At 39.1% G+C, this 144,179-nt stretch overlaps 1 protein-coding gene across 2 annotated transcripts; it reads right to left on the minus strand.

The window, feature by feature from the left end:
- Nucleotides 1-19,762: 19,762 nt before the first annotated feature.
- LOC117424090 (glucagon receptor-like) lies at nt 19,763-94,188 on the minus strand. 2 transcript variants are annotated; one of them, XM_034040171.3, is made up of 14 exons: nt 93,956-94,188; nt 50,977-51,135; nt 48,862-48,958; nt 48,212-48,319; nt 47,668-47,780; nt 46,773-46,879; nt 32,298-32,457; nt 31,416-31,575; nt 31,029-31,089; nt 25,585-25,654; nt 24,993-25,081; nt 24,744-24,882; nt 24,081-24,122; nt 19,763-22,086 (listed from the first exon to the last, which is right to left on the minus strand). In XM_034040171.3, exons 2-14 carry the CDS (start codon nt 51,022-51,024, stop codon nt 21,775-21,777), a joined length of 1,506 nt encoding a protein of 501 aa, XP_033896062.1. In that variant the 5' UTR covers nt 51,025-51,135; nt 93,956-94,188; the 3' UTR covers nt 19,763-21,774. The 2 variants fall into 2 exon arrangements, with proteins under 2 accessions (XP_033896062.1, XP_058848428.1); XM_058992445.1 differs by lacking the exon at nt 93,956-94,188 and adding an exon at nt 73,661-73,718.
- Between the last annotated feature and the right edge of the window lie 49,991 nt (nt 94,189-144,179).

Below are 144,179 nucleotides of genomic sequence, written 5' to 3' on the forward strand. Positions count from 1 at the left end.
TTTTCTGTTCTGAATGCCCCTTTATCGAATCTCCATTTGTGACCCCTGGTCCTTGTTTCTTTTTTCAGATCAAAAAAGTCCCCTGGGTCGACATTGTCTATACCTTTTAGGATTTTGAATGTTTAAATCAGATCACTGCGTAGTCTTCTTTGTTCAAGACTGAATAGATTCAATTATTTTAGCCTGTCTGCATACGACATGCCTTTTAAACCCGGGATAATTCTGGTTGCTCTTCTTTGCACTCTTTCTAGAGCAGCAATATCCTTTTTGTAATAAGGTGACCAGAACTGAACTCAATATTCTAGGTGAGGTCTTACTAATGCATTGTAAGGTTTTAACATTACTTCCCTTGATTTAAATTCAACACTTCCCACAATATATCCGAGCATCTTGTTGGCCTTTTTTATAGCTTCCCCACATTGTCTAGATGAAGACATTTCTGAGTCAACATAAACTCCTAGGTCTTTTTCATAGATTCCTTCGTCAATTTCAGTATCTCGCATATGATATTTATAATGCACATTTTTATTGCCTGCGTGCAGTACTTTACACTTTTCTCTATTAAATGTCATTTGCCATGCGGCTGCCCAGTTCTGTATGCTGTCTAGATCATTTTGAATGATCTTTGCGACTGCAACAGTGTTTGCCACTCCTCCTATTTTTGTGTCATCTGCAAATTTAACAAATTTAACAAGTTTGCTTAATATACCAGAATCTAAATCATTAATGTAGATTAGGAATAGCAGAGAACCTAATACTGATCCCTGTGGTACCTCGTTCCATTTTGAGGTTTCCCTACTGCATTCAGTTTGAGAATTGTTCTTTTATGCAGGACTTTGTCAAAAGCTTTCTGGAAATCTAAATAAACCATGTTGTATGCTTTGCAATTATCCATTGTCGATGTTGCATCCTCAAAAAAATCAAGCAGGTTAGTTAGACATGATCTCCCTTTCCTAAAACCATGCTGACTGTCTCCCAAGATATGGTTTCCATATAGGTAATTTTCCATTTCAGATCTTATTATAGTCTCCATAAGTTTACATATAATAGAAGTCAGGCTCATTGGTCTGTAGTTACCTGGTTCGGTTTTGTCTCCCTTTTTGTGGATTGGTATTACGTTTACAATTTTTCAGTCTGTCAGTACAACTCCTGTGTCAAGAGACTGTTGCATGATCTTGGTTAGCGGTTTGTAAATAACTTCTCTCATTTCTTTGAGTACTATTGGGAGGATCTCATCTAGCCCAGGGGATTTGTTTATTTTAAGAGCTCCTAGTCCCTTTAACACTTCTGCCTCTGTTATGCTAAAGTTATTTAAAACTTGATAGGAACAGGTCGGCATGTGGGGCATGTTGTCTGTGTCCTCCTTTGTAAAAACCTGTGTAAAGTAATCATTTAATATATTTGATATTTCTTTTTCCTCGTGTATGATTTTGCCATTTGTGTCTCTTAGAAATTTAACCTCCTCTTTGAATGTTCTCTTGCTATTATAATATTGGAAAAACATTTTGGAATTGGTTTTAGCCCCCTTAGCAATATTGATTTCTATCTCTCTCTTGGCCTTTCTAACTTCCTTTTTGACTCGTGTTTGCAGTTCCAGGTACTCTTTCTGTGTACTTTGTTTCTGGTCCTTTTTAAACGCTTTGTAAAGTGCCTTTTTTCGCTGAATATTTGTTTTAAGTTGGAGCTATGACCCCTGTGTTTTCCAAATGGAGGAAGTATACAAACTGAAATGTGCTGCACACACCTGAAAATACATTTCCCTGTCTTGCTTCCTGTATTGTGAGAGGCAAGGTGGTGTCCACTCTTCCCACAATGACTCAGAAAACTACAAATAGCTACCCATACTGCAAACTTCTAAAATCTGTGTGATGACACACTGCCACCATCTTCTCTCACCGTTAGCGGTCACAGGGAATATCTAAAAGACCATTCACAAACATCCATCCACATTTTCGCCTTTGATTCTTAAATAAAAGCAACCTTTAAATCCTCACATCCCAACGCTGTCCTAATAACACACAACTATATAGACTGTCAAGTCTTCCATCTCTGTCCGTTCTTCCTGGGTAGTTTCCATTACAACTGGTAATAGAACACACAGTTTACAAAAATGTCACAGCTCCAGGATATACTTTGTGTCCAGGCTATATATCGACTTGCTTCTACCAAAAGCTCCTAAGGGCTGTACTGTGTATGGCTCATGAGCCATCCGTTGGATAGCCCTTTCCTAGCTAAGTGGAATCAACGTATTGCTTTGAGCCAGGCCAATGGTGGAGACTAATTTGTCCTGTAATAATGTTTTTCATAAGGTGCTTTGTGTATGAATCACATTTATATTTAAAATAAGTATTGATTATTACTTTTTCAAGTGACTCCTTTTCCCAGATTTTTTTCAAAGAAAACATCCAAACCGAGCTAACATCCAAAGTCCTTCTGCATTAGATTGCTTGGTTCTAATTGTGATGTTCACATACCTTTTAACTGAACCGACTACAGTGGGAAGAAAATGATTCCTGTATTTTTCACGGTGTACTTCATTTACCAAGAAATCAAGGCTAGGTTGGTAACATAACCTAAGGTCCTGGTGTGTATTTGTACTTTTTATCTTCAAAATAAACTCTGTGCTGATAAAGTCTAAGCACATTGAAAGGGTGCTAGAGACAGCTCACAGAGACCAGGTTGACAGGGTCAAGCAGCCTGAAAGCATTTACCTAAACCTTTGCATGCCCTTACAACGGAATTCCTCAATTCTTAAATTTATCACTGGTTTGAAATGTTATCTTTCTTAATTTTCTACATCACTTTTATGTTACCTATCATTTTTTCTGACATGTACAGAAAGATACTTGGCATTTATTTTGGGAACACCTCACAACTTGGTAGTATATAAAAAAGACATAGCTTTCTTTCATTTAGTAATGCACATTTTCTCTGCAGTGGTACTCACATATTTTATAGATTTTATTACCGGTCCGCCGTCTTTTTATGGTGTTTGCAACCATTCTGAGAAATACTTATTGCAATTACACAAATATAGTTGTTTTTTTTTGTCTGTGTTTCGGTGCTTTAGCAGATCTTCAGATCTAGTTGCCAAGCATACACATAAGTAACATCAATCAAAGTGTCTTTCTAGTAGTAAGAGCCAGTCTAGTGAACGACTGAAGAATGATTGAAAACATCAGTAAAATGAATAGTAGAAAACTAGTGGATATCTGAGACCTTCAACCTTCATTTAAGTTTTTCATTTCCCTGCCCTCAACTTAGTACACATTCACCAGGCATTCTCATTCAATTCCCTAATCTATTCACTGTTTCTCAAAGAAATGCTGATCCTATTGAAGCCCTTTTCATTTAAGCATGACAGGATGAAATTATTTTGTGACAGTTATATGCAGTAAGACACGAATGAAGTAATGAAAATGTGTGGGAAGTCTAAGTCTTCATCAGTGAGGAAGTCTGACTGTCTGTGAGGAGAATGTGAAATCAATGTTGCACTGTGTGAATAAGTGATAATTAACATCCTGCGATGTTTGTTTAATAGAAGAGGTGTCCCTGAAGAAATGAGAAATGATTCAAATGTTCTATTAGCTGCCAGTTTGATGGATCATTATTTTGAATGCATTTGAAACTGGTCCTCTAGGATTTGTAACATATTGATCGCCTCACTGGCTTTTGTTATACTGTGCTAGAGATCAGAGCTGAACACATTGAAATGTACTGAAATGCCACCACTGAACATTACAAGAGCACAATTCTTGTTGCCCAAAACTGAAACAGTGAGACTGCTGTTTTAGACTCAGGTTTGACCGTGGGTGTGCAATTTGGTGTACAAAAGGTAAGATGCCATAGAAAAGGTTATTGTCTCATAAACTCTCATCTAAAATTGTCACCACAAAATGGGTAATGTCATTTTCAGATTATAACATGCACTCAATGTTTTTAGTATTTTATTATTATTATTATTTATTTCTTAGCAGACGCCCTTATCCAGGGTGACTTACAATCGTAAGCAAATATATTTCAAGTGTTACAATACAAGTAATACAATAAGAGCAAGAAATACAATAACTTTTGTTCAAGCAAAGTACAAGTGTGACAAAACACAATTCAATAATACAGCAGATAATAGTGATAGTTACATCAGGATATGATTAAATAGTGATAGTTACATCAGGATATGATTAAATACAAAATACTACAGGTTAAACACTTTAGATTACAGATTACAGTATTCTGAAGTATTTTGAATTCTATTGTATGTATAATGTAATATCTAACAGATTTGTCAAGGTTTTATTGCTCCACAGTCTGCACATGTTTATTTTGTCAAATTAAATTAAGATATGTATACGACTAGTCACTAGCAACTGTGAAGGTTAATTTAAGGACTCAAAACTTCCAGAACTCCTTGTGATTCTTCCAACCCCAATGATGATCCTTTAAAAATAGGTGAAGGGATATTGGAAGAAAACTGCTTGTGACACCTAATTTGGGCTTCTGTGAGCGGGAGAGTGCAATGGTCTAGGGAATTGACTGTCCAGACAATATTTGTAGTGCCAGAAATGTCCGTGTTTATTTAAAGAACTCCACAAAACAAAACAAAACCACCCCTTTGCCAACAATGGTATCGGAGGGAACACGGTGGGCTTGCAAACCCAAAAGTAATTACAATACAATCAATAATCCCACTGCTCCGGTGCACAGAATTGTGCTCTTCAAAACTCGAGGGATCGTAGTGCGCGTCAGTGCTTGTGCAGTGAGGGAAGTGTTCAGGGGTTTGTGCTGGCTCCTGCCTTTACTCCACCTGTGCAATACAGACTAAACATAGACACCTAACAAAACAAACAAACAACACTCCGGCCATATGTTACGTTTTCAGTGCAAGGGGCCGTACTCATGTAGCTGCGTCCCCTTTGTACTACCCAACTCCTTCCTGCAATCAGCCCGGCGCCACTGGTTATCCAATCGCTATGCACAGCTACTGGCTTCCTCCAAGATGGCCGACTTCCTGTTTCCGCCCACCATCAAGCTGACCCGTCTATGGGGAAGTGTATCACTAACCTTACACAGCGCCCTTTCTGGTCGGGAGGGAGATTGACAGTTCCGATTCTTTCTCTCGCTATCACAACTTCTATCAATCCATCATGCTGTTATTGAGGCTGTGTGGGTTCCATGCTGGGTATTCAGCTACTTAGTGGTAAAGCGTGACTCCCAAGCCTCTGACCTTGACTTTTATTGATGTTGAAATCATTACAACACTGGCACTACAGGAATTCAGGCAGTCGCTGCAGTTATTATCCTGTTTGATTTCCTTCTCTGGCTGTGATATCTGTGGGAACACTAAGTAAAAAAAAAAACATGTTCAATGTCAAACAGTAACGAAACAAAATATGAACAACTTCAATATACAGTCAAGCTTGAATTAAGAAGTATTAAATGACAATCTGTCTATAGCTACCTCTATACAGATACACCTGTGTGTATATACTGTAGTAATCTGTGATTTCAATTTTAAATCACCTTTTTATATTTAAATAACACCTGACCAGAGTCATTATAAGCAGGATTGACTATATTGTATTAAAGCGCTAAGGTATAGTGATGATTCCTAACAACAGAATGTTAAAGCTTTATTAAGACCACAAATGCATCATGTGATCATTTACAAACAAGATGAGGCCATTCGACCCATCAATGACTCATGGGGCATTTTGAAAACATACATCCTGTTTCTGGATTTCCTAAGTTTGCAACTTGGTTCTGACAAGGACAACTAGGTTTTTCATTAGCCCAGATACATGCCTAACTAACTGAAAGAGACAGAAGGACAAAGGAATAAGATACAATACTAAAAAACTGCACAAAAAAGACTTGACCAAATTTGTTTTAATAATGCTTACTGAATCATTTTTGCTTAGAGAACTATAACTCGCAGAGAACAAAAATGAGTTCCAGACTGAAGAATGCTTGGTTAGCTCTTAAAAACACCAAGTAATAGTAAATCAATAGCAGATAGTTCACCTGCAGTCTTTTCTCCATTTGCATTGTCAACACCATTTAACTGTAACAATTTACAAAAAGAATGGAGTTGCACATGCAAGTTACAGCTGTATGTGGCAATCACATTCCTCTAAGTGTATTTTCGATCTAACAAAAAATACAGTACTTTTCCTCATTTTTGAATCTCTGTACTTATTCTTTATTAAACCTTTTGCAACACATTCACAAATGTATACCAAGGTACGAATAAACCTAACAGAAACCAGGCCCTAATTAAATTGACACTGACATGCTTTATTGACTTCCCAGCTCAATCAGGGAACTGTCAGATCTTTTCTAAAAGCTATAAACTGGGAGTTGAACAGGACACTTCAGTGGATTTTCCTCTGTGTTCCGGTAAAGCACAACATTATTTTATTGATGGGCTGACAGTCCTGCTGCTCTGCAGCAGTGAAGCTCACATGACAGGTGTCTAATACCGTGTGATTTCACTGCAAGCTGCTCTCAATCCTCAGCGTTTGTCTCAATGCTCTTAAAATGACACGCTGTCAGTAGCACTGAGTTACCACATTTAACAACCCCCCTGCTGAATGTGGGTCATCTTTAGCCGAGTTTGGTTGATCAAGTTTTAATTATCATTGTTTATTTATATCTAAGGAGGCTGTGTGGTCCAGTGGTTAAAGAAAAGGGCTTGTAACCACGAGGTACCTGGTTCAAATCCCACTTTAGCCACTGACTCATTGTGTGACCCTGAGCAAGTCACTTAATCTCCTTGTGCTCCATCTTTCGGGTGAGACGTAGTTGTAAGTGACTCTGCAGCTGATGCATAGTTCACACACCCTAGTCTCTGTAAGTCGCCTTGGATAAAAGCGTCTGCTAAATAAATAAATAAACAAATAATAATAATATCTGCCCTGTCGAGGGAGTGACATTCTTTTCTTTGTAAATCCAAGCGATCTAGCCTGTGTTACATATATCTATAACAGGCAACTAGAACTGAGAAGCAGCTCCTAAGCTCAGGTAAAAACACCTTAAAAAAAACCACTGTATTTGAATGCAATAAAGCTGCAAACATCATAAAAAGATAAAGGGGCAATAAAAAAAAAAAAATCTGTAATAACTATAGCATCAGAATAAACATTCTATTTACATTTATTGTACATGTAGTGTTTGCCATTGAAATTATATTCCACTGTTATGGTTTATAAATTTATGGACTAAACAAAAAATGAATGTAATGCAGGATTATTTGGAGAGAAACAGATTGAAGCCAGTGTTTCAGAAGGGATGTGGTGTAAATGTGTCAAATAAATATATAAACTTGGCTGTGGTTCTAAAAGTTGATATTTTATTCTAGTTTTTGTTTCCCAATATATTTCTCTTATACAAATTTACCTGGCTTTTGGTTTTTTACATTATATTTTTTTTATGCTGCAGTTGTAATCTGGTATCTTTTTGACCTGTTCATAAGACACATCTGCAGAATGTATTTGTATTGTTCTTTTATACAGCATATTGACTACACACAGCTACAGTTTAGATCTCTGATTGAGCACATAAGCAGCAGCCAGTCACAGTGCATACAATACTGTAATCAGCATCAGCAGAAAGCTGTGTGGTCCAGTGGTTAAGGAAAAGGGCTTGTAACCAGGAGGTCTCCGGTTCAAATCCCAGCTCAACCACTGACTCACTGTGTGACCCTGAGCAAGTCACTTAACTTCCTTGTGCTCCGTCTTTCGGGTGAGACGTAGTTGTAAGTGACTCTGCAGCTGATGCATAGTTCACACACCCTAGTCTCTGTAAGTCGCCTTGGATAAAGGCGTCTGCTAAATAAACAAAATGAACAGAAAAGATAAGGATGGCTTCACAGCCACAATAACTGCTCCGTTATTTGGAGCTAACCAGAGGGAAGAGACGTTATGGTGGTGCTGCCTTTGTAACGGACAGTGTTGGTGAGATAAGGTTAAAGAGCTCTTTTGAATATTGGTTAAGATGTTTGCTTATGGTGTGAGTGGTAGTTGGTTTACGCCCAGCCTCTGCCCAGTAGCACCAGAAGCCTGGGGGAAGAGCCTAATTTACTGGGCTTTTCCAAGTTTGATAGGAAATTCAAAACCAGCATTACTGAAGAATCAGGCTGTATCGCGAAGTTATAGTCACATGTCCATACTTAATTTAATAAGTTTGCAGGTTTATAGTCTTTACCTTATAGACCAGTACTGTATATGTGTTTCCAGTGTCTTTTTTAGTATCTTCAATGGTTATTTTGGCAATACCAGCTGCAATTTTACAGTTTAACAAGAAAGAAAATCTGTGTCAGATGCAGTATTAGAATATCATGAATAGAGCGTCAGGGAGCTGTTGTCCAGAGTTTCAAACTTACACAAACATTGCTCTTCTGGATCACCCTAGACAAGCAAGCTTTATGACAATGTTTGCACTCCAGTTCTCATTTCTTTTTAAAGTTCAAAACTCCCAAACTCCCAAGCTGTCAGCCTGCAAGCATGAGCACACATGTAGAAGGAGATCTAAAACATTACAGTACCGGTACTTACGTTTCTCTTTCTTTATATTCCCTCTGGCAGTGATTTAATTTCCTGGATATATAACTAATAAAACATGAATTCAATGTTTCACTTGTGTTTTAGATCATCTATTTTGTATTTATGAGTTGTGGAACTTGGTTGTAACTGAAGGAGCCCAGTTTTTTAAAAAGTATTTATATATAATTGAGCTTGCCATGCCAGACTCGCTGGCTCACCAGGCAGGTTCTCCTAAGCTCACATAGCTCTAATAATAAATGTACTGTGTTACTGAGTTTCATCCAGTAGATTTCTATTAGCTATGAATACAACATTAAACACATTGAAATGTCACTATGGTAGCTCAAGACTGTAGGTCTAACTGTTGCTTTAAAAAGTGACGGGATAAAAGCATTAATTGAAAACGAATTTACAAAAAACATTATTGCATTTTATTAACAGGGGACATTTTATCTTCAGGTTAAAAATAATAATAATAAAAAAACTATTTCCTTTTTTTAAATTAGAATGTTCACATATATTGTATTTTTTTCTTGAAAGATAAAAGCTTGTCCATCTTCCTTCTGTCACATCTTAAAGTCTTTAAATATTTTGAAAAGTAAAATGGACACTAATATAACACCCTGAAGAACCCCTAGAAAAACAATTGCACAGCACTACAGTACCAGTGGATTTGTAGCAAATATTGCACAAGGTGTAGTGCAGTGCTGCCCAAACCCGGTCCTGGAGAGCCCTTAACCAGCAGGTTTTATAGGTAACCTTTAATTATCAATTTCTTAACACCTGCAGCAATTTCATTGTGATCAATTGAGCAGGTGATTTATTAAAAGTCATTTAGAGATCATTTGGTACAAAAAATGAACTACCCTTTTCAGCCCTCAATGGCCTGGATTACATGCTGGGAAAATGTCATGACTTATCTGTCTACTGTCATGACTTATTTAAGGTGGTACGGCTGAATTATAATTTTAGATAATTTTGGTTTGTTTAATTTAACAATTCCTGCTTTGAAACGTCATGTTGTATTTGATTTTTGTATAATGTATTACATTTGTATTCAAACATAAACTAAACATAAACCAAAACTAACTAAAATTGTAATCCAGACCATACCACCTTAAATAAGTCATGACAGTAAACAAGTCATGACATTTTACCAGCATGTAAACTGGCCCAATGACCAGAGTTCCCTTAATTGAACAAGTTATTTGCTTAATTGATCAATAACTTCCATGTGTTCCCAGTCTTTAGAAATCAGCAATTTAGGGTGACCTACAAAACTTACTGGATAGGGGCTCTCCAGGACCGTGTTTGGGCAGCACTGGTGTAATGGTTCATGACATTACTATGCTAAAGGTTGCACAATTGTAGTTCTTGCACCATTGCACAGAACATTGCATTGCCACTGAAGAACATTTGGAAAGTGTTACCTTTATTTGATTTGTCCCTTGTACTTAAAACAAAGAGTGTGATGACTATAGCTTTTTGTTGAGGGCTGAGAACTTGTCTAAGTCTAGCTTTGGATACCTTTTTTGTTTAAACTTAACTTTCTGACTGCTCTGTTTCTTCTTTTCATCTTCCTTGACTTTTTGGCTATGACGCTTGGAGCACTGGACTTCATCAATCCTCCTTGTCTCCAGTTTCTCAGCACCTGGTTAATGCACGTTGTATGCACCAGGTTACACAGTTTCTCAATTTCCTCTATACCACTGACCTACCTGTGATACAGTACATAGCATAGTCATGTAATTACAATGTAATAACTTGGTGATTACCCTGCTCTTAACAATTGATGCTTAATTACATGGAAGGGGCCTTGAGAACAACATTTTGTTACCTGATATACATTGTATTATCATGGTACAGATTATTTTCATGTAAGTGCACACTTATTCCACCAGCTGTTACTACGAGTAGCAGGAACCATTGATAGTTACCCAGGTAATACCAAGTTATTATAAGATGTTTGCATGTCCTGTAATATAAAGTGCTATCTTCCTTCAACCATCACACCTCTCCTCCTTTTGGATATTGCAGTATATTATAGTTTATGATTCCTATATCTTTGAGCAACAGGAACTCCCCATGTCAAAGCAAAATATATTGTGCTGTACATTCTTGCCCTAAACACACATGTTTACAATTACAACACAATTTTAATTCCCAGTGAAATTAGAAGTCTTAACTCCAATTCCCACTTTAGTTGAAAGTAGCGGGGGAAAAAGACTTGTGCTTTTAGTTTTTAAAGTATAATAATTTTTTTTTATGGATGTGTGCATATCAGACACACACATGCACATTTTTATAATATTGCTAGTAAAAAGGCAATTTAGCCAGTCATAGCTAGTTTGTTATAGCCATCTCTTAATCTATGAGGCTAGTCAAGTGTTCAAACAGAAGAATCCATGAGACTGCTTTTCTATCAATTTGAGCCTTTATATGATAGATATTACAGCGAGCAGCTGGTCCAGTAAAAACATCATGAATTGAGGAGTGTTGGAATCTGATGACAATAAATAAAGCAGTAATTCTTCGAAGTGTTGGAGTAAATAAGCAAATAAATTTTTAAAAAGTGACAACCGTGTCAAATGTTTTTGCATGGTCTGATGGCTTAGTTGCTTCAATGAATAACATCATGCGATCTTTCAGCTTGGAGCAAGCCAGGCTTCAAACAGAGCTTTCTCTCATTATAGCCTAAAGTCCTGGGGCTAGGGCAATGGCCTGGAGGATGGGGCTGTCTGAAACCATAAACAGCTCAGAGATAGCCTGGAAGAAGTACTATATGAAGCCTTAAAAAGAAGAAAGTGGAAACAGAAGAAACATATACAATGCACACCCACCCCTTGTTATATCGCCCCTTGCTATACTGCGGATTTGTCTCTATTGCGGTCCTGGAGTTGGCTCCCCATTTTTACATTCTAATATATACAAACAATTAAAAACAAAGCAATAACACAAAGCAAATGAAATATCTACTTTCGTTTTTTAAACAATGCACTAGCAAAAGTCACAGGGCAGTGACGTCAGCTCCCTAGCAACAAGCATTCTATGTTGGGAATGAATTCTTTCAATGCAGTGGGTTTGGGCATTTGAGAAAAGAGGGGAAGATTCATGAAATGAATTGGAGACTTAAGTTGATGAGAAGCAATTACCCTCCGCAGTACGAGTTAAACAGTGTGCTGCTTTGACAAAAAGCGGGTTGCATATAGGATTTATATTGGACCCTGACGCCCTCGATAAAAAGAGGGAGTGGTTGTACAGTATTTGTTATTAGCCTATTTGTTTTTCTATGGGTCTCACGTTATATAGCGGATTTGTATTGGCCCCCGACACCCGCGATATATCGAGTGGGTGGTGTAGCATTGTTAATGAGGTTCTCAGCGTCTAAACATGGTCTTACTGAAAAACAGAAATGTACATTTGCTTCATTTGTAGCATTCAATGTATATATACCAACCCACCTTTGCCACTGCTTCTGTATTGATATGCTTCAACAGGTTGAGATGATAGTCAATGCAAATGGTCCAGAAACACATTCAAATAACTAATGCCAGAATGGCGACCAAGGCACAGAGTAGAAAATCATTATGTCAGTTGAAAACGTGTGTGCACACCTTTTCATCCCCATTCTTTCCCATAATCACCATTAAACGACTTCAAACCCTTCCTGCCTCTAGTTAACAGAATCCTGAGCAGCTCAGTAATGCATTTTCTTGTCAATCAATTGCCCTCTAGACAACAGCTCCTTTGCAGATGGGTAAACATGACCTGCCTCATCCACATTTTTCTTTAGGTTTATTGTACTGTATGTGTATCACCACTAAGAAACATATACTTGTTTTAATGACTGGATTTCCCCTAGGGCACATAACACACTTTGAAGTGAACCCTAAAAAATATAAAGGAATTGAAAGTTTTCTGAGAACTTTTAATTTTATTTTTTAAAACAGCACTTTTCATAATTTTAAGTGCTTCTGTGTACAGGGTTGCAAATCGTTTTGAAAATGGGTGCTAAACTGGTTTGAAAGTTTAGCGCCAGAGAGCCTACTGGTGCTAAATTATCAAACCCCACCCTAATCATCCCCCCTCACACCTTACCACATGACACAAACCTTCTCTCCTGTGTATGTAGGTGGGTTGTGTGAGTAGTCCAGACCATATGTTAATCTATCATCTATGGTTGCTAAGGAGTAAAAAAAAAAGAAAAAAAGAAAAAGAAACTGGTGCCAGAATGTAATGTTGCTGTCACTATATGAGGTAACCTAGTGCTAGAATATAGCGCCATATCGCCAAATTTGTACCCTTTTGTATACATGCACTTACTTTGTGCAAACTGAATAGTGGCTTGATCTCTTGGCGTGAAGACAACCTCCAGGTAACATAATTTAAGAAGTTGTTGAAGCTGACACCCTGGGATCCTTCAAGAAGCTGCTTGATGAGATTCTGGGATCAATGAGCTACTAACAACCAAACGAGCAAAATGGGCCGAATGGCTTCCTCTCACTAGTAAACTTTCTTATGTTCTTATGTCCTTATAACTTCAGGGCACATGTGACAGAAAAACAATGAATCTTTGTTGTAAATCTCCCTCCCGTCCTGTGAGGGTGCTAAGCAGCGAGAACAGAGTTCTTTGGACGGGCTGGTCTGACAGTTCTTTCCCAGGGTCGGGAAGTCGGCCAGTCTGGATGAAGGCGAGACTCTGTTGCAAGAACGCATTGACCCGGAAGGGAAACGACGTGGCAGCCGCAGATTGGAGAGGCGGTTGCACTCGTTTACCAAGGCATAAAAGGGGGCAGAGAATCGCAATCTGTTCCTTCACTTTGGCTTGTATTTTGAACTTGAAAAGACCCGTGAGAGAACAGTGATTATACGTATTGTGAGTGTTTTGTTTGTTTGTCTGTAATTGTCTTTTTTGTTATTATTAGACGGCTAACACGTTCCGGAGCTGTCGCCAAGGGCCAGCACCAAAACCCAGAACAGCACTGCACTATTGTCACTGTTATAAACCTGTATCACCCACCATGAGCACTACTGCATGCACCGAGGACTGGTGACCGTGTTTGTACATTGTGGGATGGATATTTGTGTTTATTATTCGGGACTGCAACCCTGTTGTTATATACTATTATTATTTGGTCAACAGACCTGGATATAAATAAGAACAATTTCCAAACTGGATTACAAACCTCTCTGTCTGCTTAATTACGCACTGCATCACTCCTGCACCTGTACCCAATCAACCATTTTGCCACATCACATCAAGTGTAAATAAGAAGCAAAGTGAATAAAATCCAACAGAAGGTTTCTATACTAGTATTTTGATTTATTTCTTGTTTCAAAGTCGTTTTCTTAATGCAAAAGAGTAAAATGCTGCCTCCTCTCTCAGTCTGACTTCAATCGAATCAGTCATTTGGCTTGGCAACAGCGATGAAAGTGACTCTCAGGATTTATAAATAATAATAACAGAAAACGTAATTTAAGGTAGGCCTACATGTAATGCGTATTTGTTTAATGTAGTTATTACAAGTTTTGATAATTTAAGCAGGCCAGATACAACCCTCTTGGTGTATTGTAATGTGTTTTAGTTGTATGAACAATGTACAAGTTTGAGATTAAACAATACATTATTTTTGATAATGATACTTATTGCTTTTATTGTTCATTTTTAAAAACATTTTATCTGAAAAGCAGACTAAATAAGTCCTGGTACAGAGTACTGGCAGAATTTCACCTGATTTAAACCCTAGTTTTTTTTTTTTTTTTTTTTTACTTAAGGAAGGCGCTTGATCGTTTGCAAATCAAAAGTGTGTCCATGATGTCCTTTGCTACGTGCACTTAGTACCTGTTACAACAAATCCTTTAAATTGGTTGAATTTATCCAGCATCGTGACAACTTTGTGCACTGCAGCAAGCAGTACATGAGTTCTTAAACCAACAATTTTATTGAAAGGATTGGATATATCTTTTCATGTTATTTTTTAAAAAGAATGGCTGTAACCTTCCGAAGCAGACTTACGTTTACAGAGCTTGATATCATCCACTGGTGTTTTTAGCGGGGGTGGTATTAAGGCCCTGAACCCATTTGTGCCAACCCCCCCACCCACCCCCCACTGTAAAGAGTTACAATAACCTTTAATTTACATGTATGTAAAACTGATAACCAAACTCATGATAGTTGTGTTTGAAATGTGTAGACTGGCACCTACTAGTACCCCTTATGACCAAAAAACCCAAGCAACAACACTGCAATTCTTTATAAAACTGTAGTTAAGAGACTGCCCATTAATGATAACATTTCACCTTCGTCTTAACAACCAAGACTTTGTTAAAAAAAGGTGACAATTGAACTTTGGAGGAGGCTGTACGTGAATTCTCTGTGCGGTTAACAAAAGTGCTGTGGTGTAGCTAAGGGTTTCAAGAACTATAAAAATAGGTTTATTGAAAGCAAATTATCTGACCAATCTTTACAAAATCAATCAAGTGATACAGCCCAAAAGCATAACTCAACCTAACATAACTTTGGCTTTTTAAAATTTTTTTGGGGAAAACCAATGAAAATAAAACAACTGTTCTCTTCTTGGAAGTCAGAAAAAGGGATATGGTGGAATGAGGACTTTTGTCACAGGCAGAGGGAGCTCAGTGTTATTTCTATATAAGGCTCTATAATTGTGTTTTAAAAAAATAACTCACCATTTTCTTGTCTGGAGTCAGATGAAAATGTTGGCACCAAGATTATTATTTTCTGGTCAGATGGAACATGGGCATATATTACAGTATGACAGAAAGCATTTCAATACACAAAACTGACAGACATTATTATTTTCACAGTGTAGCCCTAAGCACCTCACATTATTGCATCTAGTACTAGGAGACTGATTTAATACTAACAGGTTGAAGTGAGGTCATACGAGGGAGGGGGATTGTTACTGGTGAAAAGAACTGTAAAACAATTATAGCAAAAAAACTATGTGTTTTCATGTATTATTATTATTATTATTATTATTATTATTATTATTATTATTATTATTATTATTATTATTATTATTATTTTCAAAGAAAACCTGCGTCTGTTCAGATTTTTTCTTTTAAAATATCTTTAATGGCAAACAAAACACAATGTGTCATTTCACATATTACAAACATGAGGTCCTTTTGAAACAACAGGAACAAGAAACAATGGAATCTATTCAGTACAACTCACTGTACGCGACAGCCAGAGACTGCAGTCAGGGCTACAACTCATTTCAAAATGAGAAATTTAAAAATGAGGTAGTTTAACATTTCCACTGTCACGAATACTGGGTCCGTCACGGTCAAATAAAATGTTTAATGGTAAAATGAAAATAAAAGTAATATTGATAATGTTAACAATATAAATTTCAAATTTAAATCTCAATAAGGGATTTAAAAATATTCTCACATATATATATATATATATATATATATATATATATATGGTTTATTAAATATTTAATAAAAGTGCTGTACATATTTCTAATTTAGCCATGATGACCCCATGAGCTGCCCCTCATAGTTCTGTGAGATTATTTGCGGCAGAGCCTGTTGATTGTCAAATTTTGTGGTGTTTTTGTGGTCTAATGTTTACTTAGGGCTATGCTGAGACCACTAAATTTATCTGGCTTATTTGGATTAAGTCAAAATGCTTAAGAAGCTAATGTGTGTAGCAAGGTGTCACATTCAGTTATCTCTTTTTGAACAACAAAAAGCAGATCTTTGGAAATGCTAAACTTCCCTTTTATCAGGTAGAAAGAATGGCACATTAAAGAAGAACGAAAATCACATATTATACATTCAGATGGATCACATCCAACCCCAAAACAAGGTTCTGGATCAAGTGGCTTCAAAATAAAACATTTTGTCTTGTCACTATTGATACCAGCAGGTTCTTAGATAACAAACATAACCATGTGAAGATCATTTGCTTACTAATACCTTAGGCAGCAGGCACCACTGCTAGCTAACTCACTGTAGTTGCAGTTAGGAGTCCCAAGCTGAAGGCTGTGTTGAGCATTACTGCTAATATGATATAACTACTGGGGTTTTCAGACAGCCAGAGTAACTAGATTCTACTACCTTTTGATGTATTGTTATTTCTGCATTCTCCCCTACCCCCACCTCCTCAAACTCTGCTGTAGGGCGTCACTGTTATGCTTCAGTTGATAGGATCCTACGCCAAATGCCATGTTTGCGATTGTAGTACTATCACTCATTCCTAGGTTAAACTTGCAATAAGTGTTCTTATCGTTATCTTTGTCCTAACTTAATATCGGCTGAAGCATGTATAGTAAATGTGTGAAAACAGTACACCGTGGAAGCAGAAACTAATAGCAGGACATTGCCAAAGATTAGAGACAGCAGATTAGTCATTCAATCATTTTTACACTTGGTACAATGCAAGTCCAATGCTTTATTTTTTTTACAGAGGGGATTTAAGCAATTAAATGAAATACAGTTGATGAGACCAACAGCTGTTTAAGTTACAAAAATAGAAATGAACGGATCAGACATTTTGAAGTGCTTTTAAACTATTCTTTTACATTTTTCTTTACAGATTTTGAACAGGTGTTTTCTACTTGCTTAAAAATCGAGGGCCTGGAAGAAATCGGTTTTAAAATGTCTGGCATAATAATATATATATATATGGCTGTATCACCAAGACTTGTTTTTAGATTTTCCTAGAAATGGTAAACAATTTGCCTTTGAGCTGCAGTTGCTAATTACAGTGATTTTGCACAAGATAAGCACAACAGCCAGAATAATGCACTCAATTTTTCTCTGTCTGGGCAAAGATTACTGAGTGGGCAGATTAGATATTAACAGAACAATGCCAATGCTGTATGTGAAGTTGGCATTACTTTAATGAGCAAGTAAGAGCCTTGTTTTTTTTACACCAGTTTCATGTTTGATAGGTGGTAGTATTATATTTGATTTGAACTCACTGAGATTGTCAAATGGCTAATAAGCCAATTCACTCCCCATCTAAAATTTGGGATACAATTGAAATGTACCTTCCGAGCTACTATTAAGGTTTATATTGAAGTGATGCGGTGAATATTCCAAAAACACACGTGGGGATTGACAGGGTGAGATAACCCTGGAGACAAGCTGAGACTGGGGTCACTGGGGTTACTGGGGTGCAAATGTGGTACCTTGCGCTTGCCATATGTACAAAAAATCTGGCTAGTTTGGAAGAGCAGTTAGTAAAGCATTGCCTTATGTGCAGTACCTTATTTAAACCACAGGGGGTAGTCTTAACTACGCTTTCGAAATAACAAAACCTAACATTTTATAAAAGCAACTGTTTCTCAAAGAGCTTGAATCCTCATATGTATTGCTGATACCAAGACAAAAAAAGCTGTTTCTCTTGCGTATAGAATATAAGCCACTGGACTGTAACTGCAGTAAGCAAAACTTTTTGTTTGTTTGTTTTTGCAAAGAATTGATTTTTCAGTCAATTAAAAACTTCACACATGGAATGCTGCAGACATGTTCGTCATGACTCTCCTGGTGATAAGAAACCTTTTTCTTCTTCTTGAAAACAAAGGTAACTAAAAGGGAAATCAAATTTTTGTTATTATCAAGGTAAAGCAGACACCTCCATTCAACTGGGTCCTCATTTGACAGGTGAACCTTTTGAAGCTATCCAAATTCCTTTCACTTTGGCTTACCAGAATAAGATCATTTACAAACCAGGGGCAAAAAAAATGCAATCTTCTGACAGTTCTAACTCAATTTTTAACAATCAACAGCAACAACAATTTTTGAAGCCACTTGATGTTGAGAAACCTGCCTAAAGCCCAGGAACTGCTTCTTTACTGGGAATTAGAAAGTCTTGTAGAATTCATAGGCATTACATCACATTAAATGCATGCATCTGCCTGAGTATTATTACTTAGAAAAAAACTTTTATACTGCATATACACATATTTACCTTATATAAGTTAACATTGTGCAAATAAGCTTAGAGATTCATATACATATATATATATATATTTTACATTTCCAAAAATGATTATTGTGAACCATACTTTCAAACTCTTTGACATACCACAGAATGAAATCTTTCTAATGTTTGGTACCATTTTTTTTTCTTACGTGTCCAAAAATAAAATATAAACTATTAATTAAAACTGAAGGTGTAATTACACAATATATACAATTTTTTGAGGTGGTTATGGTAGGTCTTGCACCTCCATTTATTACCATTTTCCAATGTTGCTTTTCTTTAAACATTTAGCACAGTAATATAACAAGATTGTACTGCTGCTCAATACACGTATAAACAAAGCTTAGTTTTATTTACCATACAGCTCCTTTATCATTTTGAGATTTTAGCATGCATCTAATGTCAGGGTGGCTTTGGTGCTATACAGCTGCTATACTTTTTATTTACTTTTTATTCTTAACTTCACCACGTGAAATGTGTTGCACAGAAGAGCTCTTTCTCTGCTTGGGTATGAGGAGCACAAGAGGAGCATTACTGAATGCAACACATTGAACACCTGATAGTATGGCCACATCTATGAATGGGAAACATTGAGGAAAATTGATCCAGATGGTGGTGCAAACCTTGCAAGATACAAAAAGCAACAACAACGACAAAGTCAAACAATAGTAGATCACCACAGCTAGAGAACAACAGCCATCAACTGACTTTCTGATAAATTATACAGCTATGGCCAAAGGTTTTGCATCTCCTAAAATTTTAGGACTGAGACATAATTAAAACCATATGAACATAATCTACATATTTTATTATTATTATTATTATTATTATTATTATTATTATTATTATTATTATTATTATTATTATTATTTATTTATTTACAGTTGTAAACAAATACATTTCAAGAATCACAGTGCAAGTAATAATACAATTAAGAGCAAGATAAATTTAACATCCTGTAATCAAAGAAACTACAAAATGAAATTGCAAATGTCTACCGGAAGCCATAATAATAGTACAGTATTTCATGTTAAATTTCAAAATATCACATTTTTCAATATGCGAAGCGGTATGTAATTCAATATGTTAACGTCACATTATGGAGCAGGTTTCATTCGATTTTATGAAGCAACATTAGTTAATTCTATACGGTAATGCAAAACTTTTGGCCATAGCTGCATATATATATATATATATATATATATATATATATATATATATATATATATATATATATATATAATTACTTCCTACCCACTAGATATGATTTCAGGTCAAATGCTGCCAGCAAAAAATTGAAATTAATTGAATTAGTCACAAGTCACCTAGGTTCACTTGCAGCTGCAGTTCTGTTTTAACCATCCCCTCAGGATAAGCTGCAGATAGACAACAACACTACAGTATTCATTTAGTCTGATATTCTTATCATTATACAAACAGCTCGTAAAGACAGTCAGGGCAAATTATCAAAAAACCAAGGGAGGCTGAGTAATGAACCGTAAAGCAAGCATTGCTGGATAAAAAAGTTTAGGACCTCTTTTCATCTTAACAAGAATCCCTTTCATGGGCAGTGCAACACCCGGGAGGAATTCAAACAGAAGCTGTTAGGCATATTTGTTTGGTTTGTCATAAAAACATTTGGACCTGCCTGTTGACCAGTGCTTTCAAGCTTTAGAAATAATGAAACTCTGTATGTTGACTTTTCTTCCAATTTTACTTGCTTCTTTTTGTTCATTATTTCTCTTTTACTTAATATTGTTACCAAGCATAACAGTTACTTATACTGTACCATACACATCCACTTACATTGTAGCCTTACTGCAGATGGCTCCAAGCAAACTATAATACAAAAAATCTGTATATATTTCAGGGTACATTTTTTTCCGTAAAAAAAGGCACAGATTTTAAAACTTGATCATGCTATCATCTAATCTTTGAAAAGAGCAGTCCCTAGTATAAATTTAAATAATACAAAAAAAAATCTGTATAATATAAGCAAAACAAAACCAACAAACTTTGGCTCACAACCTTATTTGCTAAATTAAATTAAAAACAAATATGCGATGCATTATCTGTGACCCCCTGTTTTCTTCACTCAGGGTAGAGGTGTCCTACTGATAGGATTCCAGGACTCACAGTTTTCTGTGTTTTCTTAAGGTTACCAATATGAAAATAAGATCTGTAGGGCTGAGCTGTCTTGACCTCTTTAAAAAGGTGCAGTATCTGATTGATCATTGTTTGCCAGCTCTAAGAGCCTCACATTCCCTACAAGCAAGCATACAATGAATCTCGTACAGTACCCAGAATAACACTCGCCACAGAAACCATTCTCAACATTCAACAGAGTTCAACAGTAAGAGTTGCCTTTTGGCTTGGTGTGACGATAATTCAACACATGCACTTACCTTCTCTCCAGCTGAGAGGAAAAATCATTCAATTGAATGACATTGGCTTAGACGAATTTCCAAGGGCTATTACAGAAAAATATAGACTTCATTGAAGACGGTCTTCATATTGGTTGATATGTGGATTACTATTGTGCTTGTCTGTTCTGTGTTCTCTCTTCCTTCTTCCTTTTTTCACATGTAAAAAATAATACTATAGAAAGCAATGTGAAGACAACAGCACAATAGTATGCAATTAAGGAAGCATACTGTAGAAAAACTGGAAACGATGGCAAGTAATAGCCACTACTAAACATGTGTAGTCCTCACCGTAATGTACAGCAGCCCTAAATCTGATAACATTTCATAAGACTCTTACCAAGTTTTGCTGCACCTATCTGTACCTCATAGGATAAACTAGGAACAGAGTTCTGATGGCCATAGTCAAGCCGGCAGCCTAAGTGCTTTACCACAAACAAACAAAAAATAAAAGCTGGGTCCTTCTGTCGGCAAAATCACCATCTGATAGCTGCTGCTAAAAGCATTATTATTAAATTTACAGTGTTTCAGTTCTTAGCCAACACTGCAAAGCCATGGTTTTCACAGTTAAAGAAAAGGTAGGATTTAAGACTTCTCTACAAACCATGAAACAGGCCTTTGATTGCCTCAATTCGGCTTTGAAAAAGGCTTCATGTTGAATCCTTGATTGTTGCAGGCAGCTTGACGTGTTGAAAAGCTGTCTTCAAAAGGCTAGAATACCTTCATTTTCCCAGCCTGGAAACTGAGGCTTGCTTACAGCATACAGGCCCCAGCCAGGTCCTCAGTTCTTTGAATTGTTATTTGATTTCCTCTTCTGGGTTTTGCTCCCCACCATGATGGCATGTCAGAAGCTGCTCTCGTCGTTCTCCTGAGGGAACTCACAGCAGTGCATTTTCTCAGCCAGGCTGATCTGCTCGGTAACCATGCTGCTGCAGCTCCCCTGGCTATTCTGTGTGGGAGCCTGCAGGCTGTTCTTGGTCTTGCCTGTGCCATTCTGGTATCTGCTCACCAGCTTGTGTTTCTCACTGGCAGGTGGGGCGGGTACACTGTTGCCATTCTTACCATGTGGCGTTTGGCTGTAGGTGTGCCGGTACTCCTCTTCGATAATCTGGCCCAGCTTCCAGTGCTTCCACTTCTTCAGAAGCTCCGACTGCACCTGCAAAGGCAGAGGGTAGGGTTTCAGCATGTCAACCTTCTCCTAGCACAGTCCTATTGTTAGATGACATTGCAGACATTTTCCTGTAGACTATAATGTTTCACATCCAGAGCCAGACAGCTTTATTAGATTTTGATTTGATTTTGAAGCAATAATAATAATAATAATAATACACAATCATGTCACTGTACTTTATGTCTACATAAAATATAGATCAGTTAGACAAGAGATTATAATCACTTGTCATATTTCTAGAGTGGTTTAAAAAGCTGTTAAAACACTGTTTTGCATTGTTTTCAATTCTACTTAAATGTTGACATTACTAAACAACCTTCTGGTAGCCAAATGGTGCATCACATAGTGTTTAAAACTAACGAAAGTCGTCCATATTGCTATCCATAAAATGATCTGAGAATACGGGCGACTGTTGCAAAGCACTTTGAATGGGTATACAGTCATTCAAGAACGAAAATCTGCCTCTTTTTGATGACATCATCAGCATTATTAATGTTTCCTGGGTGGTGTCGGTAGCTGTTGCAAAAAGAAAAACAAATCCACCGACAGTACTACCGAAACCCGAATCTGCAGCTGCCAGTCACGGGCAGTTTGCAAAACCTGATTCCGATGCCCCTATCACGCCTGCCAAAAATTCAGGACATGTCATAATTTAGAATTTTTTTTTTTTTTTTAAATAAATACTTTGCATTTTCGTTTTGTTTGGCAATGCTGTTAAACACATTTCCATATGCACACATTTCCACTCAAGTGCAGGACCAAAAAAAAAATTTAATCAAAAATAAACAAAAAGCACTGCAGGAGGACGTTTGAATAATACTGTAATTCTAATAATAATAATAATAATAATAATAATAATAATAATAATAATAATAATAATGATAATAATAAACCCTGCTTAAAGCAGGGAATCAATCAGGGACAAGTTTATGTTTATGAATTAGTGAAAGTTTCACACCATATTGCACACTGTACACAAAATGGATCGTTTTGTGGTGCGCGAAAAAAAAGACTTGCCTTTTGAACTGAGGCTCGATCAGTATTTTTTGCAATATCAGGCAAGCCCAAATTTCCTACAGACTGCATCAGCAGCACTGGTCTTCTGTATATTGTAACGCTCCATGAAAATAAAGAGGTTCACACAGACATTATTCGTCCAAACTGTTTATTGTAAACACAGGTAAAAGAAATAAAAAGAAAAGGACCGCTGTCAGCCGCGGATTACGGCAAAGAAATAATAATAATAATAAAACTGTCTATGCTCAGTCTCTCACTTGCTCTCCGCTTCACAGCGCTGTTTCAAAATGATTATGCCAGAGAATATGTTCTTGTGTGAGTATTAAACATGTTCCTTCATATAAAGCTACAGATTTCGTTTTTTTTTTTTTTTAAATAGGCAGTGTTAATCACGGGTATGTCAAACTGTATAACAGAGCAAGTGTAGTAATAAAACAGGTCTTTAAAAAAAATTGTCTGTTGAGGCTGTCGTTAGTTTAGACTTGACTGTAGAAAGCGTTCAATAACACCTAGTTATCAACAGCATTTTGCTGTCGTTCACTCTTATGAATAGCAGGTTGATGCTCAGGACCGATGGCAACTTTATGCTAATGAGGTCATCGTTAACCTTTCTATCAATTCGTTAAAAACATGCCTTCATAGATGGAAATCGTTGGGGCTTAACGGCGCATCTGAATTATCTCTTATGGAAAGCAACTGTCATTAAATAGGGCAGCTATGGATGAAATCCGATCATGTACGCCTGTTTTCTCATTTTGACAGGCGTTAACCCTTTATGAATAGACCCTCCCTGTGTCTTCCACGATGGTGTTAGATACCAGCACTAGGTGAAAATAAATAACAACAGTCTGATGGGTTTTCCATTACTGGCCTCCCCATAGACAGAATCATCCTTGCCATTGTGCCAGAGTTATCTTTAAAAACATAGTGAGAGGAAATTGAATGCCCTTAATCTGACTCACCTCTTTATTAATAAAACAGTACAAAATAGCAACCAGCAAGCCCTAGTAGAAAAGAAGATAGGACACAATTAGGAACAGATGGAAATGCCAGTGAGAAAAACAAATGTAGTTGCATATTGGTAGAACTAAAGTATTGATAGTGCCACACATAAGGATTGTAATGTACATTTTTTTTTTTTACAAAATGTACTGAGGCTTCTTGTTGCCAGTTTTACCAGACTCAGACTCTTTACTAATTGCTGTTATATTGGTATGCCTGAGTAGATCATTGGTTCTTTTTAAGATGCAAGCCCAAGATTTTGATGAGCAATTCCTCTCATAGTGCAGTGGTACTAGACTTGGCGGTCAGCCACTATTGCAGAACAGTTTGAGTAAAATGAAGAATAAAAGTTGTTCTGCATTACCAGTAAATTTATAATATTTGGGATTTATTACAATTGTGGTACAGACTAATAATTAAAATTATTTGCATGGATTTGAAAGTTAGACACAATACAGTGAAGGAGAGATTCAAAGTGTAATCCCCAGTCAAGATCAGATTCAATACTGTTGTATTTTTTTATTGATCCCCCTGCCGAGTGGGTTAATACACTAAGTAATCCTGCATTGTTCTCTGTGCATGTTCTTTTCAAATGGTGTCTTTGAAATAACAGCAGGTTGCACCTGGAAGGAGCTGAAGAACAGCTCATAGAAGAGCTTGACATGACGCAGTGTGCCCTTGGCGTGCTCGTCCATCACAAGGGCTAAAACCAGCTTGTGGATCCCCAGCAATGGGATCAGGATCAGTGTTGACTTGGCCAGTCTACAGGGACAGAGAAACAAAAGTTAGAAACAGTTAGAACTGGTCGCCTCAGCATTTGGAAAACCAAAAACCTTTTGATTGAAAACACAATCAGCAAGCATTAGACTCACTGGAATTTGTAATCTGTGTATCGCATTTGGTGGGCCCTTAGCTTTGACACAAGAATTTGTATTATTCGGATGAAAATGAAGAAGTTGATCTAGAAAAAAAGACAGATAACAAGATTATTAACTTCTTAGCTTAAACATGGCTAAATATTTAAGATAACTTGGTAACCAAGGGGGAAATTCAATCAGTAAATACAAATTAATGCTAAACCTTTATTCAAGACAGGCTTTAAATAAAGTGCGAGTTCATTTTTTGTGAACTGGACCCACAGACAGGACTTTTATTTATTTATTTATTTTTTTAATGGTGCAAATCGAACTAAAATCAGACCCAGGTATATTATGAAAGCTAAACCAGTACTGGGAGCAAACATGGAAGTGAACTTGTTGGGGGCTGGAGGTGGCTGTCAGGCTAAAGTGAAATGGTGAAAATGCAATTGAACTGCTATCAGAGGGTTTCAGTGAGGCAGGAACTGTTTTAGCCTGTGCTGGAGTAATTGTAGATTGTAGATCCATTGAATAGATCCCCTTGTCTCTAGGTAACGGAACTACATTAATCACTACAGTGCAATATGGAAAACCTGGTCAAACTCACCAAGATAGAGAATATTATTGGGGACCGAATGATCCACCAGAACCCCATGTTCACGTTTTGTTCCCAGCATCTACAGGAGGAGGAAAAAGCAAAGCTTGTTAGAATATATAAGTATCACATGCATCTAAAAATCAAGTAATCCAGACATCAAGACCTCTCTCCCAGCCTTCTTGTGAACTTCTCTTCTTAGTCTACAGGGGCCTAGAGGGATTTACACACCATCCAAAAGCATGCTGAAAGCCAATTAAGTTACTTTATCCTGTAATTATTTATTGATCCTCTTACATCAGGAAAGACAGCTGGGTTTATGTTAGGCTTGCTCTTCTTGCTTCTACATTGTGGGCAGCAGTGTGGAGTAGTGGTTAGGGCTCTGGACTCTTGACCGGAGGGTTGTGGGTTCAATCCCCAGTGGGGGACACTGCTGTTGTACCCTTGAGCAAGGTACTTTACCTAGATTGCTCCAGTAAAAACCCAACTGTCTAAATGGGTAATTGTATGTAAAAATAATGTGATATCTGTATAATGTGAAATAATGTGATATCTTGTAACAACTGTAAGTCGCCCTGGATAAGGGCGTCTGCTAAGAAATAAATAATAATAATAGACAGTTTCATTTTCAAAAGTGCTAAATGTGCTTAAGAGATATTGCTTCCTTGTTACTGTAGTATATCGATATAAAATAAAAGACAGACACGCTTGCTGCTGCTGGGATGAGACCCGTGTATTGTTGTACTAATAAAATGCGTATTCTTTTCTAATAATGCTATCCGGCAACTACGAACTGGGACAGCTGCTTATCTGGACTGGAGTTACAACATTACATCCCTCCCTTTTTCTTATCAAAACTATTGGGATTAACTCAATTTTTTTTTTTTTTTTTTTTTTTTTTTAGATAGTGCTTTCTAGTTTTAACCAAAGAGATTGAATAACTTTACAGCATGCGTCAAACTAACAAAACCCAGTGACACATATCAGTCTGTTGTGTCATACTGTCCCAGGCGTTGGGGTGGTCTTCTATTCATTCTTGTCGGGTAACGTCGTTGATTTTGAGTTAGTGGTGGTGGTGGTTCTTCGTCCTCTTCCTCTTCTCCCTCGGGGTGGATGTCAAGTCTTTGTTGCTTGTATTGAGGAATGAGTTTGAAATGAGAGGAGTTGCGAGTGACTTGGTGGCCCTTTGAGACAGCGGTAACCATGGAACCTTTGGTGGTCATCACCGTGTAGGGCTTGTGGCTGAAAGGTGAAGAAAGTTTGTCATCCTGGCGTTGGCGAAGGAGGACAGTGTCACCTGGCTTGATTGAAGATGGCTTGGCATGGAATCGGGAGTCGGCGTATGTCTTCATCTTTTGTTTAGCCTGTTTGTCGATTGTATGAAGGGGGTCGTTAGTAGTGGTTGGTGAGAGCTCTGGTAGCTTGATACGGAGAGGGCGACCAAACAGCAACTCAGCTGGTGATTTGTTGGTGGTGCTATGAGGTGTTGCACGATAATTCCTAAGGAATTTATAGAGTTCTTGTTTCCAGGGCTTATTGGCAGCTGTGGCAGCAAGTATGGTTTTCCTCAAAGTTCTCATGAATCGCTCTGCATCTTGCGTTGGCTTTAGGCCAGTATGGGGTAATGTTGCGATGCTGGAAGCCCAAGTAGTTTGCGAACTGTTTGAATGCGTCACTTGTGAAGGGCGGACCGTCGTCACTCTTGACTTCTTGAGGGATGCCAAAACAGGAGAAAATCTTGACAAGAACAGGAATTACTGTTTTGGCTGAGGTGGAGGTTACAAGTTCAACAACTGGGTACCTGGAGTAATCGTCAATGACAACAAGAAGGTAGTCCCCTGATGGAAATGGACCGCAAAAGTCAGTTGCTACGTGTAGCCATGGGCCAGGAGGTAAGGGTAATATTTGTAAGGGCTCAAAATTGTTCTGAGGCATTGTTGCTTGGCAGGGGATGCACGTCTTTACCATGGCTTCAACACGCTTGTCGATCCCAGGAAACCAGAATTTCCCTGGTGTCCTTCATGGGCAATGGATAATGCTTGGTCCTGTAGGGATGGTGGAATGACGAGCCTGGAGCCTCTAAGAATGATGTCAGCAGTTGCCGAGACTGTTAGCTCATGTCTGATCGGAAAGAAGGCTTTGAGTAAAACTTGGTTCACGTTTGATGTTCCGTGTGTTGTGTTCCACTTGTTCATTTGGATGTTGTGTATTAGTAATTGGAACGTGGGATCAGTTGTAGTTTCCCTTTGGAGGTCTTACAGCTTCATAGCCCTGGGGACAGCATTTGCGGTGAGTAAATGAATGTACTCTTCGGCTATTTTGGAGATTCTGCTATCCTGGCAGGTCAGGTCTTTCAGTGGGTGCCTGGACATGTAATCTGCTGGGTTGTCTTTGCCTGGTTTGTGGAGCACTTTGAATTTGTATGGTTGCAGGCGCAGTCCCCATCGCTGTATGCGAGCAGGCGATGGCAAGCACTCCAGACGATGGCAAGCACTTCCCTTTCTGTCTGGGAATAACGTTGCTCGACCGGGTTTAGGGCTCTGCTGGCATAGGCTATTATCTTGGTAGTATTCTTGGAAATATCTTTCTGGGCCAGAATGGCACCTAGACCGACTGGGCTTGCATCAACTGTGACTTCTGTTTGTTTGGATGGGTCAAAGTATGTCATCACAGTGCTGCTTGTTAACCAGTTGAAGCAAGAATTAAGTGCTGTTTGGTGTTTTGCTTCCCATGTCCAAGGGGTGTCTTTTTTTGTGAGTTCTCGAAGTGGTTTGGTGATGGTTGCGAAGTTTGGAATAAACCTGGCGCAGTAGTTTGCCATTCCTAATAAGCTTCGCATTTCACTTGGGTTGCATGGTGCGCTGAGGTTGTTAATAGAGGCTATTTTCTTTGGATCTGGAGTAATTCCGTCTTTGGAGAAAACATAGCCGTAGAATTCTAAAGAGCTCTTGTTGAATTCACACTTGTGTTTGTTCAGGGTAAGACCTTTTTCACGTAGTCGTTGAAATACAGCTCTGAGGGTGCGGTCATGGTCTTCTTGGGTGATACCATAGAGAAGGATGTCATCACTGAAATTTCTAACACCTGGTATGCCTTGTAGAACAAGCTGTATTGTGTTTTGAAACACTTCAGCAGCTGAGGAGATCCCAAAGTTGAGATGTGTATACCTCCTGAGCCCTAGAAGAGTGGAAAATGTAGTGATGTATCTGGATTCAGGTGCGAGTTCCAGCTGGTGGTAGCCTGCATTTAGATCTAGTTTAGAGAAGACTGTGGCGCCATTTAAGTCATGTATGATGTCGTCAACTGTGGGGGAGATATGGCGTTCCCTTAGTACTGCGTTGTTGGGAAGGCGCATATCAACACATATGCATACTTCTTCTGGGTTCTTGGGCTTTGGTGCTGCGACTATTGGAGAAACCCATGGCGTTGGTCCGATTATTGTTTCAATAATTCCCAGCTGTTCTAATCTGATAAGCTCTTTTTCCACCCTTTTCCTGATGTGGAATGGAATTCTCCTGTGGGCTTGTACAACTGATTCGTGAAAGTGATTTACAGTATAATCGTAAATCTCGAAAAACTACTCACTTCTAAATCTTTTGTAGTCATTTTTGTATTACTTTAGTATAAATACATGTTAATTTGGATTCATATGTTGTTTTTTTCTGACTTTATGTGAACGAAAAGACACAAATTCGCCCGTTTTCTCATTGGAAATAGGTAAATTTCAAAATATCACTGTCCTGGTCACAAAAGCAAAGTTTGTGGGGAATAATAGCCATTTTCTATACTTTTGAGTCATAAGCAATTAGGAAATAACACTTACTACCAGGAACAAAAATTGTGTTACATAGTGTGATCAGCAAATCCACCACTTATTTTGAACATGCTTTTGCATTTTTTCCCCTGTAAATTGGATTAGATAAATCTTTTTTTTTTTTTTTTTTTAACTCTAATGAGGCCTGTTCTGAGTCGAATCAGCAACTGCTGGTGCTCATTGTAAATCAATGGGTTCTTTAACAGATTAAGATTGAGGTCACTGATTAATGCTACTCACATTCTTAAACCAGTGACTGAACTCGCTGCCATTGTCAGCGATCTCATTTGAGCTCTTTAGTGCTTTCTCTTGCTCCAATAACAGGGTGCTACTCTCAGGAAAACATGTTCATAGAAATTCCTAATAAAGTTATTCTATATTTACACAGTACATTTTCAAAGATGTATTTGTGCTTATGACACACCCAACTTAACATAATCACTTATCTTGCAGTCAGGCCTGTTAAATTACAATATCACCTTGGTTGGATGCTGCTCAGCCAGCTCTGTTTATACTTTATTTCGGTTTAAGAAGTGATGAAGGACTCTGATGCACATATACAAGAGGAGAGTTCACAGGGACACTGAATGGCCTGGTAAACATTTCCTTTAAGCTAAGAAGTTAATTCAGTCCATATTATTTATTATTAAAACTCAAATGTTAGCTTTACAAGCATACAAATTGATGCACACAGCTAGATACGTGTAATGCTCCAATAAAAAGCTGTTGACTTAAAGAGAGTGTGGTTTTATTTATTTTTGTTTAATTTCCTGTCTTTTTTTATTAATGATTCACATGCGAGGTGCAAAACACCAGGCTGCTGAACTAACCATTAAAGACTGTTGCTTTGTGCTTTTCATCGCTAAAAACAACGTCCTTGAAGTCGGAATGACGCAGTCATTTAGGGAAGAACGTTAAGCTTATCCTGTTTTATATTTTAATTTGCTACTCAAGTGGCACATCTGCACTGTCTCCCACAGCAGATATAGAAGCAATCCGGTCAATCCCAGCAGCCACTGCTAATAGCATATGTTCCCTGCCTTTCATACATTGCCACACCTTCTCATCACGCCACACTTGGGCTGCCACAGTGACAACCCTTGACAAAGCTTCCTGCCCTACACTTGGCAGATTCCAGATTTGCATGCATTATTCCTTTTTCCCTGAATTATTTATTATTTATTTATTTATTGCATATAGTCACCAAGGATATGATGTGGAGTTTTAGTTTTAGTACTGCACACATGCTGTCAAGCCTGCCAACAGGGTACAGTATGTCTATTGTTGGCACACACCTCTCAGCCTACTAATCAGTCATCTGGACACAGGCATTGTAACCTTTTACTAATTTTATCCTATTTTAATATATGTAAAATAAACAAAAAAATCCCGGAATTTTTTTTTAAAGATAAAAAACGAAAACATGGAACACTAATTATTGTATAGCTGTTTAATTGACAATTGGTAAATAAAAACTGGCCTATGATAGAAACAGCAGAAACATCATACAAATCACTGTCAATAGGTTATAGGTTATTGCAGGTGCTTGCATTTTCTAGGTCTCTGAATGTGGATTATTAACACCATACAGTGTGCATCTAATACTAGCATTGCATTTTTTAGTGCTAAAAGAAGTACTTACTGCACGTTTTCAAACATGTATTTAACAACGATCCAGGGCACAACAAATAAAAGGGGTGCTCCTGAAAAAAAGAGCAAAGAAAACAAAGGATAAATAAATATTATGCTTGGAAAACTGGACACTGAATTTCCAAAACTTTTACCAAATCAGCAATCCAACAAACGTTATACTTTGTAAAAAGTACTGTATGTATATTTGTGGGAAGTGGTAATATTAATGGTCACTTTGTTTTCTCTCTGTTTTTTTAAATTGTATTGTGCACTCATGCATTATACCCCTTAACAGTTTTGACAATCAATAATAATAATAATAATAATATCTATATTTCAACTTAGGTATAAAGAATACATGGAGAAAGGCTTAGAATAAGTACACCGGATCACTTACCCCATCCTATACATACATAAATATTGAAGTAGCTCTTCTCTCTGAAAACAGTGATGACCAGCAGGTTATGTAGGTAGATGCCTTCGACCAGCAGCCAGGTGTAATTGGACACAACGCTGTAATGCATCAGCACCAGGGCAGCTCTGCACCCAACCTCAGCCTGCAGACACAATGACACAGCACACAAATATATTGAAAGTCAATGTGTAGAGTTATTATCAATTAAAATCGTGCTTTATCTAAAGGGCAAAATATGGCTTGCACAAAAGTTTACCAAAAAATCTGACATAACAATAAGAAACAGCTCAGAATACAATTTAACTGCAGCTATTTCCCAAAACTAAAGATATGTTTCCATCTGCCACTAGGATTTACTTTAAAGTGATTTGAAATCAGGTTAATTTCCATCACCAGCGGCTGAGATCAAATCAATTTCAAATTGGACTCTGCCAGCCCCAGTTAGGGGAGACAGAACTCAATATCTTTAACTCTGGTGGTCAGCATCCAAAACTAAGGACATAAAAGGGGTGTTGTTAACCACAGGCAACAGATTTGTAGGCAGTGAATATTTTACACTGTTGGAGGGAACTGTTGGAGGTTGGTATATTAATTGGTAAATAGCAATTACGCAAAATCTTGATATATACAGGTGGTTTTTGGCTTTTGTGTAATTGAGTTTTTGGTTGCAGATTGGATTGTAGAATCCAGATGATAACGGATGCCGTCCCATTTTGATATTGGAACAAGATGAGATTTTTACAGACTGCTTTCATGGAGCAGACAGAAAAGAGGCAAGTTGTGGTTCATGCTCGTTTTATACTGTTACTCTGCCGGAGAGAATAATCAGTCGCCCTCTAGTGGTGACTAGTTGTATGACCCTACCTCATCGTTGAACCAGAGCGGGATCTTTAAGTCTTCATGGAGCTTGTTGCCATACACCCATGATCGGAATAGCATGTCCTTGATGAGGATTGACATGGCACGCAGGATGAACGAAACAAACAGGTTCATGTGGATGTAGTTCCTCATGCAGTGCAACTTCCTGATTCAATCAATTATAAGGGAGAACTCTGTCAGGCAAAGTGAAAATACAGAGCAAAATATACAACCCGACCCTCCCCTAACATACATTAAAACTGTTGTTCCCTGATTCCTAACCTTGTCCGGTACTGTGGTCAGATTGCAATACTGTAATTATGACCAAATGCACAGGGAAGCAACCATTAAAACTTGAGCATTGGAAAAGTCTTAATATCTACAACAAGCAAAAACAATGATTTATTTTCAGCACAAGATAGGAGATGAATATTACTGTTGTTTGTGGTAAGAAAATTGATTAGAAAGGCCTTCAAAGGGGGGGGGGGGCGTGGCTATGGCTTGCTGCTGAAAGGACGCAAAAGTCTGCTCTGCTGGTTTAACACTTCTTATCCTTTACAATCCTTCAAGAAAACACGCTATATTCAACTCATTCTGGTCTCTGTCGATATACAACTTGATTATCTAACTAAAAATGCCTAAAAATAATAAGTCATAAAGAGCTGATTTAATAAATGAGAGCGCGATCGAGACGGAGGCCTGTGCTCCACCCTCGCCATCGACTAGCGATCCCGTTGGCGATGCCGATGCTACTCAAGGCCAGGACCACCTATCTGGTAAAATACTGAACGAAATTCGTTTAATGAAAGAGGACTTCTCCTTGAAAGTGAACGGCTTGTTAGCGGCGGTGGACTCTATTAAAGGGGACATAAGAGACATTTCCGGGAGGCTGACACAGGCCGAAACTCGAATTAGTGATGCCGAAGACAACATAACTACTCTACAATCAAAAACAGGCCGCGTGGATAAAGACCTGACAGCTCTCATCCTAAAAGTGGACGAATTGGAAAATCGTAATCGCCGATCTAACTTAAGACTAATTGGTCTCCCCGAGGGTACGGAGGGCAGGGATGCAGCACTCTTTTTGGAGACATGGCTGCCAGAGGTTCTGGGCTCGGCAAACTTTCCGTCACCTCTGATTATCGAAAGAGCGCACAGACTGACAGGACCAAAACCCGCTCCAGATGCTCGCCCAAGAGCTCTCATTATGAAGTTTCTCAACTTCAGAGATAAAGAACGAGTGCTGTACATTGCCAGAAATAAGGGCAGGGTGATGTACGAAAATCATCATGTAATGTTTTTCCCGGACCTGTCGGCAGATCTACATAAACAGCGAAGACAATTCGACGGAATTAAACAAGAGCTGAGGGCCATGGATATCCGGTACGGACTTATATTCCCTGCGAAGCTACGTGTTACCTTCAAAGGACAGACTCACATTTTTGAATCTCCTTCGGCAGCTGAGGTGTTCCTTAAGAAGATAAAGCGAATAGACGTTTGAAAAATCCTATCGAACTCAATAACGAGGACTCGATATTAAACAAGATACTTTTCTTTCTAGATAAGTACAGTAGTGAGTTATGCCTTTCCCTTTCTCCCCCTTTATTATTTATTTATTATTATTACTCGTAACATGATGAGAATGTGTTATCTTTTTTTTTTATATATATATTTTCTAAAATCTAGAGGAAGCTACTAGCGGGGATGGAGGGGGTTATTAGGCTTTCGCTGCATACTGTATAGGGGACGTGTTTGAATTATTTGCATTTTGTTTTGTTTCTTTACAGTAACTGCCAGCAGAGCGGGTATTGCGATACCGAACTGGTGTTTAGGGTTAGACTGCTCCTCAGCAAAGTGGATCAGTTTGCATAGCAGCTTTCCCGTGTTTAGTGGGATGGGGGCGGGTCAGATCTATGTGGAGAACAGAAAAAGATCTGTGTGGGTAAAAAGGCCTCGTTTGGGGAGACCGACCGGGAAATGTAATAATAGACGAGGGTTTCAATACTTGGGTGTTTCGTGCATAGTGACCATTCTTTTTTTTACTATTGGACTCGTTTTCAGAACCGCGCGCTTCTTATTGTGCTTAGTAAACAAACTACAACAGAAACTGAGAACTGTGACTCGATCCCAGTTTGGCAAAATCTTGTGCTCCCCATGCATCCACTTCAGCGATAAGGTTAATGACTGCTGCATGCATTTTAAAATGCAGTCAGATAGTGTCTGCAAGGTGTGTGCGATCATGGACATACGAAAGGAGGTATACAACCAATACAGTTTTTATCTGCTTATGTCTATGACTTTTAACCTTCAAGATGTAAAATAAGATGATGTCTCTAAATGCAGGGTTTAAAATAACCTCTTGGAACGTGAGGGGCTTAAATAAACTCTCTAAAATAAAACAGGTACTTACCAGGCTTAAACAATTAAACTCTAAGATAGTGTTTTTTCAAAAAACCCATCTAATGCAAGATGAAATAATAAAAATTCGAAAAAGATGGCCAGGACAAGTAATATCGGCATCATATTCTACGCATGCAAGAGGAGTAGTGATTCTTATACATAAATCCGTTCGATTTAAAATACACCACTCATCACCCGATCCGGCTGGTGGATATATCATTGTTCAAGGGTCTTTGCTTTCTCAAAATATTAATTTAGTAAATATATATGGGCCTAATACAGACAACCCCAAATTTTTCAGTAGTTTATTTTTTATCTCTCCCATCGCTCCCAGGTCATATCATTATGGGGGGGACTTTAATTGTACTCTGAATCCACTTCTTGATCGTTCTGTAAATTCAAATGCATCTTACTCGCAAAGTAGGAAAATATTACTGGAATCCATTTCGGATCTTAATTTGTGCGAGGTCTGGAGAAAGATTAATCCAACAAAAAAAAAGAGTACTCCTGCTATTCAAGCACGCATCAATCTTATTCTCGAATAGATTATTTTTTAATCTCTAGCGCACTTATTCCCAAAATCTTGGATTGTAAATATGACTGTATTGTTATATCTGATCATGCACCAATTTCACTATCTTATATTGATTCTAAACTGATCGCTGACCCCCCAAAATGGCGTGTGCACTCAGAGTGGTTTAAAGATTCAGACTTTCTAAGATTTGTAGGAGAACAAATTGATTTATATTTTGAAATTAACACAACCCAGACCACTGCCTCAGTTAGATGGGAAGCCTTTAAAGCATTTATCAGAGGACAGATCATTAGTTGTACTAGTTCTAAAACTAAAGCTTTTAAACTCAAAATGAGTGAATTAGAAAATAAAATTAAAGCTTTGGAAAGGGAGGTTCTTCTGAATAATACTTCAAAAGCTCAAAAAGACCTTGTTTCCTTGAGAGCACAGTACAACAAACTTTCTATTAATAAAGTAATTTCTAGTATGACAAGGCTAAAACAAACGTATTATGATCAGGGAGAAAAGGCAGGAAAGCTTCTGGCCTGGCGCATTAAAGCTCTACAGTCTGAAAGAGCAATTAATGCAATAGAATTAGAGAATGGCTCTGTGTCAACAGATCCTAAGGAAATTAATTGTACCTTTAAATCCTATTATGAAACTCTATACAAATCAGAGACTAACAGAGACTCGGTAAACCTGCAAAACTTTCTGGGTAATCTTCAGATTCCATCTATTTCTGAAGATCAATCTAATTTAGATAAAGAATTGGAGAAATCTGAAGTAATAAATGCCATATCTAATATGAAAGGTGGTAAAGCTGCTGGTCCTGATGGTCTCCCAATTGACCTATATAAAATATTTAAGGACAAACTAGTGGATCCTCTCTTAGCCATGTATGAGGAATCATTTGAAAATAAACTGCTCCCTGCTTCTTTGAGATGTGCTATGATCACATTAATCCCTAAATCTGGAAAAAATCCATTAATGTGCGGCTCGTATAGACCAATATCGCTCTTGAACTCGGACACTAAGGTCCTTGCAAAGGTGTTGAGTAGCAGAATGGAATCTTTACTCCCACAATTAATAGACAATGATCAGAATGGGTTTATTCAGGGCAGACAGGGATTTCACAATATTAGAAGAGTAATTAATGTTGTTTATGAAAACGCAGGGGCGCCAGACAAAGCTGTTTTGTTGCTGGACGCAGAAAAAGCCTTTGACCGGGTTGAGTGGAGTTACTTATTCCATGCATTTTCACGATATGGATTTGGCAATAATTTTCTTCAGTGGATACGGGTTCTCTACTCTGATCCTTTGGCAGAAGTTGTAACAAATAATATAATATCCAGCCCATTTCAACTGTCAAGAGGCACCTGCCAGGGGTGTCCACTCTCACCTTTACTTTTTGTCCTAGCGATTGAACCCTTAGCTATTGCCATACATAATCATCCGAACATAACGGGTATAAAAATAGGTCACTTAGAACACCGTATAGCACTTTATGCTGATGATGTTATTTTGTTCCTGTCAAATTTATCTGATTCTATTGATGCCCTGTCAGAACTTGTATCTAATTTTGGAAAATTCTTGGGGTATAAAATAAACAATACTAAACCCTCAATACTATTTTTAAATGAGCAGGAGAGACTCCAACCAAAAATAAAAACTCAATATTTAAACTCCCCAGAGGGCTTTACCTATTTGGGTATAAGAATCACTCCTGAAATAAATAAAATTATTCTAGCCAACTATAATCCCCTCATTTCATCAATAACTAAATCACTAGACAAATGGTCTGCAATGCCTATCTCCCTGATTGGTCGCATAAATATAATTAAGATGAGCATCCTTCCCAAATTTCTATACCTTTAACAATCTCTTCCCCCTCCACTCTTTTTCTCCAAAATGAAAAGTCTATTAGTAAATTTTATTTGGAATAAAAAGCGTTCTAGGCTCCGCTTAACTCTATTATATTTGCCATATGACAGGGGGGGGCTACAACTCCCTAATTTACAATGGTATTACTGGGCAGCACAGTTGAGAGCTGCTATGTGCTGGTTTTCACTTAATGAACCTCTGCCCTGGGTATCAATTGAAATGCACTCTGTTTCAGACATGCCTCTATATATGTACCTCTACTCAGCCAATGTTAAGAAACTGAAAAAACAAACCTCAAACCCTTTTGTCAGGACCACAATCAGTGTTTGGCATGAGGTACAGAAATATATGTGTGAAGAGTCACAGCTGTCACGTTTCACTCCAATCTGGAGGAATGATGATTTTACACCCGGAAAATCTGATTCAGGATTTAAACTTTGGGCCAATAGGGGGATTGAAAAAATTGCTGACTTGTTTAAGAATGATATTCTAATGTCCTTTGAAGAGCTAATAGACAAATTTGAAATCCCACGCAAACATTTATTTAAATATCTACAACTCCGTAGTTTTGTTTACTCTAGACAGAGCCACTCCCTTCTCCAGCCTGCACTGTCAACTTTGGAGACCGCCGCCTCTGGTCAGGGACATGGGAGGGGGCAGGTTTCTAAGCTATATAACATACTGGTTGCTAAATCGGAGGAGTCCTCAGAGTCCAGACGAATTGCTTGGAGTGAGGACTTATCTGTAGACATTTCCATAATGGAGTGGAGTGAGATCTGTTCTAAAGCCCAATCCCAAACGATTAATACTCAATATAAACTGCTGCAATACAATTGGATTATGTGGACATACAGTGCCTTGCGAAAGTATTCGCCCCCCTTGAACTTTGCGACCTTTTGCCACATTTCAGGCTTCAAACATAAAGATATGAAACTGTAATTTTTTGTGAAGAATCAACAACAAGTGGGACACAATCATGAAGTGGAACGAAATTTATTGGATATTTCAAACTTTTTTAACAAATAAAAAACTGAAAAATTGGGCGTGCAAAATTATTCAGCCCCTTTACTTTCAGTGCAGCAAACTCTCTCCAGAAGTTCAGTGAGGATCTCTGAATGATCCAATGTTGACCTAAATGACTAATGATGATAAATAGAATCCACCTGTGTGTAATCAAGTCTCCGTATAAATGCACCTGCACTGTGATAGTCTCAGAGGTCCGTTTAAAGCGCAGAGAGCATCATGAAGAACAAGGAACACACCAGGCAGGTCCGAGATACTGTTGTGGAGAAGTTTAAAGCCGGATTTGGATACAAAAAGATTTCCCAAGCTTTAAACATCCCAAGGAGCACTGTGCAAGCGATAATATTGAAATGGAAGGAGTATCAGACCACTGCAAATCTACCAAGACCTGGCCGTCCCTCTAAACTTTCAGCTCATACAAGGAGAAGACTGATCAGAGATGCAGCCAAGAGGCCCATGATCACTCTGGATGAACTGCAGAGATCTACAGCTGAGGTGGGAGACTCTGTCCATAGGACAACAATCAGTCGTATACTGCACAAATCTGGCCTTTATGGAAGAGTGGCAAGAAGAAAGCCATTTCTTAAAGATATCCATAAAAAGTGTCGTTTACAGTTTGCCACAAGCCACCTGGGAGACACACCAAACATGTGGAAGAAGGTGCTCTGGTCAGATGAAACCAAAATCGAACTTTTTGGCAACAATGCAAAACGTTATGTTTGGCGTAAAAGCAACACAGCTCATCACCCTGAACACACCATCCCCACTGTCAAACATGGTGGTGGCAGCATCATGGTTTGGGCCTGCTTTTCTTCAGCAGGGACAGGGAAGATGGTTAAAATTGATGGGAAGATGGATGGAGCCAAATACAGGACCATTCTGGAAGAAAACCTGATGGAGTCTGCAAAAGACCTGAGACTGGGACGGAGATTTGTCTTCCAACAAGACAATGATCCAAAACATAAAGCAAAATCTACAATGGAATGGTTCACAAATAAACATATCCAGGTGTTAGAATGGCCAAGTCAAAGTCCAGACCTGAATCCAATCGAGAATCTGTGGAAAGAACTGAAAACTGCTGTTCACAAATGCTCTCCATCCAACCTCACTGAGCTCGAGCTGTTTTGCAAGGAGGAATGGGCAAAAATTTCAGTCTCTCGATGTGCAAAACTGATAGAGACATACCCCAAGCAACTTACAGCTGTAATCGCAGCAAAAGGTGGTGCTACAAAGTATTAACTTAAGGGGGCTGAATAATTTTGCACGCCCAATTTCTCAGTTTTTTATTTGTTAAAAAAGTTTGAAATATCCAATAAATTTCGTTCCACTTCATGATTGTGTCCCACTTGTTGTTGATTCTTCACAAAAAATTACAGTTTCATATCTTTATGTTTGAAGCCTGAAATGTGGCAAAAGGTCGCAAAGTTCAAGGGGGCCGAATACTTTCGCAAGGCACTGTATATTACCCCTTCCAAACTCCATCGATTTAATTCAGATATTCCTGATAGCTGTGTGAAATGAGGGCTGGAGAGGGGCACTTTAGTCCATTGTTTGTGGGCTTGTCCTGATATTCAGAGGTTCTGGTGTGAGGTTATTGATTATTTATCTCAAATGATTTCTAAGAGGCTGCCTTTTACCTCTAAACTCTGTATACTGGGTGCTTACCCTGAGGGCTGTAATCTGGCTCCCAATGAGAGGAAAATGATTGACTTATGTTTACTCCACACCAGGCGAATGATTGCCTTGCATTGGAGGGATACGAACAGACCAAGAGTGGGCCTATGGTTAAGGGAACTGTCCTTATGTCTTGCAATGGAAAAATGAACATACATAATAAAGGGGAAATCAGGATGCTTTCAGGATATATGGGAACCTTTTATACAATTTTTGAGTTGCGGAAATTATGCTGATCCTTTGACTGAGTAAAGACACATATTACTAGCTATATATAGAGAGCCTGATGTCTGTGTGTTATATTATTCATGTATTGCATTACTTGTGTACTAACTAGAAGCCTGCTAATGTCATGACAGTAGGACCTGTATGATCGCACATAACAGTTGATTTGGAAAAGAAAGTATACTAAGGAGGGTACTTTGGATTGCCCTTCGGTCTAAACGGTCTGAACAGTCTGAATAATTCATGAGTCACTATATAATACGTTTTTTTTTTTTTTTTTCTTCTTTTGGGAGGGTTATATGTTTGTGTGTGTGGGTATGTATGTGTGTATGTATGCAAGTGTATATGTATATGTACGTGTGTATATGTGTATGTATGTGTATATATATATATATATATATATATATATATATATATATATATATATATATATACATTTTTTTTCTTTTTTATATATTGTAACAGGGGAGAGATCTGTACTGACTCTGCTGGCGTGTTCACAGTGCTGCAGGAGGGGGCGGCAGTCGTCCAACAACCGCCTGTCAGTCATAGCCGTGACACGGGGAGGTGGGAGAGTGGGTGTGGACTCTCCCTCTCTCTCTGAATGGCTGCGAGGCGGGTCTTGGGGAGATTGTTGGCCCTATAAGATAATGCTCTGCTGTTTCCTCAGGTCTGCCGTTTTAGACGCGCTGGAGGTGCGGAAAGTGCTGACCGGGAGCGAGGATCAGCGGAGAGAAAGGAGCCTCCGGATAGACAGAATTAGGGAGAGCGGGGTACCTTTGGGCAGAACCCCAGTAGTAAAAAGGCAAGCATAGCGAGCCGGTAGTGTAGGACGGAGATCCGGGTCGTGCGGGTAGCGGCGACCGGGATATTGTTGCCAAGGGCAGCACCTTTTTCTTTGAAGGTTTATTACTGTGTTTTATTTTCTCTTTTTCTTTGATCTTTTGTTTTCATTGTTTTGTTTGAGGCACCTGCGAGTGCTACTGTCCGATCCCTGGTTTACCAGACTCCTGGTATTCTCCGTGGCTCTGTTTACCATCGGTGGTACGCAGACCACGGACCCACAGCGCCATCTGCGGGCTAAAGAGATCAACTCCCTGCTCCCAACAAAAATAAAACTGGGCACCTGTGTGGTGACGCCAAATACACCTGTCTGTCTCTGCGTCAGTGAATTACCCACCACCCTTCCACACGTGGTGTCAGAAGTGGGATTCACTGGCATTGCCCCAAGCAGTGCACCTACCCAGAGATAAAAAAAAAAAAAAAAAAAAAAAACCCACAAAACATAATGGATGCCACGCAGTTTGCTGCCCTGATGGACCTCCTGCGCCAGACTCTCACCGCTGCGGTGCAGGGGGCGGCTAGATCAACAGCCCCAGACCCCCGGTTGCAAAGACCTACTAAAATGACGGCCGAGGATCGACCAGAAGCCTACTTGGAGGTGTTTGAGGCCATGGCGACCTCGGCCGGGTGGGCTCCAGAGCAGTGGGCTAGCTGCCTACTGCCTCAGCTCACGGGTGAGGCGCAAGCAGTGGCGAGGACACTGTCCCCGGAGGCTATGATGGATTACCCAACTCTGAAGGCGGTCATCCTTAATCGCGTGGGGGCCACGCCCGAGGGGTATCGGAAAAAATTCCGGGGGGAACAGTTTGCGGCAGAGGAGCACCCCCGAACCATTGCCCACCGCCTGAAAGATTACGCCCTAGGTTGGCTGAACCCGGACGTAAACACCAAAGCCAGGTTGGTGGAGATGGTGGTGGTGGAGCGCTTCCTGGAGTGTCTGGCCCCGGGTCCTCGGCTGTGGGTCCAGCGACAGGCACCGGATACTCTGGACCGGGCGGTCGAATTGGCGGAGCAGTACCAGGCAGCGGAGCCAACGCCCACGAGACTGCCTGGGAAGAGCGGGGCTACCGGATCATCCCCTCAACTGGCCCCGGAGAGGGCGAAGGGACTGGGGGGAAGGGGTTATCAAGGATTTGGTCGGGGGGTGTCGGCGGGAGCTCCCGGCCCGGGAACTGGGGCAGGGTGGGGCTACCCACGGGCTGCTGCGGTGTCGGACCGGGGTCTCGCGCGGACACCTTATCGGCGAGCCCCTGTTCTGGCTCCGGTATTTCCACCTGTTGCCGAAGCTTCAGGGAGAGAAACCAGCCCACCGAGGTGTTGGACGTGCAGGGAGGTGGGCCACCTCGCCCGGGACTGTCCCGCGATGGAGTGTGACCTCGGCCGACCAGGTAAGCGCGTTCAATTACCTCAGTCACTTCAGCACACGGGTTTTGTTATTCCTGTGACAGTGGATGGTACAAAAACCCAGGCTCTCCTGGATTCAGGGTGTGGTCAGTCTCTAGTACAGGAGAGCCTAATCTCACCGGGGCACAGACTTATATTGGGACGGGTGCATATTAAATGTATTCATGGGGATGTACGCTCCTATCCTAAAATTAAGGTGAATATGACTATTGGCCAGCAGGTGACGCAGGTGCAGGTTGGATTATGTCCTCGATTGCCGGTACCGGTAGTTCTGGGACGGGACTGTGAGCAGTTTAAAGACTGGTTGACTGCCCTGACAGCCCCGTCCTCCTTATTGGCTAAGAAAGAGGAAGTAATTGGAGAGATCTTCCCCTTTCGTGATCCGGAATGGTTTTGTCATAAATTTAAACCCCGTAAAACTAAACGGGAGCGCCGGATCGCTAAGAATGAAGGCTGGCAATGGAGGGGGTCAGAGAAGTTTCAGGTGGGGGCGGTTGGTGAAGAATCTGGGGGGGAGGCTGCGGAACCAGCGCAGGGGTCTGGCTCGGCTGCCTCTGCTCAGGATCGACCTGACCCCGAGTTGGAAGCCATGGGAGCTGATTTTTTAGCTCGCTCCCGTGACTTCCGACTCGAGCAAGGGCGTGACGACGTGCTGGGCAGGCTCTTTGACCAGGCAGCAGTGGTTAATGGTCGGGTGGTCGAGCCCAGACGCGCCGCCACGTACCCTCACTTTGAAATTAATCGAGACCTTCTGTACCGTGTTGATAAATTACCTCAGACCGGGGAAGTGCGTCATCAGTTGCTCATTCCTCAGCCCTTTAAGGAAGATCTGTTGCAGCTTGCTCACGCTATTCCCCTGTCTGGTCATTTGGGAAGGGACAAAACTAAAGCTAGGCTCGTGACACGGTTCTATTGGCTGGGGTTGGATGGCGATGTGAAGCGGTTTTGTGAACGGTGTGGAGAATGTCAGAAAGCTAGCCCTAGAGCCGTCCCACGCGCCCCACTGGTGCCATTGCCCCTAGTGGAAGCTCCGTTTGAGCGTATTGGAGTAGATATAGTGGGACCATTGGAAAGGAGTGCGGCAGGATACACACACCTATTGGTTATTCTGGATTACGCTACGCGTTACCCAGAGGCCATTCCCCTCCGATCTATGTCCGCTAAATCTGTTGCCAACGAGCTTGTGAAGGTTTTCTCCCGGGTGGGAATCCCCAAAGAAATACTAACCGACCAAGGCACCAACTTTATGTCTCGGCTAATCCGCGGAACGTGTAAACTTTTGGGGATTAAGACCATTAGGACCTCGGTGTTTCATCCTCAGACCGATGGTCTTGTGGAGCGCTTTAATAAGACCCTTAAGAGCATGTTGCGCAGATTTATTAGCAGTGATGTGCGTTACTGGGACCAGCTGATTCCTCCCCTTCTCTTTGCGATCAGAGAGGTACCCCAGGCTTCCACCGGCTTTTCGCCATTCGAGCTGTTGTATGGGCGGAGACCCCGGGGTGTGCTCGATCTAGTCAGAGAGATGTGGGAAGAACAGCAGGATAATTCGACCAATACAGTCCGGTATGTGTTGGACCTGCGCAAACGTCTTGAGTCTGTGGGAAAATGGGCGCATGACAATTTGCAGCAGGCTCAGCACAGGCAGGAGACACAGTACAACAGAGGAGCCCGATTGCGCACATTTCAGCCGGGGGATAAAGTACTTCTACTATTACCCAGTTCTGAGTCGAAACTTCTGGCTAAGTGGCAAGGACCCTTTGAGGTTACACGCCGGGTTGGGAAGGTGGACTATGAGATCTGCCAGCCGGAGCGACGGAGAGAGAAACATATTTATCATATCAACCTCCTGAAGCCCTGGCTGCAACCGGAGGCGTTGCTAGTGGCGCACACAGATGACGTCACCGATCTTGGACCTGATCTTTCTGTGTTGGCAAGAAAAGGGTCGGTACAGATTGCGGAGAATCTGACGCCAGCCCAGAGGTGTCAGGCTCAGGGTCTGGTGGCGGAGTTTCCTGACGTGTTCTCTTCTGTCCCGGGGCAGACTCGAGTAGCCCATCATCACATTAATATTGAGCCGGGGGCGTTAGTTCGCCAGAGGCCGTACCGTATACCTGAACGTAAAAGACAGGTAATAAAGGCGGAAATTGAGGAAATGCTAAGACTGGGGGTAATAGAAGAGTCCCAAAGTGACTGGAACAGTCCGGTAGTGTTAGTCGATAAGCCAGACGGGTCAACTCGATTTTGCATTGACTTCAGACGAATCAATGAGAAATCGAAGTTTGACGCTTATCCGATGCCCCGGGTAGATGAGTTGCTGGAGCGTCTAGGCACCGCTCATTTTATGACGACACTGGATTTAACGAAGGGGTACTGGCAGATACCCCTGACCCCGGAATCTAAAGAGAGGACGGCGTTTTCGACTCCCTTCGGGTTGTACCAATTTAGGACCATGCCCTTTGGGTTGCACGGAGCCCCTGCCACTTTCCAGCGGATGATGGATCACATTTTACAGCCCCATCAGCAGTACGCCGCTGCTTACATAGATGACGTGGTTATCCACAGTGAGGACTGGCCGAGTCATCTGTGTAAGGTAGCGGCGGTGCTGCAATCCTTGCGGGAGGCGGGGCTCACTGCTAACCCAAAGAAATGTGCCATTGGGAAGAGTGAGTCGGAGTATTTGGGGTATCGAGTAGGGGGTGGCCAGATCAGACCGCTGATTGCTAAGGTGAAAGCCTTGGCTGACTGGCCGGTCCCTACGACTAAAACCCAGGTGCGCTCTTTCTTGGGACTAGCGGGCTATTATAGAAAGTTCATCCCGAGCTTCGCCACGCTCGCTGCTCCCTTGACAGACCTCACCCGGAAGGCTGCCCCAAATACGGTTCAGTGGACGGAGCTGTGCCAGAGGGCCTTTCTCGCCTTGAAGCGGAGGTTGTGTAGCAAGCCAGTGCTATGCAGCCCGGATTTCGGTAAGAGGTTTACCCTGCAGACGGATGCGTCAGAGACAGGTCTCGGGGCAGTGTTGTCTCAGGAGGTTCGGGGAAGCGAGCACCCGGTCCTGTACATCAGCAGGAAGCTCCTTCCCCGCGAGAAAAACTACAGTACCATCGAGAAGGAGTGTCTCGCAGTAAAATGGGCAGTCGAGTCACTCCGGTACTACCTCCTGGGGCGACACTTCACCCTTGTTACAGATCATGCCCCCTTAGCATGGCTTCACCGAATGAAAGATAGCAACGCCAGAATCACGCGGTGGTACTTGGCCTTGCAGCCCTATGCCTTCAGGGTAGTTCACCGAGCGGGGAAACTGCATCAAAACGCAGATTTTTTTTCTCGGGAAGGCATGGGGTTGTAGGATTTTCGAATGGACCGGTGGTGCCATTCTAAGGGGGAGGATATGTAACAGGGGAGAGATCTGTACTGACTCTGCTGGCGTGTTCACAGTGCTGCAGGAGGGGGCGGCAGTCGTCCAACAACCGCCTGTCAGTCATAGCCGTGACACGGGGAGGTGGGAGAGTGGGTGTGGACTCTCCCTCTCTCTCTGAATGGCTGCGAGGCGGGTCTTGGGGAGATTGTTGGCCCTATAAGATAATGCTCTGCTGTTTCCTCAGGTCTGCCGTTTTAGACGCGCTGGAGGTGCGGAAAGTGCTGACCGGGAGCGAGGATCAGCGGAGAGAAAGGAGCCTCCGGATAGACAGAATTAGGGAGAGCGGGGTACCTTTGGGCAGAACCCCAGTAGTAAAAAGGCAAGCATAGCGAGCCGGTAGTGTAGGACGGAGATCCGGGTCGTGCGGGTAGCGGCGACCGGGATATTGTTGCCAAGGGCAGCACCTTTTTCTTTGAAGGTTTATTACTGTGTTTTATTTTCTCTTTTTCTTTGATCTTTTGTTTTCATTGTTTTGTTTGAGGCACCTGCGAGTGCTACTGTCCGATCCCTGGTTTACCAGACTCCTGGTATTCTCCGTGGCTCTGTTTACCATCGGTGGTACGCAGACCACGGACCCACAGCGCCATCTGCGGGCTAAAGAGATCAACTCCCTGCTCCCAACAAAAATAAAACTGGGCACCTGTGTGGTGACGCCAAATACACCTGTCTGTCTCTGCGTCAGTGAATTACCCACCACCCTTCCACATATATATATAATTTTACTATTTTATTTTTCACTGACTGTTATTACAGTATTGCTATTCTGATATTTAAGTACTATCATTTATAACCTTATGTATCTCAATGTTATGTATGTATGTGTGTGTGTGTATGTATATATATATATGTATATATTTTGTTCTGTTTGAGTTGTTTAAAAGCAAAAATTTAATAAACACAAGTTTAAAAAAAATAAAAGAAAGGCCTTCAAAGGCTACACTGTTAAACAGCAATACATACAGAATTAGTTTACAATTATCCAAAACAGGAAGCTAGATTAAAACAACATATCATTCTGGAAAGGCCTTTGCAATGTATTAATTATGTACAGTACAACTGTTCCAGGCATCTTACCCATCTACAGTATTATTACCTGAAAACTATGAGAATCCCCAGTGCTAAAGTCAGAGCACCCAGCGACACAGAGTAGCCCACTGTGTACATGATCTCGAAACTTTTCAGTTTCTTCCCAAGCCACTCCTGCATGGAAATAAGAGGTAAAGTAATTCACTATATCAGTCACTTTGGATTTATTTGCCATGTAAGCAAAATACAATGTCTTTCTCAGTTTAAATGAGTGCTAACTAAGGGTTTAAATCAATTTCATTAGCTCTTAATAGCATTTACAACATTAAAACAGACCCCCCTTTTGTGTTGAAGATCTTTGGGTCTTGGCTATTTGTATAGATTTTTCCAGTACAACTCTGTTGATCCACAAAAAAAACATTTCTGGTAGCAGTAGTGAAATTATTCTAAAGCACAGGAAGTGATCTAAACAACAGGATGTCATTTATCACAAGGAAGCAGCAGCAGCTTTTATGCTATAGTGTTGTCTTTTCAAAATTCTGTGTCCAAATTGTAGCATTTTAATAGGAAATAATATAGGCAAAAACAATTAATGCATTTCTTAACACATTTGGCTAGATTCTGAAAGCGTTTCACGCCAAATCATCATTAGCCCTTTTTTTCTAGTGTAGTTTCTGATTTGGTCATTTTGTTTGGGTGTGTTTTTCCTTTTTTGATGAGTAAATAGCTTTGCGAATCCAGCCAACATTCTTTGTGAAGATCAAACCATCTTTTCATATTTTCAGCTCACATACTTTAGAAAATGTTTTTGAAAGTGGAAGTTTTGTGAATAATCATCAGTACTAGTAAGCACTGCTCGTTTACTACCTACAAGTAGTGTAGGAAACATGTGGTAATTGTGATGAGGTAGGTTTGGTGTCTCTTGGTAAGGCGAGTATGGTCTCTCTTTCTGTTCCCCTCACCTGCTCCTTGTCGTCACGATCACACTGTGTCGTGTCCCTCCAGGGCTCCCCATTGTCTTTCCTGACCCATTCCCCGTCCGGGCCACACCTCTGAGACACAAATCCTGTTTGGACTGAAGAACAAACCACCATATCTTTTAAAAGATAAAGCTTTTTTTTCACCCATTTACCATATTGTTATGCCGTTGGACCATTCACGTTTGTTACATTGGACAAGTCATCAATATCAGACTGCTGGCAAGCCCAGGAATTTTTCATGATGAAACCTTGATAAACTTGTGTTAGGCTGATATTGATGATCTTCATGAGTTTTCATGAAATTACCCTTCAATACCTATGGAAAATTAACCAGAACCATATTATTAGAAGTGTTTTTTATAGAAGTTTATTTACCATAAATGTAAACACTGCAAATAATGACATTTATTGATTATACAGAACTCGTTCTATTATTAAAGAAAACAACTGCAGTGCTATATTTATTTTTTTTGCATGTGGAATTTCTTTCCTTGTTCTGTTGTTCCACTGGTAAGCAATAATTTACCTTTGTCATACCACGGCAAATACCACGGACAGGAGACATTGACTGTTGTGTTTGGAGTCCCATCAGGCCAACATGCATATTTATCAAAGGTACGGTTGCACACTGGTACTGAGAAAAAAATAAACAAATAAAAAAGTTGTTCTTCCAAAGAAACCAGACAAGTTATACACATGTTTTTCCTGTTTAAAGTTCCTGTATTTATTAATTAATTTATTTATTTAATAAAAGTCTTAACACAAGCACTGAAATATTGAAACCACTGTGACAGATTGGAGTACAACATTTCCATAACTGTTTGTCATTCAAAAGCTGCAGGATTCTTTAGCCATGAAAAAAATAAATAAACAATGCAGGCAGTTCAATGTTCAGCTATAAAACACAGCAGCTCATATAGAAGACATTTCACTACATACTTTATTATTATTATTATTATTATTATTATTATTATTATTATTATTATTATTTATTTCTTAGCAGGCACCCTTATCCAGGGTGACTTAGAGTCATAAACAAAATACATTTCAAGAATAAGACTACAGACTCCTTTAAACCATGAACATTAAAAGGGTTTATAATTAAAAACAAAAACAAAACACCTGAGCTATGAAATACTATGAGTTTTGTTAATACTGAAATATTGATTTACATACCTGTGAAGACAGGGTCCCTGCTGATGTTTCTGGCACACTCTTCCTTGTAGCTTTCCCAGTTCTCCACCAGAACATTCATGATTTTAGCTGAAAATCCCTGAATGTGAAAATATACACAGCATTAGAAAAGCTTAAACTGACACATTGACATGCTTGGTCAATTGCCTGCAGCACAAGCAATAGTCTGGTACCCATTCTGTGGCAATGCTCACAGCAGATGTTGAGATTTTCTGCAGATTCCTTTAGAATGCTCAGAAACAGCCCGGAGCACAGCAACAGCATTATATTAAAATATTCAGACAAGTTACTAACTTGAATCGAAAACTAATTTTCCCTATATCTCATTCAAACAGACTGCAGAAATGGAACTGCAATGGTAAAATAAATCAACCGATCACTGTTAAGGAGTTGTCAAAATCCCAGGACATTACTAAAGTTTTTTTTTTTTTTTTTTTTGTGATTTACAAAAAGTTAGTACATTGTGTGGAGGGCGTCTCTTATAATAGAAATGATTTTGCATAGTTTGAGCTGAGCTGCATGTCGAGATCCTCTTGCTCAAACTGCATGAGATCACATCTCTTACAACAATAAAAGACATCCTACAAACAATGTATTAACTTATAGGCTGGGCAGACTCAGAAGAGCAGCAAGATATCTTCAAAAGAGAATCATGGAAAATTGTATAAAATGAAACTGACAGGGTGGTAGATTTAACTTTTTTTTTTGTCTACTTGACTTGAGATTATTTGATAGCATTTCAACTGAATGTTCAGTTGGCAGTTGGAAGTGCTTGTTTCCATCTACTTATGTCCCAGCTTTCTGTGAATGGGAAGGATCCCATGATGCTGGTCCAAGGAGGTCAGAGACAAATAACTGAAATGCCCTGGCTTGAGTCCACCCTGAAATCCCTAACAACGCAATGGGAAAACAGAACCAGGAAGTATTACATCGTAGCCCAGATTACTCACAAGATGTGATTCTGTCACTTTACGAGTTCATTTATAGAAGGGGTGCCTCTGGTTATAACAGCTGGTCTCCTACCCAGAGTGCCAGAGAAGGTGTGAGATGTATGAGCTTGTCTGACCAAAGCTGGGTACAGACCCATACATAAAAAAACCCTGTACACTGTATTTACAGAAAGTCTGTTACGTGAACTGTGTTTCCCTAAATACGCGGAATGCTGCTTTCAAGTCTAACTGTGGTGAGTTTTCCTACAAATACCCGAGGACATTTAGAGAAATCATCACAATGTACTACACGGCTCTAGGGCAAGTCACAATATTTATGGTGTGTACTGTATACCTCACCTTTGAAATGACTTTCTAGCAGTGCCCTTTTTTCAAAGAGACACAAGGAGGTAAAGCACAGTAATTTGCTTAGAGTCGCACTGTCAGTAAGGGTTGGTTGATACTTCTGTCACAGATGAATGCGATACATCAGGCGCAGACAACTATAAAAGCGACCACGCAGCAAATGTTGACATTTTTCAAAATGATCCGACCCTACGCGATTTCAGTTTGCAAACGCATGAGAAAAGGCTGTACTTTCCAAAAAAGATGCAAGTCACAAGAGTGTGGATGATGTAATTCTGACCTGTCGCACAGAGTCTGAAGTATGAACCAACCTTAAAGCCTTGCTTTTATCCTAGGAATTTCACTTCTAATTTTGATGTCAGCTTTGTAAGAAATAGATTTGGAATAATTGTGTGCCATTAAAGGATGCCACATCCCTGTGATAGATCACAGCCAGTACAGGAACATAGAGGGCACTTCGTGGGATCAAGGTAGTCTGAGGGATGCATGCATTCACATGTCAGACACAGATAACAGAGAGTTTTGTGACTTTTTAATACCGACAGTAAATTTCCCATTTTACAGACCTAAAAGATTCTCTATGTTGTTCTCATTATTTCACGAAGAAAGAATCACACTTCATGGAAACAAGTTTCTTTTTATGGTTTGCTGAAGTCTACATGACTATGGGGGGCATGGTGATGGAAAGAGGACTAGGAAAGGCTTCCAAAAGTCTTGTGGGTTTACAGCATGTTCAGTTGTATAAAACAGTGCCTGTGGAAAGTTAATTTGAACCAATCTTGTTATTTTGTGATGTCCTTACCTGACTGGCTGAGAATGCTAGCATGGTTAGGAGAAACACCTGCGACATCCCTTTGTCGTGCTGTCAAAGCTCATCTGTAGTGAGGCTGGGACTCCCAATGTTCTTCAAGACCTCTGATGGGAGTTCATAGGGGACCTTCTCAAGGGGTCACTGCAGGGCCTAAACAACAACAACAAATAAGCATTCCACTGAAAATCCATTTCCTCTTGCATTTAAATTAGGTTGACTGTGTCATGTGACACGTGACCCCTGCAGCACTATAAAGCTGTAGTTGCGGATCAAGTTCAACAATGCGGCACTTTTAAGCATCTTCCATCCATAGCCACTGTAATGATCCCAGTCAGATTGAGCATGTTTGAGATGAACAATGTATTCATCATCCTTTAAATATCCCCTGAATATCAGACGCAGATCCTAATAAAGTGGCTATACTGTACAGTAGATGAACTAGATGGAAACATTATTAATACATTAATACTGTCTGTTGAATACTATTGAGGAGCTCCTCCTGAGTTTTGCTTTCCCCCAGTTAGCAATAACGCTAAAAGCATTCCGATATAGTGATGAACTATTGTAGTTGCTACAGAACCCATTTCCCCAAAACACTACAACTGATGTGAGGGCATCCCAGCTCAATACATCTGAACTAAATCCCCTGTACCATGGGACTAGGGAGTGTAAATACATTCTCCACGGACAACATCAATTTGATGCACTGGCTAGGTGTAAATGGTGTTCTCTTGTTGTCATGGTTTCAGATAAAAAGGTACAAAACAAGATGTCAAATACATATTAACTGAATATACAATACTTGCCAATTATTATTATTATTTTTTACAGTATTTTATTTGTTTTTGTCATGAATAACAACCAAATGCATTTGTCATTTATATAAATTATCTGGACCTACTAGAAGTCCAGATATTTTAGTCCACCACTCAGTGGTGCATCAGCCCACGCTGTCATTCTGCAGATGAGCATGAAAGAGATGAATAAAGAGTTTGAATTGGTGGGAGAAAGAGTTTAATTGGGAGATAGAGGTTGTTTGAGTGAGCTGGAGGGAGAAAGGGAAAGGAGAATCTACAAAAAATTGACAATCTTTGCAAAAAGTTAAATTCATCCCTTTAGGTACAGTATATAATGTAGTTGTAACTATGTTAAAAAAGGCACATCTACATAACTGTCTTCATAACTTTGTGCCAGGTTTCAAGTGGGCATGCATTCCTATAGGTTTGTATGGCATTCCTATAGGTCTGTATGGCATTCATATAGGTCTGTATGGCATTCCTATAGGTCTGTATGGCATTCCTATAGGTCTGTATGGCATTCCTATAGGTCTGTATGGGTCATCGTGTAACTTACGTGGGCTGGTCTCTTCAGCTGAGTTCCACATGATGTTGGAGAACGGAACGAAATCTGAAACGTTTCTGCAAAAAACACCTTTACCATGGAAACATTTTTGGCTAAAACGTTTCAAATTCCATTCTGTTCCAGTCTTGGAACCCCACTCTTGGTGAACAATAAAAAAACGGACAGTATTTTCAAACGTGGCCTAAAACATATTTCTATGGTCTGCAACAATCTGCAGGCCATAGAAATCTCTAACTTTGTTTTTTTCTCTTAATGTAGCCACTTGTCAACGTAACATATTTAGGGTTACCAGACATCCCAGAAAAAACGGGATTGTCACAGTTTTCAGCCTTATTTTTTTGTCCTGATCAAAAACAGTAAAATATTAAATCGTCCCGTTTTTCTGTACCTCTATGTGAGTTTGAAATGTTCAGTTTGTGCATGTAAAGTTTTGTAAATAGCTCCTTTAACTTTGCCCCATCATCACATGGTATAGTATATATTCCTTCCCTCATGCCCCCTACAGACGTTGTCTTGATCTACTCTAACCAATCATCCTGCCAAAATTGAGATTGAGGCCCTGCCCGCGAATATAATACATTTTTTTTTTATTCATACTGTCTGTAGAGCTAAACGTTTAACAATCATTAGTCTTCCTGGCCTGGGAGCTCTGCAGTCTAGACTATACAAACGTGGTAAGTTGATTTAAATGAAAGAAACGAAAGAAAGACATGAATTATTCTAAAAAAAATGTACCAGGATGTTATGTACTAATTTAATTAGTTACTGTAACAAAGTCATTTAACTGTGTTGTAAAAGCTATAGTTCTGGGCTGGTATTGAAATGTTTCTTTTTGAGACGACTGCAGATAATTATGTTACTAAAGCAACAATGTGTTTTTGATGCATGCAACAGACAAATATGTTGTATATTATTGGAGCAACTTTTTAAAGTAGGAGTTAAAGCACACAATAGATGTGTATAAGCGTATAAGCATATGACGAGAGAAGACAGTACAATGCAGTGCAGTAGCGGACAGGTAGTGCAACAAGTAGTGCCTATAGGAGTATATATATATATATATATATATATATATATATATATATATATATATATATATACACACACAAGAAAAGCATTACTTCAGTGGATAGCTCAAACAGTATCTCACACTTTTTGGTTAAGAAGCAAACACCAGAAAAAAATGAGGTAACAGCTGCAGAAGGAACTATGGAATGCCACATTGTGAAGCATCACCATAGCTTTAATTCAATGCAATGCTGCCTAAGAAAATGTTTAGAGACGCTACAAATGCTAAAAACAATTCAGCCCTTACTAAAACGGAAGCAATTGTATGTAATGTTTTAGCTCCTTAAGCTGTGAAGTGCTTAGAAGACTCCTTAGCCTCTGTTAATTATTTGAGTATTTCCACAGATGCAAGAAATCAGTTGTGTCAAACTGTTTCCAGTGGTAGTTCACTGTTTGTTTTAGATGAAGAAGGTTTGCAGACTAAGTTATTGGATCTGAGAGCCTTAGCAATGTCTGAAACTACATGAGTGACATATTGGGTAAATATAATCATTCTGAAAAATGTGTTGCTTTTGGAGGTGATAACACAAATGCAAACTTTGGAGGCTTAACACTAGAACTGCCGGATTTTCGAACTACCTAGAACCGCCACGTGGGTCACTGTGACCCATACATTTTTAAACTGCTTCATTATGAAAATGAAAGACATACTATCGGAACGGAAAAGTTTTATTAATGAACATCAGAGTTAACATTTGCATCGCAGAAACAAAGTATTTAAACTGAAAATTAAACATAAAAGGCTTTACTTTTAAAATGAGCGCATATACAGCACGACTACAAACAGTAAAAAAAATATAATAAAATATACATTTTAAAAGAAACGGGTATGTAAATATACCCGTGTACAGGTGTAAACAGGTATATGTACGTACAAAACTATAAAACCAAAATCATTGTTTCTAATACTACATAAAAAATAAAATATAACACTACTTCTGGTATGACGTCTGCATTGTACTCTATGGAGGAGCGTACGCGTCTGCCAGCTGACTGTGCCTGCATCCAGGAGCTGTGTTGTAAACACAGACACAGTTCCATTGAACACTATTGTGTAAACTGGTACATACAAACCTGTAAAACCAAAATGTTTTTTTTTTCTAAAAGTAATATGAAAAAAGAATATATAACATACGTTTCATATTAAGCACATAGGTTGTTATCCTCCTAGCTGTCATTTCAGTTTGCTGTATGCATCTGAGTGCAGCTTGCTGTATTCCAATCAAAATGACTACTTTCAAGATTAAATATTTCCTTCTGATATATTCCCAGTTGCATTTGTGAAACAAATCGAAGGATTGTTGTCTCCCAGGTACATTGAAAAACAAGAAACTAGGCTTTCACTGAGTTGGCATCTTCATAAATCTACAATCATAGCAATCTCTGTCTCGTAGTCAGTCTACAAACTAGGGCTTGAAATAAAAAAAAAAACACGTGTGCTAGGAGGAGGGGGCGTGTCTTGTTTGCTTCATTTACAAAAACAGTAGAATATCTTACATTATATTAAAAGAAAAAGACATGTAATGCATAGGTCACATTGACCCACATGGCGGTTCTATATAGAACTGTTTATAACTTTATCATTTTTGCGATTCTAGCTATCAAACGCCGTCAGGATATTTAATTCATATATTTAGGAAAAGTCAAAAACAGACATACACATGCTATTTACAACAGAAGAGTAATTGACATTTTAAATGCAAAATGGGTCACACTGACCCGTATGGCGGTTCTAGTGTTAAATCGAGGTGGTACAAATAATGTATTTGCAAGCCTGAAGGAGTATCTTCCAGTAGCAAACCATGTAATTGGTGTTGGCTGCCCTGCTCACATTTTGTAAAACACCAACCTGACTGCAAATGATTCTCTGAGTACTGATGTTAAGGTTTGTGGCTAAGATTTTTAATTTCTTTTCAGTGTACACAGTACGTGTGACTTTGTCAATGTGAAGTTCAGAAATGTGTTGTCTCATTCAAAAACACGGTGGCTTTCCCTGTTTCCTGCAATTGAGGGGATTATATTGCTGTATAAGGTTCTGAAATCATTCTTCTTGTCAACTAGATTCCTGTCCAAAGGTGCTTGAAAATGTCTTTCATAATGAGGTCAGTGAGGCATATTTGTGGTTTGTACATGAGCATATTTGTACAGTACCTGAGCACAAAGAATGTAGTTCTAGATGATGCTGTGCTCTTTTATCAGCTTTTATTTCTCAAAAGGTTTGTCACTGAACAGAAAAGTGTGAGGCAGGAAAAGTGGGTGCAGTTTTTCAAATCCTGCACAAATGTAGAACAGTACACAGTACACAGAGTGGGTTGCATTACAATGCGAGAGACTCTTCTCCTTGATAAATGTGCAGTGGACTAATGAAAGAAACAGGTTGAAAGTTGAGACAATTTTAAAGGTATTCAGCTTTCTATGATTACCTTACCAGCAAGTCACAATTATTAGATCAGATTTCAAGTGCTGAGAAGTACACTTAAAAACACGTGTTCAGTCACACAAGCATTTCAGTTCAAAAGAAAATGTATTTTCTTATTTTTGATGCCAGCAAGCACTCATTTCTGTTACACTAATCAGCACTAGAATGAAGAAATTTCATAAATGTACAGCGTTATTTGTGATGTGCTGCAATAAATACACTGAACATTTTAAACCAATAAATAAGTGTTAAGGCAGTAATTTCAACTGTTACAGCATCGATGAATTGCAGGAAAAAATGTCCCAGTTTTTGACTCTGGTAACCCTACGCTTGTGTCATAAAAAATTTACAGAAACTTGTGTTTCAAAGTCTAAAATCCCTACCTGACTCTCCCTAGAATCAAAACAGACTAAAATGTAATTTGTTGCACACAACATCATGTGCTTGGAATACGTTGTCATCTGATTTTAGAAATACTGCAGGTATTTAAACAAGCCATTTCAATGTGTCTGTGAGTACTGTAAATGGGTTTTGAGAAGCTGGAGAGCAGAAAACCCAAACGTCCATGAGCAGTAATTAACAAAGACAGCAGTGTGGAGTAGTGGTGAGGGCTCTGGACTCTTGATCGGAGGGTCGTGGTTTCAATCCCAGGTGGGGGAGACTACTGTTGTACACTTGAGCAAGGTACTTTACCTAGATTGCTCCAATAAAAACGCAACCGTATAAATGGGTAATTGTATGCAAAAATAATGTAAAAAAAATAAATAAAAAATTTAACTGTATGTAAAAATAATGTGATCTCTTGTAACAATTGTAAGTTGCCCTGGATAAGGGTGTCTGCTAAGAAATAAATAATAATAATCTCATTTTACTGACAGGGGACAGAATCCATAACTGCCCGTTACAACTGCTTTTGTAAAAAAACACATCATTTTCTATTTCAAGTTGAAGTGCTTTATCACAGTGTTGTCACAGACCCAGTAGTACAATCCATTGGTGTACAGAGCACTGTTACTATTTAAATATAAGGTAAGTGATTGATTACAGTTTACTGTCTGAATTTTTTTTCTTTCATCATGTTAACTTAATACATTAATTCATATATTAATAAATAAGGAAGCTGCTGTTTTATGGCTTGCCTATTAGCAGTACAGACAGCGTGTTGACACAAGGAAGCACTTCTACAGTAAGTAAGTTATTGTATGGCTTTTCTATTGCTTATTACTGTCAAAAACCTTCCTTATATCAACAAAAAGACAGGTTGCATCAGCAGCATCAACCTGTCTAGTAAATGGATACATTCAGGACCTCAGAGATCAAGCACTCACAGTCATTTCTCACACACCAAAACTCTATAAAGCGGACAGTTTTATTCATTCATTTATTTTTATTGAAGCTTAACACTGATATTAAATAAACTGTAGGGCATGTGTCCAAAAGTGAAGGATATCAGGGATGGTGTGTGAAAACAGCCAGGGGGGCTGACTGTCCGGTTACACGGCCCCTAAACTGTCAGGCATTGCGACTGAGAAGGTCAAGACACTAGCGTGCAAGATCATTATGCTACAGTATGAGTCTCAGGGCACGTTTTGTCTGTTTATACTAAAAACTCAAAAGATACCAATGGCGATTTTTCTCAGCATGGAAATCAACAGGCAGACGGCATGGGAATTTACTGCTTAATCCAAGCTTCTCAGCATATTTTTAGTTTACAGTATCCATCTGTGGCCCTTGACCTGTGCTTTTGTAGTTTTGTATTTTAAGGAAACATGAAAAGAAAATGGAGTATTGAGAGTAATGATACCAACATGCACTGTCTGCACTTTTTGTGGCTGTTGCTTATGTCTACGAAATATCTTTTTCAGTGTTTTAATACAGATGTCATCTTGTGTTGCGTGAACAGTTGCAATAATCATAATTTCCTATTCAAAGTCTTCATTCTTTTTTGAAGAATGGCACACTTCCATTGAAAAATGGTACCTGCCTGTCATACAGATGTTAAAACATATTATGGTCATATCAGCACACAGGATAATTAAATCAGAATTCTTGGTCCAATTCAGCATCTTTTACTGGAGAGAAATACAGAGAGTATTGTATGTGCTTGCAATAAACAAAGTGAATGAATGTAACCATACCGCTATTTACAAATACATATTCCTCAGTTTCTTATCATAACAATTCCATATATATATATATTTTTTGTTGTTGCTGAAGAAGCCCTATTTAAAATTGTATTATATTCAGTTAATTTAATCTGCTCTGCTCCAGGTGGGCTGCCATGAAAACAAATGGGTTACTTTATGATTATGAAAACTAGGAGTGATGGAGACAAGCTCATCTCCACTTGTGTCTGTTTGATCCTGACATTCCTACATGTAGAGGGGAGGACACAAGAGCATAATGATGACAGAGTAGGTTGCATTACAAGTGGGGTTTGCAGAATGAAAAGAGAATACACAGTGTTAAGTGTGCCATCAACATGCATTCCCTGCCACAGCTGAACATACGAAACCTCTTGCATTTAGAGTTCTCCTCAGATGCATTCCAGCCCTAAAACAAATACTTAAAATACCTCCAGGGTAGAGCACTTAAAATACTGTCTAAATGCTTTTAGGGGCTGGATTGACCCAACCCTGTCTAATGTTGTCAAGGTATTAGCTGCCAACATAGGTAAGATAAGCAGATAACTGGGTGACTTCAGTGCTTGTTACCGGGGAAACAAACAAACAAAAAAATAAAAAACAAACAAACAAAAAAATAAAAAACAAACAAAGGACATGGTGAACAGCTCTTTATCATCAGCTTGCTTTGCTAATTCCAGTATCACAAACATTCAAGGAAAGGCAAAACATAATTATTACCTCACAAGCCTCCCTTACTGCTTTGGCTTTGGAAAAAAAGACATTTGTGCCGTACTCTCCAAACACACATCATGCTCCAGATATCGAGCTGAGCCTCTTATCTGAGCTGCCTTGCAGTGTCCAATCCGGCTGTACTCAGCGCTGACCAAACATGGGAAGGGGCTTTGGGGGGGCCAGGAATGCTCAGCACAGTTCCCAGAACCACAGGGTTCTTTAAACACGCTGCGCTGAGCATGCATCTAAAAGGGCTTGGCAGTTCACAGCTAATATAAACTCATTGAGAGTTTCCTGACAAGAGTTCAGTTGCCTAAATTAGGTCTTTAGCCTAGCGATATCAAGGCTTGTAGTAAGGCAGTGGTGCACAACTTTTTTGCTGGCAGGGCCACATTGACAATCCGAATGACTTCTGAGGGCTACCAATAAAACGTGTTTTTTTGTTGTTGTGGTTTTTTTTTAACCATACATAACCAGATACTAATATTTTTTTTTATATGAAGACCCAAATGCCAAAGTTTGTTAACAGCCTAGTTTCTGTTAAGATTCCTGCCAAACAATAACAAGCTAATAATGGTTACGTTATATAAAATGCAGGAAGTTATGACCGGTGTTTATAGGTGTTTGACAGCATAATTTGCTTGAAATCACTTTTACAGTCTTTATCAATCTTGGAGACTCACTAACAGTCCGGGTTTGTGATCGAACCAGCACCTCGTCATTGATTTTAAATTTATCTCCGCTTTACAAATTAAAACAATCATGTTCTGGGACCTAAATGGACTATGGGAATTGTTTATTCTGCACAAACAATCTACAATTATTATTTTTCCCTGAATATCTTTTTAATTGGAAAAAGCAAAAATCTGGGCTGTTAGTGGGAACTTATGACTGGATGGAAAACACTGATAACTCAAGTAGGTGATACTTACCAGTGGATGCTTTTTCTGGATTAATGTGACGTGTTGCACTGCCTCTCGGAAACCAGTTTCAGAATGTCAGGCTTTATTTTCGACGTTGCCAGACACATAACTGCTTCAAGATTATCATCCGTAATCCGATTGCATTGTTTTGATTTGTTGAGACTCAGCAGAGAAAAGGCATGCTCGCAAATGAACTTACTGCCAAAAAGACAAGCAAACTTCATGGCTCTCTGTGGCAGTTTCGGAAACTTTTCAGAATCAAGGCAATTGTAGAAATTTAGCAGATTTCCTTTGCAGTATTTACTGCGAAGCGTGTCAGAGCATTGCAAGTCGATAAGTTCAAGTTTGAATACTCGATTCCACTGCTTCTGGGTCAGTTGAAAATGGGTCAGCGAATAACTTCAGCTTTTGAGTGTCTCTATGAAAGTCTGAGAATCACTGCTCACATGAATACTGAAGCTTCCCCAAGACTTCAGTATAGGGCCTGGAGTCACAATTGTGATCTGAAAACACCTGCTGGCATGTAGGAAAGTGAGAGAGATCACCTTGCTGCAGTTGCGTATAGAACAGTTTCAGTTTAGTCTGAAAAGATGTGATTTGGCTGGCAAGGTCACACACAAGTTATTCCTTTCCCTGAAGCCAAACATTGAGATCATTAAGATAGGCAGTAAGGTCAGCAAGGAAAGCAAGATCACAAAGCCACTTAGCATCCTCCAGTAGGGTCACAGGTCTTTCTTTCTCTATCAAAAAATATTTAATTTCCAGCAGCAACTCCACAAACCTTTTCAAAACTTTACCCCTGCTGAGCCACCTGACTTCTGTATGATAAAGTACATCACTGTACTCAGCATCAATTTCTTCTAATTACGTTTTCAATTGACAGTGGTTGAGTCCATGAGATTTTATGAAGTTGACCATGGAAACAACAACATTCATCACATCGAAACCCAGATCTTTCCCACACAGATTTTGCTGATGTATAATGCAGTGATACTGGATGAGCTGCTCCTCTCCATTGCTCAGGTGCTGCTTGAGACATGCAATCATTCCATTACGCTCCCCTGTCATTGACGGTGCACCATCTGTCGAAATGCCAACCAGCTTTTGCCATTCAAAACCTAAAGACTTTTATCACAGAGACTGTTAAACAGGTCAATGCCAGTTGTTCGCCCATGAAGTGATGCCAGTACCGCTAGTTCTTCGTAAACCTCAAACTCATTCGTCACACCACCCACAAAAATTGCCATCTGAGCTGTGTCTGAGTGGTCAGTAGTTTCATCTGCTGCCAGGGAGAAGTACACAAACTTTTTTGCCACATATTTTAGCTGACGTAAAATGTCATTTCCCAGATCTGACACATGGCGCTGCACGGTCATACGATTCAAAGTAATTTTTTTTAAAGTTCAGAGCTTCAGTATTTTTTTGCATGCTATTAATAAACAAAGAACATGTAAAATGATCAAAATTACATTTAGCGGATTGACGTACAGTATAGGGCTAAGTTGTTCTTTGGCTTTTGGACTGTAGTCACCTAAACACCCCACTCACACCCGGGCCCTGACCACTGCCAGTCTGATACTTCTCCTCAATAAACAGCAATTTAAAAAAAGTAAACGTGGTAAACATTTGGTGACAAACGTTTGACTAGAAGTCTTTCTCTTAGTCTTCAAAGTCTAAATGTCAAAGAATTGTTTGTACTACTCTGGTTTCAGTACATTTCTGGCACTTTTTTTTATTTTTTACCTCAAATGCTAACATTTAAATGTTTTGTGTTTTTAATGTATGATTCTAAGTTTGCTATAACAAGAACACTAAAGGGATTGTATGATTACAAGTGGCTTTTTGTATATATACATTTGTATTAAATGTATTTTAAATGGTACTGCATAAGCTGTTCCAGACATTAGGATGTGAAACAATGTCATTAATCGTCTAACATGGTTCTAATGAAAACTTTTCTACATTCGCTTAGACTAGAGAAAGACTCATTATTCCCCAGTTCCTTTTGGTCCTCCCCTTTTCCTAGAAATCATCACCAAAAAAAAATAAAGTTAGAGACCCAGCATCATCTGTTGTGAATCACTGTCTTCCTTAAATTTACAATTGTCTGTATTTTTCACCTTTGACGATGCAGGGCCTGGGTTGTGTGCCAAGTCTGATGCAGCATGTTTATTAGGTGTATTTCGATACCTTTGTATAAGAGCTTGCTGTGTCACTCCACTCCAATATCCCTTTGAAAGGTGTTCAAAATTGACTTGATCAGTATGATGTTAATTGCCATGCTGCTTACAAACAAATCTTTGTAATTTATTTTCACCCAGGCTTAACCGTGTTGTTGATGCTGCTGCTCTTACTGAATCATTCCTTTCAGGAGGTTTTGCCAAACCTCTGCCAGAAGCAGAACGCTTTGCCGCCAGAAGCAACGAAATACACGCTCCTCCCTAAAAACAAATCTAAATTATTTCAAACTGGCACATTGTATTACAGTGAGCATGTTGAAAGAGGCTCTTCTTGGCAATTCATTATAGATATTCAATTGCATTTTACTCTGCTTGCATGCCTTATTCGAAACCAGTGGTATTACTAAGGTTCAGTCAATGAGAAGCATCCTGCCCATCAAGTAGGTATCATCAAGGGAGCCCCTGCTAAAAACACTACTATCTGAAAATGTATCACTTGCAATACCTTGCACGATGCAGTCCTGGTAGAATATTTCAAATGTAATCAATATAAATAATTACATTAATGGTGTTTTATTTTGCTGCTTGCCAGGTCTGTCAATAGGAAGAGAGTCTAAATATGGGCTTTGCAAGGATCTGAAAACACTGCAAACTTATACTCACGTTTTTGTCAGATATTCACGTTTTTGTTTTTTCAGATAGTCACGTTTTTGTCATTAATCACAGTGCTGTTTTGTCCTTTTCATAAGCATCACTGAGCTCTGTGTATGCTGTTCAATCACAGGCTTTATTGTAAAAGAAAAATAAACATACACCAAGTTTAGAGATCTTACATATTTCTGAACCTGTGAAGGCCAGGTCAACCAGACCTGACGCAGTAAGACTGGGAAACACCATGTAGTCTTACACTGCAAAGAACATATCAATGAAAGAAAGAGACTGGAATTCAAATACAATTACACACACTTAAAATAGCATTTGATTTTAAATTCCATGGACGGAACTATCAATTCATGAAAGTCTGCATCTTGTAAAACTTCAGCAAGTCAGTAAATTAATTTACTGCCACTATGCCATGAATGCCGCTGCCCAAAGAAAGATTCTGCTATTCTTATAAACTCTAGGATGGGTTATTTAAAAGTTTTGTATTTGCTAATATGAATGTTATGTATATTCAGGAGAACATGTTCTTGACGGATTTGTGACAAAAGTACCAGCAGGTGAAAATACTAAGTTGGGGTTCTTAGAATTGTAGTGGATAACTGAATAACATTATTATTTACATTTAATGTAATCTATACTGTACGTATGGATTATAAAGGATTGCTGTAGACATGTATATGGAACAGGTATTTGCACCTTACAGGACATATATAATGTTGTATAAATGTAAAGCAACATTGAGAATTATATTAAATGTATGTTGCATATACACTGCACTGCAACACATTCTGGGACTTTATTATTTGTTGGAGGATAGTGCATACAATACATATGTTAGTTAGATGAAAAGAAGGTGCATGCTTTGGACTGTTTTGTTTTGTATTTGAGAAATGATTTACCCAGAAAAGCATGGACAGGATGTATTTTCATTAATATTTAGTTCTTCTATTCTATACCTAAAATTAAATTCATAAATATACAGTATTGTGTGGTTTCATTTTCAAGAGAATTATTCAGTACTAACTGGCATATTTTTGTTTCACAGGATGGAAAATGTGCACTATGCGTCAATGCTGAAGATTATTTTACTATTTAGTATTTAGTATTTACTGCACACAAAGTACGTCAGTCTAATTTAGCTCACTGAGAACAAGAGCTGTGGTTTTTCAGTGGTATCCACTCAAATTTGGAAGCATCAGAGACACAGATGGTATATGGTCAGATATTTGTGCTCTGTTTTTGTTATTGAGAGCAGTTTAGTTTCTAATTTGTGTTTCGTTGAGAAAGAAAAAAAAACAACTCATGGATATCAGTCATCAGTACCCTGTGAATTATTAGCTGCAATTTTTGGATGAGTAAAATCGAACAAGCTTTCCGAGTGACTGGATATGGTAAAAACAGCATGTACAATATCATAGATCTTTCTGTTTTTGAGATTTCCATCTTGTATTGTGCAGCAAGAGCCAACTATTTTATCTACTAACTAAACACACCCTAGTTAAACTGCATGCTTTGGCACTACTTAGTAATTCATCTCTAGAAACAAATGATGAACAAAGTGTGTATTATTATAATATGAGATTCACATCCCTCTATGAATCATCATACTGATGATAAGGTTTTGTTTAACCTTATCAGATAGCACCTTTATTTAAATATGGTGAAAAGGATTCATGTTCAGAGCCCAGGTAATGTTTAACCTTGTCAGCATAGTTTATTTTGTTATTTGAATATATTTCACTTCAATATTTGCCTTCTGATAAATGGTGGCCTGTTAACATTATTAAGACTAAATCATTTCTTAAAAAACGCTGCTGTCAATACACTTGTTGAACTCTGAATTTCTGAAGATGGTGCAAGTATAAGATATGGTTTATTTAATGATGGAATGGGAAATTGGTGAATGTTCTGGCTGTATATTTTCTTTTAGACTAGCCTTGTTTTTATTTTGCAGGTCATGCAACAAACTGCCTTCTTCTAACACATCTGAAAGATACAGAAAAAACACAGAATTCAAAACATGCACAAGCAATTTGACTATAACAACGCTCGAAACCCATACTGACGTGACACTGCATGATAAACAAGCAAATCTGGACTTCCATTGATAGCAATGATAAGATACTGGTTTGACCTCTTTAGGGTTCTGCTCCAGTCATGCACACCATCAAAATGTCAGGTCTCTGTATAATAAGCTCCGTTAGTGATTTTATTCAGGATTACGGGATTGATATTTTATCATTAACTGAAACTTGGCTTGGACATAATGACAATGTCTCACTGATTGAGGCTTCCCACATTACTATTCTTTTTTTCAAAAAGCTTGCTCTACTGGGCAGGGAGGTGGACTTGCTACTATTTTCCATTGTGAACATAGAATTAATCAGGTTACTGTCCTAGGTTATTCATCTCTTGAGCTGTTAACATTAACACTTAATAGTGCACTGCCTGTTCATATTGTAATTATCTATCGACCACCTAAGTCAAACCCGTTATTTTTAGCTGAATTTAGTGACTTGCTACCTTCATTGACAGTCCATTATGATAGGACTCTTCTACTGGGTGATTTTAACCTACATGTTGATACAGAATCTGACTCCATTTCTGTGGAATTTATGAGGCTCCTGGATTCCTCAGATTATCTCCAGCATGTAAAAGGTCCCACACAGAATTGTGGCTATACTCTAGACCTGGTAATCTCTCGTGGTTTAGTTGTTAAAAATGTATTAACTACAGATCTCACCATTTCTGACCATCTTGCTATTCTTTTTGAGGTCAGCATACCAGTAACTACAAAATCCATGGAACGTACACTTACATCTCGGGATATTAATTCCTTAACTGCTGGTAAATTTTCTGATATACTGAGTTTATTATCAATCCCGGAGGGCTTATCTGTAGATGAGATGGTGAATACCTACAACACCTCATTGACTGGTATCTTAGATGTTGTAGCGCCAGTCAAAACTCGGAGGGTGTTTTTAAAAAAAGCTAACCGTGGTTTAATGATGCTACTCGCAAATTGAAATATGAGGGTCGGAAATTAGAACAGAGATGGCGGGTAACAAAACTGCATGTTCACTACACTACATGGAAGGACCACCTGGCTAATTATAGGAAGGCTCTGGCATTGGCCAGATCAGCTTATTACTCTAATTTAATTTAAACTAATAAAATTAATCCTAGATTTCTTTTTGCTACAATTGATAAATTAATGAATCCTTCTCCAAATAGTTCTACCCTTGATACTGGTTTTATTCCTAGCTGTATTGACTTCTTAAATCACTTTAAAAATAAAATACTACACATTAGAAATCAGATTCCACAAACATATCCTATTAAGGAGGCTTGTTGCACAGTATTACCTATTAATGCCTCTAAGGCTACTATGGAGGTCTTTTCTTTGATTACCCTTCGAGAGCTGACCGCTCTGATTCAGCACATGAGAACTACAACATGTTCTCTTGACCCCATTCCTACAAAATTATTAAAAAACACTCTTGGAGTTATTATTAACCACATTTTAAAAATAAATAGTTCTCTTTCTAGTATTGTTCCCTCAGCACTTCAGGTAGCTGTAGTAAAGCTAATGCTCAAGAAACACAACTTGGATCCTAAACTCATTAATAACTACAGGCCCATCTCCAACCTTCCATTCTTAGACAAGGTTTTAGAGAGGGTTGTTGCATTTCAAGTACAAAGTTTTTTTAATGGTGTATTAATGGTGTATCTGAGAAATGTCAGTCTGGATTTCGTGCTGCACATAGTACAGAGACAGCCCCTGTAAAAGTTGTGAATGACCTACTGATAAGCTCTGACTTGGGCTTTTCAGCCGTTCTAATTCTTCTTGATCTAAGTGCTGCTTTTGACACCATAGACCACTCCATCTTATTAAATCGTCTCAAATACTTTGTGGGATTGTTTGGCCTTGTCTTATCCTGGTTTCAATCTTACCTATCTGATAGGTATCAATTTGTCTCTATTGGGGAGGAAAAATCAGCATTGCCCGAAGTTGATTGCGGTGTTCCACAGGGTTCTATTCTGGGTCCATTGCTATTTTCATTATATATGTTACCACTGGGTGATATCGTTAGGAACTTCCACTGCTATGCGGATGACACCCAGCTGTATTTGTCTTTAAAACCTGGTGATACTTCTGTCAGGGTGTTATTTGCTGCTTGCCTTGCTGATATCACGTGCTGGATGTCTCAAATCTTCCTTATGTTGAATTCAGATAAAACAGAGGTTATGTTTGCAGGCTCCCATAACCAACTAAACATGTAGGATTGCATGAGTTTGACCCTAGCAGTCTTTTATCAAATCCTAAAACTGAAATGAAAAAAAATTAGGGGCTATCTTTGATCCTGATTTATCATTTGAGTCTCATATTAGGGAAGTTTCTAAAGTATCCTTCCATCACTTGAGAAACATAGCCAAACTGGGACCTATTATCTCCTTATCTGAATCCGAGAGACTAACACATGCCTTTTGATTTTTCAAGAATTGATTACTGTAATGCACTCTTCTCTACCACCCCAAAACGTGCTGCGTCCTGCCTACAGCTTGTTCAGAATACCGCTGCTAGAATTTTGACTAACACCAAAAATAAAGTTAGCATATCACCCCTGTTTTAGCCTCCTTGCACTGGCTCCCTGTACAATATTGAATTTATTTTTAAAATCTTATTATTGACCTATAAAGCCTTGAATAGAGCAGCACCTAGCTTTTTGCAGGAGCTAGTGACCGCGTATCTCCCAAATCACACTCTTAGATCACAGGGCTGCTCATTGTTCCTCAATCAGGGAGGTAGGGCTTTTTCTTTTAGAGCCCTTAAACTACGGAATGCTCTACCTCCATGTGTTAGGGAAGCTGGGTCTTTTAAGTCTAAACTTAAAACACATTTTTATAAAATGGCATTTTTATCTTAGTGGTTTTAATGCAACATAATTACTAGCTTTTAATGATGATTATTATTATTATTATTATTATTATTATTATTATTATTATTATTATTATTATTATTATTTGTATATTTTTGTATTTTATTGTATTTTTATGTATTTACATGTATGTACAGTGCCTTGTGATACTTTGGTATGAAAGGCGCTATATAAATGAAATAAATAAATAAATAAAATAAAATCCTTTTCCGTTTTTTCAAGGCAACACCTTAAAAAAATAATTGCTTTTGTAGCAAGCTGTAAGTTCTTTGAAAAAATATGAATTATCGAATTCAGACTCCCACTGTGCCTTTGCCTTCAATGCTCAGTTTTTCATTGATTGTCACAGTAACGTATCTCTATGGCATACAACTTCACACCATAAACCACAAGAGAGTTTAATGCTTCATCAGTTATAATTAATAAACCAGATCCCTGATGTTCAAAGCAATCAATGGCTATGGTTCAGAAACAAGGAAACAGTGGTTAGGCTAGGCTTTCATTATTCCAAAAGCGATTACTGAACCTTGAAGGCATGGTCAACCATGTTTAAACATGATCCTTGTGACTTTTCTCAAATAAGAACTAAAACGAACAAACAGCATCTTAGCAGTATATTCATTTAACCTAACAAGATCATAACCCAGGCCTGTGGGCATGGTGAACATCACAGTTAAGCTATGACCTGTGAGATGCTGGGTGGGAGGGTGTTTTCCATTTGAACTCCAAGCAATATACCCTCCAGACATCAAAGTGGTTCCTGCAGAAAAGTTCACATTGAAGCCTGGCCATGTGTAACGCCTTACCCGAGACACCCTCACTCACCCCTAAGTCCTGTCTACACCAGTATGACAATGAATATGAGTTTGACAGTGTCAACCACCACTCAGTTTGGCACGATTGGCTGTCTGTGTTTGTGAGAGGACCAGAACTGAATGGCAATGAGTTTTCTGGGTTGAAGTTTGAGGTGAATCTCTCATTGCACTAGTTGCACTACTATTTATTCAGAATAAAATCTCTGAGCTTTCTGCAAACCAGTTTCATCCTTCTTTAGTCCTATTTGTTCTAAAACTTCATGGTCGTACAGACACAGTGATATGATGCAATCTGAGGGGGCAGCATATTGAGGGTGGGAGCACACTGTGAGAAGTGGTCATTTATTCAGTGGGAACCTTGATATTGCTAAAGCTTACTGAACCTTAATATTGCTAAAGCTTACTGAAGCGGGTTGCATTCAATTATAGCCTTTCATGAAAGTTAATAAACTAAATTGAAAAACATATTTATAACAGTAGCATCACTTGAATCGTTCACCTTCTGCTTCTTTTTCTTCTTCACTAAGGAAATGAGACCCCGTTTCAGTATGCAGACAGCATAAAATACTTTAAATTACATGGTATTTGTTGCAGATGTCATTTTGTTTTAAATCTTTTAGACTGACCGTGTGAATTATGCTTAATGCGAATTAGGTGTGAGGCTCTTATATCAAAATAAACAATGTAAAACTGTCACTCTAAGCATCCATTACAGGATATTGTCTGAATTATCATGTTGCCATGGTGATTATACAATTTTATAAATAACACATTTGCGCCACTATAACAAAAACAAAACAAAAATGTAAATATATCTAGTTGGGTTAACAAATGGGTTAATGGATGTGTGCGTATCTGTGGATTGACAACAGTTGGCTGTGTTTGATATGGTTTCACATGAAACTTAAGAAAACAAAACCTATGCATTATACCCCTGGGAGGAAAGAGCAGGATTTCCCAGAGGTCTAGCAGAAACAAAATATTCCACAGCAGAGCAATGGAGTGGGAGATGGCTAGCTCATGCTAGAAGCTTGTTTTCTTTTAATTAAGAGAGAAGCTTCAGCCTACGTGTTAAGAGTAATACACTGTGTTGTGTGCTGAAGTAAAAATGCAATATTGTTTTGTTTGTTTACAATATACCTTGGGATATATTATTATCTTTGTATTTCCAAACATAGAGCTACTTTGCCGTTTACGTTTTTTTCATAATACTAAATTGTTAATAACACCGTAAGAGAACCTTTCATTTCTCTGTCAGACTTGGAAACTATGAATCTTTATAAATGTTTTTTTCTTCCACAAAACAAAACTGGTCTACAGGACTTCCTGAGAAATCATTCTTTCCACTGGGTGTACAAGGTGTCCAAACCACATTTGGCTTACTGCTGTGAACATGAGAATTTAGTCCTTAGTTCAATCCTTGCTAGTATGGAACAATCTGCAGATCATCTCCAATTGCAACAAAAAACACAGGGAACAAAGTTCAGGATCAGCTGATTCCCAGCTTTAGTTTAGACCACAGGGTTAAACTGATCATTTCATTCTCATGTATGGGAAAATACCAGTGAGTGGGAGAGGGGACAGGAGAATAACAGGAGTGCTGCATTCTTCTATTGCATAATTCAACTACAGTTTTAAAGCTCTATTATTTTGTGCATTTTCTTTCATTTTCTTCATTCTATATTTCTGTATCACTGTATTCACTTCTTGTAAAAATAAGCACATTTTAGACTGCATTTTAAAATAAAAGTTATTTTAAGGATGATATCGGCAGATACAGCGGACAGAATGTAAATACATGTAAATGTACTTTTTTGATTTTTGCTTTATTAAAATAAAAATTGATAAGTATGATAAGTACCTCCCTCCGTAGTAACCACAGGATTATTCACAGCTAGGACACTACTTAGTTCTTTGCAACTGACCACATGGTTTTGCTTTGTAAACAACAAGTATCCAATGTGTTTATATGAGTTAAGTTTATACAGTATACATTTATACAGTTCATCCATTACTTTAAAAAGCACTTCAACTGATGTTATAAGCTTAGTTTATATGTGTCTCATAGACATATTGGGTAGCAAAAAGAAAAGCCTATATTTAAAAAAATAGGCTCCTGTATATTATAGATATACCAAAATAATGGATAGAATGGTTGTGTCAAAGTGTACACCTGGTGTGCTGGTTAAAAAACTAAAATAAAATAAAAGCTTTGACTAATCTGGACATCTGCTGAGATGTGAATGTGAGCCAGTTAGCACAGGACGCCACTGGATCTGCAGCCCCAGGATTGCTTTTGACTTCACTTGTCAGTACAAAACCCAAAAAAGCTGCCTGTATTGAATAAGACATTAACTTTAGAGTCACTTCACTTTAGGCCCCACTCTGGTGTTGACAGTCACTGTCAGTGAACAAGCTCAAACTTTAGATGTCGGTGAATTTATAGTTCAAGACATTGCCTCCCTGTGATGCCTGTTAACACAAGTTAGATGATACACAGATCATATACACAAGTACAAGAATAGTTTTGAGGAAGATTGAAATGCTATGGGATGGCATGTGCACAGTAGGTTGCTCTGATTTGACAAAGCTAGAAGGTGCTGTAACTGTGGGTATCTCAAAAGCCAATAGCTTTATATGATTTGACTTACAATCTGTGCTGCCAAGTGATGTGCTGTTTTTCATTTGATACCAGGATTGGTGTCTACTTCTTCTTCAACAGAGAGTGAAAAAAAGAGAATTGCATTGGCATGCAGCATTTGTAATCTCTCTACAATATCTACAGGTTTTCTGGTTTTAGGTTTTACTCGCCAATCACTGATAAAACATGGTAGATAAAACAATAATAATCTGCATTGTTTTTTCTATGAACACAGAACAAACACTGGGGACTATGCCACTTAATGCTTCATTGAGTCTTGGTCTTGATCAATGCCTGCCTGGCATTTAAGCATGGATGCAATATTCATTGCCTGCTCCAGACAAAAAAAGATGTGAGTCGCTCTTAGTCGCTCACACACCACAACTAACATGGGATTGGCTGATACAGAGTTCTATGGCCCAAGTTCTGCTGTTGTCTATCTTCATCTTTTCAAAAATGATCACATGCCAAAACACCTGTTTCAATGTGACAGGCCTTAACTCTTTAGGGTCCACCCAATGTTAAATATCCTGCCGGCGACCTGGCCCTTTAACTCTTTTTACTGAGGCACTGTGAGAGACAGTCCTGCTTTAAAACAAGGTCCTATTTGTGTATTTCTGGTAGATGATCATATTAGGAGATAGCCTTGAATGCAAGTGTTTTGGAGTAAATAAAACATTTTCACACAAAATCTTCACAAAATAAGAGAAATAGCGACATTGAAGGCACAAGGACCTATTTTCCGATAAATATATATATTTGTTTGTGGATCAGATGCACGAGACAAGACCTTTTTAGGGTTATGTTACCATGGTCGCCATCGTGCTGGCCATTCAAGCCACAGTGAACAGCCCCATCTTGTGTCACATGATCAGGGTGCCTGGGACGAATAATTTGAATGTTTTTTTTGTTTTTCTTTTTTTTCTTTTAGTTTTCTTTTGCACATTTTCAAAGAATCAGTTTTTTTTTTGGTTGCTTTTGGTCCCTTTTGTATATATGGTAATTTCCTTTATTTCTTATCCAATTTGTTAAAAAAATGTCCATGTTCCCTACATGTTGAAGTTTCATTGTACACTGTCTGGTTTGAGCTGGCCATGCTAAAATATTTTTTACAAACAATAAAAAATACATATTAGCTGTACCATTTGCATAACAACTGAATCAGACAAGCAAGAGAAGACCTTTATACAGACCCAATAAGATCCACCTAAGGTCTCTGTGGTCGATAAATTGCACTGGACAGGAGAAATGTCTGCGGAAAGTCAGACAGGAATGTGCTTGAGTGGTTTTATACTTGAGGAGGTGAGTTTCCACAGCAGGGTGGCTAGCTGGGTCTGCCCCCAGAGGGAGAGACAGTTGCAGGGGAGGGATGGCGGGGCAAAAGTTCAAATGAAAAAGATTGAGTAAGGTTTTAAATAGCAAGCTGATTGAAGATTGGAAGGGTACAGAGCCATTTACCTGCCCCTGTGAACCACACAGTGGTTACAATATAATGAACAAGACATTTCTATGTATATTTTTGTAACTGAAGCAACACTCTAAAATGTCAGTCCTCATAACTGCTGTGCCTTTTTTTTTTTTTTTACTAAGCCCCTGAATCTTATAAAACCCTCACAAAATCCTATGGAAATCCTTTTAGTGTCAATTCATCGCTTACAGTGTTTGACACACAGGCAGTGCTATGAAAAGGATAAGAGTGGATACTTTTGTCTGTTTTTTGTTACCTATTGCAAATGTGTTAAGATTAAAGCACATGGAGCTAACAAAAACAAATTATTAGTATTTGGGACAGAGAGCGAATAAATCCGAGTTAACAATCACCCTCCCGACCTGTGAGGGCGCTGTATAACAGGAACAGTGTGCCCCGGACTGGATGGTTTGGCAGTTCATTCCAGGGTCAGCTGGAAGTCGGCCATCCAGAAACTGAGCGGAGTCGCAATACCAAAAGTCATCGCTTTAATGCGGTAGGCGATGTGTCAGTCATGGATTGGAGGATATGTGATTGCACTCGCTACCGAAGAAGGCGTGACTGAAGGTGTATCAGGGGATGTGACCGAGCAATCTGCTCCTTGGGTATGGTTACGGAAGGACCTATAAGGACGAACTGTGTTATAAAGAAACTATGAGTTTTGTGTGTTGTTTTGCTTGTCTATTTACACTGTTATTTGTCATTATAGAAGGCTAACCTCTGGGAGCTGTAGTTAAACCGACAGCAAATAAACCTGGACTACACTTCACCATTGTACACAAATAAACCTGTAAATCACCACTTTCACTAAGAGCACTCACTCTGGACTTGTGACCGTGTGGTGTTTGTGTGTGTCTTGTTTAGTTTATTATTATTTCAGGACTGAACCCCGTGGTTTACCTGAGCGATGCACATCGTTGTGTAGAGCCAGGTATTATTATTTGTCAGCAAATAAAGAGCTGCTTTTCCACCGTGAACTTGTGTCTATCATTCCTGAGCACCGCATCGCCACTGCACCTGTGCACTACAAACCACTTTGCCACAGTATTTTTTTTTCCGAAGCTACTGTAAAATGAAGAAAATGTTTTGATCCCTGGCTTTCACAATTTCTGTCAAACAAGAGAAAACCTTGTAAATTAGACGCATGTACTGTAGTCTGAAGGCAGCAGTGCAATAATGTCTCATCCCTTAATTAAACCAGCATTTCAACTAGAGATGGTATGACTGGGTACACCCCGACCCTGTGCATACAGTCAGCACTCGGATATCCATTACCCAGATACACGTCAGTCGAGTATATATACTGTATATATGTGTGTAAAAAATTGATGCACTTACCTGTCACATGCGATTTACGACTCCCTCACTAGTTTTCTGATACAAAGCCCATCTCTCCAATGTTACAATTTATCTGAATATCTGTCATAGCCTGTGTTTAAAAAAACAAAACAAAACAAAAATCTCTCTAATGCCAAATCAGTCTGTCTTGTATTGTGCAGTTACACAGTGCTTCCTCCAGTTTCCCCTGACGAAAATGCAGCTCAAAAAAGGGAACAAGACAAGCTAGGGTAATGTAACAGTTAATCATTAAACAGTTTTAGATACTGTGATGTTTGTTTTTTTTAAATCTGTGATCTTTTGTTGCTTTTGTTGCTTATCAAGCACTATATTCTATATATTATAACACTGACGGTGCATACTGTTTTAATTCTGGAAACTGTTGATGTTTTATTTTTTTATCTTTTGGTTTGCTAAATTGCATTGCCTTATACATTTTATGCAGGTCTGTGCATGGATAACATCTAGATTTCAATTTGCTGTTAGGTTGTTAAAGGGGAATTTTACATATTGCTACAATACGTACCTGATTTAAAAGTATGTACTGTATTACAGTTAACGTCGTCTCTCTAGATATTTTCTCTCTGATATTTTCAGACTCATATTGTTCTGAATTAGTTAAAATGATAGTACTGTATCAACAAAACCAATACAGTACATCTAAATAGAAGCCTACTTATTTTAAAACAGTCCCTTCAGTTATGTATTTTTGATATTGTCAGTTTTTCAGGGAACACAAAAAAGATACAAGGGTTGGAACGGGCCAGAATTAAATAATCAGATATGCGTCACATGCATTTAACAGTCACTGAAGTGAACATTTTATATGGCTGGATATGTGAGTGCTGACTGTATTATGTTCTGTAGTATTTTATATTTGTATTATTGTGTAAAATGCAGGACAAGCGAAGTGCTAACACAAGCATATTTTAAAATAGGTCAAAAGGGAATCCTTTAGTTTAGTTTCATGATTTTATTGTTAATTATTTTCATGTTTGAATACAATATCTGATTCTAAAGAATAGTAAAAAAAAAAAAAAGAAAATATCTTATGTGTAATAGGCAATAAGGGTCTGAAATGTGTACCCTACCTGGCAAATGCCAGGGAGCCATTATGATTGATGCTGTCATCTAGTGATAATTGCAATAAAACTAAAATAAAACCACACATGTGCCCAATTACATAAGCGAATCACATGTTTCTAAAGTATTTGTGCTGTATACTGCAACACACTGATTTCTCTTTACACATTTTCCTTGCTCTTCTCCAGGTACAAACCAACTGGGATGAGCATCCCATCTGCAGGGGTGATGTGCTGCGCATTGATTACTCCGCCTTGCTTTGCTAATGAGGTGGAATGAACCGGGATGACGCATGCAAGTCTCTCAGATCATCCCCTGCTGCAAGCAGACTTCACGACCCCCCGCACATTACAATCTGTCCTAATTGTTTAAACAGATTTGTAAACAGAGAGATGTGGGTTTACAGTGTGGGCTGACTGCAGTGTACATGGTATTGGGTCGCACTTGTATGAGCTCCTGTGCACATGCAATTCCATAGAAACATTTGCAGTAGTGTTTGTTGTGTAGGAGTATATGCATATCCTCCCATGCTTACTGCAGCTTTACAAGGCCATGCTGTAAACTGTAAAATAGTTTGGGCCTGTTCAAATGGTCAACAACAGGAAGTCCAAATCTGCAGGAAAATATGCAAAAGCCAGCAGAATTTTTATTTTCATTTTTTATTTATTTCCCCCCAATTTGGAATGTCCAATTATGTTATTTTTTTCTCCTCACTGCAGTGAGTCCCCACACAGCACAGGCGTTCTGAGGGCGTGTGAGTGTCCTCCGATCTCACAAGCCTAAAGCCAGAATCATTTTTACGCAGAGCAATCCAGAGCAGTGGTGGGTGGGTTACTTTTTGCACAGCCTGGACGTGAACTGGCATCATCCAAGCTGTGTGACTCATCCTGCACTCCCAGCAGCAATGCTTTAACTGGATGAGCCACTCGGGATCCCCTGACTGCATAAATTTTAAGTAGATATAATGTTCTGCGGAGCACCTTAAGTGTTTAGTAACTGTATTAATAATGGCTTATAAAAATGTAAATCAAGTCAACACAATCATATCAAACTATTTATGGATTAAGTACAGCACTTCCAATTTAATATATCAAGCATTTTTGTCAGTAAAATCTTTAGAAACTGAAACAAAAATCACATGAGGCTTCTCATTGGGCTACAGTTTGAAAGCCTTAACTCCAGTCTTTAATTAACTCCTGCTATTAATTTAGCAAAATTAGAACCGAACAACTACATTATATATTATTACTTGGTTGTTTATTTATTTAGCAGATGCCTTTATCTAAGGCAACTTACAGAGACTAGGGTGTGTGAACTATGCATCACCTGCAGAGTCACTTATAACAACATCTCACCCGAAAGACAGCACAAGGAGGTTAAGTGACTTGCTCAGGGTCATACAATGAGTCAGTGGCTAAGCTGGGATTTGAACCAGGGACCTTCTGGTTACAGGCCCTTTTCTTTAACCACTTGACCACACAGCCTCCTATTTCTGGTCACTTTAGCAGTCTGTTTATGATCAATATGATGATGATGTAGCTACAGAATTTGGCGAATCTGGAAGACAGATTTGAACTGCCTCTACTCATCACTCTCTCTATTGTATGCGTACATTACTGTGTTAGGAGGTGAAGAAATTCCTACATCCCAACATGCCTGCTGGTGTGCTGCAAGACTGTATTACAAAAAACAACTCATCTGCTCAAGTTCATCTGTTAGTATTTGTTGAATTTCATGCTTCACATGACTATCAAAGTCTCATTCTTTGAATTGTAATCCAAATTAACTGGTGATTGATTCAATCCATTTAAACTTTAATACGTATTTTAATTGGAATAATGCATTTAAAATACCATTTACAAGTACTACCTGGTACAAACAAAAGCATGATCTATGGGCAGCCAGTAGCCCAGTAAACAGAAGCACTATGTGCTAGTGTGTGGATCCTATATGTTACTCCAGTGGAGAGGTTCAAGTTCAAGTCTCAGTGGACTATTTATATACATGATCTGAATACCATGCTCTTCCATTGCACTCAGTGGATGGTTATTATCATCAGACATAGTGCTCCCATGAGGGAAGCAGAACTTGTGATATCCCAGATACAGTACAGTACTGCATTGAACCAGTTTAGGCATGCTGCTCATCCACATGTGTGTATTACAAACAGGGGATGGGGGAGGGCAGTCTAAACTCTAGGACTAGCAAATTGAAAAAACAGAAGAAAAAAACCAACAAAATAGACACGTTTAAGGGAATTGTATTTTAATCTTTTAAAACCCTTGCATTATATATATATATATATATAACCTTCGGGCTCATAAGTTTCCTATCTATGTTATACTTTATAATGCATAGTCTTGGCAGGGCAAATTCCCATACAAAATGTCATTGTCTAATAATACTAGTGCTCAGCTCTTAGATGATACTCTCTGGTACGAAGTAAGTAAACAATATGTATTTTCTTGAACGATTTTTGATAGATTTAATCAAAGAAGGGTCAACCGCCTGTCACACTGGAAATAATTTAAAGTACCACCTACAAGAAAATTGGGCACCGCTGAATAAAATCTCAAAATTGCAAAAAAGAAAAAAAAAAACACAGCTGAACTCTCCTGAAACAAAGCTCCAACTTATCACTGTATCATGTTTTGCTTTTCTTTTCTTTCTAACACATTGCAATATGTAGTGGCCATTCAAATGTAGATAACCCCCCAGAATACATATACTATTTCACATTGTTATAATGTCTTTTTTCATTCTGTTAAATGTGAAATACAGTGAAACCTGTCTTAGTAAGACCTGAACTAAGTGCTCTCCTGATTTAACAAGCTAGTAAGCAGCTGGGATGACTTGGATGAGTTGATTACAGAGGCAAAGACTGGACATGAATTGCTAAACTCAAGGTTCAAAGATGACCACCTTACCATTCAACTAAAAAGTCAAGTTTGTGTTTTGTGCTGATGTATTACAAACTCATCGGCCACTAGAAGGAGATCTCTTACATTCTCCCTCAAGCTACTCCTTGAGTGTAAAACACCATTTTCAATGTTGGGTTCGTCACTATGACCACTTGCACCGCCCCCCGCCCCTCTCCAGGATCCAGAGTGATTTTAGCAAATCACATGTCTTCCAAGCCAGCATACATCCTACAGATCAAACAAAGAACACATATATTAAATTACTTTTTTTCAACCACTGTGGTCACGATACTTCCATGGCTTGGCACCTCAGCCCATTGAATTGAATGGAAAGACAAGGGCTGACACGACTCAAAGGCAAATGTCTTACCGTTCAACTAAGTAGCAAAAGATATAACGTGGATCTGTTGTGTTCACAGGTACACTACGTGTAGAGTAGATAAGCGCCTATATTTCAGAGATAGACTAGATCTGGGCTGAGATCTGTTGTTGACAGGTGAAGTAAGTCAGGCAGAGATAAATGTACACACAGTAAATGTTATTAAAAAAAACATTGCTTCAAAAAGAGCATACAGTGTCCTGCTGATAAAAACAACCCACTTTATCATGTCCTAATCTATGAGATCCTTCTCTTTCACAATGTTTGCATGCAAATAAAAGTCTATTATCTCTTAGAGAGTGCACACGACTACTGCAACTTAATTTAGACAAACAACCTTTTAACCTAGATTTTTTTTTATAAATATACTGTACAGTACAATAATCTACCCTACAAATAAGTATGTTTCATATTCATAAATGACTGCAAGGGGGTGCAGCTTTCATAAACTGCATTCCAGAATAAATGCCAGGAAGACCTTTTTAATCATCAGTCGTGTGAAGGAGTATTTACACAAAAGTGTGAGCTGTGTATGGCAAGTTTTTTAACAATTTTTTGTCTCGTCTTATATCACCCGATTTATGTATAAACATGTCTCTTGTGTCAGACATTAAAAATGTTTTCTCCGCCAGGGCCCAAATTCAATTAACATTTAGTTAGGAAAAAGCATTTTAGGAAGAAAAAAAAATGTCCTTGCAATGAACAAAGTGATTCTACTTATTTTTAAATAAAAATTGATCCACAATTGTTTATTGCATGAGTTTGTATTTCCTTAAGAGGAACTCTCCCCAGCTAATCGATAATTAAATTCACCCTGTATAGTTTTACTCTGGCTTGTGTATAACCATGTTTAAATAGTTCAGCTTCAGTTGTTGTTTTAATTAGATGTGTCTTTTGTCAAAGTGCAAAATGGGCACAACGAGGACAGTGCTTGTGTAACCTCAGGGATGTTTACTGATGTTTCACGTCTGGATTCTCCAATTTGATCAGCTCCCGCCTGTTTTTTTTCAGTCTTCAGAATCCAGTGTATTCATTTTTTGGTGTCAATTCTCTTTGCATAGATGCTGTTTTTTAAATCCTGCATGCATATATTCAAATAGTACTGTACATGTATTCTGATATCTGTCACTCACATTTATACTTAAACTTGCAACTCTGATGAATATATACAGACAAAAAAATGTATTTGTTATAACTGTTTCACATTATAAGTACTTTCCATTTGTAACATTTCTACGTCACATAACCAACAGGTAGCTGATATCTACAAATTTTATAAATCTCTCTTAAAGCTTACCATAATACATTTGCACAGTATTTTTGCAGTTTTCCCATGCTTATAACATGATTATACTATACATTTAATATGGTTTAACATGGTTTGCATTGTTTTTTAATATAGTTTATCATTCCTCTCTCGGTTTACAAAGCTCACTTGATGTTTTATCATGCTTTTACGGTGCTTTATTACACTTGCAATGCTTTTACTAGGGTAAACCCTTATAAAGGGTCAACACAGTCAAGTTGCAGCTGTATCTCTGTTGTTGCCATCAGAACAAGCGATATGACAAGGAAACCATGGTTGTGTTCTGTTTATTTTCCATGTAAATGACAGAGGCAGATTTGTTCAGATGTACCAGATGTTAAAGTGATAAAGTGCACAATGCACACAAATAAAGAGTGACCTGTCTTCCGTTTATGGCAAACAGAAAACATGCCTGCAGCAAGGGTTAACAGTCATGAACATGATTTATTTATTTAATTTATTTTTTTACATTTGGAATCGCCAATTGTATTTTACCTTATTTTCTCCCCAATTTGAAATGCCCAATTCGTAAGCCCGGCTCACCGCTACAACTCCCGTGCTCACTCGGGAGAGATGAAGACGAACACACGCGTCCTCCGAAATGTGTGCCATCAGCCGCCTGCTTCTTTTCACTCTGCAGCCCCATCATGCAGCTATTTCAGGGCTACAGCGTCGGAGGAACATGAAGCTCTGGGCCGTATGCAGGCAGGGGTCACTGGTGTGCGGTGAGCCGAGGACACCCTGGCTGGCCTAAGCCCTCCCCTCTCCAGGCAGCGCTCGGACAATTGTGCTCCGCCCCCGGGAACTCCCGTCCACAGACGGCAGTGGAATAGCCTGAACCCAAACGGCGACCTCCAGGTTATAGGGCGTATCCTGCACTCCACGCAGAGTGACTTTAACGGATGCGCCACTCAGGAGACCCCATGAACATGATTTAACGTGTTACCGACCACACAATGGTGACGGCATAGCTTATTTAGATTTACCATGTAACTGTCCATGTAAATAGTTTACTTTTCGGTTCTGTTTCTGGTTACAAATGGGGGTACTGTAGTTCAAGAATGAACAACAGTAAGCAGTTTAGCTTTTCATCTCCCAGTTTTCCAGAGAAAGTTCTGTAGTTAGTCTGGTGAATACAGGAGATTGCATTCAAGTAAAAATCTATATCTGGCACAGCTATAAGAAAACCAGTATGAAAATCATTTAGTATCACTACACCCTCTGAAAAGTTTGGACTGTAGGCTACTCCAAAAATGTTGCAGAATTGTTTCTAAATGCAGTAACTGCTGCAAAATGTTTGCTTTCATTGACTAATGTGATCCATCTGCATTTCCTTCCATCTGATGATGTAGATATCCTTCTGCCTGGTGTTGATGGCTGAAGTGTAATACTGGCTCCAGGGATCAGCCTATTTTGCCTCCCTGGCACATCAGCACACACAGCGGCTGCAATGGTGGCTCCAGGGATCAACCAGTGCGGCCTCCATAGCGCATCAGCATGACAACCGTCTGGACTGAACTGAGTAGGGTACTTCTCTGGGATCCTCAAGTGGGCACCTTCCATCCTTGGTGTTTCGTCAACTAGCCACAACACCTTAAGAGGGCTCGACAGTGATTCTGGCATCCCAGCTTCACCCCTCCCTCCGTCCCCCACTCAGCTAAGCCCACCTTACTTACTTTCCTTTACATTGACGTTGCTTTCTTTCTACTGTGCTTGAGATCCCCAACCAGAATCTTTTCATCTCAGCCAGTTGCTGCTGCTCGCTGCTGCTTCAGATAAGTTCTTCACTATGCGTCACAACTCTTAACCACTGAATCCGATGTCTCTGAGAAACCGGGTTGTGGAGTGGGCCACAAATCCTCGACAACCCACCTCCACTGGCTAAACCTGGACTCTCCATCCTCACTGTTCTGCTTCAGCAGCTAGTTGAGCATACCAAAGTTTCTCAGGTGGGCAAATAAGCCATTGTCCAACATCTGCCAGCATTTTCCAGTCTCTAGCAGCTTCCAGTTGCCCTAGACGAGTTTTGGTTTTAATGCCTTTTCTTGGTGGTCGCTCCCCTGGATGAAGGAATGTTGTTCTTCGTGTGTCATACATTGCTGGAATTGGTGGCAACCTGTTGGTCATGCTGCGCTTGTCTTCCAATGCTAAGGCCAGGTGCTAATTGCAGCACCTGGTCATGATGTCAAGTAAATTGTCCTTGGCTAAGACCCACCTTAGATCCTGTCAAAATGCGTCTTAATGTAGCTGGCGATGAACACAAGGGACACCACGGATCCTCTCCTACCCATAGATTAAGGTAAGGTAAATATGTACCACAGTAAAAGCATAGTGAAAGCATAGGCAAGCATTGCCAATTATAAAGAGGTATGGTCAATCATATTAAAAAAATACGGTATGATAAAGGCTTGGTAAAACTGCAAAAATACCATGCAAAAATACTGCGGTAAACTTTTATAAGGGTAACACTGCACAATCTTCTTGATTGGTAGTTTGTAATGGATCCTCGGTTGAAAAAAAGGGGATAGTTCATAGAGGACTGCAGTTCCCAGTTCAGTGAGATTGGCTCTGGGCACCATCGCTGGCTCTCTAAAAGAAGACCAAAGGTGTGATGGGCATAGAAAATGAACTACCCTGAAAGGTAAAGCAACGTACGGAAACCACAAATCATGACATTCTTAAGCATGGGAGAGTTTGAGGATGAATATCTTTGTTAGTTAACAGACCAGAACAATTCTGTTGAACACGTATATGTTTAAACTGAACTAATTAGTAGGCAAAACCAAAAACTGCTGTAGATTTTGATTATTATTATGTAGCCAGCATTGTTGCTGCCCTGGTGCTTCATTAGTGGTATATATCTATTGTGTTGCCTTATGTAGTGCCTCAAGATCATTTAGTAAGGGATGCATCCTAGTGCTGCCTGACAAGAACTGGAGTTTGATCATTTAAACAACATACTTTCATTATGCACAGGAAATGACTGGAAGCTGCATCAGGTTGTCTGGGGTAAGCTTTGGCAGGTCTCATAGTCCATCAAAAAAAAAAAAAAGTTAACACTTTATATTAAGGTGCTGCTTATTAATGTTTTATATATATATATATAACAGCTGCTTAACAACTATGTTACAAAGTGTTAATAAAGCATTGTAGATGGTTTATAACCATGCAATAGCCATAGACGGAATTATGTTTAAACATGCCAAAGTGCAATAGGTGGCTAAAAACTGTCCCCTTTATAAAAATACATAAATCCGTCTGTGGCTATTACATGATTAAACATCCCAAAGTAGAATAGGTGGCTAAAAACTGTCCCCTTTATAAAACTGTAATTCCGTCTATGGCTATTGCGTGGTTATAAACCATATATAATGCTTTATTAACACCATATAGCATAGTTATTAAGCATATATTATATATTTATAACACATTAATAAGCAGCACCTTAATATAAAGTGTTACCAAATTATATATATACACACACAAATTTCAAATACTGAGAACCTCTCACTTGATGTCTGTACTATGTGTGCCAAGATTAAACCCATAACGCCTGATTACTGAGGACAACATGGCCTTTTCTTTTCTAAAATCAATCTTGCATGAGAACAACACTTATATATTCTTCGCATGAAAATTTTATTACATATGTTTTCAAAAAATGACTGCACTTCGCAGCTTCCTTCCTTTCTCATTGATATCATTAGGTACAGGAAAACCACAAAAAAAAGTGCTGAACTATTTCATAAAGTAATTCACTGAATGACCGTCCAAGCTGCAAGCACTGAGTAAAATTAGGTCATTCCAACTCCAAGCATTTCTAAATATGTAACAAAAAAGCAATCATAATAATAGTAATTCTGATGATTGATGTTATGCCTAACTGAGAGTTTTACAAGAAATTAATTATTATTCTGTAAATCAGAAAGAAAAAACGACTGTGCTGTACACAATTTGTTGCAATTTGTTTGCAATTTGATGTGACCCTGATTGTGTCACCAAGGCCAGAAAAACAAGCGTCACTAATATTCAGTTGCAGCGGTGGTGGCAAGTGTGAGTAAAGACATGAGAAGGGACTTTGGACATAGAATTTCAAGTTTTCAAAGAACTGAATTGAATGCTAGTGAAAAGTGAAAGTTAATAACACTGGCTACAGCTCGGTACTGTTTCAGCAGGCAGGCCTAAATAAACCTACATACCCCCAGATATTCAGTTCTGGGTCACCCTCAAGCAGAGACTGCTAACTGTGTCCACCAAACTAAACCCAGTCCACTGGTGGTAAAAGGCTGCACCACTGGGATAGGTAACATCCACCTAACGTATATCTGTGCAGTTGGTACATTAGAGAGTAACCAGTAACCTCTCCCTCCAGTGGATGTAAGAAATACCACATTTGTTCCATGTACTTTTTTTCTTACTGCTGTCTTTCCTTCAAAAACTAGGGGCAGCCTGTTATGAAAACTGTGATCCTTCATTCTCCTGTCCATGTGCTCTATAAGTCCATTTTAGTGGGGTCCTTACAGATCTAGGGATTCCACTGCGTTATTTAAACCCTCCAGTTTTTGCTCACATATGTGGCACCCTTGTAATTTATAATATGTGACCCTGACAAAAGCATCCCTGGAAACAGAACGTGTCTCAGACACCACCACTCTTAATCTGTTCTGTTTGTCTGGCCAAATCTCCTGTAATCCATAAACTTTATTGAGATGATAAACGCCTCTTTTATTTTCTCAGTCCTATTGATGTACTTATATAATACTCTTACAAAAATATCATATATTGTCTTCATAAAGCATCTCAGTGAATACAGGCCATTGTTTCAAAGATATTAGCTGTAAAGTAGCACTTCCACAAGTAGCATTTCTCTTTTCTACATATTGGATGTTATCCTAATTCCACTAAATGAATGGATTTTCAATTTGTCGAGTTTGAATGCGTTAGACTGGATTATAGTGCCATATTTTATTTTTAAATTGAGAAATTCTGTTATATTAAATTCTATTGTATATTAATATTGTCTAATAATTGTATATTACAAGTACTTCTCAAGCACCCCTGTGTGATTAAATAAATAAAACTGAGGAAGACAGTTAACAGACGCCACTGCCTTCACTTTGGCAAGAACAACCACAGTCAACTGGGAGTTACAGGGACTGGACAAAAAAATAAAAACACTTTTTGTGTAAATAGCTTGTCATGAACAATACAGACATGCATGTTATTAAATCAGCTGTCACTTGTACATTTTTTTATTTTATTTACCTACATACATACACAGTCATTTATGATTTTAATTTCTGCTTTTACGTTTTTAATTCCCTCTTGTGATAAAGTCCAGCTACATCTCTGCTGCCTGTTCTTTGTAAGGTCAGGATATGGTCAGCTCTATTTTCAGTTCTACATTTTAAAAAAATGGCTGAACAAACCATTTTTGACTAAACTACAGTAGTGTGCAAATGTATTAGAACAGCCCATTGCTTCTGTTGTTTTGATTTGTCATGCATATGAAATCAAACCACTGTAGCAGAACATTTTGGAAAATTGTCAAAATAGGCAAATTAAAGTCTACTTTAATTGGTGACTTAAGACCACACATGCAATTCATTTAAAATAGTAACAGAAAACAGTATAGCCGCAAATGGCAAAATGCATGAAACTTTTTAGAAGTTGTTTAAAATGCCTATAAAAGCACAAAGTGGTCTAACATTTTCACATACGAGGGCTTATTGTTTTTATATCACTGATTACTGACCCCGAGGTTTTCATGAGCTAGTTATATAAAGGATACAAATGACAAATATTCAGGTGTTCTAATACATCTGCACACTGCTGTATTTCTATTTCCAATGTTGTCAGTGTGGAATTAACAGCCTTACACACAGAACTAGAATATACCCAATGCTTTCCATCTTAACTGATAAAATAAGCTTGACTCAAAAAACAAAAAAACAATATGTTTTTTATTTCACAAATACCTAGAACACTGGATACTATTGGGCGTTCCATTAGTACGTTCATGTTTAGCACATTAAAGGTCAAAATGTGTACTTTTGGGCAAGTAGAACTGGGTACCTCAAAAACACTGTATTTAGGCCATGTAAAAAAAAAAACATTTTCTAAAAATAAAGGGAACAAATACATACTGAATAACAGAAGCCTTAAATACTGTATATATGTACCACTCATAACCTCCCACTGCTGCAACTCATGGCAGGAACATGGCAATTTGTCTCACAGAGTGGTGTAGTGACAAGCAGATTTTAATGGGGAAGAAAGTTTTTATCCCTACAGATTAAACGTACATTGAGGAATGTAAACAAACTGTCAACAAGGCCTGCTTTTTGATAAAGTACATGTTGCACTAGGCTGAAGAATGTAGTAATGGGCATCAAGGGTTAATTTGAGTGTAAAATAAACAGGACTGTGTGGCACTGCAGCTTTATTTAGTGTAGGCAACCCTATCCCTGGGCTTGCTTTTGTTGAGGTTGAACATCTTGCTTGTTTTTTATGGTTAAATTCAGGGTATACAGATATTTTAAGCACAACATAAGATTCAAAGTTTGCTGTTTTCATCACATTAAAAGAGAGACCAGTTATAGTGTAACAGTAATGTTGTTCATATAAATTAGAAGTATAGAAATGGATTTCAAAGCCTTTAATTAAACATTTGAAAATCCTACAGCACTTGGTGTTCACAGGTGGTCTCCTATCCAAGTACTAACCAAGCATGACCTTGCTTAGCTCCCAAAATCAGATGAGATTGGGCTTACTGAAGGTGGTATGGCCACAGACAATTGCTGTCCATCGAAATATCTTTTATGCAACAAGTTTGCAAATCAATTATTATAACCTACCTTTGGTTATACAGATGTATTTTATTTCACACCTTTACAATTTTACACCTTTACATGTATTAGACATTGCATACAGTTCTATCTGCAGATGTATACTTCAGTGTAACTATAGGACACACCATTGTGTATTATATAAGAGATTGGATTGGGCGAACCAATCTGCTTACATGTTTGCGGAAAAGTTTCATCTTATTTAACCTTGAAGTGTATTATGTCTCCAAAAATAAAAATAAAAAATTGTTAGAGAAATCAACAACTATTGATTGGAATGGCCTACCATGAAGTGTATTAATGAGCACAGCAAACAGAAATGCAGAACCACTATTGTTTTTTTTATATTGAAGTGTTGATCTTTATACTGTGATTGTAAATGTATTTGTAATGTTTGGTATAAACAATGTAACTGGGGTGTGTGGCTGCTGTCCTCCAGGACCAACTTAAAAACAAAATGCACCTCAGGGCTTATATCCTGGAGACCAAAAATGTGAATAAATAAAAACTGTTTCCTCTGTACTAATATGGCAGCTGCAGCTCCTTATCAGTGGACTAGTGAAGCATATGCAGTTCTGTAGACCGGAAGCTGTTCAAGGACTTAAAGAGGGACCATGATGTAGCCACTCCTCTGGTAGGATGTAGGCCAGGTGGGGGTAGGCCGGCATTAGTATATGCTGTCGAAACTGTGTCCACAATCCAGTGAGACAGCCGCTGCTTTGAGAGGGCCTGACCCAAGGTCCTTACACCATGACCGACAAAGAGCTGGTCAGACTGACGCAGAGCTCTCGTCCTGTGAACACAACATCTCAATGCCTAAACCGGGCAGAGGGAGTTTAGTCTTTGATCCTCCTCTGAAGAAAAAAAGAGGGGGATGGAAAGCCTCTAGCTCCACTGACTGGTTTAAGTGGAAAGTCATAACTACCTTAGGGAGGAATGCAGGTTTCGTAAGTAACGTTACCCTTTCCTTTGTCCCAGAAGTGCATACAGGAGCTGTGCATAGGCGGAGCCTCTAGCTCAGTGACTCTCTTGGCGGAGGTGATGGCTAACAAAAAAGCTGCCTTCATAGAGAGGTATTTCAACTCTATGGAATGTATAGGCTCAAACAGGGCCTTAGTGAGAGCCTCCAGTACAACATTTATCTCCACTCGGGAAGGACATTCCTTCTAGGTGGATGTAACCGCCGAGTGCCCTTCAGAAAACGGGTCGCCAGGAAATGGGCACCTGGGGACACCGAGTCAACGGGGACATGGCATGCAGATATGGCTGCTTCCAGCAGTTCTTACAGGAATTGCAGAATAGTTGCTATAGAACAAGAGATAGGGTCATGACCCCGGGTCAGTCACCAATCATGAAAATACCTCAATTTGTACAATGACTTTCTGGTGGAGGCCCTAGCGTTTTGCAGTGTACCTATGACCACGTCTGAGAGCCCTAAAGTGGACAGATGGTCCCGTTCAGGGACCAGACCCATAATTGGAGTCTGCCCGGTCCTGGATGCCAGAGAGTGCCTCGTCTGACTGATGAGATCCAGGTGCAGTAAGATCTCACAGGGCTGGCCTTGCAGTAGCTGGCAGAGGGTTGAAAACCAGATTCTCCTGGGCCATGGTGGGGCCACCAGGAGAGCTGTCGCCTTCTCTCTCTGGACATTCTCTAGGACGGCCAGGAGCAATGGTATTGTTGGGGCTAGGGTGTCAACGCCTAGTGGACCGCCGAAGCGGTGGAGGGAGAAGAAAGTGAGTCGTTTCCACCATGGCGAAGAGATCGACTCAGGCCTCCCCAAAACGCTCCCAAATGCACTCCACTACCTGAGGGTGGAGTCGCCATTCTGACGCCCTCGAGAGGAGGTCTGTCGCCCAATTCACCACTCCAGGAAGATGAACAGCACGGAGGCATAGCAGGTTCCGTTGTGCCCAAGTCAATAGTCGGAAGGCTATGCGATGTAATCCTGGTGACCGAAGTCTTCCCTGGCGGTTGGCATATGCCACTACCAACATGTTGTCCATCCGGACAAGGACATATCTCACTTTGAGCACCAGAAGAAAATGTTGGAGAGCAAGGTGAACCGCTCGCAGTTCCAGCACATTTATATGCAGGGATGTCCAACAGCGCGACCAGGCAGACTCCTCTGCCTGCCCAGACTGCTCCACAACCTAAGTTGGATGCATCTGTTGTCTCCACCTGACGACTGTGGATCACCCCCACCCTTACACCTTTGCGCAGGTGAGAGGCTTGCCTCCACCAGCTTAGGGCTTACCAACATGCGTGAGACATGGTCAGCCGACGGTGTCTGTCGTGTTTGGGATGTAGCCGGAAGGAGTTGAGCCACACCTGAAGCGGGCGATATGGAATAATCCCAGATGGAGGGCTGATGAGGCTGTGGCCATCAGACCCAGCAACTCTGACACAACACCAGAGGTACTGTCGATCACTTTTGAAACAGGGATAGACAATTCTGTATGGCGGCCACTCTGTCGTATGACAGGTAGGCTCGCATTGTAACGGGGTCCAGCCAGAGTCCCAAGTAAACCATACTTTGCACCAGTACTAATTTGCTCTTGGCATCGTTGAGGGTGAGATCCAGCCTTGACAGATGCTCCGTCACAATCGTTGTGTGGACCATTGCTCCTTCCTGTGACTGGGAACAGATCAACCAGTCGTCCAGGTAGTTCAACACCCTGATCGCTTGCAGCCACAAGGGGGCCAGGATGGCATCCATGCACTTTGAGAACATGCAGGGAGCTAAGGAGAGGCCGAATGGCAGCACAGAAAACTCAAAGATACTTTCTGTGCGCGGGACGAATAGGGATGTGAAAATACACGTCCTTTAATTCCACGGCGCCTCTTTTTACACACACAACAGCAGATGCTGCGGGTTAGAAAGCAGTCTGCGACACATTGCGATGCAGACTGTTGAAAAAAAGAATAATGTAACAAAGCACAGTTGTGCAACGATTATAGCTCAGTTCACAGAAGCGGACTAACTGATTCCAGGGAAGTGGCAAGCCAACTTCCAGCAATATTTTCTTGAAATAAAGCAGGGGAACCTCCCAAAAAATAAGGATGATGATGCGCACTGTTAATCCACTTGGGTAAAAAAACACTCTCAGCCTTCCAATGGGATTACATCTAAGGATGCTATGCAAATATCAATAGGCTGTCCAATTATCTCAGTGTCGGACGCGATCCAAGCCGGACAAGCTGGTACAGAAGTCCCTATGAATGCACCATGCAAGTTCAGGGGTCTCAAACATGCGCTCTGTGGACCCCAAACACATCTAAATATGTGAACCATATACTGCCATGAATTGTACCTGGGATCTTAGTACAGCAGCAAAAAACCTTTTATTAAAACATTTAAAAAATGTGTATTAAATAATATTATTCATAATATAATTTGTTAGTTAACCACTGTACAACTAAATATGGTGAGCCTTATTCACAAAACAAAACAGTTTTTTTTTTTAAGGGCTGTAGTTTGAAAAATGAGAATGAACCTTCTCTAAAACAGCCAAAAAAGGCTTCATGAACTGCAGATTTGAATTAATTAATCAAAATTGGTTTATGTGTGGTGTTCTCAAATAAAAAAAAACAAAAGCAATCAAGTACTAGGTTACACAACGTGATTTGCTGCACTCAACATGCAACGCTGTGTGGGCAAGCATTTACAAATCAAACAAGTATTCCTCATAAGCCAAACTGGTGAGCATTATAGCTCTGCTCGTTCAGTCGATTGCCTAGAATGCTTTAAGGTGTTTTTGAGGCTTTCGCTCTATTCTATCTTATGAAACCTTTATCCCATAAAAATCATTTAAGCCGCCAAGGGATCCATTTAGAGTAAATTGAGAAGAATGTGAGGGGGTGGTGGGTTTGGTGAGGAAACACACATATAGGGAACATCAGCAGTGTGGAGTAGTGGTTAGGGTTCTGGACTCTTGACCGGAGGGTCGTGGGTTCAATCCCAAGTGGGGGACGCTGCTGCTGTATCCTTGAGCAAGGTACTTTACCTAGATTGCTCCAGTAAAAACCCAACTGTATAAATGGGTAATTGTATGTAAAATAATGTAATTGTATGCAAAAATAATGTGATATCTTGTAACAATTGTAAATCGCCCTGGATGAGGGTGTCTACTAAGAAATAAATAATAATAACATTGTTGAGAATGGCAGCATTTCTCCCTCAGATACACTTCTATTATATATCTGTAGGTACCACTTTACATTAAGTGTCTCTAATTACTGTTTAAATACATGTGCACTTACACATAATTGCAATGTTATTATGCATAGTTTCAATGTAAATGTGTAAATCTTTTTGCACGATATATGTAAACACACAATTGTATCAAAAAAAGGTTAGGGTTAGGTTCAGAGTGAGGGTTAGGGTTAGGAATAGGGTTCGGGTTGAGATTAGTACATTCAGGTAGCTAAATGATTGAGTGAGATTATGAAACCATAGGATTCTTATGGCCACTGCTGTACATTTTTAAGTTGTGTAATTTTTAGTAATCAAATGTACTGTTCACTCTCTTCTATTTTAACAACTGGAAAGTAACTATCCCTTTTCTTTTGACTGAAATGAAGCATATTTAAACAGGTAAAAAGCACTGTCATGCAACATATTGTTTTCAAAATTATCTTGTTTGCATTTAAAACAGTACACACTTTGAGAATTAGACATAAAACATTTATAAAATGAGAGGAGGCCATTCAGCCCATCTACTGTATGCTTGTCCAGTTCCTAGTAGCTAAGAGTGGGGGGGGGGGGGGGGGGGTTAACCAAGTCTAAATTTGACCTGCATTGGAATTTAGCCAGGACTGTGCTTAACACCCACTCCTCTTCATGATTGAATGCTGTGGGATATTTAATCTTTGCAAATTAGACAGGACCTCTGGCTTTACATCTCAACCAAAGGAATGTGCTCAACCCTTAATCATTCACTTTCATTACTTAAACCTCACTGTAAACCTCAGTCCCAAAGGGATCCTGGCAAGGTGGCAATCTCACAATATGTCACTCATATAATACAGTACATATTGACAAGATACAAGCTGCTAGTGAGTCCATTGGATCAAATTTAATTATCTAAAAAAGAACTTGGCAGATTTCAATATCCCTGGCATCTAAATCATTAAAATAAAACATTTACAGACAGAAATTCATTGCAAAGAAGTCTGTAGTGACTAGACATGTCACATGTTTGCTTTACAGTGCAGTTTGTACTGGGCTTTGTTAAATGTGCCCAAACCTGGCTAAAGAAAATTCAAACCAATGCAATTGTCTCAGCGCAATCATGCACAGACCCAGATCATTGGTCTCAGTTCTATTTATTCTCTTTATCTAAAAGTCAAAATTCTTTAATATGGTAATTTTCATTCATTCGGCAGTAACCGAATTGATAATGGTTTTCATTATTTTGTTACCAGAATCCTGCTTGCTTGTCAAAATGTATTATCACTGAGATATTTCAAGAAATTAATTAATACCATACTATATTTCAGATCCTTTAATTTTGATTATAAGGATATAATATAGGAATATCGTTATTTTATAGGTCTTTCGATATCTAACAGAGACTGCAATAATACTTTATCTTACTTCACTTAATAAATGTAGGTGTAGTATTGGAATAAATAAGCAAGGCATATAATGAGTTGCATCTGTATGTTGAATGTGTGGCTGGAACTTGCTCTAAAGTTTGATAAAGAAATACTGCACCCCAAAACAGGCTGTTACTTGTCCTCACTGCCACCCTTTGTGATGTCATAATGAATGACTGACACTTGGCGATTCTCAGATTTCTGTTAACTAATTGGGCACAGTGAATGTGTAGGTCAGTGTCCCCTTTGTAAATAGAAATACATGGCCAGTTTTAACTGCTTGGTCAGGTTTATGGTCAGCCAAGCAACTATGGTGTTTGAAGGAGCCCTCTGGGGGATAGTACTACACATGACAATGTAACCCCTTAAATGCCTGATATAATATGCATGCATTAGGACAGCATTACTATGCAGTACATTAATGATTAAAAACAAAAATAATAATAATAATAATAATAATACATAAGGGTTTCAGACTGAAAGAAAAGAACTGTGGGTATCCTACTCTTTAATACGAACAGGTTCATACTCTGTACAAAATAATACACAGTAACCTCTCAAAATCAGAGCGCTTTGTACTCATATTTAAACACAAAATTGAATTAAGTGCATTTGAATGTGTTTGATTGATGTCTTTTTTTTATTGTGCTGTTTTTATGAATGTGTTATATTATTAAACAGTAAAAAGCAATATAACAAATACAATGGAGGTATAAAACATGTTAAAAGCAAACAAACATGTGGTTTCACAGATGCTTGGTGCTACTGTTGGTTCACTGTTGGCACCGAAAGCCAGCTTTGGTTATTGGAGGAAGCCTCCATCTATATTTAAGCAACCACAAGCGGCTGTTTTGATATGGTTTACCCAGGTTTACATACACTCATGCACTAGTACCTGCAATTGCACACGTTTACTATTACTCTAATCAAATACAGACCTGTTAGCTAAAAGGAGGACTGGAGGCTGTTTGTTTAATAACAGATACACCTGTTCATCTTTAAAAGGGGGACAGTAAGCTATCTAGTGTATATAACAGTTAATAGTACGTAACTACAAATAACAGGTACATAAAATGTCATAAGACTTCAAATAAACAAAAGCATTTAGTATTTTCTATTCAGATTTAACTGTGAATTGTAAATATAATATTGCTGTTTTGGGGGTTTCTATTTTATTTATTTTTTAACACCCATGTCTTCTTTTTTTTAACGTTATCCCCATAAAACGACAAGGATTTCCTTTGTTAAAATTAGGTCACATTTATATGACATTAAATCACGGAGCTGTGCAATAAAGCACAGAGACATTATTGTTAAATATATCCCCAAATATCCCGGGTCCCATGTTTACAAGAATCCTACAGAGCGTGTAGCAAATGACAACTTTGTAGAATCTGTCAAACTGTCTTTTTTTCGCTATGCAGACTGATCAAATAAATGATAATTCTAAAGATGATTCGCGCCTGCTTGTCAAAGTTTTTAAAAAAGAAACATAATACCGTCAAATTAGATTAACCAAGATCATGACAGCTCATCACTGTTAAATGTATATGTATATGTATATGTTCACGTACATCGAGTACTATCTCTATGCTATGCACTTACCAAACTGCATCTACACTTTTACTGTAATTCATAAAGTTACAGTACTAAATGGTGAGCAAAATGAACACAAACCTATTTGAACAACATGACAAGACACAAAAAAGCATATCTGTAAGACATATTTGAATCTATTTGTTGGAACTTTTTTTTTTTTTTAAATGAACCTGTCCCCTTACTTCTTGTTTCCTATAAATGGTGTTTTGGGTTTTTTTATGTTTAAAAACAACAACAACAACAACAACAACAACAACAACAACAACAAAAATTACAACACAGCTAAGATAAACCAACAAAAGGATACAACCCCAGCACAAAAGCAAAGAACAAACAAAAAAGATGACCCATGCAAATTGTTTCAATTGGCTACGCTTAAACTTCAACTTGGAACTTTAAAAACAGCACAAAAAAAACTTAAATAATGTGTGTGTGTGTATATGTATATATATATATATATATATATATATATATATATATATATATATATATATATATATATATATATATATATATATATTCGATAACACAAAAAGAATAATAACTTTTCAGTAATACCTTGCAAACACCAATCTCTCTGGACATCTGTCAGCACATCGGTGTACATCTTTACACTAATAACAGGTACATCCGTCTTGATTCTGACAGGGAGATAATCCAATATGACACAGTAAATCTAGACGGCAAATGGTTATTTCTGATTTTAAAAGGACATCCAAAGATGGAGAAGTACTTTCGTTTTCTTTTTTCCACCCTTTGATATTATAGCACGCGCTGAAGATACTGCTTGAGCTCTGACTACAAAGCTTCTGCCGAATAAACTCAACTCGGGTCTGAAGAGCTCTCCTGTGACGTCACACGCGCTGTAACAGCCGTTTCATTCAGCTGGCTCTGTCACCTTTCAGGCAGGATAGGGTTTTTTGTATACTTTCAATTAAGTCCATCAAAACAAATCAGTTGTGTTTTAGTGCACTAATTTGATTACTTTAAACTGAGGGTCACGGTGTAAAATTATTAGCTGCTTCTTACTGAATGTGATGCAACCCTTACTGTGCAAATTAGATAATTTGTTGTCTAATATGTTTTTATTTCCTTAAACAAGGCTAAATCAACCAGTTTGTCAATAGATGGTAACCCATTGTAATATATGCCCTCTCACAAAATGGACAAAGTCATATTTAAATATAGCATGCTGTAAATGTCGATTTAAAAGCGTTAACACTACCGTGGAAACAGGTTAATTGTGAGTACTGAGATTTTGAAGAGGCTGGTGAAAGGGATTTTGTATTGGAAAGTCGAAAGTGGCACAGAACACAATGCGATGCTGTCATAAATTAAAAGAAGTTAATTGTATATAGATAAACTATGGGTGTCAGTACATAGTATCGAGGCTGCAACACACGCATGACTGTTTTTATTTTGGACTAATGGTAAAACACCTATTGTCATTGGAAGTTAAGGAAGTATTTCATTAACTAGTAACACTGCATTAACTCAGGTTGTTAAATGACTGACTGCGAACGTAAAAGGTGTCAATATTTATGGACACACCATTGGTAAACCCAACATCTGAAGTCAGATAGCGTTACCTTTTCTGAATAATATCAGTTATGTGTCAACAAAAGGATGACTATGTGGGCAGAGAAAAACGACCCGATCTAGAAAATTGGCTTATTATTATTTATTTCTTAACAGACGCCCTTATCCAGGGCGACTTACAATTGTTACAAGATATCACATTATTTTTCACATACAATTACATTATTTTTTATACATTATTTTTACATACAATTACCTATTTATACAGTTGGGTTTTCACTGGAGCAATCTAGGTAAAGTACCTTGCTCAAGGGATGTCACCCATCTGGGATTGAACCCACGACCTTCCGGTCAAGAGTCCAGAGTCCAGAGTCCAGAGTCCAGAGTCCAGAGCCCTAACCACTACTCCACACTGCTGACTTATAAATAGATTAATTTTGTATATCTATTTGTTTTTAAAATTGCACTTCAGTTATAAATAAAAAAAACTCCATCCATCCCCTATTCTGGACAGACAACTGACTCACAACTGTTTTTTTTTTTAAATGACTGAAATGCTTGAAACCACAATTTATAGACCAAACCAGCAAACTAGTCAACTCTTTCTTAAACTCAGTGATATTAAAACGTTTGCTGAAACGCGATTGGATTTCAAGGTTTTGAGAAGTGATTGGATATTCTTTTGCTTTACATACTTTATATTTTTCAAAGAGAGCAACATTTTACCAAATATATACGGACAACAAACAACCCCTTTCTCAACTGTGCATACCAGTGAGGCCAATAAACTCTGTCTAAAAGCAAAGTTCAGGAGTTACTGTAGCAACTCACTAACCTGCACAAAGATTTAAGGTTTTCTTTAGTCAATGATGCAACATTTCAAATATTGATTAAAAACAACATGTTTTCCCATTCCATTGACAATCGGTTGCGGGTCATTGAACCGTATCTCTACCTGCAATAATGGGGCATGGTTTACTCTGGAACATGTATAGAACAACAAAGGGCTCTCGATGACCGGTTCAGTAAAAATGACATTCTATAATTCATTCCTTTTTCAAGAGCAGGTATCTTCCTTTTCGTTTTGTTTGCAATCACTGTAAGACAATGAAATGTAGCCTATAACAGCCAAAGTGTTTATACTAAGCACCAGCATGATAGTGCTGAAAAGTATTGTAACGATGTCGAGAGGTGACGTTACAGTATATTGCCAGAAAATCAAAAGGAAACCTCCTCCAAAGTGGCAGACCACTAGAAGCCTATTGCTCTTAATTCCAATAAGGCACTTTGGCTGATAAACCCTATGATGTTTATATCTATAGTAGACAACTAGAAAAGAAGAGCAGCGCCTTAACATTTAAAAAAAGCAATATTTGAATGACTGAATGATTGCAAACATAAAAAGGCAAGTAAATGTAAATTCAGATGTGAAGCTTATTACTCTTTAAGGGATAGACAGCTGAATTATAGACCTCAATGGTTCTATTTATCACTGTTTGCTTTCATATTCAAACCATTTTACAGAACTTGTGATTGTTCAAGTTCAGAGACTAAGGGTTTCAGAGAAGTGTTTGTCTTGAAGGATGTTGTAGCTTTCAATACCTTTTATTTAAACAATGCACATAAATAAATATGACCTCTATCAATATTATTTAATATCAACATATGAAATTAACGGAATGAGTAAAAGCAAAACAATAGGCAAGTGTATGTTAATAAACTATAATAATAATAAAGTAACTGACATTAATAAAACTAAAGCAAACAATTGTTTGCGGGATTTACCGCAAGCTTCGTGAAATGCTGTATTTATGTTGCTTTCCGAAAAAAAAAAAAAGTTTTATTTCAAATCGAAAAAGCCACAACAAATCGATTTTCAAAACGAAGACCCCATCCCACCGCCCCCCTTTTTGGACAGAAACTGATATTGCATGCACTCAAATCAGGGACTAATCTTGATATTTCAATCAAAGGCAAAATACAGGTCCAGACTTGTTTATTTGGAAGCACTTTCCATCTATACGTCAACAACTTTGAAAACCCTACTAAGAGTGACGTAATTTTCCATAGTGTTTGCTGCAGTGTAAACAAACAAACAATCACACAAACAAAACCCCAGTACAATAATTGCACTTGTAATGCGATCTGTTCGTTATTCTGTCAATGTCAACCGCAACTGCGGAGTAGCGGACTCTGGTGCTGCTGACTTAATATTCATGACTTTAACAATAACAAACATTGGGTGGCAACACATAACATGCTCTTTCACCAAGGTCAATACTAGAATCAGCATGTATATGGACATATACGCACACAGAGCTGCCCTAAGAAATCTTTTTACAATATAATGGAAGTGAATCATTAGGATATGTATTTTAGACAGTCCCCTTCTAAAACAATATTTTAAAGAGATAATTAAATGAAATCCCATTTTTTTTAAAAAGAAGGGGGGAAATCTATGCTTTTTCTCCAAGCCAAGATATTTCTAAAGACAGAATCGATTTAGTTCAATTCATTTTTCACCCAGGTATTGATTTTTCTTGAATTTATACCCTTAAGTGTAATTTGTCTTGACTTATATAAGCTGTTGTTTTGTTTTCATAAATATCAATATCAGTCTAATAAACATTTGCACTGTCATTTTGCAAGCATATAGTTTGCATTTATTATTCTTTATCAACTGCACATACAGTACATACTATACAGTACGTTCACTGAATAAACATGCATTAGATCAAGATCCTTCAGTTCAACAGAGCATATCATGTCAAACTTGTTTTCAATTCATAACTGAAATGTCTTCAATCCACTTCTGCATTACCAGAATAGTGTGATTGTATTGTAATCAGTATCTTTTAAAATGTATATTTTGCTGGTGTGCAAATAGGCAGGAGACAGCTGTTTTTGAAGTTGCTATTTACAACACTGGTACCTTTTGAAGATGCCATGCATGGCAATGACCAATAGGTGGCGACACTGTCCCTAACTCCAAGTGTTTAATACAATAAAGTACAATATTTTACACAGCATTGCTTCAGTATAATTTTAAATGATCTAGTCTACAAAATGTCCCTTAAAAACGTGTATTATTTAAAAAAAAAAAAAAAAAACCCAAAGTATACTTAAAGCTAATACTTACCAGATATATATGGAAAAGCAAGCACAAAACAAGACCATTGGTTGTACACTTTTAACCATATCTGATTGAAATATCAGCTGCCAATCATGGTTTTAACCGAATACATCCCAACAAGGTTGATAGGAGTCTATAAAATGTTTGAAGATGAGTATTCAAGGCATCTATCATGATCACCAATGTACTGTGATACTGTATTCTTTATGAAAGATTTGGGTAACGGTCTGTGAAATGTCATTGTGTCTTTGCAACTAAAACCAGCCTCTATCTTACACTTTCACATTCGTGTGGTATTTTAATGCGCAAAGGGTTTTTATCTTCTGTGTGCTGTAGAAAGAATAATGGAGTTGCATCACAAATGCTGTGATATCAAAATGCGATTGAGCAACTACTATTGTATGTTGTACGAGTCTTGGCAGAAGCAAATTTTTTCCCCATACTTCTGAATATACGTGGCATTACTAAGTCTTTAAATGTAACCACTGTCTTTCAGTAGCGAAGCAGTAGTGTATAGTATAGTGCTAGTAACATAGCAGTACCAAATAATACCTGTTTGTACCGGTAACAGCGTGAAATCATTGTTCATTGCATATTCTATTAATTGAACCATATTCTAATGAATTACTTTTTAAGTATTAAAGTAGTGTTCCATGAAGAACATATTGATAGAAAGTTCGACACATTACATCATAACAACCTTCACAGACAACTTTCATTCCATACTGTACATATCTAAAAAAAAAAAAATGCAGGAAGGCTGCTGTATTATCAAATAAACAGTGATTGTTATTTTAGATGCTTTCCTAAAAACAGAAATGATGCAGTTTTTCCCAGGTTTCAAGGTTAACATGTCCTGAGATTTTTGCGTAGTGACTGCTGGATATCTACCCAGCTGAGACTTGGCACCTGTAGAAGGGTCAGGGAACTCTTCTCCAATGTCACTGCTTACTTAGGTCTGAAAAAGCATTGCAAAGCATTTGGAAGGACAACAGGGAGCCACACCACAGCTTGTATTCTGTGTTTTGATTATTGTGTGAATACAATGCCTGTCGGAAACCACTGCAGCCACCATCTTCCCACATCAGTGCCTAGATCCATTGGAACACACTCAGGGGTTTGCTTGTTTGGTAACTAGTGCTGAGTAAATCTCTTTTAATAAAGTTCTGAAACTAAAACGTTAAATCACATTTTGTTCATATTGAACTCTTTCAGTACTAAGTAACTGCAGAAAGACAACCTTAAGTAAACAAATGAAGTCGTTTTACTGTATTTTACTGATGTACATATCAGTTCATGAGGTTAGTTTACTGGTTTTGGATGTAGTTATCTTTCCTGTTCTACCAGAGTAGTCCAGTAGTTGTCTTTCCAAACCTGCATACAAATCTGCAGAAAGAAGTAAACATTATAATGTACCAGGACAAAGCTGAACACTAATTTAAGTTGACATACCAAAGACAATTCGATTTCAACTTTTGAAAAAGGTCAAAGTAAATTTACATAAAATCCACTCACCAAAATTTGGAAAATAACTCACTCATTCCAACCGATAGTTGTCTTTTGAGAAAAATTCTATGCAAAGTACTGTGTGCAGTCCCAGTGCTGATTTTCTAATTGAATACACCACAAAAACAGCTGAAATGCACCTGTTTCATTAATAACCACATGACCTCAAGCACGTGCAGTCCCACGCTATATAGGACTCTAATTTACATTCAAAACTAGATGCTGGACTCAGGCTATCATGATCCAAGTACAGTAAAGTATTTATAAACTATATCTTGGGGGAGGGTTCTGAAAATGCAAATAAATTCACTGGCAGCATATAGACATGGTCTGATGTCCTGGTCAAGCTGCTTGCATTCAGAGATTGATATTTACCTCTACAGGCGTGATAATGCTGTAGCAATTGACAATTCTAACTAATGTAATGCAGAGTCCAAATGTATACGTGGTTAAGTAATCCTAATGAAAAATCAGAAGATGGGGTGTGTGTGGATGTGTCTTTTTTTTTGGGGGGGGGGGGGGGGGGGTTGGTAGAGCATGTAAATACAGTTCTAAAATGTTACAGTTTCATTGTTACTATTTTAACAATGTATTGCAAAACCAATAGAGAAATGTAACCATGAAAAAAAAAACACTTATGGTGCACACAAAGCATGTAGTTTGAAAGAAAAGCTAGGTGCAGGTTCAAAACCCAAGATAAAATACCCCAGCTGAAAATCATTGCCAGTGGTGGTTTATTGGATGCAAGGCTATTCTTTACTGTGTTTGATTCATTTAAAGACATGCACAGATGTATCTTCCACCTGGATACAAACTCATACTCCTTTTAATTTAAGAAACAAGGGTTGAACTAGAAAAAGAGTTCAATATAAAAATCCACCTGTGGAGGGGAAGCACTTTGAGGCCAAGGCCAAGGGAATAGCAGGAACCGTCAGGAGATGCAGTTAAAGCGTACTTTTACAAAAAGAAAATCAGTCAAGCAGAGCTATCTTGGTGCATTTGAAAGAGTGTGCTGTTAAATAATGCAAATGTAAGTAATGTTCATGATGCAATTAAATGACTGCTGTCCAGGTTTTACAGCATTGCATCATTTTGTCATGGGAATTCAGAACTCAAACATATTCCGATCTTTCAATGCTGGCATACTAACATGCTCAGTAAATAATAACAGTACAAGAATGCAATAATGTGTTAAGTGCAGTACAGAATATTTCACATACCCTTAACACACCATAGCTGAAACAGAGTGTATGTAGGCGCCATTATAAAAACGTTCATTTTTAAACAATAAAGCATTCTTAAAGTAATTGTTATTTCTCTATGTAACAGGACGGAGGCTGGGAGCGAACTGGCTCATTGACATCCATGGTTTTAGAGCCGATGGGACTAGACAAAATCTGCAACGACTGTATATCACAAACCACTGCCCATTACCTCCACTTCCCAGTGAAAGCACAGAGAAATCAAAGACAGTGCTTGAATACTTACAAGTTGCTTTATTGTGACAGGGAACATGCCTAATTCATTAGGTAAATGGTGCAGCACGAAACCATTGATATACTGTAAATGGCATTTCACAGCACATTTATCTGGAAAGAGAACCACAAAATATTAACTTTCTGACAAATTGAACAATTCTCAGGGTGATAACTTTTTAGTATTTCAAACCTGGGTTTAGGCTACAGAGTAGCGTCATGCATATCTGTTTTCTTGATATTTCCCAGAGTGCACTGCCTCCTGCCCCTTATAGAACTTCCAACGTTTGTACCCAATGAGAACAAATTGCATCCGTTAAAAGAACCGTTTACCTGCTCTTTGATCTGGTTGCTATATCAGGAAACTTTTTTTTTTTTTTTTTATTACCTGCAATTTCATTAACTTAACAATTCCTACTACAATCCAGACATTTATTGTGAAAAAAAATATGTAAGCCATAAAGATAAGTTGTGTGATGGTAGTATTGATTTACTCTGAAGGCCTTAGTAATATTAAAATAAAGTGTAGATAAACAAATGACAGGATTGTCTTTTTCAGTTTCAGTTTTGTTGTTATTTTTTCTAATTTTCTATTTTCTACATGATAGACATACATTTTACCTGGTTAAATACTAGGCCTGGATGGCATAGAGAATGAAAGTAAAATAAAACAGAAAGAAAAGTGGTAGTAAAGTAGTAACGAGAAGGAGATTTTTTTTTCTGAAGTCAGCCAGCCGTTGTACAGACAAATGGGAATCTGGACACAAATATGTTTTCCAATAACACACTAGCTGTGCTTATAAACCTGCCACTCTTCAGTCAGAAAGTAAATTGGTAAACTGACGGCAAACAAAAACCCTTTGAACCACAGAACACAAAATAGATAATGACAGAAGAAATATATTTCAGGAAAAAAGCCGCAATACAAGCTGAAAAAGAAAATTAATCAGAAACATTATTGAATGCATACTAATAAAAATGTATTCACAATAACCACAACGATGTGTAAAGACTTTCAACTGAAGTTAAAAAGTAATATTCCAATACACACAAATTATAATATTCAAAATACTAATAAAAGGCCAGCAAAAAATGTGGTTGCATTTGTTTAAAGGCACTTGTAAAGAAGCTACTGTTGTAATGTTTAGCTAACAAGATGTGTTTTTATTTTATTAGTTTTTAAATGGGTTTGTATTTATGAATTAATTATTAACATGTAATGAACAACATTTGTGAACATGTTCATAAACTAGTTATTAACAGTTAATAAACAAAAAAGTGCCCCTAAAAATGAAGGTATCAAAGCACAGTCTGTGGGTATTCTGGAGTAAATGTGTTTATAATTACATTTCTATCTTTATATACTGCATTAAATATGCACTCTTATTTTACAAAGGAGACCCCACTTCTTGTAAACTTTGAATATGTCTGAAAGGAATTGCATTGATTTAGTGTTTTCTTTCCCAGTTTCAGTAACAAAATTACAATTGATTTCTTCTCTGTTTTGTATTTAAGCCATCGCAGAAATATAATAATGAATGAAATTAGACTTATAAAAGACAGGGAACTTCAGCCTGTACAGTACTTGATCTCAATGTACTTTAATGCAAGCAGAGATAACTGCAAGTATGTTTTGGGAGTGTCAGGGGCAGCCAGATTGGATGAAGAGTGGAGTGGCTGAAAGAAACTTATTTTATCTTGATTTCTAAAATAGACACTGTATTGCCCTTTGTTTTCCCACCTACATTTGTATTTCTGATTGCTTCATTTCTTTCTTGTCTCTTACTAATAATCCTCTTCAGTGGGCTGCCGCTGATGTTGTGTACTGTAGCTGTCCCCACAAAATACATGTGACAGGGTAAGTGAAAGCATATATTAGCATGAAACAAACAAAGCTTAAGGTTTAATTAAATATTTTTGGTAGCAGTCTTTAAAAGGGACATTTAGAATAGTCAAAGATAAAGGTATTTTTCTTTACACTATGTGTAGTACAACCACAGTGCTATAATTGAGCACTGAAACCATGGGAGACCCCTGTAAATAGAAAACCAGGGCATACAAAAATCACTTACAGATGCCTAAAATGTTTTCCTTAATCTTGTAAATAACCCTGATTAGCACCATAGCAATTGCATTTATCTTCTGGATACAGCTAATTGCGTCAATACACCATATAAGATTATGACAATCATTTTAGAGCAAATCAGACAAGGAGAGTCATATTTGTGTTTGTTTTTCAGTTTATCAGAGTGTTTTCACTCTTCATCTGAAAGTATGAAAACAGTTCTATAAATTCCTCAAATAGCTTTAGATACACAAGCTTAGTCCTTCTTTGTCACTCGGTGAACTGACTAGGCATGCCACTACCAGCAGTAGGAGGTTAAAAATGACTTCCTCCCCAAGTGCTGTTAATAATTGTTTTTTAAATAAATATATAAAAATGACTTTTAAAACTGATGGAACAAAAAATATAGACAACAGGGGTTATGTTTACATACAAGCACACTAGTTATCAGTGTTAAATCAGTCACCAGGGTGTTTAGGGTTATCAGATGCTGGTATTATTATAACTGTGGTTGCACTATGTTGCTTGTGTGACCCCAATTACATGAAATGGAACATACTGTAGCCTCAGCTGTCCGTTTGTAATAAAGCCCGTACTGTGGCAATGTTTACACAAAACAGCAAACTACCAGGACACAGGCCTGACAAGCCTGTGTGGTGCTGCTGCCCAAGTTATACAGCATTTCTGATCTTGTTGAAACTGAATGTTTATTTTGCTAAGCAACACAGTTTAACACAACAGCATGTACACAGAGAATTGTGGGAGTCTGGAACCAACTCCCCAGTAATGTTGTTGAAGCTGACACCCTGGGAGCCTTCAAGAAGCTGCTTGATGAGATTCTGGGATTAATAAGCTACTAACAACCACAAGCATGATGGGCAGAATGGCCTCCTCTTGTTTGTAACCTTTCTTATGTTCTTATGTTCTTCTTATGTTCTTAACTGACCTACAGGTTCTGGATGAAAAACAATAAGAACTCTGTTTTGGGTGAATGGGCTGTCCCTAACATATCCTGCATTTTCTGAGTTTTTTTTTTTTAAATACCAAATACCATAATATACTGAATTTCTTTTTATTTTACATGGACGACAACATGTACATTTATATATAACCAAATAATTACATTAAAAGAATATGCAATATTTTCCATCCAAGTCATTCCCATTGTTTACCTGGATCTACAGTATCTGCCTTGTAATGCATTCAGGGTGTGCTTAAGCAGCAGCCCACTGGCACTCCTTTTAAAACCCCAGCCTCTGCATGACTGAACATACAAGCCAGTTGCAGCTTTTTATACACCTGCATCATTTAAAACACATTGAATAATTACATTTTCCATCCACATTTTCACATGGAATTTAAGTATTTTAAATAAGGCTCAAACTTAACCCTTTCCTGAGACATTTATAAAGTAATAAATGTAACACAAAATAAAATCACACTTATACTCCACAGTGTGGTATGCTGTGTATTTTCTCTTCTCACTGAGGCAGCTTGCTGTCTTTGCAGTGACGCCCACACACTGACGTCAAGGCTAGATGTCATGTCATCAGCCCTGGTTTGTTTCTCTCCTAAAATGGTTATTGATTAGCTTTATCTTGCATAAGCCAACCAAACACTCATGTCTTGACATGTAGGTGAAATCTGTTATTTATTTCATTCATTTAGTTTTAATGTGATGCACCTTGTTTGTGGGGGTTCTTTAGATTTTACACCCCTTAAGAAAAATAGCAATATACATCACGTGTATATAAAGTTAAAATCTATTTTTATTTTGGCCCTCTGTTATACTTAGAGTTCCTCATTTTCGTTTTTTATCTTTAATTTTTTTTTTCCGGGAATTTAAGAAGTTTATTTTACATATATTAAAATAGAGATAAAATCGGTAAAAAAATATTTTTTAATTGAAACATCTGTAAAAATCAGTGTAAAAAAATCTCAGTATACACACTTTACATGTGGAATAGGATGTGTAGCAGTTCTGGTTTCTGATTAAGTTTAATGTCCCTGGCATGTCTGATGAAGCACAATCTGTGCAAGTTGAAGCCACATTTTCCCAAGTTAGCTGGTACTTTGCGAACGTTGTGTTGATGGAAATAGTATCTACAGAAGATATAAAAATGACAACAGCACAAAACAAGCCAGGTTTATTCGCCTTGAAATCATAAAAAGAAAAGAAAATTGACAGAACTGGGTGGTGCAAGCCATCGGGAGACGCGTCAAATCACACTGGACATTTCCATCAATGTGTTCCATAAGTTTACCAATTAAAGCACCACCATTTTCTGTCAAATATTTACGATTAAGATTGTCGGCATTAGGCAGTGTTTAGCTGATGGACAGACAGTACTGTCGCACGAAGTCACCAATACATACCTCTCTGCAATAAACAATGGCTGTCCAGCAAAGCACAGCGCTCTGACAAACTCATTAACAGTCATTCTGCGCTCTCTTTTATTAAAGCGTGTGTAAAAGCCACATAAATGGATTGCTTGTCTCTCAGTTCACTTTCTTGTTTTAGTTTAATGTGTTGCTTATTTTTCAGTATGTTCTTTTATTGTCAGCGCGAACATGTACCTCAATGCATCAATATGTGCAGCGCTATGCATCCTCTGCCTCATCTGACCCACTTCTGCTATTTTTGCTTTTTGTATACTTCGAAACATTTGTTTTCTTTTGTATATTCATAAACTGATTTACATTTTCTCCCCATTCCTCATCCACTAAAAATATTATATTTTTCAATTTAGTTTTTGATCAAGCTAGTAGTTACTATGCCCAGCAATTGTCACAATAATCAGACTTTGATTGGCCAACATAATCAGGTGATAATGTGTTTTTGAAGTGACAGAGAACCATGTTTGAACGTTATTTGATCCTCTGACGTCTAAACATCTGCTCTATCCTAGGATACTGTCTGGGGCTGCTTATTACAATGTCGGAGTCAAAATAAAACAGCATTTTAATCAAAATATTGTGTACTTCCTAGAAAATAATAGACAACAATCGGGTATAAATCAGTAAAAACCGATGTCCATTCATCAAATTCATCATAATGATATATTCGTTTATCTTCTGTAAATTCTCAATTACTCAGATAAACCTGACCCTCTCATTACAGTAAGTGTACTGTATGTTTTCCAAAAGTAAGCACACGCTATGGAAATATTCGGCTCTTAAATATGAACAAATAACACTTGACATAAGCAGTGGTCACTGAACTAAAAATGTCTGAATTCAACTGCATCATGCCTTTGACTACTATATATAAATCTTACCACTCAGTTTCCATTGAGCACTGCGACCCCTCCCAACCTTAACTTTACACAGAGCATTGTTTTCATGTGTTCTAAAAAAAGGACTGGACCGGATGATAAGAAACCATTATGACAAGGTGCTAGAATATCAAAGCCAAGATGTTTCCACACTTCGGGTTTCATTTGCTAACCAAATCTCTTTAATTTGCAGTTCTAATTAAAACTCTAACCTCTACATGCTGTGCTTCTTTAGTTACCTGCTTCTTTACTTACCTGTTATGATTGTGTGCTAAATAGGGTTCACTTTGAGACAATACATTTAGCGCAAACATTCTTTATAAGAAAATATATTTTAAACTAGTATGCATAATTAAAAAGCTGTGAGAAAGCAGAGTGGTAATATAATTCATACAGAAATGTGCATGTTGTTTTTTTTTTCAATATATCTCATCAGCACCAATTTGCATTTTACATGAGAACACAAAACAATGTCTCCAAGACAGAACACCTACAATTGGTTGAAGGGAAGTTCCCTGGCTTTGAGACATTCCTGCAAGACGGCAGATGGACAGAAAAGTGCATTTTACAGATCTGTAATCAGCTGGAAACAAAGCACTGCAGGTGAACATACTGTACCAGGCTTGGCTGGCAGCCAGAGACTGAAGAGACACCCTCAGCACCAACAGGCCTATTATCCTGTTTTATATACAAGCTGTAAATGAACTCACAGGGTGTAGGCAATTACTCAGACTAATGGATCTTTATTGCAGATAGAAGTAGAGCAGGTGCAGTTCTGTGTTGCACTACTGGGACACTGAATCACAGGCTATTGCAGCATTGCTGCATTGGCATGACTTTGCTGAAATGTAGCCTTTGTTTAAAACATCCTACATTTATTAAAACACAACAATTCTTATGTGGCTGTGTGCAAGGGTGGTGGGCAATTCACTGACACACACGGGAGACAGAAGGTTTAATTGAAAACACCGCACTGGTGCCCAGTTTTATTATTTTATATATTTACTGGTAGCCCACAGTGGGCACTGTTGTCCGTGGCCTGAATACCAGCAACGATAAACAGGACCACAGAAATACCAATACTGGTAAACAGTTAATACTGGTGCACTCACAGGTGCTCTGAAATACTAAATAACAAAAGGCGAAAGAAAAGGGAAAATAAACAACACAACACACCCTCTTCCCCACCTCTCCGTGTCACTGCCATGACTGACAGGCGGATCTACGAGGCTGCTGCCCCCTTCCTGCAGTACCACGCATGTGCCAGACAGTCAGCACAGATCTCGCCCCCGTTACAGGCTGGTTTCCAGTGTAACAATCCCTATCATGTACTGCTTTTATCATGTACTCCCCCTTTAGGAGTTAAATGTATGCCTATTACATTGTACTGTTTTCCCTTTTAGTGACTGGTGACCCAAGAGGTTTATTGGAACTCCACATAGTTGGCCAGGGGAGTATACATGACTGGAACAAGTTTTGTACATTTCTGTCTTAAATCCACGCTGTTTAAGAATGCAGTATAATGCAGTATAATTGTGGCCAACTTTAATTGAGCTAAATGGGTACCCCAGATGACTCTCACACAGGGTCTCGACCATAGCAAGAGATGCGAGTGCACAAGAGTTCAAGGAATTTGGTATGTTTCCGATAGTTTGGTCACACTGACAGATTTTGAAACACAGATCTCAAAGTTTGCTGTTTCCACTGCATATTGTAGCCACTTAAAGATGAGAACCAGTTGCATCTAAGTGCATACAGGATGTGGTCTATCTAACAAACTAGAGTACAGCTGACCTTTTATCTTGTGGTAAGACTCCTGATGTGCACTTTGGCTGACAAATAATTTCTCTCTTGAAGCAAGGCCAATGCAAGAGTCTGCTCAGTTCAGTGGTTCTCCACGTCTTCTGACATCAGTGTCTGGTAGAAACCAGTGTACATTGCTTTGCTTTATCTAACCCCTCAACAGCATCAACTTTGCAGTTTTCTATAAATCCTCTAGCCCAGCGTTCCTCATTATATACAGTGGCCCTCGGGGTCCCAAGGATTGGCCCGCCAGCTGCCTCTGTATAATCCAGCCGCATTTTGTGCATCTTTATTATATTACAGTACTTTTTTTTTTTTAGCATGTACTTGTGTATTTTTCATTCCCTTTTCACCAGCTCCACTGCCGCTTTAACCCGCCTTCCTTTTTTTGTTATTCAGCCAATCACAAAACCTAAATCATAAATCCTACTCTTCTTATTGGTTGTTGCTCGAGAACCATGTGACCACACGTCAGATCCCGCCGGAATCAATACAGTGGTGATAGCTACTGAGGTTTGTAATTTGAAAAGGGATTGAAAGCAGCCGTAAAAAATTGAGCTTTTTTAATTCGCAAAAAAAAAAAACTAACAAGATATGAAAATGAAGAGCTTTCTACTGAAGCCACTGATACTGCTCCCAGTCTCAGTACAACAAGCGAGTCCCCAGCACTCTCTGATTCTGAAGACGTTTCGTGCCAGGCAGCAAGTCCTCACACTCATCCGACACAAGTAAGGCACACATGGGTGAGGAGTAGGCCCAATAAAAATGATTCTCTTAAATACAGAAAATTTAACTCTGTCTGGGAAGATGAGTTTTTCTTTGTCGTTAGAAAATAAACCCATCTGCCTGATTTGTCAGAAAGCCGTGTCAGTATTGAAACGGAGCAATCTGGAAAGGCAATTTAAAACAGTGCGCAGTGATTATTCAGTCCACTTTCCAATGGGATCTATAATTAGAAAAGAGCAAGTAAAGAAACTGAAAACATCCCTGAATTACCAGGAGCAGTTATTAACTCAGGCAACTGGGCAGGAATCTGTAGTTTCTGAAGTGTCTTTTTGAATTATATGGATTTTACTCAAACATAAGAAAGCTTTGAGTGACGTGGAAATCATAAAGGAGTGCTTCATTGAATCTGCTAAAATTCTTTACGCTAACTTTCCAAACAAAGGAAAAATACTGAAAGAGATCCGTCTCGTGCAGATACATCGGACAGTACAGCTACAAGGCGATGCAAGGCTCTTGGTTCTGATATATTTGAACAGCTGATAATTGACTTGAATGAGGTGCCTTGCTTCAGTATAGCACTAGATGAAACAACCGATGTCCGAAATATTGCTACTTGTATGGGTATGTACTCTTCTGCGAGTTTCACAGTCACTGCGATGTATTACGACATCATTTTGCACAGTGAGATTCATTGGTTGTCTCGTGGATGTGTACTTGAGCGTTTTTGTCTCTTCTTCCAATAGTTCGGGATTTTTTAAACGAGCAAGGCAAAAACGATTCAAAGTTTTCCGACCCTAACTGGATATTTAAAACTAGCTTTTCTCACAGATATGACTGGGCATTTAAACACCCTGAATTTCTCCCTGCAAGGAAAATGTAAAATGGTGAGTGACATGCTGCAGTGTGTGCTTTTTCTTCCAAAGCAAAGTGGGGCTTTTGATCAGAGTTCACACACCATTTCACCAAACTTGCGTGCATCACCACTGAATGACCTGAGCTGAAGGATCACTACAGACCTGACGTATTTGTGACGTACATGACTCAACTGAGGGAGAGGTTTGAAGCACGATTTGGTGACTTTTGCAATAGGAAGGTTTTGTTCTATTTTTTGCAAAATCCTTTTGTTGTACGAGTGAGAGCCACCTCTACTGAACTGGCACAAATGGGAGCAGCAACTGCCAATTCAGACTCTGAACATTTGGAACTTCAAGCTGACTTTGACATGCAGGTGTCATTTTTAATGTGTGGGGATAAGAAGGTTATAATATGTCTATGTGGCCCACCAATGATTGCAGAGTTACTTATGTGTCCCTCCACGATATTTTAGTGGGGAACGCTGCTCTAGCCTTTTGTCATTCTGTCTTGCATAACTTCACACATCCTGTGGTACACTACCTGACATAACTGGTCTTCAGTGTAACCAGAATGACCTTTCTTTCTGTTGTTGCATGTATGTTCGTTGACTATATCCCCTTGATGTTATATATTTAAAATGCATTCTAGCCACAAAGAACAAACATGTTCTTTGTGGCTAGAACATGTTCAAGTTATTCAGTAATTTCTAGCTTTTTGAAAAAATCTTATTAAAAAATGCATATGCCTTGAAGCATATCGAGTAATAAAAACATTTTAAATGTAAAAAAAAAATAGTAAATTAGGATAAGCACTCAGCTTTATGACATTTTTATTAACTTGAATGTCATTCATTGCATTATTACCTAAGACAGATCCAGTCAATGTTCATATTGTATTAACTTGGTTCATTTGGTATTATATCAATTCAAGTAATACCTTCTCTACTGACAAGCCTCATTTAGTACTTCTACTAATATCTGTCTGTAGGCTGGCTACTAGCACGGACTACACGCACCACTAAGCCATTACCACACATCACAATGAATGTAAGAAACCCAATGTGAGATTCTGAAAGTTGAACAGTTTATGAGTAAACAACAAGAGATGACGGAAAATACCTACAGTTCAATTAAGGACTTCACGATGTTCCTATTCAGTGCTCTTGTGTTGGCCCTTGGCTGATACCTACATTCTAGTTCAGTCTGGTTTAGCACTGTTCAACTATGAAGTGTTTTAGTAAGCAGCATAGGCTCAAACATCAGCCAGAGATTGTGTAACTGGGTCACTGTTCAGTTGGCAGGAAGCAGAACCTTTGTCTTTGAAACATGACATTGTTTCTTGTAGTCCAGGGGTTTGGAAGGGTCAGCAAGTACAATAATAGTACTTGACAGCTTTTGTTTGTGTAATTAAGCAGTAACTAGAAATAGAGGGGATAAGCACAGAGGGTTGCATCAAATTCAGTTGATGACAGTAACTATTGTGTTCTTCATACTACAGGGTTTGATATAGTTTGATATAGATACAGACACAGGGGAAGTGGTCAAGTTCAAAATGTCAGTTGATGAGTAGCAATTAATATTTATACTTTTTTTTCATTTTGTTCTTTGAATCAGACAACTGATCCTCACAGTTTTGATGACTAAGGTCCAGTTCACTGCTGTTTTTTTTAATGGCTGATGTGTTATGCAGTTTCATGTTTCAAAACTAATGCGAGTGCAATCAAAGGAGAACTCTGTGGCTGTTTGAAGTGTTTTGCAGAAGAAAGAAACAATGAAAAAAACCCAAACAACACAGAAACCAAAACAAGTAATTGAAAGCAAGTATGTTTCCACAGAGATGAGATAAGTTTTCCATTGCGGCAGGGGTAAGAAAATCGATTCCAGGTTTAAAATAAATAATTAATTAAGAGCTTTAGTACTTGATCAGAGGTTTCAGTAGTTCACCTTAATAATTAAGGACATGGTTGGAACAAAGACCTGGACTGGAAAGACAGAGGTGCCTACCCCTGCATTGAGGAAACATGGGATTGAGATTCCTTTCTAGTTGTTTAAAAATTGCTGTTTGACCAATCATGATGCATACCTCAATATCAAATGAATATTCCAACTTACAGTGCAATATGAACAATAAAAAAAAAAAAAAATTAAAAATGAACATGGAGGGGCTCCCGAGTGGCGCATCTGGTAAAGGCGCTCTGTGCGGAGTGCAGGATGCGCCTAATAGCCTGGATGTCGCAGGTTCGAGTCCAGGCTATTCCACTGCCAACTGTGGATGAGAGCTCCCAGGGGGTGGCACACAATTGGCCTAGTGCCGCCCAGGGCGGGGGGGGGATGGGGGGGGGGGGGACGACTTAGGTCGGCCAGGGTGCCCTTGGCTCATCACGCACCAGTGACCCCTGTAGTCTGGCTGGGTGCCTGCGGGCTTGCCTGTAAGCTGCCCAGAGCTGCATTGTCCTCCGACGCTGTAGCTCTGAGGTGGCTGCATGGCGAGTCTGCAGTGTGTAAAGAAGCGGGCAGCTGGCAGCACAAGCTTCGGAGGACAACACGTGTTCGTCTTCGCCGCTCCCAAGTCAGCGTGGGCGTAGCCTAAAAATATTTGGCTATTCTAAATTGGGAGTAAATTATAAAAAAAAACAACTGCCGACTACTAAATTAAAAAAATAATAATAATAATTAACATGGAATATTGCAGTAAACTCCATCCTTGTTATCAGCCCCAAATAAAGACAAGGATGTCTGCTTTTTTCTTCCAGTTCACCCAAAACAAAGATGGTGCTCTAAATCTCAGAAAACACAAGCTATTTATAACGGAATACAGATATGGCGCTTCAAGGCTCCAGTGTATGCAAGCCATTGATGTGAGATACATTTACTTAAATTCAAAATTATAAATTCTAAATGAATGAGAAAATATTTTTAAATAGCTATGTAATGGATCTAAAATGTATATTTTTGTTGTTTGTAACCCTATGAAGCTGATAAGAAGTGGTGGCCCCTTATGTTGAGGTTGAACTGGGTCTGTCTGTCTCAAAATACTGAATTTATGCCAGCCCAGCCACAGGACCTTAAACGTGTTAATGAGCAAACAAGCATTCACAATGAAAAGGGCTACCCTGCACTACATACTTAGCTTCAATAACCCTTGTGTATCGAAAAGAGAAGTCAGCAGTATAATAATAGCTCTGTTTTTATTCTGAACTATTCTGTGCTTACATGTCAATATTCCACACGATCAATTAGAGTGAGCACCACTGAATGGTGTCAATAAATTGCACCTAACGGGCACTGAAATCTCCCCATGTGCGTCACATAATCTAATCACCTGAGTGGTCAATCCGCTTAATAGAAAATGCAGTCATGACAATGTTTCCCTCATGGCAGATTAGTGTGGAGATTAGGTTTGGGCTGCCTTGTGGATGAAAGGAATGAACTTCTGTGACCTGTTCTGATTTTAAAACGTCTTTCTTTCAAAAATCATTGACCCAACACCCTGGCAAGCAAAAGCCTTTTCAATAATCACATTTTCCAGAAATCCTCCTTTTTGGAGAAGGTTTATTCTGATATATGTTGTACTGTACAAACTGACACGAAACAGTGTTGTTGTAAATCAACTACGGAGCTTGTTTATTATTTTCTGTGTCTTATAATACCTAAGATGGCGTCTCTGTCGCACACACACACACACACTCTCACTTACGGCATCACGTATCCCAGCAACAGCAAGCACGACACAACACTCCACAACATTCAGTAACATGTAACCGAGCAACCACAACAGCACTGATCGCCTTGCAAACACAACAGTCAGAACGGTATGTACAATATCAGCTAACAAAGTCACAAAGTCCTGAAGGTGGCCAGGGTGCTGACAGACTTTTTGAGGCCGTTGCAATGCCCCAGCTGGTTCGGGGCCTCTTTCAGGTGGCAACACTTTCATCAGCCTGCTGGCATGCCACCGAGACCCATCCTGGAGTTGAAAGGTCACTGGTCCAAACCATCGGCTGACACAAAGTTGGGAGGACCAAAAGGTTGCAGCTTGTTGCCTCAGTGAGGCCGCTTTACTCAGACCCAGTCCAGCATCTGTATCACAGGTGACCTTGTTCTGTGCACTTTGTTGAACCTCTGCATCATGCGCTGTTGGCTCCATTGGATGATAATGCGGGCAGCAGGTGGGGAAGAGCAAGTCCCTGGGGGTCTCAGTCTGTCCAATGGCAGTTGTAGCTCCTGTCCTGTCATTAACAGTGCTGGCAAGACCCCTGTGGTAGTGTGCTGGTTTGTCCTCTAGTGCATAAGGATCTGTAATAGGGCTGTTTGGAATGCACAGCCTCGAGCTAGATGGGCTCGAATGCCATTCTTAAGGGTTTGGTTAAACCTCTCAACCCCCCCATTAGCTTGTTGGTGGTAGACTGCTGTAATGATGTGTTTAATCCCGTTGTCACCGAGGAAAGTGGAGAACTCGGTCAAAATTAACTGTGAGCCATTATCTGTGGTAATGACCCGTGGCAACCCCCAGCGGGCGATTAGTGTGTCCAGTATGTGGATTATGGTCTGGGAGGTAACGGACCCCACAGAACAACCTCAGGCCATTTAGCGTGCAGGTCATACGCGACCATCAGATAGTGTTGATGATGGGGAACACCATGAATTTCACCACAAATGTCCAGTTGCAGGTGTTCCCATGGGTGAGATGGCCAGGTGACTGGCTGCAATGGTGGTGGGACAGGCTGTCAAGATTTGCCACTGACCAAGCAAGCTGTGCAGTCCTTGACCAGTAATTCTATATGTTGGTCAATGTCGGGCCACCACACCAGGTCCCGGCAATGTTGCTTGAGCTTAACAATGCCCAGATGCCCCTTGTGTGCCATATTCAGCACCTGTGCTCGCAGCACGCTTGGCACCACTGTGCAATGACCCCGGGCCACACAGAAATCATTCCAGCAGGACAGTTCTTGAAAAAGGATCAGTTTGTCGGCCACCCGGGATGGCCAGCCCTCTGTGATATAGGAGAGCAGGGTGCCGAGAAGGGGGTCCTCCTTTGATGCCTGCTGGAGCTCTTGGAGGGACACCACGTCCTGGAGGGGTCCATGTAACAGCTGGATCAGATCTTGCTCGGTGTCCTCTGACTGAAGTCCGGGTTGAGGAGCTGTAACTGATCTGGATAAAAGGTCTGCAACAGTATTGTCACACTCAGGGGTGAACTGAAGCTTGAAATTGTACTGCTGTAGCCGGTCTGACCATCTCTACAGTCTGAGTGGTCTGTGTCCCGTGCCTGATGTGGACATCAAAGCTATGAGTGCCTGGTGATCCGTTCTGAGGGTGAATGTCCGGCCGTAGAGGTACACGTGCCAGCGTTCACATGCCCAGACACATGCTCCTCTCTCTCTCCAACAGAATTTCTGCTCCATGGGGGTCAAAGCTCGGGAAGCAAAAGCTATTGACGTCTCCACACCATCCTGCATCTGAGACAGAACAGCCCCTAATGCCATGGCTGATGCATCACAGGTGACCAAGGTGGCGCTGTTCAGGTCCAAATAAGTCAGAAGAGGTGCCGAGGGTGAGTTGCTGTTTAAGCATGTGTACAGCCACTAGGCAATCCGATGTCCAGTCCCAAGAGGCATCCTTCTTAAGAAGCTGACGTAACGATGAAGTGGTGGCTGAGTACTGTGGCAAGAACCAGAGATAGTAGGCTGTCATACCCAAGAAGGAGGTGAGCTGAGAGGCAGATTTAGGCTCAGGAATGTGGTGAATTGCTTCCACATTGGACTGGAGAGGGGAAATCCCTTGAGCTGAGAGTTTAAAAAGTCCAGCTTACTGAAAACAGCAGAGCCATAGAAGTGGGTAGTGAGCTCTTCAGCTATTGGAAGCAGATATTTGTCAGAAATGACAGCCTTGTTCACCGCATGCAAGTCCCCCAGACATTTTTTTTCGCTATAACTAGGTTGGAGATCCAGGGGGATGCTGTGATGGGCTCTATAGTGCAAGCTTCCAGCAGGAGTTTCAGCTCTGTTGACACCTGGTCCCGCAAGGCGAGGGGAATGTGGCAAAGTGGCTGAATGACTGGAGTAACAGTGTGGTCGTCTTTGGGTTGGTGGATGAATGCGGAGAGAATGCCCAAACCGTCAAAGAGTGCAGGCCATTGTTGCTGCCAGGTGGACAAGACATGCAATATTTCTGTGCCACTGTAGTCCATCAAGGAAAACCCAAGACCAGTAAATAAGTTAAGGCCCATTAAATTGGCCCCAGTGTTTGTAATGTAGAACGTGAATGTAGAAATAGACCGGGTACGATAGTGTAACAGCAGCTGCAATGTACCCAGTATATCAATTTTGGTGTGTCTGTATCCGCTGAGGGCAGTGGAGGAGCGTTGCAGGGAAAGGTTGAAAAAAACTGTGTGTACGTTTCAAAGATCAAGAGAGCCACCTTGGCACCAGTGTCCAGGAGCAGAGCAGTGCAAATGTCATTGAGATGTAGAACACATGTTTTAAAACTTGATGGGGATGAGAACACAGTATGGATGGTGATGAATGCGGGGTCTGGGGCTGAGCAGGGTCTTGTGCTGAGGTAGAGTGACACCACCTGGCAAAATGGTTCAATTTGCTGCAATTTCTGCATCGTTGGTCCCGGGCAGGGCAGTCAGGTGCTCTGGACTCGTGCCACAACGTGGCCTATAATGCAGGGCGCTGCTGCGCTTGTTGTACAGCGAGGTCAGAGTCTGTGGCTAACAAGGTGAAAGAATGTTCTGAACTGCAGAGTCTGTAGTTGTAGCAGGTGGGGGCGTCCCAGTAAGCTATTTAGCACTGTGAAAAGCTGCTTCCACTTGACTGGCTATCTTTATGGCTTGAGTCAGTGTTAAATCATCAGGGTCCAGTAACAATCTCTCCCTCACTTGTGTACTAGAGGTCTTCTCAATAAGCTGGTCTCTAATCATCCCCTCGTGCAGTGTACTGAATTTACATGTATTGGAGTATTGACTCACCAGGCCGTTGATCTCATTGTCAGAATTTGAACCATCGGATGAGGATGCACTGAGTGGCACCGAAATGTCTTCATCATTAGTAGCAGCAGGACCCATTGTCAGGAAAACGCGTTGTCCCTCTGTGCCCAGACAGTGTATTAACATAGCACGTTTACGCAGATCGGCCACAGTTTCCAAACCCATTGTAAGCAGGTAAGTGTGAAATGAGTCTAACCAGCGAGCCCACAGGACAGGCGGTTCGCCAGACAGAGCCAAAAAGGGCGGGGGTGGAGCAAACGAAAATTCTGCCATTCTTGTCACCAATGTTGTATTGTACAAACCGACAAGAAACAGTGTTGTTGTAAATCAACTATGGAGCTTGTTTATTATTTTCTGTGTCTTATAATACCTAAGATGGTGTCTCTGTCGCACACACACACACTCTCACTTGACATGTACCAGCAACCACAACAGCCTTGCAGACACAACAGTCAGAACGTTATGTACAATAGAAACTAACAAAACATAACAATATATGTTGTACCACGTTTGGTACAACAATGTAACATTTATTTTAGCTTCACAAAGTTCCAAGTTACACCTATATCTGGTGATATGATATTTAAGTTGCTTATCTTAACCCCCCAAATCAAGGCAGCAGTGTGGAGTAGTGGTTAGGGCTCCGGACTCTTGACCGGAGGGTCGTGGGTTCAATCCCAGGTGGGGACACTGCTGCTGTACCCTTGAGCAAGGTACTTTACCTAGATCGCCCTGGATAATGGCGTCAGCTAAGAAATAATAATGTGCTTAGATGTTTATGTGGACACCTCCTTTTAATGAAGAACACACATTATACCCATCTCAGTTAACTTTTGTAGCAAGGATACACATTTTGGAAAAGACAAACTCAGAGCAATTATTTAGTGATATTGGATTGTATTACAATAATGCAGTATCAGTGATATGGCAATCAAATAAAAATAAATATTGCCCCATTTGTTCCAATTATGGTGATTTCTCAAGATTAGTATTCATATATTTTAGTGTACAAATGAGGTTATTTTCCAGTGCAGTCTGTTCTATCTTTTTTATTTGACATCAAATAGTGATTTGCTGAAGAATTTGTGTTGCTGCTTGTCCTGAATACTGCCCTGAATGTCCTTTAACACTCATGCCTGATGTTAGGGGAAGGGATTTTAATCATGGAAGCTATGAGCCACATACCATATTTCTGCTGGAGTTATAGATAATTAAACTGTAGATAATAAATCGTTTTTTAAAATAATGTGATATCTTGTAACAATTGTAAGTCGCCCTGGATAAGGGCGTCTGCTAAGAAATAAATAATAATAATAATAATAATTGCTGGTCATTATTTGAGCATTATTTGAGTAACATCAAGAATATCAATGTCACTTAAACAGTATCACTTTCCTCTGCCTTCCCTGACAGCTGTGCAACTTCACTGTGACCAGCAATGGGTTAATAACAATGGAATTGACCCTGACCTTAGACAAAAAGATAAGGGTAACACTTTATATTAAGGTGCTGCTTATTGATGTTTTATTAATATATAACATATACTTAACAACCATGTTATAGAGTGTTAATAAATCATTTAGATGGTTTAAACATCCTAAAGTACAATAGGTGGGTAAAAAACTGTCCCCTTTATAAAAACATAATTCTGTCTATGGCTATTGCATGGTTATAAACCATCTAAATGAGTTATTAACACTCTGTAATATAGTTATTAATCACATAGTATATATTTATAAAACATTAACCCTTTGCGGTCCATTTATTCAGCACCTGTCAGGCACGTCAGGTCCAATTTATTTTCACACGTGCTGTTTATTTTACACATGCTGTTTAAAAGTTATTTTATTCACAGTAAAACAGGTTTAAAAGGCACTGCATATCAACAGGACACTCAGTACTGCATCTCCATCCCCACCCCACTCCTTGTTCGCTGTATTTTTCACATACCTCTTCATAGTAGTGCATACTGATAAATCATCTCCTCAATAATGCGATCCAAGTCATTATTTTATTACTATAACAAAAAGCTTGACAAATGTCTGTGATATTCTTTGAGCGCTGGATGCGGAAGCGGCTATCTTGTTTGTTTATGTCTGTGTTATGCCTGTGGTAAAGGGACTATGTGTATTGCTCAGATTCACCTACTTTTTTTTTGGCTTCTCTCGACTTCTACCGGTCTCACTCGGCCATTGAAAGGTTTTCTTGGCTTTTTCCAGAGACCTGTGCTTGACGTCTTTTTGATGGACCGGAAAGGACTAATTGTATAGGACCACAAAGGGTTAATAAGCAGCACCTTACTATAAAGTGTTACCAAGGTGGGTATTACTGTTTCCCTGTAAGAAAATCAACATTGACTTGTTTGTTCAATTTGCAGGCAGAGCAGACACTGCTTCACTTAGCTACTGGAAACAGAGTCCCATATTTACTTCCTTTTTCGTTTTCAGGTTAATCAAGACTTACAAGAAGGTGATGGAAAGTAATTATTGTAGGTGACATTCATTCAATGCAGTCTCCATTCACTGACGTTTTCTCTGGTTTATAAAAAAATCTAAAGACTGGACTCTAAATACTTATGGATAACGAAAGAACACCTAATACCTATGATTCAGTAACTCCAGTGTGTTTTAAAGTGACCAGTGACAGTCAGTTCCTTATTCCTAAAACATATGTAATATATTGGGGTTTAACCTGTAGACACTGATAAAATATACAGTTTCAATGATATCAGTGTTTGCTGTAACAAAGAAAAAAACATCAGTTGTTTATTTATTTTGCAAAGGGAGGATTTTTCATTATGCTCCCTGGTTTGAGATTCCGATAGTTTGTCTTTCATTTTAATATTGATGTTGTTTAAAATGTAACCATCATAATGACTGCCGGTGGCAGTTTTAGGTATGAGTATAACCGCGGCAGTTCTACTGTGTTCAGGAGCTGCTCTTCTAGTTATCTGTCTGAGATACACATTTTGCTGCTAGATTCTGCAGCAGCTTAATAATAATATAAAGACTCTTTAACACAGACAACAGTGGTGGTCGAGCTGGAACACACCAGAACGCTGTTCCAGTACTATCTTCTACAGACAGCAGTGGTGTAGCCGAGCTAGAGCACACCAGAACAGAACACTTTTACTGACGTTCCGCTACCTTCAGATTTAGGACTACAATAAAACACCATAAAAAGAAAAAAAGAAAATAACTAAGAAAATGATATTAAAAGCTACTTAGTCTTTAATTGAACTGAATTAATCTCCATACAGACCCTAAATAAGTTAATGATTACATTTTCTCATTTAAACCTGGAGTGAAATTGGGCAGTGACTGGGCACCCCAGATATAACTGGCTGTACACTATAGGTTAACCCAAGAGTTTGATGCTTTGGCATGTGCTGGTAACAATTAGAGAAGGTGACTCTACAGTTAACTTGATTGGTAAAACAAAAGAAAAGTTTGCTAGAGAGGATTTCATTTATCACTGCATCACACAGTGCCTAAGGAGTTTTTTTTCAGTGAAGTTCTATTTATAAATGATTCATCAGAAATGTGTGTACATTTTTTTTTCCCAGTTGACAGAGAATCTGATTTACGGTAGGGTATTTTGTTAGATTAACACACGTTATTGGGCTTTGTGACATTGCACTGCGTTATCTTTTTGTATTTGTTCTTGAAAATTGAATAAAAAGAATATTCAGATTTCTAAAAATAAAGGTTATTATTGATCCAACATTATCAGTACAATAGGGCTGGGAGAGACAGCCCCCTCCTGTCTTAGATTTAAGACTGGAGATTATATATTACACTCATATCATGTTGCATTTTTGTGTACTTGACAAATTGTGTGTCACAGAGACACATCTGTTTTGTTTTATTGCTTAAAATGTGTTCCATCAAAGCATTTGTCACTGAGACTTGTCTCCTTTGTAGCAATTTCTAAATAAAATTTGTGATAAGTTTTTTAAACATTTTTTTTTTTTCTTGGTAATACTTTACATTAATTGTCTCTAATTACTGTGTATAGTAGTTAGTAAATGTGTGTGTACTTACACATAATTACAATGTTATTGAGCATAGTTGCAAAGTACTCAATATGTAAAACTTTGTACATCATATAACCCCAATCCTATCCCTAACCCTAACTCTAACCCTAACTCTAACTCCAACCCTTTTCTGATACAATAGTGTACTTACATATATCATGCATTTACACATTAAGTACATTGTAACTATGTATAATAACATTGTAATTATGTGTAAGTACACATGTATTTACTATGTAAAAACTATGTAAATACGTAAATATACACTAATTAGAGACAGAATGAAAAGTGTTACCTTTTCTTTTTCTTTTCATATCAATTATATATTGAAGTGGCAAATGCAACTGACTTGTCACGTACATGAGACCTTCCCTTCGACTTAAGTGCAAACTTGCTTTGCAAACTTGAACTAGCAGGATTCACTGTAGCATGAGAAGGAGACACAGTCCCTGCCAGTTTTGCCTCCCTAACCTACGGGAGCGCCAGAACCAGTGCGATGCTCCCTTTGGAATCCCCAGTGAAGACCGGCAACTTCACACAGCCAGGACGCAAACCTGCGCTCCCCTGACTGTATGAATCACACTGCACACCACACGGTTGAGCTTTTACCAGACGAGCCACTCAGTAACCCCCCAAATCTGAATGGTTTTAGTTTGATCACGGCATGTTATATATTAAATTGCTCTATCACATTGTTTTTGGTACTCATTAATTGTGTAAACAAGGAAAACCAAGGGAATTTGTTTTTTGTTGATTAATTACCATGTTTTATTATATTTGATTAATACCTGACAACTTTAAAACAATCTTAAAGGGAATTACTCAAAAAAGCATTTTAATGATTTAAAACTGTGACTAGGAAGAGTTCTGACCAAGTCCTTGCTAGTTTTCTACTGATCATTTCTTGTCTGTCCACTTGTAGTTGTTGCTAATTAGGGCACTTTGTCTTTACCTGTTGAATTGCTATATTTAGTCCAATGCTTGCTGGCAGAATGGTTGTCTAGTGGCCACATTCCCAAAAAGTGAAGCAACTTTGCAGTTACACTACCACCCAATCACAAACAGGGTGGGGAAAAACCCTCCTAGAAAAAAAAAAAAAAAAAAAAAGGTGAGGAAGGAAACCTCTGGGGACCCAAGGCCCATTATGCTCACTACGGTGTCTGATGTAATTTTGTAATTAAAATGTCTTTGTAAAAGAAACAAAAAGTCCCATTCAGTTTTGAATCCTATGATTTCAATTATAAACCTTGGAACATTCTACTGGTTTGTAACTGTTTCTGAATAAAAGGAATGACTAATCAATTTTCTACCTAAAGGTAGCAGGCCTTGACAAAAGACTGTAGCACTGATGCCAAAGAATCTCTACAGGCGTCACATAAAAAGAACTAGCAAGTGAACCTGAAATGCTTGCAGATGGAAATATTGCTTTTCATAACCTTGCGCATGCATGCACACCAAATGAGCTCAATATTGTGAGCAGGCTGTGATAGCTCGGCAAAGACACAAACATTTGGGAAGCATGTCAAACACGACTGTTTATGTTGGAGATTATGCAGGAGCAAAACACAGAATTCTAATGATCTCATTAAGGTGGAAATGAGAGCTGTATGTGGTTTATACCCAAAGAACAACATTATATTCAATGACATTGTTTCTAACATCTGCAAGAGACGCTGAAACACTCTTTGTTTAGCATATGCTTACAGAGCTATGTCAGCATCATTTAAACACTGGGTTCAAAATAAGAATGTTCCTGTCTTTTGAGGTTTCAAACATTATTGACATTGTAGGATCGCTGGCTGTCACAGAAAACAAACAGTGTAAGATCATCAATAAACAAAACACCAACAGTGCCAGTTTTGCTTAGGTTCTTAATGGTTATATTTTAATAACAGCTTTCATTACAAATGCGCGGTTCTGTTTTTTGTAGACAGCACATTATTGGGTTATTGTAGATTACACTATTTTCTGATTAGAGGGTCTACCCCAGGGGTGGGGAACCTTTTTCATATCACGGGCCGATGACACACGATAAAATCAATCGCAGGCCACAGACAAGCAAAACCCAACTTACTTTAGTTAAAAAACAGCGCTTCAGTGCATGTCTCCTCAAATTTGGCACCCACATAGAGTTTGTAAAATTCTAGCAGAGGCAGATTGTTGTATTTAGCTTGAAGTTCACTGTTCCGATGCAGTTCTATGACTTCAAGTTGAAAGTTCTCAGGTACGTCGACTGACTTGACATTGAAAGGAGTTGCAAAATGTTTAATACAAGTTCCTTCGTATCTCTTGGAATTGCACACTAAATGTCTCTAGTAAATGTGAGCACTCCTTGGCATACACCACTGTTGATGTTGGTTTATGTCCCTCAGGTGTTGGAAAATGCGCCGTGTTGCTTTTATTCAGTTGGATTTCCCACAGCTTTAACATAGATTCAAATGACTTTATGGTTGAAAGCAGGGAAATAAGAAGCTGGTTAGGGCCTTGTAATTTAAATTGAGCTCTGAAATGTATTGAGTTATATCAACCATGAACGCCAGGTCACATAGCACTAGAGGTCACTCAACTCTACCATGGATTTACCCTTCATCTCCATGAAAAGCTTTACTTCTTCCCTCTGCTTCAGCATGCTCCCTCTGCTCAGCCATCGCACTTCACAATGATAAAAATCGCTGTACTCTGATTCAAGGTCTTTCAATAGCTCTTTAGATTGATGGCTATTTAATCATCTACTTTTAATAAAATTAATGCTTAATACTACTACAGACATTACGTTGTTCAGTCGTATGTACTGCGCGCATAGATTCTCTTTGTGAATGATGCAGTGACACACTATCAACTTACTTGAATCAACACTGAGGCAGTTCATTTCTTTCTTGATTAAGGCAACAAGTCAATTTTGTGATACAATCATAGCTGGGGCATCTCAGTAGCAAGACCACTCAATTTTTCAAATGATAATTAAAGCCTGTGCACGGCCGACGTAACCTTCTCAAAAAGATCTCCACCTTTGGCCTTGCATTGCTATTAAAGAGGGTCAATCCTCTTGCATCTCAAAATCTGGTGTGATTCTGGGCTATTTGTTATGTCTGTGGTCTCATCAATAGCTAGAAAATAGAACTCAATATCGACCGCGAAATCTTTCCCAGCCATTTCAATATTCTGAGCCATACTGTGAATTCTCTCCGACACTGTCCTACGAGATAAGCTCACACTTTCAAATAATTACATTTTCTTTGGATGCAGTGGCGCTGTAGGTTTGCTTTTTTACATTACAGAAATTGCATTGCCACAAATCAGGCACACAGGCTCATTAAAACACTGTAACACTTTATAACATAGTTATTAAGCATCTATTATATGTTTATAAAACATTAATAAGCAACACCTTAATATAAAGTGTTTATATAAAATATTTATTTTTTTATCCACGGAGCACAGAGAAAGCTGTTTTTTACAGTACTTGAAGCTACCCACGATACAACTGTAACTTACAACATGGATGCTCAGGCGTGTGGAATGTGGCGCACAGGGCCCGTGAAAGGAAATTACACTGCCTAGCAACCCCACAATGGGTGTGTTGTTCTAAAATTAGAAACCTTGTTGCCAAATATCTAACCTCTCACCCCAGCACTCACAGCACTGAGTAATGCTGTGGATGGACTGCATTTGATATCTAAGTGCTACAAAAAAAAAAACTAAAAAAAAGTGCTATTCTCATATATTAATACAGTTTTGCGTTGGGTCAGATGAAATTAGGCCACGGGCCGCATCCGGCCTGCGGGCCTTAGGTTCCCCACCCCTGGTCTACCCCATAGGATGCGTCCACTGCTACAGAGTACATTACTTTAAATCACAGACACCATTTCTATATAATACTGCACAGCCAGTATTTGTTTTGTCTAGATAAAAAATCATTAATGCATCAACTGATGGTGGCAGAATATTTAATAGTAATTATGTAAATAGTAATAGTCTCAATAAATTATACCAGCCAGTGCACGCTGAATGCCACATGTATATATTTAATTATGTTACTTCTGCCTCAAATGAGTCAACTAATGCAACATTTTGCTGTTGATTTATTCTGTTTATTTCTGTGTGTGTGTGGGGGGGGGGGGGGGGGGGGTTAGTTTTTTGCAATTGACTTCATCCATGAAATGTGTATTTTAGAAAGAACTAAACTGATTTGAGTTTTAAAATGACAATTCAAAGAGAGACCAACAGTCCTCTTATTTATTCACATTATAACTACCTATTCCAGTTGTCAGAGATAGAGGTTTATGTAGAGACAGCAGTGTGGAGTAGCAGGGGCAGCAGTGTGGAGTAGTGGTTAGGGCTCTGGACTCTTGACCGGAGGGTCGTGGGTTCAATCCCTGGTGGGGACACTGCTGCTGTACCCTTGAGCAAGGTACTTTACCTAGATTGCTCCAGTAAAAACCCAACTGTATAAATGAGTAATTGTATGTAAAAAATAATGTGATATCTTGTAACAATTGTAAGTCGCCCTGGATAAGGGCGTCAGCTAAGAAATAATAATGTGCTTTGAGGTTTATGTGCTCACCTCCTTGACACCTCCTTTTAATGAAGAACACACATTATACCCAACTCAGTTAACTTTTGTAGCAGGGATACACATTTTGGAAAAGACAAACTCAGAGCAATTATTTAGTGATATTGGATTGTATTACAATAATGCAGTATCAGTGATATGGCTATCAAATAAAAATAAATATTGCCCCATTTGTTCCAATTATGGTGATTTCTCAAGATTAGTATTCATATATTTTAGTGTACAAATAAGGTTATTTTCCAGTGCAGTCTGTTCTATCTTTTTTATTTGACATCAAATAGTGATTTGCTGAAGAATTTGTGTTGCTGCTTGTCCTGAATACTGCCCTGAATGTCCTTTAACACTCATGCCTGATGTTAGGGGAAGTGATTTTAATCATGGAAGCTATTCAACACTGACCCAGACAACTTTAGAAGGGCACAATTCACCTCCAGAAACCTTAGAACTTTCTTTGGTTCCGTTTGCTTCCAGCAGTCTTTCACCAAACACATAAAATAATTGAGAAAGACGAATGGCATCAAAGGCGTATGATCAAAGCAGGGCTGTGCTTTTTTTGTGAAAAGGTTTCACTAACACATTGGTGATAAGTGTAGAGACAGTGCTCCATTTCAGAAATCAGTGCTGTTCAGAATTCAGAGAGCAGGTGGGTAGACGTGATTTGACATAGGTAGGTAAACAAGCATGCATTATCATTGTGTCATCCTTGAATAATGCTCACTTTAAATTTGCTGCGGTCTTACTTGATCCTAGCATGATCCACTATTGGCCTATGAGGGGCTTCACACGACACAATAAACATGTTTATAAACACACAAAGCCAGCAAGTGTTATTTTTAATTTGGTGCAGGACACTGACAAATGTATATTAAAATTTGATTTTGACTTACAATATGTTTGCTTGCCATCCTTCTCTATTTGTGCCCAGAGCGATTTCTTCTCATCATGGTAATGTGTTATGAAGCTGACAATATAAGCACTCTTACTGAATGATCTTCAGTGACAATGCAATGGTTCTTTACAAAAAGGCAGAATAACAACTATGGGATGAGTCATTGGTAGAATTGAACCACAGTCGAAACATTTTGATATTTCAACATATCAAATGTTACACAGGTATACATTGCAGTGCCATGGTGCCATGTCATACAATTTAGAAATTATTTATTGATTCATAAATAGCAAAATAGGAAAGCAGAACCTGCTTAAATGCTTTTGTTATATAAAAAGAAAAACAGGATGTATAGGCTATGGGATGGAATTGTATGGTTTGCTGTTATTCATTTGTGAAATGATGTAACTTTTTTAAGCATATTCCAATATACTCATTGGTGGTAATAACATATCCTGCACATATATATATATATATATATATATATATATATATATATATATATATATATATATATATATATATATATATGAGGCTGTAAGAAAATCGCGGGCAATGAATTTGTTGCGGAAACTGCAACTTTTAGCACAAAGCACAACTTTTCATAGCTGCCGTAACTTTTAATATGACTACAATGTTTCTATTATTTATGTGTAATTTGGTTGCAAAATAATGCTGAACAATAAACTGAAACAGAAAAGGAAACGTCACTCTCACATTGTCTTTTGCTAGTGGGGGATTGGTATGCCTTGTCATCCTCTCTAGCCAGTGATCTTTTTTCCCCTTGCTAACCAAAGAAGGCTGTGGGCCGCGATGCAAGTACTGTACTTATTTACTTACTGTTACATTTTGTGACTGAAGGTTTATTGCCGTTTTGCAAATACTGTAGTGGCTGTTCAATTCTGTGAGTGAGCTTTTACTGTTATATAAGAACTGTATGTTATGCATCATTGTTAGCTGCACTGTAATGAAACACAGCATGAAAGAGGGAGTCTTAAGAACTTATGTTCTGGTTATTAATTGACTACAATTTCCATTTAACTATAACTATATATATATATATATATATATATATATATATATATATATATATATATATATATATATATATATATATATTGTAACACAGAAAGGGCTCTGAATGTAAATAGTCTGGGTGTTGTGTGTTTTGGTGGTGGTTGGCAGGGATGGGGTTAATTCCTCTCCCTGCCAAAAACATGTGAGAATGTGGCTGTTCCCAAAATAGGTAATTGGTGTTGTTTGGGAACAGCCACAAACTATAAAAGAGAGCTTACAGCTCCATTAGAGAGAGAGAGAGAGAGAGAGAGAGAGAGAGAGAGAGAGAGAGAGAGAGAGAGAGAGAGAGAGAGAGAGAGAGAGAGAAAGAGAGAGAGAGAGAGAGAGAGTGAGTGAGTGAGTGAGTGAGTGAGTGAGAGTGAGAGTGAGAGTGAGAGTGAGTGTGAGAGTGAGTGTGAGTGTGAGTGTGAGTGAGTGAGTGAGTGTAATTACCAGGGAGCTGGGATAAGAAGAGTTTGGATGTTTGAAAGTAAAGGTAAATTGTTTTGTTAAAGTGTGTGTTGACAGGTAAACGGCTTAGCCATCCTGTTTGTTAGTCAGGGACCTGTTAAAGTGAAGGTAGGCTCTACGTTTGAGCTAGGTTTTTGTTTTGTTTGTGTATTTTGTTTTGTAATAAAAGTGCACAAAAGTGCTTCATTGTGCAGTTCTGTGTCTGGGTCTGTGTTTTTAAAGGGCAAACAAGCCGATGACAGAGAGGCTGTGTTACTATATATATATATATATATATATATATATATATATATATATATATATATATATATATATCAGAAACTGTTTGTGTAAGCTTATAAAAACGACAATAGAGTTGCAGCCAGTGTCATCTTACTTAAAGGCACTCAAGCTGAAATCGTAAAGTAATTTAAAGTAGGCTACAAACGTGGCAGCGGACTGTCTCTCTTTAGCACACATGCAAGAACTTGCAGACTTGATACAACTGTGTTGAGAATTTAAAAAGAAAGCATTTTATGAGATTTTTAACTGGAGGTATTGGGAATATGACTCTGCACCCCCAGAGGTTCCGGGGCTGGGTCCCGGCAAGCCCCGGCACAAATAAAGCACTGTTTACCTCCCTTGAGTCTTTGATTTGTTCATTATTTTAGTATGCAGCTGCCCTAGCTGTCTCTGTTTTTTTAAAGAACATATTCAAGCTGCACCTTGGAGAAAACCTTCTCATCTGTTTCCCAGGCACTGCTACAGATCCTGAAGTAAAGTGGATGGTCTTTGGCGATGCTGTAACCTTGTCTAACCCATCCCTATATATTAGTTGTATAAAGTCTGTGTAGCTGTAAGGCGCTATAAATAAAGTGCTTTGCTTTTCAAGTTTCCATTCCATCAAGAGGCCCCGTAGATCTGACAGACACAGATTGCCATCAGAAGCAGGATTTCCTCTTCAGTTCCATTTGCAACTCCTGTGGTATGTTCAATAAATTCCCTTGTGTTTTAATCTCCTGTCATTTAGAAAACAGTGGGTCTCACATAAGTACTGAAAAGCAGCAGTTAGTTACACTAATATGGGCATCTGTTAGTCCACCAGTGTCAGGACACAAATTGCCTTTCCCTAGAGAAGGGGAGAAAATACTCTAATGAGAAAATAAATGAACCTTTTCAAATAGGAATTCTGTTCGTGTATTTAAAATGAACTGTAACTCTGTAAATAACCAAAATGATGAAACAGCGTAATTATTTTCTTATTTCTTAACTGATTCCTTTCTCTCTTTGCTCATGGGGAGGTGTGACAGAGTAGCGTTAGTAATGAGACTCAGCGACCAGAAAGCTGTACTTTAAAGCGCTAATGCACATGTTTAATATTAAGTAATAAACAAACAAACAAATACAAAACACCTTATCTACAGCACATACAAAAAAATTTAAAAAAATAAAAACTGTGACAAAGAGAGAATTAATTCTTGTTTTAGATCTCCCTCCCGACCGGTGAGGGCGCTAGGTAGGAGGAGCAGACATCCCCAGGGTAGGTGGAAGTCGGCCACCTGGAAAGGGGACGGAACCGCGGTGAGCAACGTCATCAACCCGGTCGGGAAGCGCGGTGGCAATCACGCATTGGCTGACGGCAGTTGCCCTCGCTGACCAATGGGGTCGGGTATGGAGCGTACAAAAGGGGGCGTGGCACAGGGTTCTGTTCCTTCTGGCAAGGTACAGTGCTTGTGAGAGAGAGAGAGAGAGAGAGAGAGAGAGAGAGAGAGAGAGAGAGAGAGAGAGAGAGAGAGAGAGAGAGGGAGAGAGAGAGAGAGAGAGAAACGATCAGAGAAACAGAGGAAGGGAATTGGAAGACGGGTTGTCTTTGTCTTATGGTTTTATTGACTAACCCTTCTACTCTTTATATTTTTAGAGCACTAACGGGACGCTCCGGGATTACGCCGGAGGAGCAACAACCCGGAAGTGCTGGGTTTATTACCCCCTGTGTTTTTCCCGTTCCCGGATTACAAACATGAAGAAGGATTGTTTTTTTTGTTGTTTGTTTATTTTGGGACAGCAACCCCGTTTCTCTTTATTTTGTCAGGTTGCACATTGTTGTCTACCCCGGCTTCCCTATTGTTTATTCTCCCTATTATTTTGAGTGTGTTTTGGTAATCTGGTGGACAGAAATAAAACCAAAGCGTTTAATTGAACAAAGGACTGGAGTTTATTATTTTACACCACACTACGCCTATCCTGTCACAAAAACACCGCGGCTTCACAACTCCCCTAAACACCAACGATAATTCTCTCTATTTCAGTGCACTGGAAAACACAGCGACACAAACACTAACCTTCCCCAACATTAATTCTAACATTTACACCTGTGCTCACCCCTTTTATACACCACATGTTCTCCTCCCACATATACCCGCAGGCCACAGGAGGTGATAATTGTTAATCTTGGGTTCAGTGTTCTGTGCATGCAAATCATAAATCATGCACAGAATTTAAAAGATATTTAGAAAAATGCCCAACCCCCAAGTACCCCCAAGTACTTCATTATGGTTTACAATACTTTTATCATTCATTCACCTTATGGCCCGTGCTATACCATTTGTCTTCTTTAATACAGAACCAAAGCACCAAATGGGTCACATGAGCTAGAAGTTCTGGTATGTGAGTGAAGGAATAAATATATTAAGTTGTATGCGAACTATAACTTCATGCAGTTGGCTAAGTTTTGAGCGCCTCATATAGATAATAGTTGGGGTGAAGTGGTGTAAGGATGGGTGGGGAATGGAATGTAGGATAGCGGGACCAGTTTTAACTGCTTCAGTAGACACCATTTGGTGGTATGACCATATATGGTTGTTTTTCTCAATATTGGGTTGAAAAGAGAAGATAAGAGTTACAGACGTGGGCTGCAAGGTGATTGGTACAAGACTGAATTAACTGCTGTGTGTTAGAATATTATTGGTGCAATGTTTAGAATAGAGAATGCTATATACTGATGTAAAAGGGAATTCAGGCAGATCGCACTTTTCAGAGTACTGATAAAGTGTCGGTTGAGTGGGTCTCCGGAGCGCTCTGTAAAAGCTGTATGTTAACCTTCAAATAAATAGACTTGATCTAACTCAACACGTCTACGGATTGAATTGTTTGGGGTTAGGTGAACTTCCAGAATTCGTCCCTACATGAGTAAACACAACGTAGCTATACAGCTATATTGATAAATTAGCAAGATGAGAGAATAGCATTTCCCTTCATATAATTGATCTAGAGGCATGCACTGTAGGAGATTAATCAGTGTCCATTTTATGAGGTGTAGTAAAAAAGAAAATATGTTGTCTTGTGTCAGTTTGTGTAGCTCTTAGTTTAGAACTATTGTGCCTTTTAATGTCCAGACACTTTATTACTGAATGCGCCCTCTAACTGATTTTCCTCCTCATTGCTGAATAAAATTTCTGAGAATTCTATGTGCATTATTTGTTTTAAAGCCATTGTATTGTCATTTTTGATAATTGTTTTGGTCAGCCCAGTCTTCTGCTTGTCCTTCTTACTGCTGTTATAAAGGTATGTCAATGGCATTTCGAAACCACTCAGTTTTATCAAGGGTCACCTTTAAACTAATTTTGCATTATTTTGATGTTACATGTCTGGTGTCAGGCAGTATATCACTCAAGATGAAAAATGAACAACTCTCAATGGAAATCATTTCTTCTGGTTTCCTTTTTATGTTTTGAGTTTTGGGAAATCTTCAATTATCATGCTCAGTTCATCTCTGAGTGCAAAAGGGTTTTGTGCTGAATAGACTCAACCATGAATACTACAAAGCTTTTGAAGCATTCTTTTTACCTGGAATCCTAGGATTGCAAACAAAGATGACCTTGCATTGTTACAGCAGTCAATTAAGAACATTAATTCTAAAATGACAAGGACAAATTTAATTAATTGAACACACTATGCCTGTATACACTGCTGTGCAAAAGTCTTAGACATGTTGCATTTTTCTACTCTGGTGCATTATGAGCATCAACAATTTACTCAAAGCCTCCACTAGTGTTTTCTACTTTTATAACAACCTTGACTTGCATAAAGAAGGACAAACATAGATTGAAATAGCTTGCATCACTCAAGGTGTGATATCCGAAGCATAATCAACAAGTACAGAGAAACATCATATGTAATTGACAAACCCAGGACTGGAAGACCCAAAAAGCTGTCTAACAAGGATGAGCAATATTTGAAGATAATATCCTTAAGGAATAGAAAGAAGACCAGCATTAAATTAACAACAGAACTGGCAGAAGGCACAGGTGTCGTTGTCCATCAAATCAACAGTACAAAGGTCACTCTTGAAGTCTTAAATGATGTGTTGCAGTTAGAATACCTCTGTTGAGAAAGAGGAACAATACTAAAGGGCTAAAATATACACAAGAACACAGAAATTGGACCATGGAACAATGGTCAAAGGTGCTTTGGACTGTGCCTTCTGACAGTTCTGTTGTCAAACCCCTCTGGTTTTAGCTTTTAATTGCAATAATGTCAAAAACTCTTTCTTTCACACTAAAGTCCTCAAACACCATTCAAACAAATGCAGCCAGCTAAGCAGTGTTGCTTGAGTCAACAGATTCATCACACTGTATTGAAAACCACTGACAACAACATAAATCCCGGTCTAACTGTTCACAGACATCTTCGGATAATGCCGATTGTCTCCTTGCTACAGTGTTAGCTCCCAGTTGCAAGTCAGTTACTTGACTTGTTTTTTAAATCTTTGAATAACTATTTAGCCATGACAGTCATTGCACCCTTTACCAATGCACTGAATGTAAATGCTGTCTTGTTTTTTGCTAGATAGTAAGCAACTTGGAAAGAGGCTTGTGTTACAGCATTTGCTTTTTTCACTGGTTTGGTAAAAAAATGACTGCTGTTTCAGCAAAGTCGGCTTTAGTTCACTTACTTTTTGGAGATTGCTTCCTGCAGCAAATGTTTTTTCAACATCTTTATGTTCTGTTTCGTAGTGCCTCTCCACATTGCTATTTTTTCCACCTGCTGTCTCTTTTTGGACAGACCTGCTTCTGTATCCATGATTCACGCTGAACCGATGAGGTGTAGTGACTGACTTTTTATAAAAAATACATAAAGTAATAACTGCGTGTGTGTTTACTATGAAGTAACACACACATATATACAGAATATATATATATATTCCAGACATTTCCATTGATTGATTAGGGTATTTAAATGTGTATTTTGAAAGCTTTTTAATGATTACAACCTCAATGTGTTTAGCCAGCCTTCCTGAGTTAATCATGCCACGTGTTCAATATCCAATGTCTACCTTCATTAGAGCTGATGTTCTCCTTTCAAGGAACATTGCAATTCTGCATCCCTTTAGTATTCCCAATTCCCAATTCCCCACTCTTGGGAGTCTATGGTTCTGCAAAGCGATGCACCTAAAAAGCTGAGGTGCTCTGCTCTGTGATGCTCTTCCAAACGGGCAGTTGATATAAATGTGAATAGTAAATGAAATGAACTTACGCACGACGGGCTAGTAACTGGAACACAGTGTTCCCTCTATTATTGGGAATGATTTGGATATTTAATAAACGCAAAATAGCTTTCCCCACGAAATGGTAAATTAAATTACAAGGGTACAGCTACACCCTACAGCAGTACTGACTGATATGTATTTTTCTGGTATGTGCAGTTCAGTATAGAGTGTGGACTTTCACCCTGCAGGGATTCCGGTTTTATTAACCCATAAGGTCTTGGTTGGTAATGGACTTGCGTTTTTACTGCAGATATCACCAGAACATCCTTTGTTTCATCAAGCACCAAAGAGCAGGTCCACATTATATTAAACTAAGGTAAATTCTCGGTATTATCCCTTAATGACAGCATGATGTTCCTAATATTGTCTGCTAAGAAATAAATAATAATAATAATAATATTGTACCATCCTAACTTACTGGAAAATGTGAGCAGCAAAGATTTAAACACTGCCTTTAGCTGCTTATGTATATTACTTATGTATCCCCTTTTGCTATCCCACATCCAGCCTTCACAATATATCAATTTGATTATACAAGTCAAAGGCCTTTTAGCACCATCTTTTAGGTGGTACTCTCTATGGAGAATTTACCATTGGACTTCCAAAACAAATATGGTTCGTGCTTGAACATGCAATCTGTGTGTTGATGTACTATGCTACAACACAAGCCATCACATTAGTATATGAGACTAACACAGCTTTTGATAGCAGTTTAAATTACAGGACATTAATGGACATGTAATAACATTTTAATAACTCGGTTACTACAAATGGTTCTTGGTCTTACATGTTTATTTGTTTATTTAGCAGATGCCTTTATCCAAGGTGACTTACAGAAACTAGGGTGTGTGAACTATACATCAACTGCAGAGTAGCTTACAACTACGTCTCACCCAAAAGATGGAGAACAAGGAGGTTAAGTGACTTGCTCAGGGTCACACAATGAGTCAGTGGCTGAGGTGGGATTTGAACCGGGTTACAAGCCCTTTTCTTTAACCACTGGACCACACAGCCTACATGGTAACGGATGTGTAATTACATGGTAACACCATTCTACAGGCCATTTCCTGTAATTCTACCTGTATTCCTCTTGTGTTTTCTTTACAATGTACATGGTTATGTATGCCCAAGTAATCTGTGCTACCCATTTATTGTTTTTTTGCTATTTCTCTTATTTGTTATTTACCTGCATATGAGAAATTATAAAATTGAAAGCTAATGTCTAATAAATATTTAGAAAGTCACATAATGGTGTGACAGAGCCTTACGTCACGTGCGTGGGTCACCGCTGTTTACAAAGTACAGAGAGACACTGGGGGTGGAGTTGAAACACCGGCACAGGCGCGCAGGATTTATTAATACAAACAGAAACAAAAGTAAAGGTGGTCATGTGATGTTACCAGCGATGATAACGCACAGAGGATACATACAGCAAGCTGTACAAAAGGCAAAATAAAACATCGTACAAAAACTACAAATAAAAGGTGCCCCAGAGGGCGAGCGCTAGCCTTAAAACGAGGCGTCCCGCTCCACTCTGGCATGGCATTGCAGTCACCCCGAGCCATCTCCCGCGGATGCTTTTGAACTGACGGACACTCGGTCAAGACCTACCCACCTGCTGATTGAGGTCCAGCACAGCCAATCACTTGCTGCCCTTCCCCTCAACCAAGCCCAGCAGGCAGCAAATATTAATCGAGCGTCCGTCTGTAAACAATAATGTAATTCAACAAATCAACTCCAAAACGACACACAAACCCATTTCCCCATTCAAATTATATCAACACTAATTTACACGCCCTGCTACAAATGGATATAAATAAATATATGTTTTATTTCTGTTCTCCACAGGAAACTATCTTAGCTGCCTTAGTCATAAAATCCTCTTTGCGATGCTTTACGTAGTCTTGTAGTAATAGGATTCCTGAATAATCCACTATGTACCACAATTTTTGTTCCTGGGTAGTAAGTGTTATTTCCTAATTGCTTATGCCTCAAAAGTATAGAAAATGGCTATTATTCCCCACAAACTTTGCTTTTGTGACCAGGACAGTGATATTTTGAAATTTACCTATTTCCAATGAGAAAACGGGCGAATTTGTGTCTTTTCGTTCACATAAAGTCAGAAAAAAACAACATATGAATCCAAATTAACATGTATTTATACTAAAGTAATACAAAAATGACTACAAAAGATTTAGAAGTGAGCAGTTTTTCGAGATTTACGATTATACTGTAAATCACTTTCACGAATCAGCCCCCAAATGTAGTCTCCCATCATGTTCTCGTTATACTGTCCTTGGTAGCGGCGTTCAAAGTCCAGTATATCCTAGTGGAAGCGCTCGCCTTGCTCCTCCGAGTACGCTCCCATGTTCTCCTTGAATTTATCAAGATGAGCATCAAGGATATGAACTTTGAGGGACATCCTACAGCCCATTGTGCCGTAGTTCTTCACCAACCAGCTCCACATAGTTTTCGGCCTTGTGATTGCCCAGGAAGCCCAGAACCACTGCGACAAAGCTGTTCCAAGCCGCTTTCTCCGTACTAGTGAGCTTCTTGGGGAATTCATTGCACTCCAGGATCTTCTTTATCTGTGGTCCGACGAAGACACCGGCTTTGACCTTTGCCTCAGACAGCTTAGGGAAGAAGTCTTGAAGGCTGCCGACTCCTTATCTAGAGCTCTGACAAATTGTTTCATAAGGCCCAATTTGATGTGCAGTGGTGGCATCAGCACCTTCCGGGGGTCCACCAGTGGCTCCCACTTGACGTTGTTCCTCCCCACAGAGAACTCGGTCCGCTGTGGCCAGTCCCGCCTGTGGTAGTGCGCCTTGGTGTCCCTGCTGTCCCAAAGGCAAAGATAGCAGGGAAACTTGGTAAAACCGCCTTGGAGACCCATCAGGAATGCCAACATTTTGAAGTCTCCTATGACCTCCCAGCTGTACTCATCATACTTCAAGGCGTCCAGCAAGGTCTTGATGCTGTTGTAATCCTCTTTGAGGTGCACCGAGTGAGCCGGGGGATGAGACGGGTACTTGTTACCATTATGGAGCAGCACGGCTTTGAGGCTCCTGGATGAGCTGTCAATGAAGAGGCGCCACTCATTCTGGTTACAGGCGATTCCGATTGCCTCGAACAGACTGGTCACATTGTGGCAGAAGCAGAGCCCATCTTGACGGGTGAAGAAGCTGGAAAAAGGTTGGTGACGCTTCCTCTGATCTGCGACTTGCACACTTTCATCCAACAAGTTCCACTGCTTGAGCCTAGACGTCAAAAGCTCGGCATTGGACTTGGTGAGACCAAGATCTCTAATCAAGTCATTGAGGTCTTTTTGGTTGGGGTAGTATGGGTTTCTCTCCTCAGCTCCACCTCTGAAATTGTCATCTGGATCTACAACGTCTTCCTCGCTCTCTGACTTGCTGCTCTCTTCTAAAGACGGCTGCTCTCTCTCCGGAGGAGTGGGTACGGGGAGCTCATGGCAGTGTGGCACCGGGGCGATGGATGAAGGAAGGTCCGGATACGTGATAGCAGGTGCATTCTTGCCAGTCCGACGTTTGGAAGGGTCCACCATGCAGAAGTAGCAGTTGCTTGAGTGGTCAGTGGGTTCCCGCCAAATTTTTGGGATAGCGAACTTCATGGCTCTCTTTTCCCCTCTGTACCATCCTACAAAAATACATTTATTTCACCCATGACTAATGTGTAAGAGATTCTCGCAACATTTTTCATATATGATATATTTTTTCAATAACATTGAAAATTGTAAAACATTTTAAAATTAAAAACTTTTACAATTTTAAAAATTTTAACAAATTTTATAACATAAAATTCCGAGCAACAATTGTCCATCTTACCTTCCAGAGTTTTTTTGCAGTGCTCGCAGGTGAAATGAGGTGCCCAGGGTTTGTCTTGATCCCCGATAGGCATGCCGAAATATGCCTTGTAGGCCTCACACATCTTAGCAGATGCTTCCACGGAGTACTTTTTCGCTCTTGTCTTGATAAATTGGCCGCAGACATAGCAAAATGCGTCTGCCGGATGCTTGCAGCCTCTTGATGCCATCTCAGAAAAATGCAGATATGTATCCACTTAGGCAGCTGGAACTAAACTTAAGGCCCCTGTATTTATACTACTATTTATATTACTGGAAAGTTCTAGAAAGTTCTAGAAGTTACTCCAAGTTTACTCAGCACTGAATCTATCTGGAATGTTCTGGAAAATAGGTAAATTTCAAAATATCACTGTCCTGGTCACAAAAGAAAAGTTTGTGGGGAATAATAGCCATTTTCTATACTTTTGAGGCATAAGCAATTAGGAAATAACACTTACTACCCAGGAACAAAAAAAAAAAAAAATTTGTTCATTCATTATTAACTGCTGACCTCTTCTGAATGTTCAATCCCTGTACACTTTTTCCAGATAGTATGTTTCCCAGTATCAGTCTCAAATTCCTTTTTATTACTTCTATCAGTGTCATCAACATTATCACTGGTCCCCTTTTTAGGGGACTTGGTTCTTGAACACTACAAATCATTTATCAATTTCAAATCCTTTGGGCTGTTGTTCTAGCTCTCATCACACCTGCTCCATTCATGGTGTTAAAAGCCTCCAGTACAATCAACAGATGTTAAATAAATCAGATGTTACTCTGCTTATGTAGCCCTTTTCAAGATGCCAGATTAGAGTGTGCCAACATTCAGTTTAAACAATGGCAAATCACAGCTGACGTGTTTGTTTGACTCATAAACAAAATAATTCAATTGTTGTGTGCCTTGTCAGACTTATAGACATTTTCATTGTGATTCATCCTGCCTTTTAAAAATTGCCTAGGGAACACGAAGCAGGTACAGCAATGCAAGCTTCCCAATACTGCCTTACTAATGTGCCTCAAGCCCCTTCTAATCCACATGCTCTAATCCTTAGCCACTGAGACACTTCTGGAAAATATGCCCATTGACTGTGACCATACAGGCAAGGTTCACCGCTCTAATCCAGGTTTTACATCAGCTAAATAGTGGTAGAGTCCTAGAATGGTAGATGAAAGCTCAGATGTTTTAATCATACAGTATGTGTCGTCTGTAGGAGCCTATTGGAGCCAGTGTGTCCTATACACTTCAGACAGATAAAAAGCTAAGGAAGCACAGCTTAATAACTTAATCCCAGGCAAGGTCAGATGGGTCAGTTGTTATATTCCTTGACATCACGTCCTGGCAGAAATAGCTCGCAAAGCTGAGGAAGTTTAAAATAAGCTCAAATAAGAGCTAAATGCCCTACTCTGTTCTCGTAGGCTTCTTTGGAAGAGTGTAGAGAGTAATGGGATATAACTAATCCATAAAGTTCTGCCAATTTATCCACCAGATCCCTGCTTCAAGAAGAAAGCCCAGGGTGGAAATTCGCTGATCAGGACATACACGCTAGATTTACATATCAGTTACTTATGCCATACTAAACATGACTCTGTCTTGTGCCTCTCAGGAGAATAGCATGCAGTTGTTCCATGGGTTTATCCTTCTAGCAGTAGGAGTGATGGGACTCAACGAGACACTGAAAAATACACTTGTCTACCAGACTAAGAAGGTTTCTTTAGTTTTAGGTTGTGGATGTAGTTCATTCCCTCAAGTTTAACTGAATGTGTAAATCAGCTCTGTACTAATATGTCTTAATAAATAGAGTAGCAATTCATTTCAAAGCAACCAGTTGAATATAAGTACCATTTTTCCTCATGTATTTATTTTTAGAGTCCTGAAAATATGGGTTTGTCTGTCGGTCACATGATAACTGGTAATACAATAATTGCCTTGAAAGTTCTCCAGAAATATAACCCTTTCGGACTGCATTTGGGTATAATCCAATAAACTGTTGATTTTATACAAATTTAACTAAGAATATAAATACTGTATGTATGTGTGCACACTGATTTTATATAAGTGGAAGATAATATCATCTCTGGAATAATTGATTCATATGTTAAAACTAAATTACAATAATGATATTGATTTAGTTCAAAGACACAGCAGTCAGCCAATTCAGAAACAAAAAATAAGTTAAAATAAAATTAAATTCTACATTTAAACCCACAAAAGCCAGGAAAGCGTCTCCACACAACTGTTGTATTGTCGTGGAAATTCTAATAAAGGAAGCGAGACTGCGAATTCCAAACACACAGGCCTTTATTTCTTAAGTTTGCAAACTGAGAACACTCTCAGCACACAGGGTGCTAGATAATCATCGAGCAGTGTTCCAACATACAGAGTTGGATCAGTTTCTTATATACCTTAAAATTGTCAGCAAGGCAGAGGGTTAGCCAATGATGATTCAGGTATTAGCATATAAGAGAAAACTTATAACTATGCATACTTGGCATAAAACTAAGCAAGCAGATAAAAAGGATGGGTGGTTTGGGTATACGTGCAAAAAGACACGTCTGGCTCATCCTTTTTTCTCACAGCCGCAGCTGCAGTGTAGGCATCTTGCGGTTCCTTATCTTTAGCAAGGCATGCAAGGTTATGGGAGAACAAAATGCCAGTACATTATGTCGAGTCAGTTCTATTTTCTGTAACATTTCTATAACATTCCCTCCCTTTTGAGACTTTGTCTCAACCTTATTCAGAAAATGGATTCAAACACACACACAATAGTACAAGTTAAAGCGAGATTTACAAAGTTTAACATGTAGTGTAATATGAACAAAGTGACGACCCAACGTATCCCGCTTGCAGATTTTCCCCACTATCTTAACTCATCAGGTCATCTGCCATTTTGTTGAAAGGGTCATCATTTGAATCATTACACTGGTCATCATTAGTAAGCAGGGGCATGTTTAAAACAGTGTCAACAGTTTTAGTACATAACTTTTTCACACAAGTTATGATAAGCAAAAACAACAACAATATCACTACATCATATATAAACCAGTGTCAGTAATGTTCAAAGTGTTCCGTACAGTATGGTTGAGCATTTCCCACCAACCATTGTCCGCATGTTTTCAATCATGTTCTACACTCCATGTGTGCAATGTTGTTTTTGTTCTGAGTTCTGTGCGATTTTCAGCGTAGCTGTGGTTTGTAGTATCTGGCTCTTTTTTATTATCTTTTAGTTCAGTTAAGAGCCAGATGAGAAACACAGTTAATATGCTGCCAAGAAAAATAAGTCAGGACTCTGGGGGTCCAAAGCTGACTGTCCCCAAGGCCATCCGAGCCGTCTACGTTGTTCCAGGGGGCGATACATCTTCCTTCGGGCTATAGGGCACTTTTCCGCAATGGCTTGCGTGGATACAGGTTGATCGTTCAGCGACTTTCACCGCTGTCTGCGTTGTCAGGAGCACCTGGAACGGACCTGTCCAGCGTTGTTGATGCCAATGCTTCCGGAGGTCTTTGATGATCACCCAGTCCCCTGGCAGGAGCTTGTGGAGCCTTCGGTTCCTTCGGTTCGGTTAGAGCAGCTTTTACCCTGGGAAAAATAAACTTCAGAACATTGTTAAGAGCAGCACAATATTTTACCATTTCATCCTCACATCCCATTAGGGTGAGCCTATTTTGAGGAAAAGGTGTGTTCAGCATCCGCATTGGGCGTCCCGTTAACACTTCATGAGGTGCTAGCCCTGTAGTACTGTGCGTGCGTCCACGCATGTACATCAGGGCCAATGGCAATACTGTAACCCAGGAGAGCCCTGTTTCAGCCATGAGCTTAGTTAGTTTAGTTTTTATTGTTTGGTTCGCTCTCTCCACCAAGCCTCCGCTTGCGGGGTGGTAGCTACAGTGTGTGCGTAAATCAATTTGTAGGCTTTCAGAAATGTTCTGTACCACACTGTTCGCAAAATGAGAACCATTGTCAGATGTCAATTTAGGTGGCAGACCCCATCGGGGTATAATCTCTCTCATCAGGCTTTTTACTACTGCCATAGCTGTGGCATGTCTGCAGGGGAATGCTTCAATCCATTTAGAAAAAGCATCAATTATCACAAGGCAGTACTTGTAACCTTGGCAAGGTGTTAATTCATTAAAATCCATCATGACATGTTCAAGGGGCCCTCCGGCCTCGGATGAGCTGATACGGACATGGGCGTGCTGCGGCCTACATTATTGGTCATACAAATCACACATTTAGCACAAAATTGGTTAGCATATGTAGAAAAACCTGGAGCAAACCAAAAATTGTTAACAACATTCACCACCCCTCCCTTTGACACATGGTCTTGGCCGTGTGCCAACTTAGCTACATAAGGGAAACATGAACGGGGAAGGGCAGGCAACCCAGTGGGTCCTCGCCAAATCTTATGAGTAGAATCATAAGAGCATTTGTTTTTCCACAGAGCTATCTCGGCAGGTCCCACACTGTGTTGTAAGTCAGCTACATCCTGTAAAGAAAATACATATTCAGTTAAGGCAGGTAATGACACCATTTGGAGCACAGGGGCCTGAGTTGATGCGGCCACTGCTTTAGCAGCAGCATCTGCAACAGTATTCCCTTGAGAGACAGAATCAGAAGCGTTAGTGTGTGCCTGGCATTTACATACAGCAGCGTTCAATAGGGGCACATCAGTAAGATTGGGTCGTGGCTTGCAGACCTGTTCTACTAAGGTGGTGCAATCGTGAGGCTCTCCATCGTGAGGCTCTCGGCTTCTGTAGGAAGAAGTGTAGAAGGGTTAAGCACAGTACAGCGTTTTACCACAACATGTGACATGGTCATTAATACATTCTGGTAATGTAATAGACGAGCTGGAGTCAGATGTGCTGTCTTGGCCTGTGAAATGAGAGCATGTACTGCATGAGGAAAATGTACAGTTAGAGGGCACATTGCAACTAGGTCAGCACTAGCCAGCACAGCTTCAGTGGCGGCGGCCACCGCTCTCAAGCAACAGACTAGCCCTCAGGCTACGTTACCAAGGCGCTTAGAGTAAAAAGCCACAGGACGTTGTTTTCCCCCATGCTCTTGTGTCAGTACTGCTGACATGAATCCTCCCTTTTTACAAACAAACAGGTTAAAAGGTTTAGAGTGATCGGGTAACCCAAGACAGGGCGGAGAGGACAAGAGTTGTTTAAGTTTTTTGAGGGCAGTTAGTCCGTCAGGAGTCCAGTCAATTGTGTCTTTCATAGTCATCTTATGGCCATGTATCAAGTCAGCTAGGGGCTGAGTTACTGCAGCATAATCTGGAATCCAAGCTCTACAGTAGCCAGCCATACCTAGCAACGTCATCATGTGTTTTATTTTTTTTTATTTTTTTTTGTGGCAGGCTGGGGCAGTGTCAGAATTGCAGTGACATGCTCCAGGCCCAATTTCCTGCCTTCCGGTGTAATATCGTGTCCCAAGTATTTTATAGATGGTGACACGAGCTGCAGCTTTTTTTTTTATACCTTATGGCCATTACAAGCTAGGTACTCTAAAAGAGCTCTTGCATCAGTTTCGCATGCGTGCTGAGTTTTAGAACACAAAAGCAAATCATCCACATACTGTATGAGTTTGCTTCCACCAGGGGGAACAGCTGACAAAACAGTAACTGGGTTTGGCACAATAGGGGCCCTTGCATGTATCGCGTCATTTACTAACCTGAGGTCTGGACAAATCGCCATTCTCCCGAGGCTTTGCGGACCGGGAGAATCGGGGTGTTGCAAGGCGAGTCTGGGCAGGGCACGATAGCTCCTCTAGAGACCAAAGATGCATGCACAGGAGCAATGCCTTCCTGTGCTTCCTTGCTGAGAGGATACTGGGCACGGCTAGGCCGGTGTGTGCTTTTTGGTGTGACTGTTAGGGGCTCTGCCCCTTTCATAAGGCCAATATCATACTTATCTTTTGCCCATAGAGAATCGGGGAGGCCGATCAGCAAGGGTGAAAACGTGCCTCCCAGTGCTTCCTCAGGGGGCGCATCTCGGTTCTCTGCCCCATGGATTCCCCGTTGGACAGGCGTGACCCAAAAGAAAGGAGCGCAAACAGCGCGAGCACTGGGGGAGAATTTGAACCCGTCTTCACTTTGCCAGTCAGTCACCTGCAACACAGACTTAAGCCAGACACCAGTATCTTTCCACTCTACATCATCGGTTTTTGCTATGCTTATATGTGGCACAGAGTCAGTTGTGTGGTAAAATAAAAACTGACCGCTATTTAGTTTAATGGCTGCAACACAAAAGCGTAAACCTATATACAAGGCGCTGCACGTAATTGTTTCGTTAGATGGAGGTTGTGCTAACCACTTTCTCTCAAATTCATAATCTCTTGATAAAGGTGAGTACAGGGCAGTGCAATGTAAGGCATAAGGTGATATAAACCCAGTTTCATGACCCCAATGTTGTCGAGCCAATTTAAATAATTCCTCAATTTATTCACCTCCGTTTTGTATATCCCACGAATAGAACCAACTACGGGTCTCAATCATTTGGGCCATCATCAAGGGACACGAGATGGTAACTCCGCTTTATTCACATTTAATTTCACAATTGAATTTACATAGTAGATCTCGTCCCGCTAGGTTGCAAGGGCAGCATTCTGAGAAAATAAACCGATGCATAAACGTTTTCCCTTCATATGTACGGGTAAAGGCATCATAATTTTCTCCCTCAATACTACTCCCGAGGCTCCCACTGTTTTTACTGATTCATTTGATATCATTGGGTTATGCATAGTTCTAGCATTTATGACAAACATTGCAGCACCAGTATCAATTAAGAATTCAAATGACTCACCATTCACGAAGAGATCAACGGTGGGGGCTTCTTGTGGTTTAGAAAAAGTTAGCACGTACTGCTTGTTCGCTGTTTTGGTGCCAGCTGTCCCTGCCTCGTTTCATTCTGGTTTCGGTTTGTATAGTGTTACTTGCGGTGGGGGAGCGCTCTGCCAGTTACTCCCGTTGGTTTGTTGTTGTTGCTGCTGCTGTCTCCG

The sequence above is a fragment of the Acipenser ruthenus genome, chromosome 19 (genome assembly GCF_902713425.1).
Source record: "Acipenser ruthenus chromosome 19, fAciRut3.2 maternal haplotype, whole genome shotgun sequence".
Classification (NCBI taxonomy): domain Eukaryota; kingdom Metazoa; phylum Chordata; class Actinopteri; order Acipenseriformes; family Acipenseridae; genus Acipenser; species Acipenser ruthenus.

Excerpts from the sequence above, each read along its gene's own strand:
- LOC117424090 (XM_034040171.3), bottom strand. The coding sequence starts at position 51,024 with ATGTCGCAGGTGTTTCTCCTAACCATGCTAGCATTCTCAGCCAGTCAG. Across the intron at positions 31,090-31,415 it reads TTATGTATGTATAGGATGGG|GAGCACCCCTTTTATTTGTT; the intron begins GTAAGTGATCCG and ends TCTTTTTTTCAG. Across the intron at positions 25,082-25,584 it reads CAATAATATTCTCTATCTTG|ATCAACTTCTTCATTTTCAT; the intron begins GTGAGTTTGACC and ends CTTTTTTTCTAG.